The following is a 144,179-nucleotide window of genomic DNA, read 5'->3' as shown; positions in this document are numbered from 1 at the left end:
TGTCCCTCTGAGGGTTCATGTAAAACTTAAAACTAATGCCCGTGTACACAGTGGTTAATCGCATGTGCAAGGATCTACAGAGTCTGGCCTATTCAAGCCAGATCTGGACAGTAATGGCCTGGTGGAGTCATCTAACTACCCCCTTTCCCCGGTCTATACTCCTACTCGGCAGGACTGGGCTGGACTTAGGTTTGCTGGACTCTGTTGGGCTCTGGGGGGCTGTATTGGGCTCTGGTGGGCTGTGCTGTTCTGTGCTGGGCTCTGTTGGGCTATACGAGGCAGTACAGTACTAAAGCCTAGACATGTTCATGTAAAACTATTGGCCGTGTACACAAAGTCATGTAAAACTATTGCCTGTGTACACAGTGGCTTTTTCCTTGACCTTTCGAGTTAGGAGTGTCGTAGAGACACGAGACCGGGTTTGTTGGATTCAGCGTCAAAAAGTAAGTCAGAATAAGTGTCTTTTATCCGAAAGAATGTGTAATCGTGTTGGTGGCGTGCACATTTCGTGTCTTTTTCGCAATCATAAAGGGTTCAAAGTGTCGGAGAGACACGAAACCCATTCCATCGGATCAGGCATCCTTCAAATATGAAAAGTGTTTCCTGCGTAAAACAAACAGATTTTTTATTGATTTTAAGGACAAAAATCCGGGTTTCGGTGTCTTTTTCGCAATCGTAAAGGGTCATGAGAACCTAAGTCCAGCCCAGCCGAGTAGGAGTATAGACCGGGGAAAGGGGGTAGTTAGATGACTCCACCAGGCCATTACTGTCCAGATCTGGCTTGAATAGGCCAGACTAGGGTAGACAGGACTGCACCAGACAACACCAGGCTGCTCCAGCCTGGTGGGACACTCAGAGACTTTGTAAACGCCTGTGTACATTTCCCATAGATTCTATGGGACTTGAACACTTGCTCCTGCCCTTCGTGTACACAATCTGTGCCGTGTCCCCTCAGAGGGACATTGTGGGCCCCCCGACCTCACTTTGAGAACCGGCCATGGACCAGATCGGGCATGCTTCAAATATGAAACGTGTGTCCTGCCTGAAACAAAACATATTTTTTTGATTTTTTTATTCATTTTAAGGACAAAGGGCCTGTTTTGACGCCTAAAACGACCCTTTTCCTTGACCTTTCGAGTTAGGAGTGCCGTGTACACAGGATCTACAGAGCTGGCTGGAGCATGGAGCAGCCTGGTGGAGTCTGGTGCAGTCATCTAACTACCCCCCTTCCCTGGTCTATACTCCTATTGGGCAGGACTGGGCTGGACTTAGGTTTGCTGGAGTCTATTGGGCTCTGGTAGGCTGTATTGGGCTCTGGTGGGCCGTGTTGTGCTGTGATGGGCTCTGTTGGGCTACACGAGACAGTACAGTACTAAAGCCTGAACATGTTCATGTAAAACTATTGGCTGTGTACACAAAGTCATGTGAAACTATTGCCCGTATATACAGGGGTTAATTATTATAATTGAATTTAAGGACACAACTGTTCAAGTGTGGAGAGCTACAGAGCTGGCGAGAGCCTAGTGCAGTGTTCCAGACGGATCCAGCCTCATATACTCCCCTTATAAGTCAGTGGTTCAACTATGGGACCCCTAGAGGGGTCTCCATACTCCCCTTATAAGTCAGTGGTTCAACTATGGGACCCCTAGAGGGGTCTCCAAATGATCTTGGGTGGTCCCAAATGTTTAGCTTAATGTGAAACATTGTTTTTCCACTCAACAGTATACAGAGGCTATCTGCACATTTCTAAAGAGACAATTTAAGGACTTTTTAATACTTTTAAAATGATAAATTAAATATTAGGGGCAGAAATTGTGAAAATATCAGATCTACATGCTCACGCCGCCCTGCGTTGTGAGTTGTTGTGAGCATGTAGATCTGCTATTTTCACAAGGCCGTGTTTTACAAAATGTAACGCCTCAACTCTTTGTCCAAACAGTGAGGCATTGTGAGCTTGAAGATTAGCTATTTTCGCCATCTGTTGGAACCAAGTCAAATAAATGCAAGGCCTACAATTCTCTGTCTGTCTGTCTGTCTGTCTGTCTGTCTGTCTGTCTGTCTGTCTATCTGGCAATATCCTCAGGGTGTCCAGTCAAAACACCACAAAACTGACATTCAAGGAGTAGTTCACCCCCAAAATGACTTATTTTTTCAATGTATTACTCACGCCATGGAGACTTGAGTTCAATAGAAAAAAAGTCACTTTGGGGGTGAACTACTCCTTTAATGAAATGTTTTTCTTCTCTTCACCCACACCAAATGATCACCACTCTGTTTTGTTACACACGTGTGGTTCTAAAGATGAAAGAAAAATGCAGGGCATTCACAATCCGGCTAATTAAACAACAAACAAATTGGAATTATCAGAAATATTAGTTAGTCGCACGCATACTGTACCAACAAAACACAGTAAGTCCAAATGGAAAACAAATACACTTGCACTGATCTGAAACATTCTCTCCCAGTGAACTTGACTGACCAGGGAACAAAGACAGACTGGTGCCACTCATCAAGCAGAAGCCACTGATCAAAAGAAGGCACTAATTGACCACACCTGGCTTGGTGGCCTGAGTGGTGTAGTATAGTGTGTTGACAGCAAGGCTTATACAGGCCAACCTACTCTGTCCCTGGCATGCGCGAGGTGCTTGTAGATCTGTGAGGTGCTTGTAGATCTGCTGTATTGGGTTTTTTAACTAGTTTGAAGTGTTGGTGCCATGCTGTGACAGCTTGAAGCAGGGATGGCTCCCCACAAACCCAATTGTGATGAAAAATATTTATGAAATAAATAAATGAAATATATATATATATATATATATGTATATATATATATATATATATATATATATGTGTGTGTGTGTGTGTGTGTGTGTGTGTGTGTGTGTGTGTGTGTGTGTGTGTGTGTGTGTGAAAGACAACTGACTTTTATGTAAACCATACTATATGGACAGTTTGTTCTGCATGTCACTATGCTGGAAAGTGTCCTAATCGGGAGATAAGCCCTGGGGGTCCCTGGAGGGGTGGAGGTTGTGGATTGGCAGGCAAGGAGTGTGTGTGCAAAGTTTGGCATTGAGTAATATGCTGGCTGTGTACACATGTTCACAGCTGCGTCAGTTCAGGAAAGGCTAAGGTATGGCAACATGACTGGTGTCTTGCAAGACACCAATCATGTTGCCATACCTTAGCAACAGGCACGATGAAAAGTACATTTAATTATTTCCCCCCTGTAGCCAAGGTATGGATAAGCCCACAGTGTCCCTCTGAGGGTCCCCCGACCTCACTTTGAGAACCGACCACGGACCACTTGATAAGCCCACAGTGTCCCTCTGAGGGTCCCCCGACCTCACTTTGAGAACCGACCATGGACCACTTGATAAGCCCACAGTGTCCCTCTGAGGGTCCCCCGACCTCACTTTGAGAACCACCACGGACCACTTGTTAAGCCCAGTGTCCCTCTGAGGGTTCATGTAAAACTACTGGTCGTGGACACCACCTAGGGCCTGTGTACATATGGCTCTCTGCTGCCCCCCATTAAGAAACTATAGACGGCACAGACCGTGTACACGAAGGGCAGGAGCAAGTGGTCAAGTCCCATAGAATCTATGGGAAATGTACGAAGTCGTGTACAAAGTCACCGGTTGGTCCACGAGCCATAGTTTTTTCCATTGTAGCTCCCTACAGTGTACACGAATATGATTATTAAATATACAGTCCTTTTGCTTATTTTATATACAGTACTTTAGCTTGTTTTATCGTCATAGAATATTTAGCAGTTTTTTCTAATGCTCAGAGGCAGGGACGGATTAACCCCGTGAGGGCCCCTTGAACAACATTTTTTTAGGGCTCCTCCACCATAGGCTACTGCCCAGATGGGACAGTGAACTTTTATTATACATTTCTTTTTGAACATTATTAGTTTTTTTAATTTATTTTCCTAATTTTTATTCAATATGCCTTCAATTGAGATTATGTGTGGCAATTATGAATATTTGCCAAGAGGGGATGGAGTATTTCTACTCTGCCTTGTAAGAGGAGCCTGGTTTACGAGGCTAAGTAATTAGCATCACCTGTTTTCTAATAACACCTTGAGTCTTTGTATCCGAAATAACCCCTGTAGATTCAATGTTTTGATAGTTGTTTGCTGTAGGCATATGGCTGGAGGCTCGAGAGGTGACAACGTAGCCTGGCACAGCTAAACCATCAACCAATGTTAACACAGTATATTATTGCAGTTACCTGTGATATGCTATGCCAGGCTAGTGACACCCTGGAGAGGAAGTAACTTCTTATTCTTGGAAGTCGACCCAAGGTACAGAGGTTATGAAATCCCGCTTCTTACACGACTACTCCATATAGGTTTGCAATAAATATTCGATAATCCCTACAGTCCAGATTGACTCAGAGAAGTAATGCGTTCACTATGTAGGAAAACCACTTTAGCAATATAAATTAGACACTAGTCTCATGGGAAGAATTATTCATTTACCTAAGGTTTATTTTCACATTTATGCTTGTATTATGTTAGGATATGTTTAGAACAGACTTAAATTGTCACAATTGTATTTTATTTGTTTATTTGCCAACTTTTCAGTACGTTGTAAGCTTGACGTCAGTTGTGCAAGATGCCTGAATTTGTTTTAATATTATGATTATTATAATTTTTTATCTAAACATTAATTTGTGTTGGACCTTGATTATCTATTATCTTTATCTAAACACTAATTTGTGTTGGATCTTTGGCACAGTATTGTGCTTATTATTTGATCTAACACTGATCGATTATTTTATTTAGCTTCATCCCAATATGGTATTGTGATATTGCAGTGTCGATGCAGAAATTAATTTCTCTTTTAGATTTTGGTATTAGACCTGGAATTTAAGCGAGAGAGAGTTTCTGTCCACTGATTGAAAACAAATGGATGATGTGATGTAAATGATTATTATTATTATTATTATTATTTTTCTTTTTTAGATTAGTATCGCCTAATTCCCTTTTTGATGCCTAATTCCTTTTTTAATGCCTAAATTCCTTTTATGCGACTTGCAACTAAAATTGTTTTAAAAAAAATATATATATATGTATATATTTTTTTTTTTTCCTGCTTGAGCGTATATCTTAAGCCTATTCCTCAACTTTTAATGACTACAGATTATTCTTGTTTGCGTCATATCATATATGACTCTCGCACACTATTGTGCTGATTACTGATTACTGATCGATCAATTATTTTATTCTTATTTGTGTCATATCATATATGACTCTTGCACACTATGGTGCTGATATAGGCCTCAATGTGTCATATTATATATGACTCTCGCACACTATTGTGCTGATTACTTTAGGCCTCAATGAGTATTCTTATTTGTGTCATATTATATATGACTTTTGCACAGATGTGTGCTGATTACTATTTTTATTGATTTCATATTTCAGTATGACAAGCAAGCAAATTGGCGTTATTGATATGGTAGATAATTGGGTGAGTGGAAGGCAAATATAAAGCGTCTTGGACAAACGAAGGCGCGATAGAAAATGCTCCATTCACCATTATTAACCAACTATTAATAAAAGATGCCAAAAACAAGATTGTTACCTGATTTGATGTTTCAATATTGATTATTATTCTTTTTATCTAACACATATGTATTACACCTTAAGTGTATGCGTATTTATACCTTTTTAATTGCACAACAGTACTGTTGTGATTATTATTGATTCTTATTCTTTTTATCTAACACGTATGTGTTACACCTTAAGTGTATGCGTATGTATATCTTTTTAATTGTACAACAGTACTGTTGTGATTCCTGTCTGTCATGTGTTGTCTTGGTTTAAATGTCTGTGTGTACATACCGGTATATGTGTAAGTGTCTGTCTGTCTGTCTGTCTGTCTGTCTGTCTGTCTGTCTGTAAGAGAGAGTGAAGGATGAAAAAGTGGAAGTGAGAATGTGAAAAGAGAATGTAAAGTGTGAGCAGACTGATAACGCAAGCAAATTAATAGAATATATATAGTCTAAGCTATATGTGTCCAAGATGTTAAAAACAAGACGTTTGAATGAGTCCATATGAGAGAGAATGTGAAGGGACAGTGAAGAGAGACACAGAATGTGGAAACGAGAGAGAGAGAGGGAGACAGTCTTAATGTTTGTTGGGTTCTATTTGAGGGGCCTAATTTTTCAGGTTTGGCGGGGACGCCCGTTACAAGCTGTTTACAGGCCATTGGGGAATTATTTTCATTTTGTTTATTTTGAACTATTTTATTTTTACTATTTCCACCAATTTAAATTTGTGTCACTTATCTCCTGAGTTTCATGATGATGTGTGTTGTGTTATGACTAATGACTAATGATTAACTACTAATTACTAACTGAACTTGATAAAATGGGTAAAGAATTTTACTTTGCAAATAATTATAATTATGTTCTTCCAGGTACATCTTTTTCATATTGGGAGTTTTAAGAATGAATTATCTTTGTGTTACTTATTGATTAAAGTCCAAATGATGTTTGTGCATTCTTTTCAGTTTTGACAGTCAAATATGTGGCCAGTATTTGACATTTTCTCCTTGAAAACTGAAGGTTGCTATTGGACCATTGTTATGTGTTGTGTGGTTTTTATAAATGTCAATAATGTACGTAGTTTGGGATCTCAACATTTAATTCAGTTTCCCAAACAAAAATGTTTCCTCTGTTCATATGATTTTTTCGAATGTTTTAGATGCTCTGGGGCAATAACAAAATCTCCTTCCCCCATTTCTCCAGAGTCATGAAAAGAGACCACTGAGTTGTTAAAGTGTCCACATGTTCGTAATGTCAATACTTATTCTATTTAATTCTTTTTATTGTTTTACTTTTCTTTTTGATAACTTGAGCCAACCTAGTTCTGATGTGCAACTTTATTATATTAACTGTTATACAACCTTCTTGAATCGTTGTTATACCCTATAGCTCTCCTGACACATGGACCAAGCCATGTGTCAAAAGGGGGGAAATGGGTGTCATGTTGCCAGTCATATTTATTTTCAATGGCGTTATTGACACCTCGTTGCCTGTCATATATATTTTCAATGACTTTATTGACATCACCTGTCATATTCATTTTCAATGACTTTATTGATACATCCAGTATTTTTCCCAGTGTAAATGTCACCACTATTAAGTTCCAAGAGATTTGATTTTAGACACGACAAAACTCTTAAAATATTATATATTTTGGCTCATTCTGGTACAAAGTAGACAACAGTTGGCATCGCATAATGCTTCCAAGAATGACATGGGCCGCCGCTTGCCCACCGAGGAGCGTCGCCGCCGCCGAAAACACGGACTATGTTTTTATTGTGGTCGAGGGCGCCTTCCCCTCAATCACCAGAGATAGCTGTGTTCAGAAAAGTTTCAACGCAACAGGCTATCGCTTCAACTGCCAGAAATTAAACTGGTCAAGAACTGGTAAAACTGATTTACCAATCTGACAGCGGATTCACACTGCAATCCGTTTGATTAGAACTGATTCTGAAAACGGTTGCTGGTTCACGCTGGCCAGCATTCACATTGGCAGACCTTCTGGCCTCCATGGAGACCACTAGCAATAAACGTCCCGGTCCTATAGGTGGCGGTATTCGCTGGTGAATACAGACGTCATCAACTATGCGACATTGCTGATGCTGGTCGCCAATAAATTCAGGCACGAAAGTTGGTGTAACAATCCAATGACGCGCGACAGCGCAGTGTGGAACAGTCTTGGGTCTCCACAGTCCACACCTCGACAACTGTTTAAGAAAGAAACAAGCCTATTTGCATATCAATAGACCTGTATAGTAGGTGTCGAGCGACGTTCGCTGATCTACAAGCTCACAATGCCTCGCATCCGCGACGCGTTGTGAGCTTGTAGATCTGGTATTTTCCAGGCGCATAAACGTGCAGAATGATGAGCGAGACGTGCAGCGCAGCGCACGTTGTATTTTTATTATTTAATAATCAACGTGGCCTACAATTGAAACGCTTTCACAAGCCACAGTGTGGCTTAATATTCACATTAAGGGTAACAAGCACGTCAAGCAGGCACAGCAGTGCACACCGATAACACCGTTAAAACAAATAAAACGTCTCCGCTAGGTCAACTCTGCCCCGTCCCAAGCAGCGCGCAGTAGAGATGAGACATTCGCGAACGATTCGACTCTCTTGAACGGCTCTTTTAAATGAACGATGGGATCCAGTCCGCAGTCGCGGGACACAGAGCAATGAGTCAGTGTCGAGAACGGTATCAGAAAAAACGGATGGGGGAGGCACAGCTCATGGACGAGAGCTAGCAGTGTGGACATGTCATGGACACAGGCTGCGAAACACAAACAGCATTTGGATTACAAAAACACTGGAGCAATTCAGAAGCACTTAATTAGAAAATGTAACTAGTAGCTGTGTATGTTAATCTGACATTAGTAGGCTAGATTGATTGATTACTTCTTGGACTTGGACGTGCGTTTGTGCTGTGGCAGGTTATTTAATATGGGATTTTGACAGCTTGCTTCTTCCTCTTAATGGAGCACCGTCCCGGCTCCGAATGTTTTAACGGAGCGGCGGTTCTGGCCGTTCCGTCTCACTTTCACCCCTGCGCTCAGTGCGCTGGTGCGAGACAATAAATAACTGTCGCCAATTGCTACTTCTCTCAATTGGAAGTACATGACACCAGTCCAGCGCACCGCAGTAGTAGACTAACTGGTGATATAAAAATATATACATTTTTGACTCCTCGACTCAAACAATTGGCGTTTGAGTCCTACAAGCAAGCAATCTCTCTGTTAGACCAGGCCATGTCGACAACTGTTACCCAGTGTTTATTTGTGGCAACGCCTGACTCGTCGACATTATATGAGGTCACGTTCAACATCAATACCGTTTTTGAGGCCGGTTGCTTCACACTGCGGCTCACCGGTCTCGAGGTCGCACAATGCAGTCTCGAGACTACCTCTTGAGGTGGTTTCGAGGCTATCCGTTTCTGAGGAAAACCGCACGCTTCACACTGTCAAAACCGGTTTAAACATCTGCCAAGTAGCCTCGAGACCGGTCCCGAGACCGCAGTGTGAATCCGCCCTAGAGGGTATATGTGTACCGGATCTAAGACTCTGAAAAGATCTATGCTGACCGAAGGATCAAAGGTATGCTGTTGTAGCATCTTCGGTGCTGTTGTAGTACTAGAAAAAGAAAAAAATATAATGTTTTGTCATGGAAGAATTCAAATCTACTGTAATATTATTAGAACATCTTTCAGATTATTGTCATGAATGGGGGTCTTGGAGATGTCATGTTTTCTCAAAAGCTTTGAAGATACAGTCCTTTTTAAAAAATTTGAAGACATGAACTGTATTTATAACCTACCAACCTGATGAGTTGCAAATTACATATGTACGTAAGCAACATACAAATGCTTAAAAAGAAAAAAAAGGGGGGAGTTGATAAATGGATTTTTATAGTGTGTTTCTCTTATAATCATTTGCATGTTGATTTTTATGTAAGCAACTACAAGCTACCCTAAAACCTAACATGAAGTCCAAAATCCTTCGTTAGAGTTAAGGTATTTATGATGTGGGGGTGTTTCAGGACCTGTTATGTTGATGTGAAATCCTTTGTCTTTGTGTTTCTCCCTTGGGGAGGGACTTGTAAACTGACTATGTAAAATGAATGCTGGGTCTGGTGGCCTCAAATTTGCTTGGAATAAACTGATGGAAGGAACACTTTCTACCCTCCTTATAGCTGGCCTTGCGTCCTTTCCTTTTTAGATAATGTTTGCGATATAAAGGTTTAATTTTCATAGCTATCACAGAGTTAGTGTCGAGGAGTCCTTGAGCGAGACTCTGAACCCCGAAATCTCTGAAAATCCCGGTGAGCACGTTGGTGCCTTGCATGGTTTCCTCCACCATCGGTGTACGAATGTGTGTGTGAATGGAATGTAATAATGCACAATCTCACATGTTGTGAGCTTGTAGACCTGCTCTTTGTTTGGTTTGGCAAGGTAGCTGAAAAAGTATACTTTAATTTGATCAGGTATTCTCTGTTGGCGAGAAAGTCCGAGGCATGCAAATGTCACACAATGCAATAAATCTCAAGGAAACGTCAAGGATAAAAATACATCGAAGGCAACACTGGAGGAAGGAAACTTGAGACATGATGCGTGGTTAATTAAGGCATGCCGGAAACAGTTTGATGTGAAGGTACCTGACATTGAGGTGAGATCACTTTTAGTTTGGAGGAGGTCCCAGGCTGTGGATGGATGGATGGATGGGGCTATTAACACATAATAATTATATATATGTATATATATATATATATATTGGGAAACTATATGTTGAAGACAAAATAAAGTTATTAATAAAGAAAAACGTGTTCATTGTTACTATAGAAAATCTCATACAGAGATAACATTCTGCTGTAATGTATTGCATTAACTACAGTCCATTACTCACAGAGGTCTACTGCCTGGCTGGGGAATAAAAAATAAAAAAACACTACATTTCCCATCTTAGTGGATGATTCAGATTGGTGTCTCTGTGCTCGATTCTCTACACTGTTGCCAGACGCATGGTAGCAATAGACTATCAATTCTAAACAGGATCCATGCTATTGACTGGCTGCTAGGCAAGGTCAGCTTCGGTTGCGCTTTGGATTAAACTTCACCACGTTAAAGATCACATGTGAACATCGGCGGTTCACGAGAACAACGCACGCACGTGTAACGGAGGTGATCCGAACCTCCCCACCCGGTTTCGAACCTGGGTCTCCAGCGTGAAAGTCCAATATCTTAACCATCACTCCAAAAGTACATCCCTATGGAACGAGAGCAGATACTAGACTTTTGAGGCTTCAGGCTGGGGCTGCGACTCATCACACTGTACGGCGGTCTACGACCCACCACACTCACCCCCCTTTTGACCACCTCCTACTATCATCCTGATACGCAATGAATGTTGAGACAGCATGCAGCCATCCTATACACTCACCGACCCCAAAAGGAACAAGGCATTTTCAATGTGCTGGAGGCTCTCATGTAACATGACCATGTTGGTAGAGCCTGAGATGCATTTCCTTAAGCTGATACATTTGTGATACAATTGTTGATGGGACATCGATATGTGGTGAGATACGTTATGTATTCAGGGAAGCCCATCAACCAGGTTGAAAACCACTGGCATAAACCAGTGTTCGTACGTGGAGTGATACACTGTGTGTCTGTGAGCCTGGAAGGCTGTATACTGTGCGTGTGTGTGTGTGTGTGTGTGTGTGTGTGCGTGCGTGCGTGCGTGCGTGCGCATGTGTGATCTATCTCTCTTTCTACCATATGTATGTGACATGTAACTCTGACACTCATGAATTAAGTGTCAGTTTCTTTGTTCACATTTTGGAGACACATTTGATACGTTGATCTGGATAAGACTGTTTACAGTAGACCACAATGGAGTGGTTTAAATTGAGGTTCTCATATAACAATAAATGACGATCATCGCGCCTTTGTGAGCGTGGTGTTATTTTCTTTCCATTTCATTCACTTTCTTCTCTAGTTTTTAGATTAGATTAGATTAGATTTCCGTACGGGGAGGCGGGGTCGATCTACTTGAAGCGACGTGTGACAGATAGGCAAGTGTAGCCTTGTAAACCAGACTGTCAGGAGGAATCTAGTTAGGCTAAGGCAATTGGGCCAGACAGAGAAGAGGTTCAGTCTTCCTGCTGAACATTAGGGGTAGGCCAGTAGACAGCAGGCTTACCCACTACCAGGCTAACTCTGATTCAATTGTGACATTGATTTGAGACACAGACAGTTCTAGAGACACAGACAGTTCTAAAAGTGTTCATGGACAACTATTGAGAGACAATACTAGAGCAAATTGGTTTTGGAATGTGAGAGACATAAAACTCTATGCAAAACAAAAGCTTAGTCCAAACAATTCTCCTGCGGCTCTCAATCAAAACGTTATCAGAGCACAGCGCTTTGTAACAAATGCCAGCTTATTCCTACTAGCCTCGCAACAGCCAGACTCTCCAAAAGGAGAGTCTGGGAGTTCCCCATAGACAATGCATTACGCGATGACGTAGTTACTTACTTTGACTGACAGGTCCATTCAGTAGTCATCAGCGCATCAAAACATCGTTGGGAGAACATCAAATACGTCTTTTCCAGACAGAAATTCCAAAGGTGCAAACTTTTGTTCGTTTTTAAGTTATGAGATGCCGTTGATTTCAGATAAAACTTCGCTTAATGCAGCTTTTATTTGCGATTTGTGAACTCGCATCGGACATGGGGTCCGCCATGTTTGTTGTCAAAATGCGAGAGCTGTAGCAGCCGCTCGACCAATCAGGAGCGGTGTGAGGCGGGTTTGCTCAAAATGCAGCCTTTTGATTGGAAATTGAGAACCAAATTCTAATAAAGAGACTTGATGGGAGGGACACCAGACCGAGAAAGGAAGCACATTGGTGATGACGTAACTCGGGATGGCTTGCGAGGCTAGCTTATTCCCAGCTACAGTATTCCCAGCCTATTGTGTGTGTGTTTACTGAACGTAATGCGTTCTTATTGGCTCACAGGCGCAGTTAGTTCCCATGTATATTTGTGCAGCCCGCCTGTTTAGTGAGTTGCCTTCCAGATCCCAGAGTGTAATATGGACGTATACAGTGAATAATCTGTCTGTACTCTGTGCCAGTTACTGACAGCCAAAGACAGAGACTGCATGTATTACAAAGTGCCTTACAGCAGTGAGTGAGTTATTTGAGAGTCTACCTGCATGCTGATAATAAGTGCAAACCTGTCGGGGAAGTGCTGTTGTTATTGCCTGTTGATGATTTAACCTGCCATTCTGCCAGTAAACATCCTGAAGTGGATATTCCTTGTCGTATCGTGGTATTATTCCACCCACTCTCCTCCAACACCACTAGGGATGGAGCTCGTGCCTGTTACAAACTCCATAACAAATTCAGTCCCCGGTATCAATATGCTTTGGGCTTATCATACCTGTGGCCCATGAGGTCATGTTTAAACAGACAAGAGGTGATCAAGAAAGTATTACAGTTCATAATATTCAAGCCATTTAGCTATTATTTCCCATTAATGGATGATTGTTTTAATAATATTTAATATTTTTTACTTTTGTTAATCACGTTCATGGTGGTCAGCCACAAACTCACAGTCACAACAACTGGCCAATTAAAAAGATGCAAGTTCTGTTCAGAATTCGTTGTCTCACGTCTTTCCACAAAATATTAGAAAACACTCATTAGTGGGCTCGATAAAAGCCCGGCTCAATAAACAGGATCGATAAGTGCTCATTATCAATACGAGCTCCATTCCTAAACCCACAGAAAGTGTAGCTAAAGTCCACGACAATATGCACTCATATTGTGTTCTGTATTGTTACCTCACCTGCTTTTTATTTAAATTAGTTGCATATCATCTCATCTACCCACTCCTCTCCCCTGACCAACCCTCCCCATATGCAAACGAAGTCATACATTTGATGCTTAAAGAGTTTACTTCATGCAAAATATACTTACAGATGGACAAATCATTGCACCAGTTAGTAGATGACAGCAACTGTTTAAAACTGTTAGAATGTGTATTACCTCATGATCAAACACTCTGATGTACTGTATGTACTATGTAAGCATGTTGTATTTTTGTGGTGTTTGTAAGCATGAATCAGAATCAGCTATATTGTCACATCACAGGTTTTGTGCATCATTCCCATCGTATCGTTATTTCCCTGAAGGAAGAAAGAAAGGGAAGAAGAGGGCGGGGGAGGAGGAGGAGATCAAGCAAGAAAAAGACAAAGGACCAAAATGTTGTGTGTACAAAACTAAAATGTTTGGTACACTCAGCGAGCGTGGACTCTTCAGTTGGATCTCATAGTGTTGTCGATCCAGCTCCTGAGTTTGGACACGCGGGCGAACACGGCAGGAATGTAACCGCTGCATGTTTTTTGTCCAAAGGAAGTGATTCCCACCAGAGTCCACACCCCACCTCTCTCACACACCAGAGGACCACCGGAGTCACCCTGGAGGAAACACACAGTCATAACTCATAAGCCCAATTTGTAGATCAGAGATAATATCTGATCCACAAGCTCAATTCAGTTCAATTCAAAGGAGCTTAATTGGCACGAGAGGAAAAGAAAGTTGCCAAAGAAAGTGCAAAATATAATAATAAACAGTTGAAAAAGCGGAACATATACGATTGGAGGAGGTACAGCATGGTGTTAAACAGAGCTACTACCGGTATGTCACAGTGGGTGCGTTTATATGCACATTCAGAATGGCACTCAGAATGAACTTATTCAGAATAGAGCTTCATACCCAAACGTTTACATGGGACCTGAACACCAGTATCCCTCATTCCACTTGTTTCGGGTCAGACCGGAATGGCCATTCCTAAACGTTTATATGAGCATTTCTATTCTGAATGAGCAGTCATTCCGAATATAAGTGGAATACATCTGTGCATATAAACGCACCCAGACTGTAGGAAACCTATTAGTAGGGCAGGAGAGAGGGGTCTACCAGCACCCCAATGAAGCTTTTTCGAAACCTGTTTTTTTTGGACCGTTATGATGTCTAGTTATGATTTCTGCTTGCTCTAATGATTTAGCTAGGGCGCCCGAGTCTGCGACCTTCGGGGTCGCCACAGCGGTCAAATCAAGTTGGGCTTCCATTGACTTTCTATACAGGAGGAAAATACCCAGAAAAAGATTTTTTTTCTGGGTATTTAAGGAGGATCTGAGGGGTCTAACTAGGGGTTTGTCATGATGCTGAATCCATTGCAGGCATTTGTTTTGCACAAAAAACATTCAGTGGGCTAGAAATGGCCTTAGAAAACAATACACGTATGGGTGAGTATTCATGTTAGTCGGAGGCCTTAGGGTTTTTTTTTTCTCGTGCTAATCAGTCTAAAAGTTCAAGATTTTGCACAGATGTAGCTCAGGGCATGCTCTAATGATTTAACTAGGGCGCCCGAGTCTGCGACATTCGGGGTTGCCACAGCGGCCAAATCAAGTTGGGCTCCCATCGACTTTAGTGATGAAAAGTGATGAGTCATCACTTTTCAGAGTTGTGTGGGTGCTGTGGCGACCCCGAAGGTCGCAGACTCGGGCGCCCTAGCTAAATCATTAGAACATGCCCTGAGCTACATCTGTGCAAAATTTTTAACTTTTAGACTGATTAGCACAAGAGAAAAAAACCCTAAGGCCTCCGACTAACATGAATACTCACCCATACGTGTATTGTTTTCTGAGGCCATTTCTAGCCCACTGAATGTTTTTTGTGCAAAACAAATGCCTGCAATGGATTCAGCATCATGACAAACCCCTAGTTAGACCCCTCAGATCCTCCTTAAATACCCAGAAAAAAAATCTTTTTCTGGGTATTTTCCTCCTGTATAGAAAGTCAATGGAAGCCCAACTTGATTTGACCGCTGTGGCGACCCCGAAGGTCGCAGACTCGGGCGCCCTAGCTAAATCATTAGAGCAAGCCCTGGGCTACATCTGTGCAAAATTTCGCGCTTTAAGTCAAAATTGCACGAAATTAGCATTTGCTCCCCTAAATCCCCACACTAATTGGGGATATGTGAGAAAAGGTTACAAATGAACCCCATGGGACATTAGTTGACCACGGCAACAAGCAGAAATCATAACTAGACATCATAAGGGTCCTAAAAAACCTGTGGTATCAAAAGAATACACCTTAATTCATCTGTACAAAGAGAAGTATAGACGTGTTTTGAACATTTTTGGGTTATTCTTCGCCGTTTCTGTCCTGAAATAGGGTCAAGATGTGCTTAAATGTTAAAAATAACCACTTTAATGAATTCCCTGGGTCAAAATCATATAGAAAAGTGTGTTCATTTCTCCCTGTAGGTTGTTTACATCAATCGTTATGGCATTTTCTGTTATGACCATTGTATGGTTCAGATTGGGAATAGTTGTGAGAAAAGGTAAAAAATGAACCCCATGGGACATTAGTTGGCGACGGCAACAAGCAGAAATCATAACTAGACATCATAACGGTCCAAAAAAAACAGGTTTCGAAAAAGCTTCATTGGGGTGCTGGTAGACCCCTCTCTCCTGCCCTACTATATAACTCCTAGTATGAGCCTACTCCACATCCTATATTATAATAACTATAAGCAGCAAAAACAGATATAGGAGGTATTACAACCATAATCCAAACAGAGGAAGACAAAGGCAAAGACAACATTGGGACAGGTGCTGGAAAAAAAGAATCAATGTTGCAGCATCACCAAGAATATGTTTTATCATATCGGAGCCCTACTGTATGCTAGTGTCAGCTCAGGTTGCCGGACATACAGTAAGTATACTGTATGAAATAAGAACATTAATATAAGCTTAGGTTATTAACAAAAAAAAAATGATAAAACGGTGAGATGCAGTGAGATACATTAACACTTGTCATGGTTAACCAGGGGTTAAATTAAATTATACAACAAGTAGTCCGGCTCTCAATGGAAAACAGGCTCTCCAGCCGTGCATCAAACGAGCAAAGATGCACTGCTAGACCTGGGCCTATTCACATGAAGAATGTATCACTCCGCCACTGCACCTGATTATCCCATATATGGCACAGCTGCACCCTCTGGAGGCGAAACACTAGCTGTGCAAACTAGCCACTCGCACCGGAGAACAACACTATCCCGTTGGAAATGGATTTCACTGTTAATTTCGATATATTTGGTGGGCTTACTTTAGACGAATGGTTAGATGAGGATGATAAGGAGAACGCAAAACCAACCAGACATTGTGCTTTGTCAAAGGAAGAGCTCGACAAGTTAGAGAAGTCAAGGTTTGAACTCAACACAGCCAGGACAACTACTTGGGCTGTGAAGTGTTTCCGGGACTATGTTCGAGACACAAAGCAAGATGTGAATTTTGCCACCGTGACTAAAGAGCATCTCAACAGCCTACTCCGCGAGTTTTATGGCTCTGTTAGAAACTGCGAGGGCAAGCACTACTCCATCAGTAGCTACGTTGGGTTGAGAGCTGGCATTAACCGTTTCATTAATGACCCTCCTCTTAGCCGGGCATGGTGTATTATGCAGGACAGCGAGTTCACAACCTCAAACAACGTCTTTAATGGACTCTTAAAGTTTCTGAGGAGAGGAGGACAAGACAAAACTGAACAGCATCCTGCAATAACCGAAGAGGACCTGAAAATAATCCGGAGCTCGGAGGCTATGAACCCAAACACACCACGGGGCCTGGTAAACAAAGTGTGGTTCGACATCCAACTTCATTTCGGGCGGAGAGGAAGGGAAGGACTGAGAAGTCTTACACCACAGTCTTTCATTGTGAAACGAGAAACAACAGGTAGGTTAACCAAATAGCTATGCTATTGTTACGCATCATAATTAAATTAAAATGTGTGTTATGAAGAAAACATTTCCCCTAATGATTCCCGTTTTATTTTTAAGGCACTAAATATGTGACACTGACCTTCAATGAGGAAACAAAGAACCACAAGCAGCATTCTGAAAGGGATCGTCAAAGCAGAAGAGGCTGCATGTTTGAAGACCTTGGGAATCCATTGTGTTCCGTTGCATCATTTGAAAAGTACCTATCTAAACTGCCTAAAGAGCCTAAGGGGTTTTATCTCCATCCATTGAGAAGAGATGTAGAACAGCTAGGTGATGTGTGGTACTCATTGGAGCCAATGGGTGTAAATCACCTGGCTACCATGCTGTCACGTATATGTAAACAAGCAGGCACATCTATGATTTACACAAATCACTGCATCAGACGCACTACCATTCAGAAACTGTCTGATGGTGGTCTGGAAGCCAGAGAAATAATGTCTGTTAGTGGACACAAGTCAGAGAGTTCTTTGCAAAGCTACTGGAAACCTTCTCTTGATAATAGGAAGCAGTGGAGCAATATGCTAGGTAAAAGCAGCCCATCAAACAGCTCTACATCTTCACCTGCTAAACGACAGAGATCCAGCATGGACTTAACAGACAGCACCTTCACCAACTGTGCCTTCATTGGCAGTGTGCAAGTTAATGTCTATAACAAATAGGTGCCCTTGCTTGTGTGACTAGCCTACGTCTTGTAAATGGCCAATGTTAAAAAAGAAGACTTCAGGCCGTTTGTATCCTAAATGAGATACCTGCTGTAATAAAAGGAACAATGGGAAACAAGTGTGCTTTATTTCAATGGTAACTCCCATATTGTATAAAGCCTAGGAGGGCGGCTATATGTATATCCTGCTGTGTTCAATTGAAATTACGTCAATTTCGTAACACTATTAGAGTATTTGTTGTTGTCATACAATGGTATCGTGACGTGCAGCGAAAATAGCCGATCTACAAGTGACAATGCGTCGTCGCGCCGTGTTGTTACTTGTATATCGGCTATTTTCGCTGCGCGATACGGTCGTACGGCAGAGCATAGCCTATTGGAACTGACTCAGCTGTGGTGAGCTGCTCGGTGACTGCGCTCAGAGCGCAGCTCTTTTTAATCAACAGGGACTATTTAATGTCAGTCAAACTCTTCCAAGGTATCAGATTAGCGATTGTTTAAATTGTGAATTGCCCCACAGTGTGAATAGCCTATACTTTGATGCGTTTTGTTTGTTGGTGGTTGTATAATTGCAATATTACACTCGAGGGTGTGGGATAACTGAATTATTTGCACTCCTGTGATGCTCGGCGGAACTCGCCTTCGGCTCGTTCCTGACGCATCACACTCGTGCAAATAATTCAGTTATCCCACACCCTCTCGTGTAATATTGCTTAAATACAGTCTTTTTATGTTCATGCATAATGTTATTTGGAACAACACATCACACTTCTTTCATGAACAAGTATTATATTGAGGTTTGTGTCATGAACATTACACTCGATCGGCAAGTGAGCTCAGGTCATTAGGGTTAAGGTTAACCCTAATGGGTTAGACACACCAGAAGTAGATTTTCTTTTAAAAAGTTACTTTTATAAATTTAGTCCTTTATAGATAATAATAATTATGTTTTTTCTACTATTGCTTATTTGATCAAAAAATATATCTGTGTATGTTGTGAACAGTCTGTGACTTTATTGGTTATTGTTGTATCTATTTTAAATGCAGAGCGACTTCACTTTTTGGATTTAGTCATATTGCAAAGCTTTATCTACTGTATGTTTTTATTGTATAGGTTTTTATGTGGACCAAAGGAAGACTAGTGGCCACATCGTGGAAGCTAATAGTGATCCTAATAAAGAATACAGAATAACATGGCTATACTTTGCAGGTGGTCGCTCCATTGGCTCCATTGGCTCCATTGGCTCCGGCACAGATCATATTGTCAGTGATGGCATCATTCCCCCAGTACTGTTTACACTGGGCATTACTCAGTAGAGGCAGCACCACCTGCTGGAGGATGCGAGGATAGGCTGTGGAACACAGAACACAACAGGAGAGAACTATGGTTATAAAGATCACATCATCTCTGTCGAGTGGCGTTGTGGATCTGCTACTTTTGATGCTTTCTGGTATGGTATGGTGCTGCCTTCATCCTCAAGAAAAGGCTTATACTTTCTTTTCTGGTGTTTAACCTCCATAGGGTTTCTCCTTGTACATGATGTTTACTCAAGACATAATTTTTTTTTTATGTTCAAAAATGAGATCTCAAAGGTTATACAATGTGAAATATTACCAATAGCAATAACAGACCATGGACCAGTAATAACGGAGCTACATTTGGAAAGGGAACAAGGAGAAACCCTATGGAGGTTAAATAATTCCCTGCTGGATGATCAATGTTTTAAGGCAAAAATAGAACGAAGTGTGAAGTCTTATTTTGAGATAAATGACAATGAGGAAGTAACATCTATTATTTTATGGGAAGCTGCTAAAGCAACGATAAGAGGGGAAATAATAGCATATTCGTCCCAAAAAAAGAAGAAAAGAGAAAAAGAAAAAGAAACGCTGAAAAATAAAATAAAAAGATTACAGGAACAGCATGAAAGAAATTTGAATAAAGAAACAGAGGAACAACTGAAGGCAGCAAAAAAAGCCTTAGACACAATTGAAATACAAGACATTGAAAAAGATCTCATGATGTGTAGGCAAATCTACTATGATAATAGTCCAAAAGCGCTGAAAATCCTAGCAACCAAATTAAAGAAACAGAAAGAAAAAACGGCAATAGCAATAATTAAAGACGAAAATTATGTACTTAAGAGAGGGAAATCAAATATAGCAGCATGTTTTAGAGACTATTATCAAAATATCTATACCCCAGAAGTATTAGATGTAAGTAAGCAAACAATTAAAGAGTATCTAATAGCTTTAAACCTTGCTATAGTAACTGATAAACAAAATAAAGATTTAGTTAAGCCAATAACAGAGGCAGAAATTACAAAGGTTATACAGACAAGCAAAACTGGGAAAAGCCCTGGAAGTGATGGGTTCACTAATGAATTCTATAAGTGTTTTAGACCCTTGGTGCTACCCATTCTATGTAGAGTTTTCAACGCCATATTACAAACAGGAAAGTGGCCAGAAACCTGGAACTCAGCAATTATTACTGTTATACCAAAAGAAGGAAAAGACCCGACAAATTGTTCATCGTATAGACCGATATCGCTCTTAAACGTAGATCAAAAGATTTTCACTTCAATTATAGCCAAAAGACTCTCAGAGATACTCCCAGATACCAGTAAGACTCCCTAATCGGGAGATAAGCGACCGTCAGGTCACAGCGTGATTTTAGGGAAAAAAATGTGTAGGAGCAGTGTCCAAAAATGTGTTTGAAAAAATCGGCCTGATGGTGGCGCTATATGGGACAGATCCATGTTGATGAGATGAGTGTAGAAATACTGTGTAACGATTTGCGTGATTTTAGGACAAAGATTGTAGGAGCTGTGTCCATAAACGTGTTTTGCAAGAATCGGCCTCATGGTGGCGCTAGAAGAGGGTCATGGAAGAATTGATGGGTGGAGGTTGTGGTTTGGCAGGCAAGGAGTATGTGTGCAAAATTTGGCACGGATCGGGGCAACGGTTGCGGAGATATGAGCAGGGCAAAAGTGTGACGTGTGACTGACTGATTGACTGACTGACTGACAGACGGACAGCTGGTCGAGGTTTTGATAGTAACTGCGACCTGACGGTCGCACTAATTAATTTAGATCAAACAGGTTTTGTTAAGGACCGTTTTCTAAGTGATAATGTGAGGCGCACTCTTAACATTATAGATGAAACAGTGGTAACGAAACAACAGATGTTGACATTAACTTTAGACGCCGAAAAGGCTTTTGACCGAGTCTCTTGGTCTTTACTATTCGGAGTATGCGAGAAGTTTGGGTTTCATAAAACATTTATTACGTTAATGGAAGGAATGTACAAAGTACCAAAGGCAAGCGTAAGAGTTAATGGGATGCTATCCAAGACTTTTAACTTGAAAAGAGGAATAAAACAAGGAGATCCAATATCACCTCAAATTTTCAATTTGTGTATTGAGCCTTTAGCAGAACACATCAGGGAAAACAATAAAATAAAGGGAGTTATCATAAAGGGAGAAGAGCATAAATTGGCAATGTATGCAGATGATATCATAGTGTATCTAACAGATATTTATAAGTCCTTACCTGGTCTACTAAATGAAATAACAAAATATGGAGTGATGTCAGGCTATAAGTTAAATTTAAATAAAACAGAAGCTATGTTAGTGGGTGGTCACTTGGAAAATGATTTTAAAAAACAGTTTAATATCAAATGGGATCAGAACAAAGTCAGATATCTGGGAGTAACCATACCTAATAATTTAGATGAACTATATCACTGTAACTATGGCCCCCTGGAAAATGCCATAAAACAAGACTTCAGTAGATGGAGAATAATACCCTCATCCCTTCTGGAAAGAATTAAGATTATCAAAATGAATGTTCTGCCACGATTCTTATTGTTGTTTCAAAACCTGCCATTGTATACCACCTTCATGTTTTCATGTCTGGGAGGGACTGTTGAGAAGGTTTATATGGGACGCAAAGAAGCCAACAGTTAAACTTAAAACATTGCAACAAAACAAAGACAGAGGTGGGTTGGCACTACCTAATCTAATTTATTACTATTATGCAGCACAGATTAAATCTATCCTGATCTGGACGAACAATAAAATGAATCCTAAATGGAAGCTTATGGAGTCTAAATTGGTTGAGTCACTCAGTACTTTGATTTTCACAGCTTTTAATAAAGCACAGATTAAAACACTCAACCACTCCATACACAACACTTTCAAAATTTGGAAGACAATATCTAAAATAAGTAAAATCAAAGAACAAGATATGACTCTTATGAGAGAAATGTCACGGGACTCGGATTTCACTCCAAACACTATGGATCAAGTATTTAAGATATGGGAAGGGAAAGGTCTCACAAGATTCTATCAAATGTACAAGGAAGACGAGGTGGTCTCTTTTGAATACTTGGTAGTAGATCAATATGGAATTGCTAGAAATCAATTTCATCGATATTTGCAAGTGAGGAACTACCTCAAAGATCAGCTTAAAATTAGAACTCTTGGAAACCTTCACCCTCTCCTGAGATATATAATAAAATCGCATCAAAGAAACAAATACAGAAATACAATCGGACAACTTTATAAAATATTTCAGGAAAATAAACCTGAAGACTTAGCTCATATTAAAGACAAGTGGGATAAAGAATTGAGAATTACTATAAATGAAAACGAGTGGAATCAGAGCTTCAAAGACATTTTTCTTTTCTTAAGATCACCATTCTGGCAGGAATACGCCTGGAAAATAAATATAAGGTACTTTCAAACACCTCTGTCAATATCTAAGTATAATTTAAACTCTGGCTGCTGGAGGGAATGCGGGGAGAGTGAAGCGGATCACACCCATGTATTCCTCACATGCCCCAAGGTACAAACCTTCTGGTCAGGAGTCACACAAACAATAGAACAAATATTTGGGAGAGTTTTAAACTTACAAAATCATAATATACTCCTTGGAACACGCCCCCAGAGTCTGCAAAGTCGAGATTTATATCTCTTTTGGATTTTGAGAATTACAGCGCTCAAGCAAATATCAAGGAGTTGGAAAAGTGTGGAACCTCCCAGGGTAGAGAAATGGTGGGAAAAAACAGAGGACCTTATGGAAAAGGTGACCTATAGAATTAATGGCAGAGAAAATGCTTTCGAAAAAAGGTGGGCCCCTTATGTTTTAAATAGGGGAAACATGTCTTTTTAATTTTCAGGGTTGTCTTTTTTTTTCTTTTTTCTTTTTTCCTTCGGTTCTTTCTCCCTTTTGTATTCAAACCTAAAGTATTCTAGATATAAATATTAATTTAAACAATAGCAGCTTTTTCTCTGTTTTAATGAAATGACAACAATTACATAACAAAGTCTCCTCTTTTTTTTTTTTTTTTTTAGTTTCTTTTTTGTAAAGTTTCTGTTTACAGTTTTTTGTGTGGATTTTTTTCTTTGCTCTACGTGGTGGTGGGGAAAAAATACATAAAAATGTGTCAAAATGTCCTTGGAAACAAAAAAAGGACATAACATGTTAAATTTTTTGAAGAAAGTTTATGATGTGCATGTTTTGACACAATAAAGTATTTAAAAAAAAGGTACTACAGTTGGAACCGAAGTGTGTGTGTGTGTGTGTGTGTGTGTGTGTGTGTGTGTGTGTGTGTGTGTGTGTGTGTGTGTGTGTGTGTGAGTGTGTGTGTGTGTGTGTGTGTGGTGTGTGTGTGTGTGTGTGTGTGTGTGTGTGTGTGGGGGGGGGGGGGGGTGAGCAAGAGAGCACCTGACTCCTGGAAAGGAGCTGCTCTAGTTCACAGAATACCCAAAAAAGATAACATCCCAGATGACCCGACTACATGGAGAGACATCTCTCTCCTCCCAACTGTTTATAAGGTGTTTATGAAATGCCTCCTCTCTCGCATACTGCTGTGGCTTGTGGAAAATAATATTCTGTCCACAAAACAGAAAGCCTACATAGAGGCAAGGAATGAATGAACATGCATTTTGCCTTAAGACGGGCATCGATGATTTCAAGCACGAGTCATCCCGCTTCTATGCAGTGTTTTTAGATTTTCGGGATGCATTTGGAACCCTGGCGCATGACATTATGTTTAGATCCCTGGAGGAAATCCACCTGCCCCAGGTGTATATAGACATAGTCAAAGACGTCTATAGGGACTCCTTTATCCAAGTGATATGTGGCAAACAGCTCACTGACCCAATCCCCCTACAACTGGGTATAAAAACAGGCTGCCCCTGGAGTGCGGTAAACTTTGTGCTGGCAATCAATGGATGGCTACAGTGGATGTGCCAGTGTGCGCCTCTCAACATCTTTTCCCCCAACCCTGTGCAGGGGTACGCAGACGACGTGGTCGTGTGCTCCTGACACGAGGGAGTAATAAAAGACATGCTTTCCAGGACTGACTCATTTCTGGAGTGGTCTGGACTACAGGTGAAACAATCTAAATGTGCTGTCTTTTTGCGAGAGGAGGAGCGTAGCGGGGGCAACCGCTGGTACCATGCCAAATCAGACACAATCCCAACCTTTACAATAAATAATGTACCAATCAAAGTCTTTGCACGCCACGAAACCTACAGCTACCTCGGCCATAAGTTTAATATCGCCGGGGAGTGGACAGCGCAAGTGAACGAGCTTGTTGCAGAGTACATGTCCAGGCTAGACCTAATAAGCTCCTCTCCCCTCCCTCTGCTAATGAAACTGGAGGCGATCGGACAAGTAGCTCTGTCCAAAATACACCATCTCTTCGCCAACGTCCATATACCAAAGAAAGTACTGAATGACTTAAACAACAAAACGGTACAACGAGTGAGAGAATGGTTGGGCCTGAGTACGCACACAACCCGTGACTTCATATTCCACAGTAAGAGAGAGGGAGGGCTGGGGGTACCGGACATTGAATGGACATATATATCCACACGCCTTTCACACCTATTGAACATGTTAAATTGTGACGACTGGGCGGTCAGAGAGCTCGCCAGAGCCTCGCTCATTCTCGACCTGGAGCGACGCAAGGTCCCCAAAACGAGCGACCCACTCAGCTTCCTTGGGTTTAAAAAGAAGCCCAGCGGTAAATTGGATACCAATGCAACTGGTTTTGGAGTAAACTCTGACTGGCCAGATCTGAACGATCTGTGTAACTGGACTGGTGTTTCCCTGGAGTGGAAAAGAGACGGCGAGTCTGTGTGCGTCTCTGAAGCTGTTATCACCGAGCTGTCAATCAACGTGTGCGCAGCAGCGAGCCACGATGGAACATCAAGCGTGCTCCCTCCCACCGGCGCGCGCACCTTCTAGCGCTCAGAGCGCAGCAAAGGAAGCAGCGCTGGACAGGACTGCGACTGCAAGGTAAGCTTGCTTGCCTTCAGTCAGCTGATCATTCAGTGTCACACTCCATTCTTAAAAATGCAGCTATTGATGAGGACATTCTCATCTTCACAGTAAAAGCACGACCCAAGTGCTGCCTACCAAACTGAACCTGTCCATTTGGTATCCAAATACGCATGACTCTTACTGTTTACACCACGGACAGCATCAAATCATAGAGTCTATGTCTCTCTCTATATATTAAATGGCTGTAATTATTACAAAAGATGTGTCACCTATGTTTGATTCCTCTGTTGTGTTTTACAAACATTCTTGTGTGAAACCAGAAATGTTTCAAAACAATGACCCCCATGTATTTGCACATATAACGGCAAATACACTAGACGTCATTGTGATTGATGAGAACAGCAAAGAGGTTTTCCTATTGGAAGTTGGCTGTACTTTTGATTCAAGTTTGGAGGAAGCTTTCCTTACTAGTACAGGCCATTATACACCTATAGGATACAAGTGTCAGCTCATTGTATTTATATTTGGCAGCCTGGGCCATGTCCACAGGCTAGTGGTCAGGGGCCTGAGGAATTTGAGGTTGTCCAGGTATAAGGCAAAGCAGCTTGCAACATATTGCTCAATCTCCTCCATTATAGGCAGTCGATCCATTTGGAGGAGAAGGTGCTAGATTCAGATTCAGATTCTCAGTCAAACGACCGCCTTCGTTGAGGAGCAGATTCAGTATCCTATTTGTACCCATAATTATTCATGTGTGGTGTTAATATAGCAGACTGAAATGTATGACCAGTATTGACTGTGAATGAGCTCATGTGTTGATTCTGTACAGTCTGGACTTGTTTGGATTTGGGCACTGACATGTTGTTTCAAGTATGTGGGACATCAGAAGCAACTGGAAAATATTTGTGTCCCTTGTAATGTATTTTATAAATGTGGACTCAAATAAAGAAATTGAAATGTGTCTGTCTGTCTGTCTGTCTCTGTCTGTCTGTCTGGTCTGTCTGTCTGTCTGTCTGTCTGTCTGTCTGTCTGTCTGTCTGTCGTCCGTCTGTCTGTCGTCCGTCCGTCCGTCCGTCCGTCCGTCCGTCCGTCCGTCCGTCCGTCCACTCACTTTGGAAATATACGTAGGTTAGTCCCCATCCCGTGGCGACACAGCGTGTCCTGGAGGGGAGGTACAGGTAGGAGGGGGACAGACACACAGGGGACACCCTGACTGTGTCTCGGGAACGAGGGGACAGCCTGAGCAGAGCCACGTCATAGTCACTCCAGTAAGGGTCAGTTGTTTTCAGGTTAGGGTTGTAATTGGGATGGGGGATTCTCTGTATGGACGGAGACACACACGCACACACATGCACGCACGCACGCACGCAAACGCGCACGCACGCACGCACGCACACACACACACACACACACACACACACACACACACACACACACACACACACACACACACGTTGCAGTGACAATGCCTTCATCGGCAAAGGTATAGGTGCATTTTGTATTCTTGCTATGCATTAGCCAAACTATTACAGGCTTTTTAACTTAACAAGTGTTTGTGTCTTTTGTGCCATGAATTCAGATGAATACTTTTTTGGATGAACTATTCTATTCTTTTTTTTTTTTGCCATTTTATGGTGTTTTTTCATAATTGATTGAATCCAATATTTATCTGTTTCACTGCCATCCAGGGCAGGAATTTCATGGAGGCCATGAAGGCCATGGCCGCCGTTGCCCCTCAGTTTGGCCTTGTGCCCGAAAACCAATGGCATGACCTGAGGCCACACCTGTGGCCTTGCCCTAAAATTACGAAATTCCAGGCCATCCCTTTAGTGGACCATATTATGATTCAGTCAGTAGCATGTCTCTGTATTGACCATACATATCACTCAGTCAGTAACATGTCTCTGTATTGGACCATACATATCACTCAGTCAGTAACATGTCTCTGTATTGGACCATACATATCACTCAGTCAGTAACATGTCTCTGTATTGGACCATACATATCACTCAGTCAGTAACATGTCTCTGTATTGGACCATACATATCACTCAGTCAGTAACATGTCTCTGTATTGGACCATACATATCACTCAGTCAGTAAGCAGGTCTCTTACCTTGGAGATGGAGATGGTCTGGATCGGTTCTCTGCTGGACTTAAGGTCATGCTCTCCTAGGATGACGTGATGACGCCCAGCACTGAACACGCACGCACACACGCACGAGCACACGCACACGCACACACACACACACACACACGCACACGCACACGCACACACACACACACACAAGTTGTCATGTTAAAGGAGAGTTTTGGCCCAGAAGGAAATCTTACCTCTAAAAGTTCTTATTTGGTCCTCCAAAAGATGTTCCGGATGTTATAAGATGCAATTTATTCCATTTAGCATCTATCTGTCCTACCCAACCATGGCTTCAGACAGGAGCGAGTGACCATCTATTTTTCCACCTTCAGATGTGTCTCTACAAAATGTTTAAAAAAATTCCCCAAATATTGGCCTGTAGGCGTTGCAGGGCCTGTCTGTCTGTCTTACTTTCATCACCTATGTAGTGGTCATTAGAGGATGTTGGAGGTCATGACTTACATTACTTCGCAATGAGCAGCGGTCACCACCCAGTACTTGTTGATCAGAGAACCTCCACATGAATGGTGTCCTGAGGTGGTCTGAGAGGAGAGGAGAGGAGAGGAGAGGAGAGGAGAGGAGAGGAGCTAGTGCACCGGTCACTTTGCTTCCACATGCTCACATATGTTAACATTAGACGTTGTGAACACAGGAGGGAGAACTTTAAAACATTCTAGTCCTGACCGCTATTAAAGACAGTTGAACACAACTGTTTCATTTTGCTTGTTGTTGTTGTGGATATGCAGAATGTCATTGTATATTTGTTCATAATTTAGTTACCGTTATAATCGTCTTCTTCTCTCTCCTCTATTTTTTGTATAACTCTGTCTATTATTAATGAATGCTGCTGCAATGTCTCTGAGGAGCCGAGCCTGTCTACGGTCCACCTTGACTTTGACTGGTTCTTCTATTTCTGTACTCAGTCCAATCCTCTGTTAGTTTGACTCTCACAATGAGGATGTAACAGTAATGACATGGACCACAGTGTGACAGTATTACCTCATAATGAGGATGTAACAGTAATGACATGGGCCACAGTGTGAGGGTATTGATTACCTGTATAGACACCTGCCAGGGCCAGGAGCCAGACCGTGCATTCTGTCCACCCACAATCCTGCTGGTGTAACCGCTGATCCTAGGCTTGATGTCTGGAACTCCACACCACGAAACAGGACCTGTGGATGCTGTACAATGTGCAGATATAGCTGAATAGGATGGAGTAGGTGTAGCCTGCTTCCAGACCAGAGACCCCGCCCACTCTCAGAGTGGACTCTTTCTCTGGTCTGGAGCTGAGTACATGAATCGTTTTTTATTTTCGGCTGCTCCAATGAGCGCGGGGGTGGGGGTCGGTCTAACGAATATCCAATCCGCGCAGCAGTTGAAACGATTCAAACGAAGTTCACACACACAGGCAGGCTGAGGAAGGCACACACACACACACACCCGCTGATTTCACCAAGCTGTTAATGTTGATTACATGTTTCTGGTCGCAGTTCTGTGTGGCAGTCACTGGCACAGACAGAGACACACACACAATCACACACACACACACACACACACACTCCGCGACCGTGCGTCGCGTCCACCGTGCGTCTCGATCACCGTGCGCCTCGATCACCGTGCGTCGCGATCACTCGCGCGCGGATGCACGCTCGCAAAAAAGTCCCTCCCCCGTAAATCGCTTAGAATAGGGCACAGGTTCAGACTAAAGCGTGAGCTGAGTCTGAGATCAGGCTAGAGTAGGTGTATGCAGCTTCAGTTATTATGGTGGAACTTTTGCAGAGCTAGAAAGGTTTAGAACCACTGATTCTAATTCATACATGGGTGTTTATTAACGACCTATATTAGTAGGTTAATGACTGTATTGCCTTTTTTGTGGAGTTACGCTCGCGGGACAACCCCCGGTCAGGTATGACGTATTGTTACAGAGCCATTGTACACAGGGATGGCCACAGTCAGCGGCTTTGGGCAGAGTGATCAAGGGGAAGTATGTTCCCACGCTAATTCTCAATCATTTTGATTTGACAGCACCAGTCCGCTGCCACCTCTGAGGCACATGGCTGAGAATCAGATTATCACCAGGTTTGGTATGTAAAAGCAGACTTCTGGCTTCACTGTGTAATTGTGACACCTGTGTAGACCACTTCCTGACCGGGCGGTAAGCGTTGACTCCACTAGTGTTCGACCCTACCTTATTTTCCTGTATGTTTTGACATGGTTTAATAGCATTGTTTCTTCTGTTTTAGGCGGGCATGAGATGGGACTGGTGCATGCTATGTGAACTAAAGCCCCTGGAGCTTGTGATGCTATTGATGCATTTAATGATGCTATTGATGGATTTAATGCAGTGTGTATTTTTGAAAGCCCCATAAAGGGAAGAATTTCAGTTGATTGTTGAAAATAAAACGACGCAGCTGAATTGAGTTTACACAATTTGAATTTAATTACAAATTATAATTTTCAGGATTCCAATTTATTTTTGTAATAGTCAGAATAAAAAAAATAGCTGATCTACAAGCTTAAAACGTGTGACAGTGCGCGTTTTGAGCTTCTAGAAGGCTATTTTTGCTACTTTTGTGTAGCTGATGAAGCAGGGCATTCTTTTATGAAAATCTAAATACAGAGGTTTCTGACAGTACAGTAGGCCTATATCCAATGTTTATTGTGGCCCCCTGGAGTGAGTGTGGATATAGTGGCCCTTAGTGGAAATATAGTGCACCATCACAGTTTCCCACCCCTGATCTAATATGATTAAGAGACAGAGAAATATCTTTATAGACTGTAGACTATATAAGTTTGCATAGCCCTCTACCATATTGCAGAGTTTCGTAAAAACTGCAAAAAGTTGTGGTAGAAGAATAAAAGCTAGAGTTTCAATGGGACCAAGTGCACTATGTGCTTGGCCCCTAATAACGATGATGATGATAATAACTAGAAAAGCAGTTCCTGCAGAAACTGAGTGGGCCTAAGCTCAAGTAAAGGTGTAAACTAAATTACAACATTAATGGAATATAAATATAAAAGCAGAAAAACAGAAATTGTATTGAGCGAACACACACACACACACACACCTGTAGGGGCTCCTCCCTTGCAGTAACGGAAAGACCAGATGCGATCCCTTGATTGAGAAAGGAAGAAATAATATTAGTTTTTCACGATTGTTAACACATGTTTCTCAATACACTAACGGCTTTCTCAAAACTGCACACACAAAATTGAAAACCTCACACACAAAATGCTAAACCTCACACTCCCTTTCCAAGATTCCCAGTTTGCGTTACAGTAAATCACTTAACTGTGTTCACAAAATGAAACTCATGTTTTCATTTGGTACACTCTTTGCCATCAAATCACTTATGTGTTCACAAAATGGAACTCATGTTTTATTTGGTACACACAGCCATATTCTCAAATGACACATACCATTCATTCAGTACACACAACTAAGCATTTGCTGCACACTACCAAGCATTTACAGCACACTGAAGTGCAAAATTGAAAACACACCATTGAATTGGAACACACCATATGAATGACATTGACTCTGGAGAATGAGCTATTTCTCCTTTTGTAAAATGACTCAGTGTAGGCCTACTTTTTTATAGTCAAACGTAAAACAGCACACAATATGCATCCAAAACGTTTTGGATTTTCTTGTGTGCTGGTGACTGCTTCTTTTCCTCTTATTGTATAGAAGTAGATTATAAGGTGATGTGTAATTGACATCAGAGTTTAAAGAAGGAAAATCCGAGTCTAATGCATGAAAAGGGAGTGTGAAGTAGTGCCAAATCGGGTCAAGCTATAGGTACACGAAGTTAAGGTTGTGAAAATTGTGCCGAACTTTAGATTTTTGTTGGTTAACAATCATGAAAAACTGTAAATAATCATCAATAGTCATTCCTCGACATTTATCTTTGAATTGCAAATGGCTTAGTTATCAAGTGAGAACTGATCTTAAAGGACAACTTTGTTCATGTTTTAGATGTACTTGGAGCAAATCGCACCCGTGCAAAGTGGGCGGTGCAAACACATAGAGATCAAAGGGGGCTTGAGCCCCTGCCCTTTATCCATCTGTAAAAAGTTCCCTCTCCAGACCTATGAATGCAGTTTTCACTATGGTGAAAGACATGCAAATGCACTCTGACATCACAGTGTTGTTAGAGCGTGATGTCAGAACGTGACAGTCAATCAACAATAAAAGATCAATCAAAGTTACCCAGACAAATATGGTCAAGATTGGACAGTTCCCACATAGCAGAGGGGTCTGGGCCAAACATGGCTGCAATCCGGCATGTCTGGCTTACCTCTGGCTTCGGCAAGTGGTATGTGAACCGGATGTGGGCCAGGTCTGGCAATGACGGCACTGTTTATGTGATGGCACGCCACATGTGGGCCGATTGTGGTTTGGTTTATTTGGCCCAGATTCGCCATATAATTAACTGGCCCATATGTGTTTTGGTTTATTTGGCCCAGATTAGCCATATAGTTAACTGGCCCATGTGTGTTTTGGTTTATTTGGCCCAGATTAGCCATATAGTTAACTGGCCCATGTGTGCTTTGGTTTATTTGGCCCAGATTAGCCATATAGTTAACTGGCCCATGTGTGTTTTGGGTTTATTTGGCCCAGATTAGCCTTATATCAACTGGCCCACATATGTTTTTAGTTAATTTGGCCCATATTAGCCTTATATTTAACTGGCCCACATATGCTTTGGGTTTATTTGGCCCATATTATCCATATATTAACTGACCCACGTATCTTTTGGTTAATCAAAAGACAAGTTGACTTGCAAAAAAGTCATTAATGCCCTATATTATTAGTTTTTTCCTGTCATTCCCAGTGTACGGCCTTGCTTTTTCCTCATGTGCTTTAAATTATGCCAATAATATGTATGTGTCATAATTCCTAGTTTGGGTAGTTTTAGTTAATCATTTTTTGGTACTGGGGGGCCTAATCACTAATCAGTGACTCTCCACAACCTTAAATACAGGCCTGTCTACACCATTACATCACTATATTGCATACTCGTCACCACAAGATTGTAGATTGGCTATTTTGGAAGCTATTAAAAGGTCTGTTCTGGCCTTGGTCATAAAGGAGTACGTGTACGTTTCATACTATTTGTACTTTTACTTTTACAAGGCGGCAGTGGCTTATAGGAGTTATCAAACTCAGGCTCCCTCAGAGTTAGTGTTGAAGAGTCATTGAGACTCTGAACCCCTAGTTACAGTACTCCCGGTGAGCAGATTTGTGCCTTGCATGGTTTGCTGTGTGTGTGTGTGTGTGTGTGTGTGTGTGTGTGTGTGTGTGTGTGTGTGTGTGTGTGTGTGTGTGTGTGTGTGTGTGTGTGTGTGTGTGTGAGTGGTTCAATGTAATGCTAAATCTATTTAAAGCGCCTTGGATAAAGGCACTATACTGTATAAATTATTTACTCAAGTACATTTTTATTGGACGTGTACAGATTATTCTACATTGCTTAAGGCCCTGTGCACACTGGGCAGATCCCGTGGCCGATCAGATCTCGTGCTGAATTTTATGACCCCCCGGGAAAATCGTTTGGTCGGCCCCGGACTCGGTCTTGGGTTTGAACGGAACCCTGACACGATTGGATTATGTTAATGGAGCATATCTGACGCGACGCACCTGCCCTTTCCCTTGGTCAAAATCTGGATATTAATAAGCAGCCATGAAAGACTTGCGTTATTTAAAAGCCAGCGATTGTTATTCAAAGATCTCAATAATCTGTGAGAAGTCATCATTCTCTCTCTCTCTCTCTCTGTCAAACGAGCATAATAAAGCATCTGAGAGGCAGAGAATCACTACTTTATAGGCATTTTTCTAAGTCCAGGGTGAAGAGAGCGAGCGAGATCAGATGACAAAACTTCCACATTGTTATAGGCTATAGGCAGAAAGGATCACTGCTTTGACAGCCTAAGATACTCTAGTCCAGGGGTTCTCAAACCTTTTTAATACCACGGCCCCATAATGAGGAAAAATATTTGGCGTCGGACAGTCACAGACCGGCTGTTTGAGAATACATCAACTCAAGCGCAATGCACGCACCATGTATGGAACTATGGATGGATGGGATGAACATCCCCAACATTTTATTCATAATATACTGTAGCCTTGCACTGTGGATTTAAGTTGGACAGTTTTAGGAAACGCACGGCAATGTAAGGCTGCTCACGTTGGCTCACTTGGCTGGCAGGTGATTCCATGTCGTCTCTCAATGAAGTAGTAGTCTATATCCAATGATAGGGTCCATTTGGTTACCATCTCCATCATTAAACTGGGGACCACCTGGAACACCCTCAAGGACCACTGGCGGACCATTATTTGAAGCACCAGCTATGATCAGATGTGTTTCCCTCTTCGTTTTCTCTTTTTTTGTATCATAATGAATGATGTGTGTGTGTGTGTGTGTGTGTGTGTGTGTGTGTGTGTGTGTGTGTGTGTGTGTGTGTGTGTGTGTGTGTGTGTGTGTGTGTGTGTGTGTGTGTGTGGAAAGGGAGAGGACGCGTTGTTCGCTTCACGCTGTTGGTTACAACAATATATTCATTATTTATGAATGGGACCTTCCGCGATCCCACGTTGGGTCGGGAACCATATAGTTTGAGAACCGCTGCCCCTTTCAGATGCAATATCTGACTTTAATACCTAGTCATGCAGGCAAACGTTTTTGAAAATTTGTTTTACTCCAGTCAGCTGTTGTAGCGAGTAGCGACCACCAGCTGGGACTGATGCGCTAATTAGGCCTATTGATCTGACCTAGTTTCGCGCAATGATGTAATGATTAATTTGAGCAAGATATAACATTTTAAAAGGCTTTTATAGGCCTAGGTGAGGTCTACTCTTGATACTTTTTTGTCGCTTCTCATGCCACCTCCCCCCCGAGATGGCCAAGAGGCTAGATTTGCCAGATGTCGGTCTCGTTTGTAATGGTATCAGATATTTCACTTCAAGAAAGAGAATCGTTGTCATTTGAAATGATCACCGATCAACCCCCGGCCATGAGTTCTGATCTTATGCAATATCGCATTTCGTCTGTGGGGCCTTTAAGGTAGGCAGGCAGGCAGGCAGGCAGAGGTGTCAGAATGTCATTACCATGTGAATACAGGCAGCCCCTATTGTCTCATACTAAACTGTGACCTACGGTCGTAATAATGTAATACTTTGTGAATTTACTTACTCTTTATCGTTGTTATGGAAACTGCCGACACCTGTCAAGTAGTATCCTCTGCGAAGTCCCCACCATAAACGGGCGTCCCAGTCGTTCACCCACCAACCCCAACGACAGTTACTAGTAGCCAGTTGAGGGCTCAAACAGCACAGATACTCCCAGCTGAAAGTACAGGTTTTATTAGTGTGGCTGCTATAGGCAACCAGTAAAAAACAATACAACTGGCAAATCTGCTGGATGACAGGTAGTCGGAGGCCTTAGGGTTTTTTTGTGCTAATCAGTCTAAAAGCGCCAAATTTTGCACAGATGTAGCCTAGGGTTTGCTCTAATGATAGGGCGCACGAGCCGACAACCTTCGGGGTCGCCACAGCGGCCAAATCAAGTTGGGCTCCTTTTTTTTCTGGGTATTTAAGTAGGATGTGAGGGGTCTAACTAGGGGTTTGCCATAATGCTGAATCCATTGCAAGCATTTGTTTTGCACAAAAAACATTCCTTGGGCTACAAATGGCCCCAGAAAACGTGATGACTCAGTGATGACTCATCACTTTTCATCTCTAAACCATCGTTTTCTGGAGCCATTTAGGCTCTATGTCTATGCCATAAACCACGCTCAATTTAGTTATGCAGGCCAGGATATGGCCTGACACGTAGTGATTTTCATCTCTGTGGACACTCTTATCTTCATATTTAAAATAGTGCATCATGTAAAAGAAAGACACTCGCTCACCTCGCGCACAGAGTTCTCCTGCAATAATGTGCAATAATCTGCCGGGCTGACAGGGGGCAGTAGCTATTTCCGAGGTAACTGCAAGCTCCACCAATCACAGGCGTCAATTTCACCGGATGTACATTTTTAGCAGTAGGGGTAATGTAGTTCGTCTCCATGCGATCTTAATTAGGCTAAAACTTGTTTTGACTAAAACTAGCGTGATTGCATAGATATTTGTGTTTTCTACGGGAGCATATAGAACCATTTTATAACCACACGCCTAGTGGTAAGTGTTCATTGAATTGTTAACTTTGTGGCTGATAATTAAATCCCCTATGGTGAAACCAAATGGGCAGTTTACTTCCGGCTCCTCACAGCGATGCCCTATGGCGGGGTCTATAGAAAAGTGGGGAAACCCCCCCACAAAGCATTGTGTGTCATCACATCAATCAGACCCACCGCCTGTCCTCATGATGGTTGCTATGGTAGCTGCGCATTCCAGCGATGACATAATGGTCGCGACAGCTGAAGTCGATGTCTTGATCAAAGTTGTTGACCCATCCAGACCAGTAACAGTGGTTGAAGCTTGCTGCTGGTCTGCAGGATATGCTCCAACGACGGTCCTCATGATAGTTGCTGTGTTCGCTGGATAAATAATTAAACCATACGTTATGAAAGTTCCTCCAATCAGACAATTAGTCACACATACAGTCTGTGTCAGAGTGATAAACACAAGTCATTATTGTTCCTATAGTCAGCAGGGAGTAGGGACAAAATATACACACATGGACTTCCGACATATAAGACTGTATAAGGACTTATTTGGGATGCTCCTTTTAGGCAGGGTGTTTAACTGTACTTGTACTGTACTACATTTTTATTGTATTGACTAGTACTGTTCTCCATTTTCGTCTAATAAAATATTCAATCAATCAATCAAAGCTAGCCATACATTATAGCTCTTATAGCCTACTTTTATTTTGAAGATGTTTTCTCTCTACAAGAGTTATAACGGGAAGCGCGGAATCACTGCTGGTTGAGCCCTTTTTCCCTCTAACTGCTCCAAACATGCACAAATACAATACATAAGGTGCTCACCGCATTCTCTACCGACGCGGCAACTACTCTGGATTTGTCAGTCCATATTTTTCAAAAAGAAGGGTTTTATTCCAGCTTGTCCCGGAAACTCAGTGCATTTCCTTTTCTCACTACATGAGCGATACTGTGCAACAGCAGGAAACGAGGAAATGCACTGAGATTCCGGGACAATCTGGAGTAAAACTTTTCTTTATTGAAAAATAGTAGATGCCGGTCGGTAGAGAACTGTTTGGTCAATGCGGTGAGCACCTCATATATATATATGTTTGGAGCAGCTAGAGGAAAAAAGGGCTCAACCAGCAGTGATTCCCCACGCCTCTCTTTATAACTGAGAAAAATGTCTTCAAAATAAAAGTACTCTACAAGAGTTATAATTTATGGCTAAATCAAAGCCCACAGACATCAAAATTTCAAAATACTTCGTATGGGATCTGACATAGCCTACATCTTGATCAGGTGACCACAGGGATTATTATGTACCAAATTGTGTGAGTTTGAGTGTGCGTGCATGTTAATTCTTTACCTTTCAATGCGGGACACAGCCTGTCCACTGGGACATCGACGATACAAATCGCTGTCCCACCCGTTGTCCCATGAAGACACTTTGTGTCCAACTGTGAATAAATATAAACACATTTATATAATATTATAACTGTCAATCAATATAAACACATTTATATAATATCATAACTGTCAATAAACATGAACACATATTCATATAATTAATTCGAGCAATTAATAAGTCAACAGGACCACATTAATATAACATTATTATATTAATTCAGGATAAATCTCTTTGATAGAATTTTGCTTTATCAAAAAGAAGTAGCTAATGTTATACTGCAGGTGTAGGAGGCTAGCAGTTTTATGTCTCACAATTAATGAATGATTTGTTCATTCATTAATTAAGTATTGTCATTTTGAATCTAAAAAAATACATTTGCTGGAAAGTATTTTGGAAATAACTACTAGCTGCAAATGGATGGAATTAAAACTGTATGTACTTGCATCTATAATAACACGTTTATGAATGAATTCACTTTATAAAAGAATTCACCAAAGCGCTTCAGAGTCTCTCTCTCTCTCTCTCTCTCTCTCTCTCTCTCTCTCTCTCTCTCTCTCAGCAACAAGGTACCAACCTGCTCATCGGGAGCAGTTAGGGATTCAGTGTCTTGCTCAAGGACCCCAGTTCAAACATTTAACATTTAATTTTCTTTTCTTTCTTTCTTTAATGTATTAACTAATTTATTCTGGTTAAACTATTAATGGAAGTATCCCAAAATAGTTAACATATCATTTCATGGTTCATAATATATATTATTTATGGTTCATATATATATATATATATATATATATATATATATATATATATATATATATATATATATATATATATATATGAACCATAAATAATATATATTATGAACCATGAAATGATATGTTAACTATATATATATATAAAATTGTTCTTACGTGTCAGAAGGATGAGAAACAAAGCCACAGCCATCATGTTGATGTCACCTGCTCTGCATGCACAATGTCACCAACACTGCACTAATTTATACATGGATGCACCAGGAAACTGTTTGTAGGGGATATCCCTGTCTCTGTGTGTGTGTGTGTGTGTGTGTGTGTGTGTGTGTGTGTGTGTGTGTGTGTGTGCGTGCGTGCGTGCGTGCGTGCGTGCGTGCGTGCGTGCGTGTGCGTGTGCGTGTGTGTAGAGAGAGAGAGCCAGAGACAGAGCTTGATTGATTGGACAGTAGACAGCTTTTTGTTACCTCCTACTGTATGTACTGTTGTATCAGACCACATTTTTTCTTTCTCATGGATGAGCTCATTGACGTGTTACTTAGAAAGTCAGAGGCATGCAAATGTCGCAATAATTCTTCTCAAGGAAATGTCAAGGATAAAAACAAAACTGTTTATGTGGAGCCAGTATCTCTTACCTGCCAGGCGAGTACTGGTGAAAAAAAAAAAAAAAAGGAAAAAAAGAAAGCCATAAATTAGTATTTCTATGGGCAAGTCCATACACATGATTGAATGAACTTGGTGGTGACGGCTGTGTGTCCATGACGGACGATGAGCCAATGGACGGCAGCCAATCGCCAAGAGGCATTTTTGTATACTATTTAAATGGTATTGAGAAAAATGTATGTTGCTATTTGTTCCAAAAGCTGTACCCCCTGTATATATGGGGGACTGAGCATTGGTTCGACCAGGTTAACGTTCACCATTGACCACCAAAGGTTTTCTGGATCGGGAATCAAACCGGCGACGCCACCAGGCATGCATGCCTATATATGTGGCAATACCTAAGTGGTATGCGGCTGGACCAGTAGGCCAGCAGGCGCCCCCAATGTATGTTTTCTCATGCCAATAAAGCTCCTTTGAATTGAATTGAATTGAAATTGGCTCGCGGCAGCCCACGTGTCATTTCTTTTTGAGCGGTGGTCACACCGTCTCCATAGCGTGGCCGTGTGTGTATCCGTGTGTGTCTGTCTGTGTGTCTGTCTGTCTGTCTGTCTGTATGTAGCCTGTGGTGTATGTAGCCTGCTATACCTTTTTTGACCACACATGTTAAGGGAGGGGCGCTGTTGTTCAGGCCAGGCCAGGCACACTCACACTCACATTCACACACACAAATACACACACACGCACGCACGCACGCACACACACAGCCTCCACCGCTCAGTTCACACAAGTGTGATTTTTTTCTAAATATTTGCCGGAACAGTAAGCCACAGTAAGACATTGTTTTATTATTATAGAGAGTACCAGTTTATAATTATACACACCTAGCTGATCCCAAGGGGGAACTTCAGTTTTCAGATTCACCTAACCTTCAGCTGAGTGCTGCCTGCAGAGAAGCGCGGAGGGGGGAGCACTTAAAGGTAGTGTTGTAGTTAAAGTCCACCTAAAGCAAGTCCAAGTCAAGACCAAGTCTGAGGGGGGGCGAGTTGAGTCAAGACCGAGTGTGGGAGGGGGTCGAGTCCAAGTCGAGACCAACAGGGATTTTTTCTTTGCTCTTCCTCAAGAACCTAATTACCACCTTGTGTGGATTATGCGGTTGATACACTCTGACATTTTGCACCTTAATCCCATGCACAATGCACTGACCTCTATCTTTTTGGTGTGGGTTTTCTAGCAACTCAACTAACGCACAGAACTACAGTATACCTCTGACAATAAAGCTGAATCTGATTATATATCATATGGCTATTATAGAGATTGTTGGCTTTGCAAAGGACAGTGTTACTTGAGGACAAGAGATCAAGTTCTACCAGCTAAACCATAAAGCCACGTGTTGTGAGCTTGTAGACCTGCTGTTTGTTTGGTTTGGCAAGGTAGCTTTAATAGTTTCCTGTAATGTGATCAGGTATTCTCTGTTGGCAAGAAAGTGGTTCCAAGGAACCAAGGCATGCAAATGTCACAACATGCAATAATTCTTCTCAAGGAAATGTCAAGGATAAAAACAAAACTGTTTATGTGCAGCCAGTATGTCTCGTACCTGCCAGGCGAGTACTGGTGAAAAAAAAAAAAGCCATTACTTAGTATTCTATGGGCAAGTCCATACACATCATTGAATGAACTCGGTGGTGATGGCCGTGTGTCCATGACAGACAATGAGCCAATAGACAGCAGCCAATCGCCAATGGCTTTAAGCACATTTTAAATCGGAGGCGTTTTTGTATACTATTTAAATGGTATTGAGAAAAATGTATGCTGCTATTGTTCCAAAAGCTGTACCCCCTGTATATATGGGGGACTGAGCATTGGTTCGACCTCCCGACGTTCACCATTGACCAGCGTCGGCAGGTTAGCATTTCACCAGGTTAGCATTGACCAGTGTCGGCAGGTTAGTATTTCACCAGGTTAGCATTGACCAGCGTCAGCAGGTAAGCATTTCACCGAGTCGAGACCAACAGGGATTTTTGGCTTTGCAAAGGACAGTGTTACTTGAGGACAAGAGATCAAGTTCTACCAGCTAAACCATAAAGCCACGTGTTGTGAGCTTGTAGGCCTGCTGTTTGTTTGGTTTGGCAAGGTAGCTTTAATAGTTTCCTGTAATGTGATCAGGTATTCTCTGTTGGCGAGAAAGTGGTTCCAAGGAACCAAGGCATGCAAATGTCACAACATTCAATAATTCTTCTCAAGGAAATGTCAAGGATAAAAACAAAACTGTTTATGTGCAGCCAGTATGTCTCGTACCTGCCAGGCGAGTACTGGTGAAAAAAAAAAAGCCATTACTTAGTATTCTATGGGCAAGTCCATACACATCATTGAATGAACTCGGTGGTGATGGCCGTGTGTCCATGACAGACAATGAGCCAATAGACAGCAGCCAATCGCCAATGGCTTTAAGCACATTTTAAATCGGAGGCGTTTTTGTATACTATTTAAATGGTATTGAGAAAAATGTATGCTGCTATTGTTCCAAAAGCTGTACCCCCTGTATATATGGGGGACTGAGCATTGGTTCGACCTCCCGACGTTCACCATTGACCAGCGTCGGCAGGTTAGCATTTCACCAGGTTAGCATTGACCAGTGTCGGCAGGTTAGTATTTCACCAGGTTAGCATTGACCAGCGTCAGCAGGTAAGCATTTCACCGAGTCGAGACCAACAGGGATTTTTGGCTTTGCAAAGGACAGTGTTACGAGATCAAGTTCTACCAGCTAAACCATAAAGCCACGTGTTGTGAGCTTGTAGACCTGCTGTTTGTTTGGTTTGGCAAGGTAGCTTCAATAGTTTCCTTTAATGTGATCAGGTATTCTCTGTTGGCGAGTAAGTGGTTCCAAGGAACCAAGGCATGCAAATGTCACAACATGCAATAATTCTTCTCAAGGAAATGTCAAGGATAAAAACAAAACTGTTTATGTGCAGCCAGTATGTCTCGTACCTGCCAGGCGAGTACTGGTGAAAAAAAAAAAGCCATAAATTAGTATTTCTATGGGCAAGTCCATACATATCATTGAATGAACTCGGTGGTGATGGCTGTGTGTCCATGACAGACGATGAGCCAATAGACGGCAGCCAATCGCCAATGGCTTTAAGCACATTTTAAATCGGAGGCGTTTTTGTATACTATTTAAATGGTATTGAGAAAAATGTATGCTGCTATTGTTCCAAAAGCTGTACCCCCTGTATATATGGGGGACTGAGCATTGGTTCGACCTCCCGACGTTCACCATTGACCAGCGTCGGCAGGTTAGCATTTCACCAGGTTAGCATTGACCAGCGTCGGCAGGTTAGCATTTCACCAGGTTAGCATTTTTACTGAGGTTAGGGTTAAGGTTAAGGTTAGGTTTAGGTGGTCGGGTCGGAATAATGGGAGGTGGGAACTATGACATGGCACCCTTCTTTTTTTGTATATATTTTGACACTTGCTTTGGCAATGTAAACATTATGTTTTCTCTTTTTTTGGGTTGCTTTTATGCCTTTATTGATAGTACAGTAGACTGACAGGAAATGGGGGGAGAGACGGGGAGTGACATGCGGCAAAGGTCTTCCGGATGGGGAATCGTGTTTGGCCTATGTGGCAATACCTAAGTGTTATGCGCCCGGACCAGTAGGCCAGCGGGTGCCCCCAATGTATGCTCTGCATGCACAATGTCACCAACACTGCACTAATTTATACATGGATGCACCAGGAAACTGTTTGTAGGGGATATCCCTGTCTGTGTGTGTGTGTGTGTGTGTGTGTGTGTGATACAACCACGTGTTGTGAGCTTGTACACCTGCTGTTTGTTTGGTTTGGCAAGGTAAATGAAAAAAGTTTCCTTTAATTAAATCAGGTATTCTCTGTTGGCGAGAAAGTGGTTCCAAGGAACCAAGGCATGCAAATGTCACAACATGCAATAATTCTTCTCAAGGAAATGTCAAGGATAAAAACAAAACTGTTTATGTGCAGCCAGTATGTCTCGTACCTGCCAGGCGAGTACTGGTGAAAAAAAAAGCCATTACTTAGTATTTCTATGGGCAAGTCCATACACATCATTGAATGAACTCGGTGGTGATGGCCGTGTGTCCATGACAGACAATGAGCCAATAGACAGCAGCCAATCGCCAATGGCTTTAAGCACATTTTAAATCGGAGGCGTTTTTGTATACTATTTAAATGGTATTGAGAAAAATGTATGCTGCTATTGTTCCAAAAGCTGTACCCCCTGTATATATGGGGGACTGAGCATTGGTTCGACCTCCCGACGTTCACCATTGACCAGCGTCGGCAGGTTAGCATTTCACCAGGTTAGCATTGACCAGCGTCGGCAGGTTAGTATTTCACCAGGTTAGCATTGACCAGCGTCAGCAGGTTAGCATTTCACCGAGTCGAGACCAACAGGGATTTTTGGCTTTGCAAAGGACAGTGTTACTTGAGGACAAGAGATCAAGTTCTACCAGCTAAACCATAAAGCCACGTGTTGTGAGCTTGTAGACCTGCTGTTTGTTTGGTTTGGCAAGGTAGCTTTAATAGTTTCCTGTAATGTGATCAGGTATTCTCTGTTGGCGAGTAAGTGGTTCCAAGGAACCAAGGCATGCAAATGTCACAACATGCAATAATTCTTTTCAAGGAAATGTCAAGGATAAAAACAAAACTGTTTATGTGCAGCCAGTATGTCTCGTACCTGCCAGGCGAGTACTGGTGAAAAAAAAAAAAGCCATAAATTAGTATTTCTATGGGCAAGTCCATACACATCATTGAATGAACTCGGTGGTGATGGCTGTGTGTCCATGACAGACGATGAGCCAATAGACGGCAGCCAATCGCCAATGGCTTTAAGCACATTTTAAATCAGAGGCGTTTTTGTATACTATTTAAATGGTATTGAGAAAAATGTATGCTGCTATTGTTCCAAAAGCTGTACCCCCTGTATATATGGGGGACTGAGCATTGGTTCGACCTCCCGACGTTCACCATTGACCAGCGTCGGCAGGTTAGCATTTCACCAGGTTAGCATTGACCAGCGTCGGCAGGTTAGCATTTCACCAGTTTAGCATTTTTACTGAGGTTAGGGTTAAGGTTAGGTTTAGGTGGTCGGGTCGGAATAATGGGAGGTGGGAACTATGTGGCACCCTTCTTTTTTTGTATATATTTTGACACTTGCTTTGGCAATGTAAACATTATGTTTTCTCTTTTTTTGGGGTGCTTTTATACCTTTATTGATAGTACAGTAGACTGACAGGAAATGGGGGGAGAGTATTGCCTATGTGGCAATACCTAAGTGTTATGCGCCCGGACCAGTAGGCCAGCGGGTGCCCCCAATGTATGCTCTGCATGCACAATGTCACCAACACTGCACTAATTTATACATGGATGCACCAGGAAACTGTTTGTAGGGGATATCCCTGTCTGTGTGTGTGTGTGTGTGTGTGTGTGTGTGTGTGTGTGTGTGTGTGTGTGTGTGTGTGTGTGTGTGTGTGTGTGTGTGTGTGTGTGTGTGTGTGATACAACCACGTGTTGTGAGCTTGTAGACCTGCTGTTTGTTTGGTTTGGCAAGGTAAATGAAAAAAGTTTCCTTTAATTAAATCAGGTATTCTCTGTTGGCGAGAAAGTCTGAGGCATGCAAATGTTGTAATAATCCTTCTCAAGGAAACGTCAAGGATGAAAACACATCGAAGGCAACACTGGTACAAGGAAACTTGAGACAAAAAAAGTACACAAGTGATTAATGAAGGCATGCCAGGATTTTGATGTCACAATCAAACAACAGTTTGATGCAAAGGTACCTGACATTGATCAAAGGTGAGGGCATGCACAGTAACATTGATCAGAGGTGAGGGTACTGACATTGATCAGAGGTGAGGGTACTGACATTGATCAGAGGTGAGGGTACTGACATTGATCAGAGGTGAGGGTAACTCGCTGATGACACTCGAAGAGCGCATTGCCGCATGGCTGGCTGACATCTCACAGTGGATGTCAGCCCACCACCTCAAGCTAAACCCGGACAAGACAGAGGTTCTCTTCCCAGCTAAATCCTGCCCGATGAAGGATCTCACTATCTCCATAGACAACACCAACACCATGGTGACTTCAGTTCCAACTGCTAAGAACCTTGGTGTGGTCCTGACAGCCAGCTCTCATTCAAGGCACACATTGCATCAGTCACCCGATCCTGTAGGTTCACACTCTATAACATCCGTAGGATCAGACCCTTCCTCACCCTGGAGTCAGCCCAGCTCCTCATCCAGACATCAGTCATATCAAAACTCCACTACTGTAACTCTTTCCTCACTGGCCTCCCGGCATGTGCACTTAAACTAGGTCAACCAAAATATGTTTTTTCCCCATTGATTACTCATGTCATGGAGACTTGAGTTCAATAATGTCTTTTGTATTTGTTGCATTCCTAAGACAAACAATTGATTATAGTAAATTTACCCTAATTGATTCCGGATGGGGACCGTACATTTATTGTAATCAAATATCTTAGGAATGCAACAAAAAAAAAAAAAAAAACGGAGCATGTTTAGAGCAATTGGTGCTTAGGTTGACAAGCTTTATGGAGATGCTTATCTCCTTTAGCCAGAAGCACTTGGCACCTGCCCACAGAGCCAAAACTACTATTCTAAAACGGCTAGTTCAATTCCTTGATTCTGATTGGCTGGTTGCCGTGGTATATGAGGCTATAACCTACACCTTGAATCAGTTTATATCAAAGCCAGGTGCGTTTTTTCTTTCCACTGTGCCGTGAGGCTGAACTTGAGAAGCGAGCATTTGATTTTCTCTCAAATCCTGCCGTGCGGCTGTTTCTAAGCACCGCCCGCATGCATAGGACAGTGACTGAATGTCTCCGGGCGGGGCTTGTAAAGGCGACAAGCGCCTCTATTCTCCAGGCACATACTCGTCTGTTAGTTTAGCCGGTTGCTATGCTAGCGTTTTTGATGTGATGTTCACCCACAAAGCAGCTAAATCTGGATGAAAATAAATATGTGTATGGATCGAATATGGTTCTTAACTCTTTTAGTGCCACCAGCATCTCTAATTGGGTGGGTTGGGTGGCCAGCCAAATATTGCCCATTTTGCCAGAACTTTGCCATCCAAAAATCAAATCCAAAAACATTCATATATGAGTGAATTTCATTTTATACATAGATTAGATGCTTTCTACTTTCACCTGAAAAAGACCGTGAGCTTTTATCTTGTATAGTTTTTTAGTTACAAGCCCGACAGTGAAGCGTGTTTTCCCCCAAAATGTCCCCTGGGAATTAGTTTTCAAGTTAGAGCCATTTGAAAAAAAAAAGTGTATGAAGCTGTAACTGCTGTAATAAAGGAGTTTGAGCAGCATGCAGCACACCGTTGGATAGCTGTGGTTGTTTTCTCTTACCCCCCAAAATTTGGAGTTTGGATCTTGGCTACTTTTGTCACAGGATGTGATAACGTGCGGAGACGCACAAGTTATCACCAGTTCAACTGGTGATAACTTGCTGCATTCAGTACAGCTATAGGGTGCCCAGCAGATGTCAGTGCTGTCTGAGTCAGTCTGTCAGGAGGCCAGCAGATGGCAGCAACACTTCACTCTCACTGTGACATGCACATGCACACGCACGCACGCACGCACGCACGCACGCACGCACGCACGCACGCACGCACGCACGCACGCACGCACGCACGCACGCACGCACGCACGCACGCACGCACGCACACACACACACACACACACACACACACACACACACACACACACACACACACACACACACACACACACACACACACAGGGCGGGGTACCATTTCAGTTCAGAATGAACAGGTTTTATCTGTCCTGTACGTTCATAACTCTAGAACACATAGAATAAAAGTTCACCGCTTCACACACACACAGGGCGGGGTACCTGGGTCAGAGCGACCTGGAAACAAAGGCGCATGCAAAATCCACCAGGCTTCAGCAGCCTGTATCTAAAACACACCAGGCTTAGTCCATGTGCTCCAAAAGCCGTACAGCCTGTATCTAAAACACACCAGGCTTAGTCCATGTGCTCCAAAAGCCGTACAGCCTGTATCTAAAACACACCAGGCTTAGTCCATGTGCTCGCTCACAATCAAAAGCCGTACTGTTGTATAATACAATAAAAGGACAGAGAAATAGGCTTTTATAGAGGAGACATTTGATCACATGCTTCCATGTTGTCCTAGACACATAGAAAACGTCCCAGAACAACAAATCTTTGTCAGATTAAGCACCAGAATGATTTATTTCATAATATAAAAAAAAAACATATCCCGAACATGTTCGGGATAGGCACCACGTGAAGCGTTTTGATATCCCGAACATGTTCGGGATAGGCACTAGATGAGTTAACATGAGACTGATCTAACACATAAGTATTGTTTCCCTATTTTTTGGCAAAAAGAATGACGTGACTTTATAAACACACACAGGCTTCCATACGTTCCTGGGATGTGGCTGGTAAACTGAAGGAAATGTCTCTTCCTGGTGGCGGAGAAGTGTACTTTTTTCTTTAAATAATCGAATGCTATGGTTTTCATGTTGCAACATTGTAACCGTTTTAGAAAAGCAATAAGCCACGCAAGGCTTGTGGTTACCGGGGTAGTATACACCGGCTGAGAGGGTCGGAAACACTCGGCTGGCGCATCGTGTTTCCCAACGCCTCTCAGCCGGTGTATACTACCCCGGTAACCACTCACCTCTTGTGGCTTATTGCTTTAGTAACTGGTGTACTTACTGAGCATGGGGGGATAGATCCACCCTGACAAACTCACCCAAACTCTGTAACAAATACAAGGATATATATATTATCAATATAAATGTAATTAAAAAAATATATATATAACAGTAAAGTATTACAGACAAAGCTGGTTTTGAATGTAGACATTTACAATGTACATTCATAGACCAATATCATACCAAGCACAGTCAATACAGTATGTACAACTATAGCCACATCCTCCAATATCATTACCACACAATTCCATTATGCTATCTTTTCAGAACCTCTCATTTTACGTAATTTCCATATATAATAATATTTAAAAAAATAAACTGGTATTGTTGTCTACTCTAGATAATAAACTAGAATGTAAATATCTGGAGTTGTCCCTTGTTTGCTGCACTATCTTTAATGAGAAGCACACTGAGTTGTGCACCTGCATGAAATGCTTTTTATACAAATAAAACAGAGTTGATTTGACATTTCGATGCAGGTTGGTATGGTTTTCTTTTTGTCCCTGAGGTCACTGGTCCATGTGGTTACCCCTACTCTATGGTCCGCTGGTACCTTCTATGGTAGTTGCTTCTCAAAGTGGACCCTCATGGTTCTTCGAGTGGGTTCAAATTGGACCCTTACAGGTCTGTAACTCAGAGAAAGCACAAATGGAAGTGTTCAATATGACCATTTGACCCAGCAGTGTTCTCCATGATGTTAAACGTACGACCCAGCCGTGTTGTCCATGATGTTGGTGGCCAGCATGTCTCGGGTCATGTTGTTCTTCTCCTTGAGCTTGGCCTGCAGCAGCGTGTGTTCCACCACGCCCATACGGATGTCCATCTGCACCACCTCCTGCTTCAGCTTGGTCACGTTCTGACGGATCTTCACCACTGGAGCTGGAGAGCACAGAGAACTCATCACAACACTGTACTATAACATGTTCTGGAGAACTCATCACAACACTGTACTATGATATGTTCTGGAGAACTCATCACTACACTGTACTATGATATGTTCAGGAGAACTCATCACTACACTATACTATAATATGTTCTGGAGAACACATCACTACACTGTACTATGATATGTTCAGGAGAACTCATCACTACACTGTACTATGATATGTTCAGGAGAACTCATCACTACACTGTACTATGATATGTTCTGGAGAACTCATCACTACACTATACTATAATATGTTCTGGAGAACACATCACTACACTATACTATAATATGTTCTGGAGAACACATCACTACACTATACTATAATATGTTCTGGAGAACTCATCACTACACTATACTATAATATGTTCTGGAGAACTCATCACTACACTATACTATAATATGTTCTGGAGAACACATCACTACACTATACTATAATATGTTCTGGAGAACACATCACTACACTATACTATAATATGTTCTGGAGAACACATCACTACACTGTACTATAATATGTTCTGGAGAACTCATCACTACACTATACTATAATATGTTCTGGAGAACTCATCACTACACTGTACTATAATATGTTCAGGAGAACACATCACAACACTGTACTATAATATGTTCTGGAGAACTCATCACTACACTGTACTATAATATGTTCTGGAGAACACATCACAACACTGTACTATAATATTTTCTGGAGAACACATCACTACACTGTACTATAATATGTTCAGGAGAACAGATCACTACACTGTACTATAATATGTTCAGGAGAACACATCACAACACTGTACTATAATATGTTCAGGAGAACACATCACAACACTGTACTATATCGCCGTTGTCGGGTGTAAACCGTGTATGTCCAAGACCTTTCGTTTTGTATTTATCATTTTAAAAATGAACTAAACTAGTGAAAATAGCAGATCTACAAGCACACAACGCCTCGCACCGCGACAGCCTTGTATGATGAAGCAGGGCTTTACTTGGTGAAAAAAACGTACAAACTTGAAACTTGGAGATACAAGGTTTCTGCCCGACAGTGACGATATGTTCTTCACCACAGGATCTGGACAGCACAGGAGAACACATCACAACACTGCCAGGGCTTGACATTAACTTTTTGAGGCACTTGTCATTTGGACAAATACATTTCCCATTCAATCATTTGTCCAGGCACAAAAGTCCACAGATAAAAATGTGCCATTTCACAGTCATTTTTTATAAGACCCCCCCCCCTTGGCCCCCTCTACCCTCCTCTCTATAGTATTGGCAGTCCATAGCGCAAAGCTGCTAGGTGCTTCGTAGAAAAAGTGAAACCAAAAGCCACTTGTCCAAGTACATTTTTTATGAACTTGTCCATAAAGATTTATTAGTTGTCCCGGACAACAGGACAAGCCTTAATGTCATGCCCTGACTGCACTATAATACGTTCTTTCTGATCGATGCTCACTACAGGAGCTGGACAACAGAGGAGAACACATCATGTGTGTTTGTCTAGCTATACTTATGGGGACTAAATGCATGTACACACGGGTCACCTGCAGGGGACCTCTGACAGTGTGGGGACAAAATAGTAGGTCCCCACAACGGTTAGGGTTAGGGGTTAGGTTTAGGGATAGAGGTGTGTGTGTGTGTGCGTGTGCGTGTCTGCGGAAAGGCAAACTAGTCTCACCTCCGTCAGACATGCTGCTGCCTTTCTCCTCCATGTCCTGTTTCACCCTTTCCAACTCCTCACTGATCTGAACAAACACACACACACACACACACACACACACACACACACACACACACACACACACACACACACACACACACACACACACACACACACACACACACACACACACACACGTTGGTTTTTTGTGCATACTGTAACTGACCGCTGTTCTCAATTTTCTTTTAATTTCGAGGAGCCCCCACAGCTCTGAGAGTGTACAAAAGTTACCAACCTCTGCTAGGACTCTGGTCCTCTCTGTCACTCCTCCACTGGCCTGTTGGTAGCGCTCTTTAGCCTGGACACACAAGGACAAATCATACATTCATTAAACTTTGAAGTTCTTTGTCTCAATTTGAAGTGTCTTCCTGTGGTACGATAAGGGTATCATTCTAAGGGTAAAGAGTTCACCAAACTAATCAATTGTGTTATTGCGACCGTATGTCGCAGTTTAGTATGTGAACGGTCACAGCTTGTCCGTATGCATCTCTGTCTGTCACGCCTGACACTGTGGTTCTATGGGTTTGCCGTTCTGACATCATGCTCTGGCTTCACTGTGATGTCACACTAACATAATCCCTTTTATGCCCATATATGGAGTTCCCTGAAGTCATCAATATTAAGCCCATATCTAACAGGACTTCATATGGGAATGCCCATATATGGAGGCCACATCGGCCACATACCACACTAACGGCTGGTTCTACAAACAGGGATCTCCATGTATGGGCATAAAAGGGTATGTTGTCAGATGTCATCATAGACATCATAGGACTTTCACATAACGAATAACTGAGTAAGCATGTTTAGGCTCTCCCAGCATATCACCATATACAGTACATGGATCTCCATATATGGGTACCAGGGGTCTCCATATATGGGTAACTGGTCCGATATACATCACTGGCCAGATGGCCAAGAATTGGTGCGACCAATGTCGCCCTGAGGTGTCTTACTTGTAATAAATGCTATATATTATGATAGTAATTGCTATAGACTAGCGCATGGGTGGGCAACTTTGATGATGGAGAGGGCCACTACATTTTCACACTTACTCCAGAGGGCCACAATGCATATACAGATCCTTCTCGAAAAATTAGAATATTGTGTGAAAAAGCATTGCAGATGCCATAGCACCCCAAGTCATAACCGACTACGGAAACTTCCCACTGGACTTCAAGAAACTCTAACTTCAGAAGGCTGACATTTCTCTATTATAAATCCTTGTTTTGAGTGGTCTTGTGTAATATTGTAGTATTCTGAAATATGGACTTTTGATATTCATGAGATGTATGCCATAAAAAACTCTTTTAACAAAAAAAGGTTTGGAATAATTCACTGAATGTCCAATGTATCTAGAATATATGAAAGTTTCAAGAAATATATGAAAGTTTCAAGAGAATTTACTTTTACACAATATTCTAATTTTTTGAGAAGGATCTGTACTTCTGCCAAAATAGCCGGCCACAATGCATATACATCTCAAAAATAGCCGATCTTCAAGCTCAAAACACGTCACAGTGCGACGCGTTTTGAGCTTGTAGATCGTCTATTTTTGAAGTGGAATCCTGAAAAGTAACTTTTTTATTGTATTTTATTTGTTCATTTCAAATGCATTTATATGTTCTTATGTTAATTTTATGAACTGAAATACAAATACATTGGACATGAAAAATACAATTACATTTTAATACTAGTCATTAAGCTACTAATATAGACTGAAGTAATTAAAGCCGGTCATTTTTCCACGTTTGCAATTGTAACAGCTGAAATCAATAATATACCAGCAACAACAGACTGTTGCCACAGCAACGTACACAAAGGTTTGTGTACACATGTGGTGTGATGTCATACTGATGCGGAGATATGAGCAGGGCAAAGGTGTGACGTGTGACCGACCGACCGACCGACGGACGGCCGGTGGAGGTTTTGATACTAAACTGCGACCTTACGGTCGCAATCAGTACTCCAATATCAACCTGTGACGCATTAAGTGAAGGTGTATGAGTGTTTGATCAGTAACAGGCGCCTCGTTGTCTCTCCATTAGTAAACAGGATATCCATTTTCACATGTTCAGGTTGGGCCACTAATTTGACCCAATCCGGAGGGAGAACTCATGTACAGGAGAAACAAGGGGTAAATAACTGATGACACAACAAAATGAATTGAAGCTGATTAATGGGTACTGGGATGAAATTGGCAACGCACATGAAAACATTATCTGGGTTGAAAGCAATAACCTCTATTACTGAACAAACACGCTACTGCACTGATTACTATCAGAAAATAGAGATTTCACTTTTGTTTTAACACCAAATTATGCCTTTACAGCACTTTTAAATACCAAAGTGAAATTGTGGACCTACAGTATAAGCTCACAATGCATGGCATCATTAGAATGTTTTAGATTCCAATAATACTATCATCTATTATTAGTGTGGGGCTTGACTGTACCACATGGTGCAGAGCAGCAATGTTAAAAAATACAAGCCTAGAACAATACGCTGGCCTCAATGGAATGCAAATGACTCTAGTGGTGGTGACTGAGAACTGGAATCCATGCATGCCTCACTGAGGTTGGCCTGCAGGATTCTACACAGATGGAGGGATTTACCATTTAGCACACGCTCGTATCCAGAGCGACTGACAATAAGCTAAGGTAAACACACACATGACATGCACAGAGACAGTGTAGTGCAGGGGTTCTCAAAGTCGTGTGCCAGGAGTGCCACAGAATACTTTGATGAGATATCGATACATTCCAAATAATCAGTTTAACCACTTTAGAACCTCTATAGTTTGTAAAACGGACCTCAGTTGCACTGTACTTTTTCTATCTATGTGGAATCTGTTTGCCAAAAATAGCATATCTACAAGCTCACGACAGTGCGGTGTGTTGCGATGTGCTGTGAGCTTGTAGATCTGCTACCTTTGGCCTGCTACCTCTGCTAACGTTACGCCTAGAATAGGGATGCTGATGTTCAAGTGCTTGAACGTCAAGAATAAGTTTTCTTTGTGACATACTGTATCTCAGGGGGAAAGATTTACATATTTCCGAACCGTAATACGACATATACAGTGTGTAAGGTGTTATAAAGTAACAATGTCATTCAGGGGTGCCGAGGATGAAAAGGTTATTGACAGGAGTGCCCTGAGCCATAAGAGTTTGAGAAGCCCTGGTGTAGTGCCTCAAGAACCTACTGTAGTATCAGTCTAAACTCAAACTTCTCAAACTTTTTTATACCACAACCCCATAATACAGGGGTCTTCAACGTTTTCAGGCCAAGGACCCCTTAGTTGAGAGAGAGATGAAGCAGGGACCCCCAGATTCCATATAGTTTCATCGTTTGACAGCACGATCATCAGTGTATTTTGGATTCATGTCAATGTGAGTTTTCAGATATTTAACCACTTGAACCGTCAATACTTAATACATTTGACCTTTCACTCTGTACTGTCAGATTTTTTCCCCCACCTCTAAACTTCTCAGAATATGGATGTTAGGGTTCAAGTGGTTAATATAAAAAAGGTTTCTATCACACAAAGATTTGAAGGACCCCCTGTAGTAACTCTGAGGACCGCCTAGGGGTCCCGGACCCCCTGTTGAAGACCCCTGCCATAATATGAGGGACATTTTTTAGCGACCTGTATCAAAAAACACCCGCTCGCACTCGTATTGAACATAATTCCCAACTGAGCTAAATCAGCTCCTGTGTGCCTCAGCCTACTAGCTGCTGCTTGTGTATGTCTCTCTGTGTCGTCTTGTCTCCTGTTGTTGCTACACTCGCTCAGTGTTAGAGGCGGACCTTTGTGTGTGTGCGTGTGAGAGAGAGAGAGAGAGGAGTAGGGATGGGACGATACGCGATATTATCGTTTATCGTGATAAAGATCACACACAATAATCGTATCGCGGAGATTTAATTTATCGTGATATCGTCCTCCATCATGCACTGGGATCAATTCACCTTTTATTTGCCGAGCTGCATATCCGGTACCACTTAAACCCTCTATAATTGGTAAAAGGTACTTTACTAAATACGTACTTGATAGTCTTTTTTTTTTTCAAACATCTTTGCCAAAAAATAGCAGATCTACAAGCTACAAATGTTCCGCCCCAGGATAAAGGATTTTGATTATCGTGATAATATCGTAAATTGTGATTTCTTTTGTCACAATAATCGTGATATTAAATTTTCATATTGTCCCATCCCTAGAGAGGAGTCAAGGCGACCTCTTCATGTTGGTTGCAACGACGTTCCTTTGTTTCTTGATAAAAAGTATATTGCTTATTTCTTTGGTAGCCAATTGGCGACCCCAATGGCACCTCCCCACGACCCCATTTTGGGTCAGGTATGAGAACCGCTGGTCTAAAGAATATAATATCAAAAATTATAACATGTACATTGAAATGAAAGGATACCAGGTAAACAATGAACCTAGCATTATGTCTACATAGCACGATAACATGCATGTATATATTTTACATTTTTAACACATACCTCGCTGAGCTTGGCCTGGGCACAGAGGTATCCTGGATGTTTAACCCATTCAGAACGGGTACATATTATTGTGTATCATTATTTTATGCTTTAGCTATTGAAAAATAGCAGATATACAAGCTCACAGCGTGGCACCGAGTGCCGCACTGCAAGCTTGTAGATCTGCTATTTTTGAAAAATCGTGAAAATTCGAATTTTGGCCCGATTCTATAAGTGTCTTTTGAAACCTTCTAAGATTTTTTGAAAAACCTATGTTTCTACAGTATGTCAGCAATCTGGCCAGCCATCGTCAAAGAAAAGGTCCTTTTCACTTAAATGGACCTCAGTTAGTCGTTCTTGAGAGACCACTATGTAAGTGGTTCTCAAACCTTTTCACGTGAAGGACCCCCGAAATGATATTTATTTGGCCACGGAACCCCATCTCAAAATATTTAGTTCCAGGGACCCCCCAGAAGCAAAATTTGAGTTACAAACGTTCATTTTGAAAATACATATACCGTATTTTCCGGACTATAAGGTGCACTTAAAAGCCTTTAATTTTCTCAAAAAACTACAGTGCGCCTTATAGTCCAGTGCGCCTTATATATGGATCATTCATTGACATTGACATTCCCTTTAGCACAGCTCCATCTGTTTGTTGCATAACGCAACGGTAGCGTCTATTATGTGCGCCTTATAGTCAGGTGCGCCTTATATATGAAAACAGTTTGAAAATAGACCATTCATTGACAGTGCGCCTTATAGTCAGGTGCGCCTTATAGTCCAGAAAATACTGTATTCAAAGATTTGCACACATTTTCACAACTTTTTCAAAAATAGCAGATCTACAAGCTCGCAGTGAGCTTGTATATCTGCTATTTTTCACTGATTAAAGCATTCAATAATTGTAGGCCTAGATGTTTAACACATACCTCACTGAGCTTGGCCTGGGGGGCACTGCGGTACTCCTAGATGTTTAACACATACCTCACTGAACTTGGCCTGGGCACTGCGGTACTCCTAGATGTTTAACACATACCTCACTGAACTTGGCCTGGGCACTGCGGTACTCCTAGATGTTTAACACATACCTCACTGAGCTTGGCCTGGGGGGCACTGCGGTACTCCTAGATGTTTAACACATACCTCACTGAACTTGGCCTGGGCACTGCGGTACTCCTAGATGTTTAACACATACCTCACTGAGCTTGGCCTGGGGGGCACTGCGGTACTCCTAGATGTTTAACACATACCTCACTGAGCTTGGCCTGGGGGGCACTGCGGTACTCCTAGATGTTTAACACATACCTCACTGAGCTTGGCCTGGGCACTGCGGTACTCCTGGATGAGGCTCTCCAGCTGGTTGTTGATGTACTTCTCTCTGCTGCTCACCTTCTCCAACGTCTTAGAGATGTCGTCCTGCAGCTTGTCCAGGTAGCCCTGAGCACATTGAAATGAGCGTGTGATTATTAAGAAAATGTATAATTAAAGTTGTACTATGTAACTTTTTTTATAAAACAAATCTTAAAATGGTCCTAACTGTTAAATCGCTAAAGTTTTAGAACCCCCATTCCGTGAATTGCAGCTCTGAAAGCCTTTTCTTTATATATTTTCTATGACCGGTGAGGGGGGACAATTTTCGCGGCATAATTACGTCACTTCCCATTTTCTGTATCCGCTGTCTACCTGATCACACACTACCGGCCAATCACAGTGAGTCTTTCCCGGAAGTTGATTTAGCCTCGAACAACAACAGCTTTTGGCCGCTGTTTTAGTAGCTATTCAGTCCAGAGCTGAACCACCATGGAAGAGCAACAACCTCAACTCCCGGGAAGTTCTGGAACTAAACCTCCACCCGCAAAAAAGAAAAGAACAGCAGAATCATCTCAACAACAAAAGGAATATCACCAGAAAAAGCAGAAATCGAGGATTTACCTTCTTCATATGCACGAGAAGTGGGAAAACTTGAAGAAAGAAAAGAAATACACCTATGATTGGGAACTTGCTCGTTTTCTTTTAGCCTGGTAAGTTTACTAAAACTGAACGTAGGCTAATTGTTACTCGTCAATTTGTCATTGTTGCACTTAGAATTGCAAGTGCATACGTTGGTATACAACTTGTTTGTGTAAACATATATGTTGTTTAGCGACGCTGGACAACGGCTAGCACTAGCCTTCTGCAAACCGTCGTGTTTCTGCAGCCCATTGTCTGTGTGTGTGTGTGTGTGTGTGTGTGTGTGTGTACCCGTTCTTACTACCCAGTGAGAATCAGAAAGCGTTTTTAACCAACAGATTGAGGACATTTTTGGAAAGTGCGGACATTTTTGCGGTCCTCACTAAAATTAGGGGCTGTGTTAGGTTTAGGGTTAGGGTTAGCGTTAGGGTTAGGGTAAGGCCACAGGACTTGCATAAAAATGAATGGAAGTCTATGTAATGTCCTCAGTATGTAGTAAAAACGAGTATGTGTGTGTGTGTGTGTGTGCGTGAATACTCCGAAAGACATTGTTATTGTCTCTGGACTACTCTTACATTTAGCAATCTTATTCTGATATGAATCATACCGCGGCGATCCACTCTTCCTCTCGCCGTTATAACTCTTGTACACTGAAAACGTCTGATAAACGTGAATTATAATTTATGGCTAGCGATCCAGCATTCCCCCAAAACTCGCAATGTTTTGTTTAGGTTGGTAGCTTAGCTTGTCGTCTTTTCAAAGCTATTCATCCCTCCCTCAAACTCGCAATCTTATTTTTTTTTATTATCTTTGTTTTACAAGTGCAAGCTTTATTTGTTTTCTTTTTGTCAAAGCGTTTTGGGGTGCTAATTTGTAATCATGACATATAATATAATTTAGGCTTTGTCAAAAGGGGCGCTCCCTCTATATCAACCCTGGACGTGGAATCAGAAAGGTAATTTGGTGATGTGTTGTCTATTTGCTTGTACAGATTTGTTTGTATTTTTAGTGATTCTTTCCCCCTGATTATCATAAATAGTCTAAACACCCAAACCTCAAATGAAAAAGGATGCTTGAAATCAAGTGTTTTGATTACTTGGCAAACCCACACATATTGATAAGTAAACATGAACTAAGTATCATACTAACATTGGTGCCATAATATCTTTTGTGACATATAGGGAGATTTCTGATCCAAGTGATAGGGAGATTTCTGATCCAAGTGGATCACAAGGAGAGGCAGACGTCGCTGTCCTTGAAGAGATGGAAGTCGCTGCCCCTGAGCAAATGTAAGATTTTATTAGATTGTGGTGTGCGTGTTTCTGTGCACACACACACAAATGGATGTGAGCTATGCACACAATTTGTGTGTGTGTGTGTGTGTGTGTGTGTGTGTGTGTGTGTAAATGGGGGCGGGTGCATGCATTCAAATGGTTTTGGATGTAAGTATATAATGGATGTGTGCTATGGATACAATTGTGTGTGGGTGTATTAATGGGGGTGGGCACATTTATGTATGTATGCATTTATGCATACAATTGGTTGTGGATGTAAGTATATAATGTTTCAGTATTGAAAGGTACTGATTGACTATTGTTATTTAGGGATCTGGAGATTGACGACTTAGATGAGGATGAAGTGAACGCCCTCGTGAACACAACGTAAGTATGGAGCCTTCGCTTTTTGTTGCTATTTCACTTCCCAAATGATGAACTACAGCTGACACAATTTGTGCATTAACAGAATCGTAGACAACCCTGATCTGGAGCCTAATTTAGATGACGACACAGAGTCCGGTGGTGACGATCTGGATGGCGCTGACAACGATAGCTCAGACGAAGACTATATCCCCAGCTTCAGCATTCGGTATGTTTTTGTTATTTATTTCCATACATGTTTCAGCTGATCAACCTGCAGACAATTTGACAAATCAACTTGCTGTGTCTCATACCATTCCTATATGTTTCTATGACACAGGGCAGGTGGTGCTTTGAAGTCTGGAGCTGGAGTTGACATAGATAGCCTCCCTATCGTTGGGTTAGAAACTACTGTGCACGACACGCCAGACCTTCCTGAACCTGACTTCCAGGTCGACCCGCCCTCCTCCCTAAATCTACAAATCCAGAGTGAAGACGATATTGTTGGCCAGAGTGCAGCAATCATTTATGAAAAAAGTTTGCAGCAGCTTGTACAGTTCATGCGGTTTCCCTTTGATCGTTGCTCCTGGAGCAACACACGACTGGGACTGCAATGCGATGCTGTAGCACCATTTGATTGCAAAATCAAGACAAAAGGAACGGCATACATTGTAGAATGGGTAAGGCTCCCCCTTCACATCACATACTGTATAGAAAGATTTTTTGTTTAGGGCCAACACAGTTATTTATGAAAGCTATTTAAGATGCTGTGCAATTGGAATCTAATCACTGCCCATTTCCTTCTCTTGACTTTAGAAATGCGCAAATGAGCACCTACAGTGGAGGTGGAACTCACAACCTCATTTTAAATTTGGTATGCACGCTGGCGATTTCATGTTGGCCACAAATATATTCCTGTCTGGCAATAACTACCTCAAGATTGCACACCTCTTCCGATACATGAACATGAAGCCTGTGGATGAGTCAACATTCTACACTCTGCAGGACGAGTTTATAGTAGATACTATAACATCCTTCTGGGAGGACCACAGGCACACTATACTTGGTGGTCTTCAAGGAAAGGATGTTGTGGCACTGGGCGATGGAAGGATGGACTCACCAGGTATGGCGTGGATATCAACTTGTGTAGTGTGTTAGTTACTGTATTTTCAAATTTGAAATACACATTAGTCTAACCTTACGTCATTTTTGCAGGGCATTGTGCACAGTACTGTACGTACACAACCATTGAGAACGATTCACGTAACATCATCAACATAGTTACGGTCGACAAGCGAGAGACCAAACGCAACTCTGTCATTATGGAGAAAGAGGGCTTCATCAGAACTATGAATGCTCTTTTGCCTAGTGTTTCCCTCAAGGAAATTTGCACTGATGGCCATGTGCAGATCGCTGCATTAATGGGTAAGTAATACAAATATAGATTATAGAATATTTTAGTGTTAATTAACTATACAATTCAGAGCTATTTAACTAGACAATCAATCAATCAATCGTACCTGAAATGTATATGATTTTGAAAATGTCTTCTAGATCCTGAACGCGGTCAATATAAGGACTATGGAGTGAAGCATACGCTTGACATGTGGCATGCAGCTAAGTCCTTGGCAAAGAGGCTACAGGCGGTATGTTTCTCAGAATACATTCAATTTTCTTTTTCTTCATTGACCTTATAACTAACACAGTTGTGTTTTCGATACTGTTACTTGATTTTTAAACATGTTTCTTTCTGGAATTAAAAAAAGATTCAGACATCACCCAGTTGACTGTGTGACAATTTATACTGTATTGATATTTTGTTATGTGTACAGGCTGGAAAGCTGAAGAACCACACAGAACTCCTCAAATGGACCAAGGACATAATATCCTGGTTTTGGATATGCTGCAATACTGCCAGTACCTACACAGAGTTCATGGTATGAGAATAGGGCCAAATTTGGCCAATTTTGGACAAACTCTATAGAGCCTGCACTTCCCTCTACTGACCATTTGGAGTACTACAAGCCTGTATTCCAAATTAATTATTTCTCATGTTTTTGTCATTGTCTGTGTTTTCAGGGTCTCTGGCGTGGTACGCTCTACCATGTCACCGGAAGGCATGAATGGCATTTTGGGGCTTGCCTACATGATCCTCTACCTGAGGATCACGTGCCAGAGAAGCCATGGATGGTTGCAGGTTCACCAGCCCACATAGCATTGAAAGAGGCCATCTTCAATCCTCGTTGGATAAAAAATGTGCCAAAGTACCTCAATTTCAGGTTAGTTTTATTAAAAAAAATAAACATTCATAATTTGTTACATTTGATGATAAACTGTACTTTACATTTACTAAGGAGATCTTTTCTGTCTTTTCTGTCTACCACAGGACAACCTCTGATCTCGAATCATTCCACTCGCATATGTTAATGTATGCAAGTAAGCGATGCTCCTTTGACCCACCGGCTTATGGCGCAAGGACTTTGTTGGCAGCCCTCGACTACAACAAACACAACGGGAGACCTCTACTTCTCAACAAGAAGGGGAAGAAAATGTAAGTAACACCTCGCCTTTAAAAAGCAACATTGTGTGTCATAGCAATTGTTGTGACGTGAGATTAAATTTCATTGTTCAACATCAACAGCCATGGCAGGTTATGGAACAAGAAGTCTCAGCATTGGAGTCTCTATGCATACAAGGTCAAGAAGGACTATGCCTACATCCCAGAACTTCAAAAAGCCATCGTTCGTGCTCGGCTGGAGCACAAAGGAGGACTACCGCGTAAAAGAAAAGCCAGGCCAGATGATGCGAGGCGGCTGGGACTTCTACCACCCAAAGAACCAGTCCCTGTTGATGTACTGCTGGAGACACAACTCAAGAGAGGACAGGTACTTATTTTAAAAATGTAGTGACTTGTCCATAACATGTATTGTCAGCTAGAATGTTTTGTCATTAAACTAATTTATTGAATTATTTTTTCATAGGTTAAGAAATGAAGGACACCATGATGCCTGTCCAGACTCCATGGGTGCTGCAGATTAATCTCATAACATTTGGAATTCATCACGAACACTCTACTATGAAGGGTTTCGCACTGTTCTGGTACGGTCAGCTCTCACCAAAAATAGATGGTCTACAAGCTCACAACGCATCAAGTTGTGATGTGGTGCAAGCTTGTAGATCAGCCATATTTGGAGACCGACCACCACCCCCAAAAGAGATGCTGGGATCGCTGGGTTCAAGTGGATCAAGGTCAAGGACACATTTTCAGTCAGTTATGATGGAAACGGATATTTCTATGTGACATGTGACTTATTTTGTATTATGTCAGAGGTTGTAAGATTTAAAAAATGAGTGTAATCATGGGGTGCCCTGAGTCAACAGTTTGAAAACCCCAGTCCTACAGGTTATATATCATTAATGGATACCTCAATTTGCTGTGGAAAGTCTGTTGTGTGTGTGTGTGTGTGTGTGTGTGTGTGTGTGTGTGTGTGTGTGTGTGTGTGTGTGTGTGTGTGTGTGTGTGTGTGTGTGTACATACTGTATATATATTGTTTATTACAACTTGTTACTTTCTAATTGTATAGTGCCATTACACTTGAGATTAAAGTTTGTACTTCACTACCAGTTTTTGCCCTATTCTTGAAAATGGATGTATAGATTGGTTATGTCTGAAGAACTCTAGAGTGATTTTTTAGGGGAGCTGGATTACCTAGCACTACAGTAACTGGGATATATTTCTTTGGACATTTAATTTTCCTCAGGTTACAGTTGATGCTACACTGTGATGTTTATGGTCAGGTTACAGTTGATGCTACACTGTGATGTTTATGGTTTGATAGATACTCTTTAGCTATGCAATTTTAACACATTTATTTGGGAACAATCTGGAACCTCAGCAGACAACACGCGAAGAAGCTCTTTTCACAAAGGGCTAAATTATGTTGATAGTGACGTATCAAGTGATAATGGTCTAAAAGTAATGATTAACATTATAGTAAACCTCAATACCCGGTCTGGGTGTTCATACTGTATACAATTGTGAATGGGATTTGTGATTGTCAGGCTCCATGTAATCCATAAAGACATTTTCACCAGTGAATACTTTGACATAGTACCTCTAAATTGTTTGCTATATTGAAAAGAAATGCAAATGGTCGTTACAAGAATTTTTATTCAAAAAAATGTACAGGTAAGGTATCTTTTTTGTGCAAACTCCAAAATGAACACATTCCAGGAAAGACAATATAGTGCAGGGGTCTTCAACCAGTGTCTATATTCTGAGAACTGTAGCGCACAAGGCGTTGTGAGCCAAGGTTGGTGTAGAGGGGAAAAAGAGCAGGCAAAGTACAGAGTTAAAGCTCAGGTTTAGTATGACTGTTAGTGGTTAAATATCTGAAAACACAAATTGACATTAATCCAAATTACACTGAAGATTGTGATGTCAAACAAAGCTATATGGAATCTATCTCTCTGAACTAGAGGGTCTTTGGCCTGAAAACGTAGTGCAAATAAATTCTATTTTATTTTTAGTAATAAATAGTAAGAAAGTGTGGCAGTGTCCCTACTGTGCAAAAGCAGTGTCACATTTAACATCTGCATAACCTCTGCCTTGGCATTTATTGCAGTTAACACTTAGCAGCAAAAAAGAAAGAACAGAACACAAATCACAATTCACACAATATTGAAGTTTTCAAAATGTACAACAATGAGGCACCATCAGATTGGTCAGAAGAGGTCAGAGGGATCACAGCATATTTGGTTTGTAACCAGTATACGAATTGTTAGGGTCAGAAAATTTTGTTCTCACACGCCATACAACACATGATGGTATAACACGCCTATTGCCTGCCCCCAAGCGCCCGTACTGCCACAGGATGTACTGCCTGTAGGCTGCATGGCGATATTCCCTGTTGTCAGTCCCTGGGTCATTCGGATCGATCTGTGCAATGTACTCATTGCGAAGCTCCCGATTCAACCTCAAGTGTGCCTCCTCCAAACACAATGTCTCCATGTGAACTGTGCGGCTAGTGCACCTCTCACGATTGTTGCCACAGCACTTCTTCTCAATGTCAGTTGGCATCTGCCTGCAATACGTACAGGTACACCACCACAGCTGCCCGTCTGGCGGAGGAGATGAGGAACCAGGTGGCCCAGGAGGTTGAGAAGCTGGAGTAGCAGATGGGACATCGGGGTGGGGAGTAGATGGGCTACCAGGCGGGACACTAGGCTGTGAAGGAGCAGTTGTAGGTGGGGAACCAGGGGGTGGTGCTCTTCGTGCCCAAACATCGAACATGACTCCCGGGAGATTCACAAGGACTGTTTCCAGGAGTCCGTCCTTTTCAGCTGGGGTCAGGGCAGATGTTGCAGCCTTTGGAAAAACAAAAACAATGTATTTTAGTATGTTCATTTCCATATCTGAAACAAAAAAAAGTATTGTATAGAAAGATCATGTGTTATCGTACCCTTATTTCTGCCATTCGAAGTTGTGCATGTTGTTGCACTCTTTCTTCATCATCTGCAGCAATCACGACTCTGCTGACACTTTGGTGTCCCCGGCCTCTCCCCCTTCCTCTGGCTCCACCTCGACCTCCACGACTTCCAGGGCCTCCACGACTTCCAGGGCCTCCACGACCTCTGCCTTTAGAGGGTGCTTTGGTTTTTATTTTATTTTTTGTTTGAGATCTAGAAGATTCAGGTTCCTCATCAGAGTCTGCCTGACTAGGGGCATATTCTGGATCCATCGCCTCCACCTCCTCCATAAGTAGACTCTGAAAAAGTGCAAATAGTAATCATCAATTAATTGTTATGTTGAATTCACATTGCAAGTTATATGAATCAAAGTACAGTAAGCCTAAGTCATATATCCGTGAAAAAATTATAAAGCACCTGGAATATGTCATTATTATTGTGATTATTTTCTAATCACTTGCACTTATATTGAAACTATATTATAGTGCTGGTGAAATTAATTGATTTCAAAGTAGTGGGTACTGGGAGCCACACTATGGAGCCACAGCTATAGTCTCTAATGGGTTACCAATAACATGTACGTTTTACAAAGTTGATAATGCCATTCAAATAATGTATCCTTGTCTCACACTGGGGGGAGGGGAGAAGGGTGGCCCAAAAAGCGTTTTAATTTTGCTTCAAATGTATTCACAGCTTTGCATGGTACAGTAGGCATATTAATTGTGCCATGGACCGAGTGTTGGTCTGATGTAATTTCAAAAAATAATAGAGACTAATTCCGCTTGTCATGAAGCTGTGTCTGCAGTAGGCTAAACATGAAAGGTTGTTGATAACATGACGTGCGATGTTGGTTCAAGGCTACAGTAGTAAATGACTGTAACATACTATGAGTGGCTACGCGTGTGGGGGTAGGGAATAGTTTAGGAAAAGGTCACGTCTGAAACTTTTTCACAACGCCAGAAGCCTTGTTTGGTGCGACTTTTATTGTTCTCTCTCTCTCTCACTCACACACGCACACAAACACACACAGGCTAATAGGACTATACAGTATATTTACACATGTAAAGTCAGGTTATGCTTCAAGTTTCTTACTGCAGACTAGAGAATGCAAACAACTGGTAGCCTTGCAGACTTTTTTCATTCATTCTAACAAGGTTGTATTGATTTCTCTATAAATGCATTGTGTCCAAGATCGAATTAAACAGGATAAAACAGATCGACGTTGTTCATTTACAAACGTACTTACCGCATCTGACTCTTGTAATTCCATAGTTGAATTCTGAACGTAGTCTGCAAAAGTACCGGAGTCTATAATCAACGCTGGAACAAGCAGCAGCTGTAGCAGAGGGATGCCGTGCGAAAACAGAATGAACAGAATATAGAGAGTGGACACGTTTTGTTTGTGCCAGCTTCCCACTTCCGGTGTAGCCTTTCGGAGTAGTGGTTAGTGTAGGAACTACACTGGAAATACCGGTACCTGCAATACCACTAGTGACCACTAGTTGGGAAAGTTACATGGTATGCCTTTAACATTTTTTATTCATATTGTTCCTGCTGTTCTACATACTGCCAACCAGTTGAAGAAATCACAGACTGAGGCTTTAACCTTTGCTTTTATATGAAATACCAGAGGCCACCAGGGTTTTATGGAAGATGCTTCTGAACATACTGCTTGTTTGACCACTTAACATTCTCTAATCTTAAAATAATGACCGAAAATAGCTATTTTTTACCACGCTTCCATAGAAAACATGCTGGCTTCTTTATTTTGTATTTTTGTACACACCTAGCTTATGAACTTCAGCAAGGACCTAGCACGGATGAACTTCAGTTTTCAGCTTAACCCATACTGAGTGCGGCCCACAGAGGAGCGCGGAGGGGGAGCTCAGGGACACTTCCACACATTGCTGGCCTGGCCTGGAATCGTACCTGCGACAACCAGGGGCTCTGGTTTCCCAGACAGGCTCACTAAACCACTCAGCTATGGAGCTATGGCCACCCTGCTTCTATGGAATCCAAATGACTGAAACCAGTTGTGGAAACTAAGAACTTTAATCCATGCGTACAAACTAAACACCAGGTGAAGTTTAGTAAAGTAAAGTAATGTACAAACTAAACTCCAGCTGAAGTTTAGTAAAGTAAAGTAATGTACAAACTAAACTCCAGCCAAGTTTAGTAAAGTCAAGTAATGTACAAACTAAACTCCAGCTGAAGTGTAGTAAAGTAAAGTGCTTGTAGTGCAGCCAGCACTCAGGGAACGCTGCATCCTGTGTGTACACTGTGATTCCACGCTCTTTGTTCAAAGCTTTTAAAGCATTGAAAGCTGCTATCAGTGCAATAGCGGATGGACTACTGTTCCCAGCGGGACCGCGTGGCAGGCAACCAAAGTAAACGTTCAGATCGATGAGGACGGCCCCCGCGGACAATAGATTGAATTCTCTTTATGACAGAGAGACTCAGTGAAGGGATGAGAGGGAAAATGTTGTTCTTTTGAAATCCACTAGGTGGAGGTTGTGAGCTGGAAGCGGAGCACTTCAAGAGCTATTTGTTGTTGTCGGGTAGAAACCTTGTATCTCCATATTTAAACTTTTTTTTTCTTCATACAAGAGTGTCGCACATAACTAGTGAAAATAGCCAATCTACAATTACTACTACTACTACCACTACTACTACTACTACTACTACTACTACTACTACTACTACTACTAATAATAATAATAATATTGGGGAAATCAATATTTTCATTTCATTTTTTCGACTAAGGGTTAGGGTTAGGTTTTAGGGTTAGGTTTAGGCATAGTTTTACTGAGGTTAGGGTTAAGTGTAGGCACAACATTCACCTGGTTAGCATATACCAGTGTCGGCAGGTTAGCATTTCACCAGGTTAACATTTACCTGTGTCGAACAAATGTTACGTCGCAATATGGACACGCTCTGAATAATAATAACCTACCTTAGTTTCCTTCAGTGATGATTTGATGCCGTCTCTGTGCTGGTGCATCTGGTCTACATGGACCCTCCAATCCTAAACACACACACGCAAACGCAAACACATCAAAAACAACAACAGCAATTTGGAAGGGCACCCACCGATCAAAAAAAGAAATGAGGAGGTACCAAGATTAAAATCCACTCTTCCCAGACAATTTGCCCTCCTGGTCCCCAAACTGTGAAATAAACTCCCTGTCGCACTTAGAACCACAGACTCACTCCCTAGCTTCCACCGTGGACTGAAGACTCACCTCTTCAGACTCCACCTAAACCCATAGCACTACTGTAACACTCCCCTTCCCTCAATGACCATACATGAAGCTAGATAGCATTTTTTAGGTTTTAGAAACCTTTTTTTTTTTCTTTCTTTTTTCTTTTTTTTAACTGATAAGGTGCGTGGTCTACCTATGTTATTGTTTTTCTAGATTGATATTCCTATGCATTTTTTGTATTGTTATATTTATCTTGCTCACTTTGGATTAAAAGCATCTTCTAAATGCCAAAATTGTAGGGGGGATGATGATTTAGGATGATTTAGGACACATAATGTTGCGACATAACTTTGCAACGTTCGCCATGGCGGTTCGCTCGCCTAAGCGTATCATAAAACAACAAACACACGCACACGCACACAAACACAGACACAGACACAGACACACACGCAGACGGCAATGAAGATAATTTTCTTCCAACCAATTTCAACTTTCCTAAAAGCGTGTGCCGCCGTTCTGCACCCTGAGCAGTAACTGAAAAAGACAAGCATTTTGAAGTGGTTAATGGAAACCCACGTTTGCAGAATAACAACCTTCAAACGGCTGAACCTGGAGTGGAGCAGGCTTTCTGCTCTCTCTAGAGACCACAGATAACTCCACTTTTATCCACTTGGAAAACCGTTCTTTAAAAGTTTCTGCCAGACCAATGGGATAAAGAAAGTTATTTTCTTTTCTTTTCTTCTTTTAGATTGGCCTCCTCGTACTGTGATAAAGGGTACTGCACTAAAACTTCCAACGGGTATGGCATAACTGACAGGGCATGCGTCCATCTGCAAACACACTAAGTGCAAGGGTCTTCAACAGGGGGTCCGGGGACCCCTAGGGGGTCCTGAGAGTTACTACAGGTGGTCCTCCAATTCTTTGTGTGATACTTGAACCCTATTCAGAGAACTTTTGCCAAAAATAGCAGATCTACAAGCTCACAACGCCTCACGCTGAGCTTGTAGATCTGCTATTTACGGCAAAGAGCTTTGGTGTGGAGGGAAAAAGAGCAGAATACGTACAGAGTGAAAGGTCAAGTTTATTTTTTAAGTATCGACGGTTCAAATGGTTAAATATCTGAAAACACAATTTGACATGATCCCAAAATACACTGACAATTGTGCTGTCAAACAATGAAACTGTATGGAATCTATGAACAGGTAGTGGGGGTCCCTGCTTCATCTCTCTCTCAACTAACGGGTCCTTGGCCTGAAAACGTTGGAAGACCCCTGATTTAGTGTTTATGTGATTGATTGATTGATTGATTGATTGATTGATAGAAGACTATTAGTTTGCATAGGAAAAGGTACAGTTTCATGACAGTACAGTTCACTGGTACAAGGTCAACTAAAAGGATACACCCAAAAAAGCCTATGGCTTGTGTCAAATGAGATTCTTTTTTTAACTCATTGACTGACTGACAGACAGACAGAACACAGTACTATGCAGAAGATATCATTAAAAAACTTCATGAAACACAATGCAAAATAAAGGGTATTTACAATAGAGAGGTCCGGGAGAGGTAAGGATGGGCAATTGGGCATTGTTTTCTTGTACCAGTTTCGAGTAGCAGCTGCCTCTAAGTGGCTTTTCAGTGCTGTTTTAAAGGATGGTAGGGACACTCCTTTAAGGCCTTCGGTAGGGCGTTCCACATTATAACAGCACAGCAGGAGAACACATTTTACCCTTTATTTTTAACCAAATCTGGGTTGGACGTGCCCGTGCATACTGTATCTCGAGTTCAGAGTTCAAACCTAGCATGTGCGTCACCCTGGACTCGATGGAGAGCAGAGCCGAGTACTAGGAAGTAAGGCTGGGCGATATTAGGAAAACCTTCGATATTCGATAACGTTGTTGAATACCTCGATATCGATATTACTCACGAATATTAGTAAAAACATTGCATTATATCGTTTTTTAATGTTTTTACTGCTTTAGGTCCACTGACTGCCTAACCCAGATAACGAATAGCATGTATGCACATTGCACAGTACACATAGAATAAAGAAATTAAATGCCTTATTTCCATTTTCCAACAATGGTTTTATTGAAATGGTTTTATTGAAATAACCACATCTGGTTACAGATGGACAGCTTTTTTCCATGTCCATGTCTGTTAATTAATTTGACACATACACAGATACCTAATTTCAAGCCGTCTTCATCGACTCATACTGTGCTACTCATACGCTGAGTTGGCAGTGCACATCAAGCAGAGCTTTGTGATTCAAAGGCGGACACTCAAACAACTGAGTTAGCTGGACATTTGGACTGCCTATACCGATTTCACTCTTGCTTCAGCAGCAGGCTCAATTCTTACTGAATTGATCACCAGTCACCTGTATCAACTATCAAACACATGGCTACTTCGCACATTTCATATTGGGTTGTATTTTCTTGAGGAGGCTTAACCTTTCTAATGAAAATACATTGCATGTACATTTTTTGTTATATTGCCCAGCCTTACTAGGAAGTCTGGCAGATTAACGGCTGTGCAGTGTCCAGAAATATACTGTATATCTATAAATCTTCACATACCAAATGGACCGGTACGGTTACTGTACCTTCAGGTCTGTCCTGATGGTGACTTTGAGCTGAGGAAGGACCCTCTCCACCTCCAGGTTCCACTCTGCAGCGTCCACCGTCGACTCCAAGATCACAGCCGGTTTACCTGACTGATCTGACTCCTGAGAGAGAGAGAGAGAGAGAGAGAGAGGGAGAGGGAGAGGGAGAGGGAGAGGGAGAGGGAGAGATTAGACTCAGCAGTATTCTTCTGCCTACACATACGTCAGTGTCCTAGTACAGTGGTTCTCAAACCTGAAAAGATTTGAAAGATTTGAAAAGATTGTAGGGCATTAGCAAGGAAAGGACCCCCAGTTTGACATGCTATAGGCTACGGACCCCCATTTAACAGCATTTCTATCTCTGAGACCTCAATCTATATAGTAAAATCAATTTTAATTTAACTTGGAGAGTGCACAAATGGAACCAAATGGACTTGTTACGGTCCATTTTTTCCATTTGATGCTATGGCACCCGAATTCTTAACTGATTCCGGAAACTTCCCACTGGACTTCAAGCTACTGTACTCTGACTTCAGAAGGTTGACATTTCTCTAGTATAAATCCTTGTTTTGAGTGGTCTTGTGTAATATTGTAATATTTTGAAATATGGACCTTTGATATTCAGCTGTATGCCGCTGTATTAAAAATAAATCACAATTTTAACAGAAAAGGTTTGGAATAATTCACTGCATGTGCAATGTATGTAGAATATATGAAAGTTTCCCATTTTGAATTATATTATACAGAAGAAATTTTACTTTTACACAATATACAATTTCATTCATTTTTAGATGGATCTGTTTAGTCCATGGGCCAAACGAGATGTCGCTCTACGAAAGGTGGCAACGGTTAGGCTACTATGCCTTTTTGAAAAGCTTCTGAGACAGCTAAATTGGAGTTATCAGCTGCTAAAGTTGATATCCCGTTAACTTTACTACACAGAAAAAATGCTTTAAGTAGCATATGAGGGGTCAAACTAGGGTTTTTTTCATGATTCTGAATCCATTGCAAGCATGTGTTTTGCACGAAAAACATTCCTTGGGCTAAAAACGGCCCCACAAAACTATGGTTTAATGATGAGTCATCACTCTTCACAATTTTGTGGGGGCCGTTTTTAGCTCATATGGCCCATGGACGTGGGGACTGCCCATAATTCCGAAGGTTCATTAGTCCGAAGGTTCATTAGTCCGAATTTAGTTAGGGTTACTGAGGTTAAGGTTAGGGTTAGGGTTAGAGTTGGGCATAGTATTCTTTACAAATTCGGACTAATGAACCTTCGGAACAATGAACCTATGGAAACAATGCCATGGCACTATGGACGTATATGTCTTGATGAATTGAATTAGCCTGACTGCAAGCGTCAGACTCTTCACTACGTTTCACTTCGGGAGAGAGTCTGATCCTGCGGACGGAGATTCTACTTCAGCGGGGGCGGGCAAAAGCCTATTGACGTCACACACACACACACACACACACACACACACCCACGTCGCCCCCGGCGGCGACGTGGCGTGACATTGCAAAAATACGTTATTTCTCATAACATATTATAGGATTGCATGTTTACGTTAGTGCAAAATGGTATTAAAACGTAATGAAACGGCACTATTGTATAGTTTATTAAAAGAATTCGAGTCGAGTCTGACTCCGCCATGACAGTTTTCACGGACCAATCAGAGTCCACAAAAAACTCACGTGGGCAGAAGAGCACCAATCAGAGTCCACTAGGGACTCTCACGTGGGCAGAACAGCTCCGAAGGGAGGGGGCTGGGGGGGGGGCTGGGACCGGACCAGCCTACCACGTGCCTCAAGTCTACAGCCTTGATTGGCCCATTCAATTCGCCCGCTCCTTGGGCGAGCTTGAAATAAAATAAAATATCTCCGGTGTCAGTCCACACTACACACCACCCACCAACAGGGGGTGGTAATGTGCGGACTGATTTATCAGGATAGAATTGAATACACAGGACCACAATGGAAACAACTCTTTGTGTTACTGCATAACTGTACCTCTGTAATCTTTTTCAAATTGTATTCAAACAATCAAAACACAGCCCTCACATATAGAGCATCGCACCGGAAGTGGTTTACTGGTGCCACTTAAAAATCGTCATTCATTTTCCCCCGTAGACTTTAAAAATATATATTTATAAAAATTATGTTAAGCCTAGAACCAAGCCATCCAGGAGTGAATCATGTCCATACAACCTTTGTTTCTACGGAAAGAACACTTTGAAAATCGCTAAACAAAGGGTAGTTATTAAATGTAGTATAGTATATCAAATAATGTAATATTAAAATATATTTTCACATAGGATCAAAGGTTTTAGGGTCATGATTCACTGCCTGGATGGCTTGGTTCTAGGCTTAAATATTTTTGTAAAAGTCTATTGTGAAAATGAATGACGATTTTTAAGTGGCCCCAGTAAACCACTTCCGCTGCGATGCTCTATAGAGAAACCCTAGAGACGGCTGGTCCTGGCAGCACAGCCACCAGAGACAGAAACCCCACTGGACTAAACCCAATTATAAGGAAACAAAAAGAAAGTCACATTGGAAAGAATCAAGCCCAAAACAGCAGAGCAAACTAGAATGTTATTTGGCCCCAAACAGAGAATACACCGTGGCAGAATACCTGAACACTGTGTGACTGACACCAAAACAAAGGAAAGCCTTCAACATGTACAGAGTACAGACACAGTGAACACGGTCTTGAGATGGAGAAAGGCTGCCACAGAAAGGCCTGGCTCCCAGGAGAAGACAGACAATGTGGGACACATGTTGTACTTCCCATTCCAGTCACACAAGGAAGCAGGGGCGTCGCACCACATTCTGGGCCCTGGGTACAAGGATTCACTGCGGGGCCCCTGTGATTTAACTATTGAAAAATAGCAGATATACAAGCTCACAGCGCGGCACGCGATGCCGCGCTGCGAGCTTGTAGATCTGCTATTTTTGAAAAATCATGGAAATCTTTGAATACCGGTATTTCAAATCCTTCTGAGGTTTTTTGAAAAACCTATGTTTCTATGTCAGTGGAGCTCAAACCTTTTCATGTGAAGGACCCCCAAAATGGTATGTATTTGGCCACGGAACCCCATCTCAAAATATTGAGTTCCAGGGACCCCCCAGAAGCAGAATTTGAGTTACAAATGTTCACTTAAAAAATACATAATATTCAAAGATTTGCACACATTTTCACGACTTTTCAAAAATAGCAGATCTACAAGCTCGTAGCACTCGGTGCCGCGCTGTGAGCTTGTATATCTGCTATTTTTCAATAGCTAAAGTATAAAATAATTAAGGCCTCTCCACCACCTTGGGCCCTGGTAACTCAGTCCCACTTTCCTACCCCTTGTGACGCCCCTGACTGTGGGACACATGTTGTACTTCCCATTCCAGTCACACAAGGAAGCTCTGAGAACATGACAAATGAAATGACAACCGAGCTGTGGTGACAGGACACATTAAAGACTAGCAATAGATGCACTCCTCGTGCACAGAGTTGATCTCGGTGCAGAGAAATACTACAGATATAAAGTACATTTTTATGTTATTTGTCCCAACTGTCTTATACCAAGCTAACCTTTGCTGTGTGTGTGTGTGTGTGTGTGTGTGTGTGTGTGTGTGTGTGTGTGTGTGTGTGTGTGTGTGTGTTGTTTCTGACAGCTTTAATGCTCACTTCTTTGTACAATGTAACACTAGCTCTATTTCCACATTTCATTATTCCCTTGCAGCATGTATGGGAATAAAGACAGGGCGACAGAGACAGACAGACAGACGGGTACAATGGCTATTATATAACTGGGTGGGGCAAGCATTACCAACTTGAATCGTTCCTGTTTGATACAATTATCGATTATCAATACATTGTTTTAGTCGATTACATTTACTTTGTTTGAAAGCCAGAGTGCAGTAACCACGAACAAATATTTGACTGAAAAATGGGTTTAAAGGTGTTTCAACTGGTCATCCAAATGAGATATAGGCATATAAGGGATATTACACTGATTGTATATTCTGTTCTTGAGGTAATTGTTTATCCCCCAATATCATGAAGGCTAATTTGACCTTTGGGATACAGAAATAAGTCGGTGTGTCCAAAAAGTAGTTACTGCAGTGTAGTAGTAATAGAGATTAATGAAAGTCGGTGCAGTAATAGACTATGCAGTGCAGTAATGGACTATGCACAGCGAAATAAATTAGGCCTCTTTCTTCCTTCTTTCACAGGTGTTACGGCTCTGTACCATTTAGTGTACAGTATGTAGCTACTGTATAAGTCAGCCATGTTCATTCCAAGTACTGTGGAAGTGTTATCAGCACTTGAGTCTAGAGAGGCTCAATAATGTCCATGCTTCGAAAGTGAAAGTTTATCTGCTCTATCAACAGAAACTGCGCTTGCCGTTGATACTGTCTGAGTTTAGTCCTGTCACCGTGGTGAGGTCACGAGTCTCATGACGACCCGTCCCTATCCGAATTTGGAATGTTGGGTCGACCATTATGTCCAAAGTATGGACATGGCCGAAACCTTGCCCAAATCTGGAGATGACCGAAGTAATGTCATCAACATGACATCATTGATACACCAAATAACTACATTTAATGTGTGAGTTCATGACATCAGTGGCGCTGATGACATCACTGAAACTCACATGAGAGGTGAGGCATTTAGCCCTGCCCAGAAACACTGCTCTCAGCTGAAAACTCCCAAAACAGGGAATTCCCTAAAACGGGAACATGGATGTGGACGTGGTAGAAGAGGAGGCTGCAGTGAAACGCTACGAGCTGCCGTGGGCTGAAAAGCACAGACCCGTGACGCTGCGCGAGGTGGTCGGGAACCGCGAGAGCGTGGGCCGGCTGGAGGAGCTGTCCCGCCGAGGGAACCTCCCCAACATCCTCATCGCGGGTCCCCCTGGCACCGGCAAGACCACCAGCATCCTGTGCCTGGCCCGGGCCCTGCTTGGAGCCGCGATGAGAGACGCCGTGCTGGAGCTGAACGCCTCCAACGAGCGCGGCGTGGACGTGGTGAGGAACCGCATCAAGGCGTTCGCCCGGAAGAAGGTCTCCCTGCCGGCCGGGCGGCACAAGATCATCGTCCTGGACGAGGCGGACAGCATGACAGAGGCGGCGCAGCAGGCCCTGCGGCGGACCATGGAGGTCTACGCCGCCACCACCCGCTTCGCCCTGGCGTGCAACGCCTCGGATCGGATCATCGAGGCGGTGCAGTCGCGCTGCACCGTGCTGCGCTTCCACGCGCTGGCGGACGAGGACGTGCTGGCCGGGCTGCGGCGGGTGGCGGAGCTGGAGGGCGTGAACGCGTCCGACGGCGGCCTGGAGGCGGTGGTGTCGACGGCGAGGGGCGACATGAGGCAGGCCCTCGGCAACCTCCAGGCCGCGCACGTCGCCTTCGGCCGCGTCGACGCCGAGAGCGTCCACAGGGTTTGCGACGAGCCGCGGCCCGTCCTGGTGGAGGGCGTGCTGGGGCGCTGCGCCCAGGCCGACCTGGGCCAGGCCTACACGGCCATGGAGCGGCTGTGGGCCGAGGGCCACGGAGCGGAGGACATCGTGGGGAGCCTCTTCAGGGCGTGCAGGAGGTTCCCCGTGCGGGAGGAGCTGAGGATGGACTTCCTCAGGGAGATCGGCTACGCCCAGGTGAGGGTGGTGGGCGACGGAGTGGGCTCTCTGCTGCAGATGGCCGCTCTGCTGGCCAGGCTATGCAGCAGAGCTACACCACCTGCTGCTGCTCCATAGAATAGGGTCTGTGCACAAGCAGCCATTTTGGAAATGAATTGGGCCCCTTGCCTTACTTCCTTCACACAGGGTTCCCACACATTTTTACCAATTAATTTCCAGAACGTTTCCAAAACTTTTCCAGAATATTTAAACCAATTGCCAGGACTATATAACAATAATTCAGCTCAATAACAGGTCGCTTACTCCTATGCGCAATGCCCAAAGACAGGTAGTGTATGCCAGTGGTTCTCAAACGACCCCCGAAATAATCATGTTTTAACTGGGGACCCTGACGAGCACTAAGAGTTGAGGAATTTTGTATAACACGGTTCTATTGTGAAAATAGCCGAACACAAGGCGTTGTGAGCATGTAGATCGGCTATTTTCACAATTTCTGTCTCTAATATTTGACAATTTGGCCCATGTTTAATTTGTCATTTCAGAGGTATTAACAAAATCAATAACCAAAGACAATGCATAGCTATTTTTTTCCAGGACCTTCCAGGACCCTTGATAAATTCCAAAACTTTTCCTGTACTGGAAAAATATTTTTCTAATTTCAAAATATTTCCAGGAATTTCATGATCGTGGGAACCCTGTTCACAGGTCTTAGCACTAGGGTTAGGCCTGTCACAATCATTACATAATAATCGTCTAATCCCAATTTGACATAATAACCTGCGCAAGTGGAGCGTGCACGTACTGTAATTGGCTGGGTATGTACAGTATGTAGGGGACTGGGTTTTTTGAAGACCGTAGCCCTGAAACGGCTGGGATTCTGGGAATGTATGCATGTAGGTGACACCTACAGCCAATGAGGGACCAGCATTCCTGGTGATGATGTCAGCAGTTTGGTATATAAGAGAGCTCTCAGTAATGTCTTATGTATTAACGGGCGAAGACATTAGGGACATGAGGCCAGCAGTGCACACCTCGTGGCACACTCTGCTTGCACACAAGTAGGCCATGTGTGGCCTGCTTGAGCGTGAGGTGCAAGTTGGCACCTCGACAGAGTGCAGTTCTAGTTGCAATTATTTTGTCATAATTGTCATAATCGTGTACATGAAATTCATAGTAGATCTACAAGCTCACTTGTAGATCTGCTATTTCCACTATCAATGTTTTTTTAAGTATAAAGTTGTCAAATGTCATTTAACTCTTTGAGTGCCAATCCCGAACTAGTTCGGCTTTATTAGCGTATCGTAGAGTGCCGATCCCGAACAAGTTCGGCTTTAAAAAAAAAAAAAAAAAAAAAAAAATTTGAAAACATTTTTTTTGAATTTTTTTTTTTTTTTTTTGGACCCCATCAAATCTGGTGAACATGATTTCAATCGCGATTTTGCATGTTCCACCCCCATACAACCCCATCTAACATACAGGGCAGCCATTTTTGTTTACATTACATGTAAAACATAATGGCGATTATCTCAAGAATGCCTGAACGGATTTCCAATCGGATTTTTTTGTTTGAAAGCTGTGAACAAACTGCACAAATCCACTCCAATGCAATCCAGGATTGCATTGGATTTTTTAGAGCTCATTCTTCTCTGTTTTTTTCCCATGCATGAGGTGTGCAAGGTTTAATCATGGCTAAGTTGACGAAAATAAGGCTTCTAAAATGCTTGGTAGCCAATAGCTAACTTCAAGCTAACTTCATCCTCTTCCTGTACATGCACAAAGGAAAGTGTTCAGGCAAGTCATGGCTCCAGGGCTTGGGCATGCATTACCAGCATATCTCTATTATTCTCTGGTCACTGGGCGCCCTCTAGTGGTGATAGGCTGGCACTCAATGAGTTAATTGTATATTTAGGTTATGTGTCATATCTGCCATGTGCAACTTCAACGCCTACAAGCCAAACACAAATGTAATTAAAAAATCATTAATCGCAATTATTTGAGTGACAATTAATAATCATGTAAAATGTCATAATTGTGACAGCCCTAATTAGCACTTACAGAATACTAATGAAGGCTCTGTTCAATTCTGGCCAAACAGACATTATTGTGCATGTTGGCTCAATGGAAACTTGAAATGAAATGAAAATGTTTGTTCTATTCAGAGTAGCACAGTGGTTCTCAGAGCTGTAGTAGGAAGAGGCCCCATCTCTTTCCAATATGCACACTGTGTGCGCATAGTCTATTACTGCATATTAATATTCAAAAATGTAACCAAACAGGAACGATTCAAGGTCATTTTATGACGTCATCATATTGACGGGGGCGGGCGATTGGGGTGACGGACGGGCGGAGAAGCCACACTGCTGCTGTTCCAACTTAAGCAACTTGTATTAAAGATCTGTGTCTTGACAACAGACATTCAATATAAATTATTATATTATAATACATAGTAGGCCTACCTTGCTTTAGCCCTATAGCCAGGCTATTTGAAAATAGACAATCTACAAGCTCACAGCGTGTTTCGCTGCGACGCATCTATGATCACAGCAGCTGCAACCCATGATCAAGCCTGATTAATTTATTCTCCGTCCCGCAACGGTGTTGCGTGCAGAGAATAGCAGAGAATACCAAACTCTCATAACGGGCACATCCGCGACGCAATGTGAGTGACTTGTGCTGTATGAGTGAAGCAATGAAGCTTGTAGCCTTTGTTGCGGCGGCCGGGCGAGGTTAAATATCTCGCTAGGAGCGTCTATACCACGCGTCTCACCACAGTCACCAGCCAACAACGAAGAGGTATGAATGAACTGATTACATGAAACAGGCACCTAGGCATGCAGTCTGTCTCCTTTTCTTCTTTTTATTTAATTTTTGAAGCGGTGAAAGCTGGTTCCAAGGAGTGGCTTTGTCTGTCCCGTACCTGTTTTTTTTAGGATTCTCATAGATTCTCAAGGAGTGAGAATGTCTGTCCCGTACATGTCCCGCACATGTCCCGTGCATGCAGAATTGAGGATTGGTCAAGCTTCACATGACAATTTGGCCCTCCAGACAAAATCATTCATTCATTCAGAATTCATAAAAATATAGAACTAAAGCACATAGAAAGTATAGATCTAGAACACAGAATGTATAGATCTAGAACACAGATTTCATATCTCTAAAACACATAGAATAAAAATTCACCGCTTCACTTCGAACCGAGGTTTGATTTTTCTTCAACTTTCGACTTTCTCTGATGGGAGTCGACTTATGTAATCAAGTCGATTGAATCGATTTGTTGATTTTTTTGGTTAATGCCCTATTACATACATACATACATTCCCAAGAATCCCAGACATTTCATGGCTACGGCCTTCAACAATCCCAGTCACCTACTGTACATACATACCCAGGCGATTACAGTGCTTGCAAGTTGCTTCTTGATTATCTCAGGGGGTCATTACATGAGGTCGATTTTTTTGTAGACGATAGTTTTTACTATTGATTCGGCCATTTTGACACACGGAGACGCGGTTTCATGACCCTAACCGATACTTTTCGGAATTCGGCTCTGAAAGTGCATTTCTGCGGTTTCGCATTGGTTTCGCACCGGTGTAATATAGGAAATCGGCGGCGAGGGAGAGTGCGATGATGTCATAGCCCCCTGCTCCCCCTCCCCTGCTGCATACAGTGTCAGTCTGTCATACTAACCGAAAATGTATTATTATTATTTGTGTTGTTGTAGGCCTAATTAAAACCCAGAAAATAGCCAAAACTGAACACATAGTGATCTATTAGCCCAAACCTCATTTGGAAAATATCAGGAGTAGGCTAGCCTATATGAAAGCCTTTTAAAAATGTTTATAGCCTACAATTGGAATCCTTCTCCAAACCAATCAATTACAACTGCCAGCAAAAGACGTAAAGATTATGTAGGTGGGATCAATTTAGTATTTAGCGCAGCTGGCTACTATACAGCTCGTTTGACTGGAGTCGCAAGCCCACTAGGCTACCAACAGCTCTCCTCTCATCAAAGTTACTTTAAACCAGTATTCCATTCTCAGCCAACTAATTATTAAATCCATTTATTTCCGAGTTTCCAAGAGACCGACCATTTAATGATTATTAAAGCCCATAGTTGTGCGTCCCTCTCTGCCTTCATGTGCCGATGAGCCGATCCATACACTTGCAGTGCAGCCGTGCGCTGTTCTGATTGACAGCGAGGAGTACACTTTATCATGTAACATTTATGGTATTCCAGGCAATAATGCATTCCCCTTGTTTTTACCTAAAAACTGGATTAATTCTTCAAAATGTGGACTACATCACGTCACAGATGCAGCGCACTCAAGGTAATTATTGTGACTTATCCAGATGCTTTGCAATTAGGCTACTCACACGAGTAATGAATATGCTGACAGACAGACAGACAGACAGACAGACAGACAGACAGACAGATAAAAGAAATGGCTCATATCACAAAAAAGACAGAACTCACTTTATATAGCCCATCCCCGTAGATAATGTCCAGAAATATGCTCCATAGGCTATAAATGTTCCGACCTTCATCTTCCAGGTGACTTTTGTTGGTGTTTCACTTCACCTCGCTAAAAACCTCCTTTTGCGGGACTCATTGAATATGCGAACAGACGATAATAATATGGATTTGGGAGCATAGCCTAATTACAAAGCATGTCTCATTAAAAACAATATATAGACCTATTTTATAGTTGAAGGGTAAATACACAGTATAGGCCTATGTAGGCTGGGAACATGACACATTTTGCTTGAATTCATGCGTTGTCAACTTGTCGTATAAACACAGAAAAACGAACCAACAACCAGGTGTAAACGCGACATTTTTTGGGTAATAAACCCAAAACGAGACCGGCAGCGTTTCCAATCGTCCTGGTATAAAGACCCCCTCAGTCAGTCATTGGTTCTAAATGTCGGTATTGATATACTGTAATCTAATGTAATTTTGGGGTTAATTGGCAAGCCCCGGATCCATCCTCCTCCATCCTTTGATCTCTACAGTGTGTGTTTGATCCAGAGAGACCAGAGGTCTGGTTGCACCCAATTACTGTCACTGTACACAGAGGTGACCTTTTGTCATTATGCTAATGGGAAACAGCTGACAGGGAGCGTCTGAGAGATCAATGATGCAACTGGTGTATTAGTCACAGTCAGCAGCTGCTGCCTGTCTGCCCCGCCCACATCATCAAAGACCTCGCCACTCAGAATGGCAACACAAGCCAACACAAGTGGACACCAGCAGTAGTGTTGTGACTAGGGCTGTCATGATGACGAGTACTGATTCCACCACGGCTTTGAGTAAAATGTTGATGCCCCCGTGGCTTAGCACAGGGCTTTTCATAGTGGGTGCCCAGGCACCCTGGGGTGCCGCAAGATAATGTGATAATATTTGGAATTTGTGCTATGAGCCTCGAACCAGTATGCCTCCTTTGGCCGGAGAAGTTGTCGAATGCAGCGCTAGTGCCAAATAATGTGATTTGCTCAATAAAACTCATTCATTCAGATGTTGTCATCATCTTAACTAATAACAAAAAGTTTCATATTTTTTATTTAAAAAAATTGCTAGATCATCATCTAAAGGTAATAGTAAAATATGCCATAAATATAAGGTGCTGGGAGTGAAAATTATGAATAATGTAGGGGTGCATCAAATGAAAAGAGATTTTATAGGGATGCCCTGAGCCAAAAAAAGTTAACCCCTGGCTTAGGACGCAGTAGCGCACGGTGTCACTCATGAGAAATAACATCAACAATTAAACACTTCTTTGGTATTTTAATTTCGTTACACTTAAACCACACTGTAGCCTTAAACACACAATATGTAAGCCCTTTATTATGATTTTGTAATGTGTATAGGTCCAAGTTAAAGTGTAGCCTGTTCATAATAAACGGTTGACGTTTGTAATGTTAAAGGAAGGGTAACAGAATGGGCTCTACTTTGTCTCCAATTAATTGTGATATAATTGTGAAAATATTTGCCAATGCAACTATACCCTGAAAGGGTTAATTGCGACCGTAGGTCGCAGTTACTTGCACACTATCCAAACCTCCACCGGCTGTCCCTCCGTCACTCCCTCCGTCACTCTGTCACACGTCACACGTCACACTTTTGCCCTGCTCATATCTCTGCAACCGTTGCCCCGATCCATGCCAGATTTTGCACACACACTCCTTGCCTGCCAAACTACAACCTCCAAGGACCCCCGGAGTTTCGGGGACCCCCAGGTCCCTGGGGGACCCCCAGGTGTAAAAAATTACCAAATGTGCAAAAATGACCAAATGACCACCCCAACGGGGCTGCTCTCTCTGTGTCACACACACACACACACACACACACACACACACACACACACACACACACACACACACACACACACACACACACACACACACACTCTCTCTCTCTCTCAAACATAATGTGTGACCTGCCAAGTGGCAAGGAATGTTGCCACTGTCCTCTCTCTCTCACACACACACACACACACACACACACACACACACACACACACACACACACACACACACACACACACACACACACACACACACACACACACACACACACACACACACACACACACACACACACCCCTTCACACCAGGGAGTCCAGGAAGGATGAGCCTCCATGCTTAAATAAACAGACCTGGGTCCACTATGGGGCTTTTAAGCCGTGACATCATTTTGTAGGCAGAGGAGAATCTGCCCCCAGAGCATTTTCTGTCCCTCGCTATTTTCAACAGATCCGAGACAAAAATAACGACTAAAGTATAATTCTAACACTTTCCTTTCAACAACAAAGAGAAGAAAAATGTGTAAATAGTAAAAATAGTAAAAAGATTCACGGAAACTGGGGGCAGAAATTCTCCTCTGCCTACAAAATGATGTCATACTTAACAGCCCCATCAAGATCTGCCTGTGGGTGTGTCTACTTTTAGCAGGAGAGCTTGCATCTTGCATGCTAGTATTGGCATTTCTCCCAAACTCAATGAAGACAACACAAAATCATGCACACCAGTACACAGTATCTCTACAGTCATGTAATCACAACGCATCTGTCCCATCTAGCGCCACCATCAGGACGATTTTGCACAAACTACTTTTTGGCCTATTTATGGAGATAAGCGACCAACGGTCGCTTATCTCCCGATTAGGGAGTCTTACTGGTATTCAGAGCTGTAGGGAGAAGGCGGTCTCAACTCCCGAGGCACCGCCCAGCGGCCTCGGAAAGTGACGAGCAGAAACAGCGTGTCACTTGAGGAATGTTGGTCATGTGACCCAATGGAAGTCGGTGGAGAATTGGCCGTGGGAATTACGATATATATATCCTAATAATACAGTAAATACATAACTTTGTCAGCGACGATGACCAACGATATGTATGCTATCACACGTTGTGTCATGTTTTGTAATTGTCCTGACTGATTTCGCTGTATTCATGCTGAAGCACAGCTCGCACGAGTCAAAGACTTTCTACAGTCGCGAGGGGCGGGTCTTGACTTCGCTCCAGGCTTTGTGGACAGCGGCTGCTGTTCGCTGTTCATGCCGCGATGAGAGGTTCATGTGTGGGATGAACAAGCCATTGTGACTCGGTGATTTTTATGGAGCTTTTCTTTCCCGGGCCGTTCCTGGGACAAATCATCATGACAAAATAAGATAAATAGGGGACAGCCGGACAGGGCGACTATTTGTGAGGATAAGTTAATAATAATTAGAAGATAGATTTAAAATAAAACATTAAACCAAGCACTTTGACCGAGGCTTGCGCTCGCATCTAGGCTCGCATCTACGCTGGTGACTCGTGTGTAAAGTAACTAAGTAGCCAACATTTACTCAAGTACAAAACCAAGCACTTTGACCGAGGCTTGTCATCATTGTGAGTGGATGAGAGCCGCTCGCCCGCTCGCATCTACGTGCAGCCTGCTAGTGAGTCGAGTGTAAAGTAACTAAGTAGCCTACATTTACTCAAGTATTGATGTACTTTGAGGCGGAGATAGCCGCGACCAGCTCTTCTTCTAATCGGCTCGCCTGCAGTCGGTATCTAAGTAGGCTACATTTACTCAGATACTGTACTTAAGTAGGGCCCTACAATTTTGAGGTATTTTTACTGGAGTGTTTTACATTTTCAGTACTTTTATTTCTACTCCACTTCATCTCAAAATAAATCATTGTAGGCTACTTTTACTCCACTGCAGTTATTTAAAAAAAGTTATTAAAAATACTTTGTTTAATTATTATTACAAACCATTCATTAATCACTATATATACATCAGCCATTTGAAATTATGGGCGTGTCCAGCTTGCATTTCACCGAGACAAGAGGGCAAGAGAGATTCTCTTGTTTTCGTCATTTTCACGCGACAACTTTATTTCCGAAGTTATTTCCCAAAATGGCCACAGTTGGTCTTATTAATTTATAAACCTCAAATGTAACTATGTATTCTCAAACTAATATGACTCAAATATATGTAAAAAATACTTAGGGGGACCTTTAGAGACATGTGTCAACAGTTTTACAAGGCAAATTTCATGGTGCCTACACTTTAAGGCTACAGTGTGGTTTAACCCATTTAGACCTCAAAAGACTAAAACTTAATAAAAGATGCTGTGAAAATCAACACTGCTGCAGAGCCAGTGAGGACGTTAAGGAGTGAACTCATGCTGTTATTGGTGCGTTAAGGAGTGAACTCACATTGCTATTGGTGCATTAAGGAGTGAACTCACATTGTTATTGGTGCGTTAAGGAGTGAACTCACATTGTTATTGGTGCGTTAAGGAGTGAACTCACATTGTTACTGGTGCGTTAAGGAGTGAACTCACATTGCTATTGGTGCATTAAGGAGTGAACTCACATTGTTATTGGTGCATTAAGGAGTGAACTCACATTGTTATTGGTGCGTTAAGGAGTGAACTCACATTGTTACTGGTGCGTGACTTGAGGACGTCCAGGTCAATGGCCGTCTCCTCCTGGTCCTCTGGCTCCTCCTAGAGGTCATTAAAACAGTGTTTATGGATATTAAACCACTGAACAGTATTGACAAGAGCTTGTGACTAATTTTTTTTCATTTCCTGAAAGTAACAGTTTTGGACATACAAGGTTTCCACCTGACAGCAACGATGTAGTCATGACATGGTATTAGGGACTTCAAGCAAGGACGGCTATGCCAGTCCACTCCGGTAACCGGAAATGGATCAGTGCTCGATATCGCAGCCCATCCGTCTCTACAACGAAACGAACAGCAGCTGCATCGATGCGTCACCATAGGAACCAAAGAGTTCAGTAAAAGGGGTGGGAATCTGTTGCCAATGTCTATTTTGACTGCTACAGCGATTGTGTCATAGCAGCTGTACTTCCGCCTAGCGGAGCAGTCCTGAAAACCGCCCTGGCTTAAATTCCCTATTGTCTCTGTCGGGCAGAAACCTCATAGGTCCAACACGTCTCTTCGTGCTGCGTTCCGAGCTTGTGGGCCTCTGCTTTTGTGTGACGCTGTAGTATGATCAAGTAGGGAGTTCATTTACGAAAAAGCAACAATATGAAAGCTCAGCGACAACCTACCGTCAACTCTTCTTCTACTTTACTGAGCGTGAGCTCTGCGTCGTCCTCCACCACAGACTCTTCTTCTGTGGTTTCTGTAGGGTAGGTGGGCCTGAGGGGAAGAACAGGAAGTGATGTCATCACCGCATCGGACACAGTTTATGGTTTTAACTTTTGTTTTGAGCGGTGCTCCTGGAACAGGAGGTAAGCTCCAACATCTGGCTTTGTCCGGTCAAAAAACGGTGAGAACAACGTGTTAAAAAATTTCCTGTGCTTAAGTAAGCTGAAGCGTGGCCTACATCTGGCCTAGATATGGCCGCCTACATCTTGGCACAAACGGCTCAAAGTTTGTTGTACGCCCACGGTACCGTTTGCCAAGCTCCTCAGGATGCGCTGTGATTGGATAGCGGTACGATTGATGAATTTAACTCATACATAGAGAATCACACTAGAAATACTGTTCCTACGAAAGAGTGTGGGCTCACTTCAAGCCAAAAAAATAATGAGCCGGAGTGAGCGTCTACCGTTGTTTCCTGCACTGCAATGTAGTTTCAAATGCACTACATTGCAGGCGCTTTTTGAGAGTGAAAAAATAAGAAGACACGTGTGACATGTGTGATCTGGGCAGCTTGCCCCAGGAAATGTGCCAATCTCAACAGGAAACAACGGTACCTTTCTATGTATGGTTTCGCCGCCATGGTATCCGTCTGTCTTCATGCTGACATCACTGTCTGACATCAGAGACTGGTGCCAAAGTTTAGAGAGTAGAATAAACTCAATATATAAATAATGAGGAGAACATACGTGCACTCGCTTTCAGCGAGCCCACGATTATCACAATCATCATGGCTGAATTAGACATCGGCAGTCATTGCCAAATCGACACATGTAATCTACGAGATTTCCTGCCTTTTGTATGTGGTTCATGTAGTGGCATTTTCTGTCTTGAGCACAGAAGCAGAGCATCCCATTCATGTCCAGAGGTGTCGGAGCAAAGGGAGTGTCGGACCTCGGGCGGCAGTTCACGTTATCCATGTTCGTTTCAAGACTGCAAGGGAAAAGAACTGTTCCCAGTTATATGCCCTCAGTGTGAAAAGCATTTCTGTTTGTCCCATCGGCATCAAGGCGATCACAGCTGTGAGAAACTGGAGACACCCAAGCCTCGCATGGCTGCCACCAAAGGGCTAATGCGAAGGATAGTGGAGTCAATGTCGGCACCCGCCAAAAAGGGACGGAAGGGGGCGAAGAATAGTGCAACTGCAGCAAAGTTGGCATTGATGAAATTGAAACTGCATGCTGTGGGAGACAAGGGACTGCCACAGGCGGAGAGGACCTACTTCCAGGTGCATCTCCCTAAAGAGTCTGACGACTCCAGCAAACCCATGTTCTTCTGTTCCAAGTGGAGTGTGGGGAAAGTGGTGGATTATGCTGCCACTCTAGCCAGCCTCAAGAACAACAACAATGTACCGGCAGCTAAGAAGCTGCGGTTGTGCCATCCCCAGACAGGTGAAGCTTTGCGGATGGACGTCGCACTGCAATCCCTCCTGGCTCACTCAGAGACACCCCTATACAGTGGGGGTGATGTGATCTTGGAGTACCTGGACAATGGAACCACGCGCCTGGAGAATGTGCTTGACTATGTGCCTGAGTGAAGTGCCCAAGCATGTTTGCCAGACCCATGAAATGGGTAGGCCTACATAAGCAAATGTCGGTCTGTCCTGTTTTTCTCCATAGATGGTCATGATGATGACATGATGATGACATGAGGGAGGGATAGACCGACAGACAAAGCCTTCATGTCATCACAATGACATGAGGGAGGGACAGACCGACAGACAAAACCTTTTGCTTTGTCTGTCGGGTGGTAGACTTTTCTCCATATTTGGTCACAATGATGTCACAAATGATGATGACATGAGGGAGGGACAGACAGCCTATAAAGGGACAGACAGCCTATAAATGTACCATTAAATTTATAGGCCCAGAGGGTTCGCAGAACCGGGGTCTGGCACAACCAGGTTGACCTGGTCTAGTTTTTATGACAATTGGCATTATTGTTTGCTATACTGTAAATTTGTGATAATACATTTATTAAAAACAACTGGCCAATAAAACGTCATGAATAGCACCGCTCACTTCACGCTAGGTGTGATTTTTTTATCCATCGAAGGCCAGTGAAAGGCCGTCTAAACCAAGATGGACACCGTCACACGATTCTCAGAAATTACTAGACATTCTGAATCGTTCGCTATTTGAAAGATCGCATTAAGTCGTTTGTTAAATCACGGTGCATATTTCTTGAGATACAGGTCCAGTGGGCATCTCAACCTTGTGGTAGACTTAAATTAGCTGTTTATTGCGAAAATGTAAAAATAAAATTAAAGCCATACTGTGTAAGATGCCCAACTAGTGGTCATTAGCCCTATAGCAAACCGCGGTCGCGTCCGCGTCTTTCGGACGTTTTTCGTACCTTCAGACCCCCGCGCCTGCCTCCACCTCGCTGAGATCTATCTTTTAAGGGGTCCCTTGTTCCTGTGCGTTCAGTAATTCCAGAGATACGGACTCCTTCACCCTGCCTGGTAGGCGAAATTACCTAGAGAAGGGATGGTACAAACGGGCGACAACAAATATGGCTGCCATAGCGACCCCACTTCAAGATGCGCTGTGATTGGCCGGCAGTTGTATAACCCTCGCTGTGATTGGCCGGTAGTGTGATGACGCAATTTTGGCGCGAGATCCGGTCCACGGCAAGGATCTCAGTTTACATACAGAGAAGGCTTTACAGGCTGAAATTCACGGCGCGGATCTTCTAAAACTTTTGTGATTTAATAGTTAGGAGAATTTTAAGATTTGTTTTATAAAAAAAGTTACATAGTACAACTTTAAATAAAGAATGTACGCTTTGGAAAATTTTGGAAATAATGTAAAGTAATATGATTGAAAATATGATTTGAACATGCAAGGTACATCATTATTGTACCTTTCAAACAACTTCTTGTCTATCCCCGAAATTACTGGATATCACATGTTAATAATCACTTTCCCCCTAATACCATAGATTATTGTATTTCTCACCTCATTTACTAAATAAATGTAAATATAAAATACAAATTAAATATAAAAAAAGTAAAAAGGTGCCAACTGTTACAGTTACCATTTCTTAAGTGGAGTTCAGACATGTATTCCTTGTATATCCCATCCCGTATCCCATACGTATATCCCATGCAGCACGGGTTCTAGAGGCCAGCACTGCACACCTCATGGCGCGCTCTGCTAGCGCACAAGTTGTCCATGTATGGCCTACTTGGCCTACTACAACCCCACCCGGTTCACTCAGATCAGCCAACAAAGGAATGCTGACAGAACCCTCGCTAAAAACCCCAGGACAAAAATCCACTCGTCCTAGACAATTTGCCCTCCTGGCCCCCAAACTGTGGAATAAACTCCCTGTCGCACTTAGAACTACAGACTTCCACCATCTTGATAAAATAAGAGACTATATACTATATAAGAGACTATATGATAAAATAAGAGACTTCCACCGCTTCCACCGTGGACTAAAGACTCACATCTTCAGACTCCACCTAAACCCATAAAACTACTGTAACAACCTTCCCTCGATGACCACCCATGAAGCTGGATAGTTTTTTTCTCTCTTTTTTTATTTTTTGAGCGGTGGTCACACCGTCTCCATAGCGTGGCCGTGTGTGTATCCGTGTGTGTCTGTGTGTCTGTCTGTCTGTATGTAGCCTGTGGTGTATGTAGCCTGCATGCTATACCTTTTTTGACCACACATGTTAAGGGAGGGGCGCTGTTGTTCAGGCCAGGCCAGGCACACTCACACTCACATTCACACACACAAATACACACACACGCACGCACGCACGCACGCACACACACACAGCCTCCACCGCTCAGTTCACACAAGTGTGATTTTTTAGGTTTTTCGAAGATTAGGTGCGTGGTCTACCTATGTTATTAGAATGTTTTTCTAGATTGACATTCCTATGCATTTGTTGTATTGTTGTTGATGTACTGACATATTATCTTGCTTATATTGATGTATTACCTGCTTATTGTAAATCGATTTGGATTAAAAGCGTCTGCTAAATGCCTAAACTGCGCAAGTTGGCACCTCGACAGAGTGCAGTTCTAGTTGTGGGCTTGCCTGAAAGGCGAGAACACTATGTTATCTTCATTATTTATAGTGTTCCGCCACGTGAGTTCCGTCGCAGACAGTACAAAGGCAGGGTCCTTAGCCAATGAGGTGCAATAGACCATTTGTCAGCCTTCTGATTGGTCCCTGAGACTCCCTGACTGGCCAACCAGAAAAAACATTCACTTTTTGCTATCGGGGGTGGAGTTTGTGCAGTGGAGAATGTTGCTTCAGCCTTTCAAAAACTGTCCGCACTGCGCGACACGGCAATCGCCCGGTACGGCCGCGGTAGGTGATAGCGATCACGCTCATCATAATGAATAAGCTTCAACAAACTAGTTCACATGGACCTTATCAATGGTCTAACTAGTTACGATTGGGTACATATATTTTAAATGGGCAGAATTACGAAAAGCCAGCCTATTATGTATTATAGTTCTCCTCTTCCTACCCAAGATGCAATGCGCTTTCTATTTCTAAGAACTATTCTCTCTCTGATCCAGAGGATTAAACTAATTAAAACATATATTTTCGGGGGGAAACTACTGTTTTGCTATGTAATTACTGTACCCTTTTCTTCCCTTTTTATTAATATCACGTAGATGTGTTTTTTTTTGGTACTTTATATAGCTGTAATGAGGCTATGAACAAAAAAAAATCCCATCCACTTCCACTATAAAAGAATCTGCAATAGTGATTCTGTCCCACTGTGATTAAACAAATTAAAACATATATTTTCGGGGAAACCCCCTGTTTTGCAATGTAACTACTGTACCTTTGTCTTCCCTTTTTATTAATATCACCTAGATGTTTTTCCTTTGGTACTTTATATAGCTGTAATGAGGCTATGAAAACATAAAAAAATCCCATTCACTGCCACTATAAAAACAATCTGCCCAGGGAAAATGTCCCATCATAGTAACAGGGCAGAATGGGGCGGGATTTATATGTCTATGTTCCGTGTCCCCCTTTTAAGATCTGTGATTTCTTCCCTCCTCCATGACGGTTACCTCTTAAAGGCAAAGTGCTTCCTCTTCAGAGCCTCCTCTGCCAGGCGGTCCAGGACGTAGCACACCTGCTCCCCTGAGCCTCCCTTCAGCTTGGAGGGAGGGAAGTCCACCCTCACACCCTGGTGGCAACAAAAGACGTAAAAAGTTTAAAAATACATGTAAAATTTTAAAAAAAAAGAAAATGGGGGTGTTGGACTAAAAACTCTATTTTCGCTACACTCAATAAAAATTTTAAACACTTACAAACACACACTCGAACTTGGTGAAAGATAACAAAGCCTATCCTTAGCAAATACCATTTATGTTGCATTGTGTTTTACGAGGGTTTGTGTTTTCTTCTTCTTTTTCTGCGTAGTACTGTGTTTTATATGTCTGTCATTCTATGTTAAATGTGTTACAAAAGGACCCCAATTGAAACAAAACAAGCACAAAAGCTTTTTTGAGGTGTCTTTTCAGTTGACCTTGTACCAGTTGAAGTGTACTGTCATGAAACTATCTTAGTACCTTTACCCTTGCAAACGAAAGCTCCCAAGGCGCGAGGGGTGTGGACTTTGGCAACAACCCGCTCCGATTCCACTCCTCGCACGCTGTACTTCTGTCAGGGTTCCCACCCATTTTTACCAATTAATTTCCAAAACCTTTCCAAAACTTTCCCAGAATATTTAACCCAATTTCCAGGACTATATAACAATAATTCAGCTCAATAACAGGTCGCTTACTCCTATGTGCAATGCCCAAAGACAGGTAGTGTATGCCAGTGGTTCTCAACCTTTTCAGGCCGTGACCCCCAAAATAATCATGTTTTAACCGGGGACCCCCCCCACACCCTGACGAGCACTAAGAGTTGAGGAATTTTGTATAACACGGTTCTATTGTGAAAATAGCCGATCTACATGCTCACAACGCCTCGCGTTGCAAGGCGTTGTGAGCATGTAGATCTGCTATTTTCACAATTTCTGCCTCTAACAATTTAGCCGATGTTTAAATGCATAGCTATTTTTTTCCAGGACCTTCCAGTACCCTTGATAAATTCCAAAACGTTTCCAGTACTGGAAAAATATTTTTCTAATTTCAAAATATTTCCAGTAATTTCATGACCGTGGGAACCCTGTGCTGTACTTACGAAGGCCCTGAGCTCAGACAGGATGTTGGACACGGTGGCGTTGGGGTCGTCGTGTTCCTGCGGCTGCGTGAAGCTCCTCCCCGCCGTGTTGATGAGCCACGACGCCAGGATGGAGAACATGAAGAACTGCTCACCAGGGTTGGACGCCACGTATGGGCTGGACACAAAGTAGTGCCTGAGGAGGGAGGGGAGGGGAGGGAACCATTAGAACTGTGGTTCACAACGTCTGGTCTTTCTTTAGCGCGACCGGGGTTTTCCCGGTGAACCTGAGCGCAACGGTGGGGGCCGATGGGCAAGGAGGGTCGCGAGCTTGACGTATTTATTTATTAGAAGTATTCCATAGGAAAAGGTACAGTTTCATGACAGTAAACTAATATTATTGATTCACTTGATTAATAGTGTAATATGTACACGTTAGGAACCATATTTGGTAAAGTAAACGTAGGCTATATCCTGTATTTTAGGAATAGCTTTTGTATGCTACTTGGCTTTCCATTTAGCAAAAATGCCTAGATGAGTGATCCGCCCCTGATATAAAAATGATGAGAGGCACTCTTGCCGATTTCGTAAGAGACTCGTCGCCAATTGCAAGATATTTAAAAGTTATTTGGGGCCATGATGATAACCCCTTCTTCCCACTACTAGACTAATAAGGATTTATATTGTCTGTGTTATTGTTTACAACCACAATTATTCACGTGTGGCAAGGTCGCGGTTCTACTAATTTTAATAGCTAGTGTAGGCCTAGAAGCCTTTTCAGAAGTTAATTTAATGTTTTCCATTTAACGATTTCCTTTATCGGATGTGATGAAGGGAGCTCGCGACCCGCCTTGACCATCGCCCCCACCGTTGCGCTCAGGTTCACCGGGAAAACCGCAGTCTCTTCTTTAGCACCCCATTTACACTGTAAAATCCTCCTTTAACGATTTTTGAAAAGTGACGAAGTTTTAAATGACACAAATTCTCTCTTATGAGGGACCCTGGCATTCATCATTTCAGATCGGAGTCTGATGCCAAATACATATCAATGCGGGGGTCCTTGACATGAAAATGTCACAGCAAATAATGACTGGGTGAGAAAAAGCATGGTGTGTTCTATTGGATAGCTTCAAGTTTCAATGCAATCTTTTCACTCAACCTAGACAGCAAAAACTTGAATTAGCGTTGTTCCGATGTGTCATTTGTCCGACAATCCCATTTAATTAGTCTGAGGCTGGTGAATGCTAACCTGGTGAATCTTTCTAATCTGGTGAATGCTAATCCTAGCCCTAACCTTACTCAGACTAATGGGACCTCAGACAATCAAGATTTTCCCAAATTGAAGCCCCCCATTTCTCCTCCCACTGCAGAGACAGAAAACTCTTCTCCGCTCTGTGAGAGAAGCATTAAAACCTGCAGATATTGCACCGTGATTTGTTTTTCTTTTGACTTCAATTAACATGTGTATATAAAATATAGATTATCTTGCAAATCACTTTTCACCATAGTTTTAGTGTGCAAAATTAACACCAATGGCCTTTAAACCCATTTAGAACGGGTACACATTATTGTGTATCATTATTTTATGCTTTAACTATTGGAAAAATAGCAGATATACAAGCTCACAGCGCGTATATCTGCTATTTTTGAAAAATTGTGAAAATTTGAATTTTGACCTAATTCTATAAGTGTCTTTTGAATCCTTCTAAGGTTTTTTGTAAAACCTATGTTTCTATGTCAGCAATCTGGCTAGCCATCGTCAACGAAAAGGTCCTTTTCACTTAAGTGGAGCTCAGTTAGTCTGTTCTTGAGAGTCTTGTCAGTGGTTCTCAAACCATTTAATGTGAAGGACCCCCAAACTGATATTTATTTGTCCACAGACCCCCATCTCAAAATATTTAGTTCCAGGGACCACCCAGAAGCAACATTTGAGTTACAAACGTTCGCTTTAAAAATACATTATATTCAAAGATTTGCACACATTTTCACAACTTTTTCAAAAATAGCAGATCTACAAGCTCGCAGCGCGGCACTCGGTGCCGCACTGTGAGCTTGTATATCTGCTATTTTTCAATAGCTAAAGCATTCAATAATTCTAGGCATAAATGGGTTAATATCTGAATGGGATTATGGAATACAACGTGGTGTAAGGAATATCAGCCATGCAAGGGGCTAACATGTACTAGCCATCATATACCTAGATAGAGCCTTCATGTTGTGCTTGGCCAGAACCTGCTCCTCGTACTCCAGAACCTTCAGCTTCTCCAGAAGGTCCTCCATCACCGTGAACATGAGATGAGACACGCCTGGTCCCCTGTCGTCCTCCTCTGGACGTCTGTCTTCTGACATCTGCACAGTACACAAACATTTGAAATGTTTATTTATGACCACATAAAGAGAAGTACAAGAATGCCTCGTACAAAGGACATACACAATATAAGTGCAATCAGATAATTAGGAAAACAGACGATTACAAAGTGCATGTAGGGCAGAACATTGTTACATACAAACTGTTGGTGTACAGTACTTGTCAAACACAGCAGACAACAATCATGGGTATAGGAAACAATGCCTCCTCCAAATTGCTTCCTAGAATAGCTGATACTGAGGCAGTACCTTGCTAACTGTTTGGCCCTCCTTTTGGAGAGGCCAGCCATTTGAAGGCCCTTCACAACAAACTTGTGCACGTACCCTAGGCTATCAACAAAAGTTTACATCTGTAGCCTATAGCTGTGAGATGGTCTGCTCCAGCTGATGATATTTTGGGGTCCACCCTATGTTCCCCAGATTTTATGTTCCCCACAGGTTAACCAGCATTAGTTTTACTGAGGTTAGGGTTAGGGTTGTTAGGTTTAGGTGGTAAGTGGGGAACATAGAACCTGGAGAACATAGAACGTGGGGAACATAGGTACGGCCCCGATATTTTAACACTTTGGTTAACCCATTCAGAACGGGTACACACTATTGTGTATTATTATTTTATGCTTTAACTATTGAAAAAATAGCAGATATACAAGCTCACAGCGCGGCACCGAGAGCCGCGCTGCAAGCTGGTAGATCTGCTATTTTTTTTAAATTGTGAAAATAAGAATTTTGACCCGATTCTATAAGTGTCTTTTAAATCCTTTTTTTTTTAAACCTTTGTTTCTATGTCAGCAATCTGGCTATAACCATCGTCAAAGAAAAGGTCCTTTTCACTTAACTGGAGCTCAGTTAGTCTGTTCTTGAGAGACTACTATGTCAGTGGTTCTCAAACTTTTTCATGTGAAGGACCCCCAAACTGATATTTATTTGGCCACAGACCCCCATCTCAAAATATTTAGTTCCAGGGACCCCCCAGAAGCAAAATTTGAGTTACAAAAACGTTCGCTTTGAAAATACATATATTCAAAGATTTGCACACATTTTCACAACTTTTTCAAAAATAGCAGATCTACAAGCTCGCAGCGCGGCACTCGGTGCCGTGCTGTGAGCTTGTATATCTGCTATTGTGCCGCGCTGCGAGCTTGTATATCTGCTATTTTTCACTGGTTAAAGCAGTCAATAATTCTAGGCCTAAATGTTAAGAAGGCTTCCTCTAAGCTGTAATCAAAGCCAAAGGTACAGCCGACCTCAAGAATAAACACCTCCCTATGGTTTTCATTAACTCATATGCTGCCAAAAAAATACCCCTTTGTACCCACTTCTCTGCCATGCCCGTAGAACCCGTAAATGTAATAAAAATTAATAAAAAAAAATGTTTTTATCGAAGCGGAACTAAAATTCCGGAACTAATGTTCCGTGATCATCGTTTCTACACGGACACATTATTGAGCGGACCAGTTTAACATTGAGCCCTAAACCGGAAGCGGGTGGTCCGTCCTCTATTTTGGCCCGTCAGCTTACTGTGTGAACTCCGCGGCTTACAGATGGAGAACGGATTGATCAATTTTCAAAATTTCAACGGATTTGAGAAGCTGATGGAATACGCGAACACACGATGCATAGCAGTGTCCGATCGCGCACGATGGGAATTGGATGAGCGCCCGCGTTAACAGGTAGGAGAAGCCAGCAGTGAAAGACATAGAGAAATCTGCGGGATTTACGGGCGAAAACTACGAATGAGTTAACAACAATGACATCAGGGGTGTTCGCTGAAATGTTAGAGAACACAGAATCATCGTAACAACAGGTTAAACACGCTCGGCTTCACAGTAGAATGCTAGCATGATGGAGGACCTGAAGATGGAGGAGATATCCACTGGCACTATTCTGTCATGCCTACCAGGGCTTGACATTAACTTTTTGAGGCACTTGTCCAGAAGTTGGTGTTCTGTTCCACACAGTCATAGCATAGCTGCTCTCACAGAGATACTGGGCTCAGATATAACGTCCTCTGAGACAGCCTCCGCCTCAGAGAGTTAGACCCTAACCCGACTCCAAGGTAACATCAGCTCAGATCAAAATCACAGATCGTTTCGTCCGGCCAGTCTGACCACACACACAATCATGCACACGCACACACGCACGCACGCACGCACACTCACACACACACACACACACACACACACACACACACACACACACACACACACACACACACACACACACACACACACACACACACACACACACACCGAACACAGAAAGATGAGAAGGGCAGGCACTTGGGAATAAGCAAAGATACTTCTCTCTGCGAGAGTACTAATTGTACTTATGTAGGCTACTCCACGACATAGTGTACTTTTACTCCACTACAATTATTTGAAAATGTACAAAAGTTACTAGTTACTCCAAACAGCCCAAAATAAACTAATTAGGGTCCTGCTTAACCTTCCCTATCAGACTCACCTCACCACTACTCACCAGTTAAGAGTGGGGTGGCTCAGAGTAGATGACAGAGTACAGCAACTTGCAATGGGCCTGGTGTACAAGATACACTACACCACTATGATACCCAAGTACCTGTCAAAATACTTTATAAACATTAAGGATGTCCATAATTACAACACCAGAGGCAGCGCCACAGATCACTTTCAACCCAGAGTCAAAACCAACAAAGGGTCAAACTCTTTTTTCTGCTATACCACCAAAATGTGGAAAGCCTTACCGAAGGCCATAAAGGAGTGTGGATCACTAGCACCCTTTAAAATAGCCCTGAAAAACCACTTACAGGCAGCAGCCGTTCGCAACTGGTAAAAAAAACGAACCTAGCCCAACCCTACCCTCCCCTAGCCTGACTGCAAGCGCCAGACTCAATCACACACTTCGCCACCCACCAACAGGGGGTGGTGATGTGCGGACTGAAAGGGATATTCCACTTTCAACAGGGAGCAGTGGTAGGGCTTCTCTCCACATACACACCCATTGTAACTTCAAACTTCATTTTAACCATGATAGATTCATTAAAAACACACATTATGTTTTTGGGAGACTCATTTTACCTTCCTAATACGTGAGCAGGCCGTGTTTTTTCGATAACCTTTTTCATTTATTTTTTATAATTATTTAGAAAAATGGAAAAAAATGAAATACAAAAAAATTATTATTAAAAATAAATGAAAGATTTTATCGAAAAAACACGACCTGCTCACATATTAGGAGGGTAAAATGAGTCAGAAAAAATAATGTGTGTTTTTAATGAATCTATCATGGTTAACATTAAGTTTGAAGTTACAATGGGTGTGTGTGGGGAGAGGCCCTGGGCCTGGATGGCCTGGTAACATTTACATCAAATATCTAAATATTCAATCAAGCTAATTAAAAACTGTTCAGGGTGTTCATAAAAGCCTGATTAGATGATAAAATTACCAAAAGTTTTTTTGAAAGTGAAATACCCCTTGAAGTATCAGGCTAACCCTCCCCTGCCCCTTCTTTGTATATACTTACTGTTTGTTTTGAATTACTGTTTTCCTTTTTTTTTGTTCTCTCATTTTTATTTTTATTTACATATCTACTGCATAGTACTGTGTTCTATTCGTCTGTCATTCAATGTTATATGAGATACTTTAATGGTTTCCTGTGGAAATAAGCTTAGTCTTTTAATGGATCTCCTTTTAGTAGACCTTGTACCAGTGAACTGTACCGTCATGAAACTGTACCTTTTCCTATGCAAACTTATAATAAAGTCTTCACTCAATCAATCAAAACGTAGTAGATTTTGATCATTATTACTAAACATACATTAACTGAAAACAGCAGCAGACACACACACACACACACACACACACACACACACACACACACACACACACACACACACACACACACACACACACACACACACACACACACACACACACACACACACACAAACACACGAAATAGGAGATATACAAAGGAAAAGGGGATGGCAGGAATGGGCTTAGAGAGAGATAGACCCATTCAGTTCATTGTAACACACACAAGCTTACCTTGTTGTTATTAGCTGTTAGCTGCTAGCTAGCCAGGAGTTGTTGTGGTTGTCACAGCAACCAGAGCTATAGCTGCTTATCTAACGTATAGCTCTGATCCAGGCGTTTCATCCGTACAGAAAGGGCGTTATTATGAATCACAGAATGTAAAGGAGGCTACAGGAGCGGTAGGTTACAATGTAAACCCAACATAAACACCCAGCAGTAGTTGTAGAGCGTCCAACACACTGCGTCGTCAATGACAACAACGCTAGTCTTCCTTAGAGGTGGGACGTTCGCGAACGAATCGAGTCTTTTGATCTGCTCTTTGAAATGAACGATATGATTCGGTTCACAGTAGGGAGCCGTTCCTTTCTAATGAACAGTGGTGGGAAAAGTACTCAATTTCTGTACTTAAGTAAAAATATCAATACTGCAATCGAGTAGAAGTTTGGAATGTTGTAAAATGTAGTAAAAGTAAAACAGTAGACCTATTGGTATCAAAATGTACTTGAAGTACCAATATTAGAACGTACTCATTATGCAGAATGTCCTGTTTCACAGGTTATCCAATGAGAAATGTAGAAAAATCATTTGAAAATAGCTGATCTACAAGCTCACAATGCGTCGTGTTGCGAACATGCGACGCGTTGTGAGCTTGTAGATCGGCTATTTTCAAATGGCAGGTATGTACCTATATGTCCAAAATAAATGTAGACCTATATAGTGTGTGCCAGCGGCTACGTCATTGTAGTCCTTAGCGGCCATTTCTTGTGACAAAACACAGGTGTTTCAATTGTTTGATTGCATAGAACTAATGCTATAGTCTAATCAGAACACCTGTGTAAGGCTGTGTTGTCCCAAGAAATGGCCGCTCTTAGAACTACATTTGGCACACCCTATAGGCCTAAGGTTGAAGTTATTAAATTAATAAAAAATCTACAGAGTAACAATTAAGTAACTAGAATGAGCCAGTCTTTTGAACGGCTCTTTGAAAGGAACGGATGCCAGAGATCCGGCTCACTTCAAAGAGCCATAAATCCCATCTCTAGTCTTCTTCTTCTTCTCTTTCTTGAAGGTTTCCGGTAGGCTGCATTGTACTGAGGAGTGTAATGCTGCCCTCTACAGGCGAGGGGTTTACTGTTTTTATCCTACTATAACACCTTAGAGGGGGTATTCAACGTTTTCAGGCCAAAGACCCCTTAGCTGAGAGAGAGATGAAGCAGGGACCCCAACAACCTTTTCATAGATTCCATAGTTTCATTGTTTGACAGCACAATCGTCAGTGTATTTTGGATCAATACTTAATAAACTTGACCTTTCACTATGTACTTAGTCTGCGCTTTTTCCCCTCTACACCAAGCCTCTTTGGTGAAAATAGCCGATCTACAAGCTCACAACACCTCGCAGCGCAAGGCATTGTGAGCTTGTAGATCGGCTATTTTTGGCTTAAGTTCTCAGGAAAAAAAGGTTTCTATCACACAAAGATTTGGAGGACCCCCTGTAACTCCCCCTGTTGAAGACCCTTGCTTTAGAGCAGTGGTTCTCAACCCAAGGGGGTCCCCAGTTAATCTGGGGACCCCCTCAAAGCAGATGATTAATTTAATGGGCAACACTGTTTTCTCAATCAACTGTAAACAAACCAACATAAAGTTTGAGTGTACAGAGGGTATCTGGACATTTCTAAAGTAAAATTTATGGACAAATTAAACAGTGGCCAAATATTGAGGCAGAAATTGTGAAAAACCGCTAGGCGTTGTGAGCATGTAGATTCACTATTTTCACTGTAATGCCTCAAATCTTAGTGCTCATCAGGGTGGGGGGGGGGGACACCATACAGTAACATTGTGTTATAATATATTGTGGTCTGTCTTGTGAAATAGTGTCAGGTACAAGGCTGCCTCTGCCCTCCTGTCTACTGTGTGAATCAGCAACGTGACTGGAATCCTGTACATGTACCATTACCTATAGCTGCGCACACACACACACACACACACACACACACACACACACACACACACACACACACACACACACACACACACACACACACTCATAGGCACACCATAGAAAGATGAGAAGGGCAGGCACTTGGGAATAAGCAAAGATACTTCTCTCTGCGAGTGCATGTGTGTGTGTGTGTGTGTGTGTGTGTGTGTGTGTGTGTGTGCGTGTGTGTGTGTGCGTGTGCGTGCGTGTGTGTGTGTGTGTGCGTGTGCGTGTGTGTGTGTGTGTGGTGCGTGTGTCCATGCATGCATGCATCAGTCTTTGTGTGTTTTTGAATTATTCATATTTTTCACATTGATGCTCAGACCTGTGAGATGAGGAGAGAGCAGAGAGGAAGGTGTGTGTGTGTGTGTGTGTGTGTGTGTGTGTGTGTGTGTGTGTGTGTGTGTGTGTGTGTGCGTGTGCGTGTGCGTGTATGGAGCTCCTTCAATGCCTTTAATCTCACCGAATCGAATCTCACACGCGTACCATTACGCGTGACCAAGTACACGTACACACGTGCACGTGTGAACGCGTACACGCGTAACCACTTTAAGTCAATGGGAAACTACATGACGCAACCACAAGTTCAGTCACGCTCGCGGGTATGAGGTACGCGTACGTGAGAGTTTTGGCACTCATGGAGCGTTTGATTATGGCTCCCTGCGTAGCACAGCTCACATGAGCATGTCATGTATATTTCCCATTGACTTACCATTGTAAGTCACGTGACGCGTCACGTGACGCGACCAGATCAGATGCGACCAGATCAGATGCTCCAACAATGCCAGCTCTCCAATGAAAACTACGTGTGAACCTGTAAAGGTACACGTTTTCGCATTAAAGTTAAACGTAGCATGTAACCTTTACACGAAAACCTGTACCTTTACAGGTTCACACGTAGTTTTCATTGGAGAGCTGGCATTGTTGGAGCATCTGATCTGGTCGCATCTGATCTGGTCGCGTCACGTGACTTACAATGGTAAGTCAATGGGAAATATACATGACATGCTCATGTGAGCTGTGCTACGCAGGGAGCCATAATCAAACGCTCCATGAGTGCCAAAACTCTCACGTACGCGTACCTCATACCCGCGAGCGTGACTGAACTTGTGGTTGCGTCATGTAGTTTCCCATTGACTTAAAGTGGTTACGCGTGTACGCGTTCACGCGTGCACGTGTGAACGCGTACTTGGTCACGCGTTCACGCGTTCACGCGTAATGGTACGCGTGTGAGATTCGATTCGGTGAGATTAAAGGCATTGAAGGAGCTCCATACGCGTGTGCGTGTGCGTGTGCGTGTGTGTGTGTGTGTGTTTAATCTGCATACACACACACACACACACACACGCTCACACACACGCATATGCACGCACGCACACACTCAAGCACGCACGTAAACACGCCCGCATGCAGAAGTACTGACTGGCAGCTGCATCGCCTCTGAAGACTGATGGACTCCATCAGCATTCAACACATCATTCACTGTAGGCAGCTAGGCATGTGAGTTCCAACCAGGGCCCTTCACTGCCCCTGGGGGCCTTATACAGTACAGCATATGTTTACACTATATTTATTAAATATACAGTAGGTTAACACTCACATGTGTGGGCGGTGGGCCCATCAGACTGCAGCAGTCTACGGTTTCCCTCCAATATAACCATCTGATTAACATAATTTTCTGACTGGGTTGTCAAAGTAGTTTCTTTTTAAAGATGTATTTTCTTTTATTGTTATGTTTTACATGCAAATAAATATCATGCAAATACTGCATAGGATATACTGTAGACCAGGGTTCCCCAATAGGCGGCCCGTGGGCCTTTTGCGGCCCGCAGGGGCTACTGTTTGGCCCCCACCAACCCCAGTAATAATGGTGGTATACTGTAAGAGCAGCAACACTAGTATATCGTCGTTGTTGGGTGGAAACCTCGTATCTCCAAACTTGTACGTTCTTTCGCAAAGTAAAGCCCTGCTTCATCATACAAGGCCGTCGCACAAAAGTAGTGAAAACAGCAGATCTACAAGCACACAACGCCTCGCGGTGCGAGGCGTTGTGTGCTTGTAGATCGGCTGTTTTCACTAGTTTAAATCATTTTTAAAATGACAAATGCAAAACGAACAGTTTTGGACAAGATTTTCTGAACTGTCGCTGGAGTAGCGGGAACGCCACCGTCGCCCCAAGCAATGCTGTGGCCCTCGGCTTGGTACCCTAGACATAATTCGGCCCTTGGGGAAAACTAATTGGGGAACCCTGATGCAGACTGTAAATCGTGTATAATAAATCCTATAATAAAATGTGTGCATGACATTGCTTTCTTGGCCCGCTCATGCCTTACAACTCCTGCAGTGTTTGTGTGCCCACCTGACTGACTGGCCGTTCTGGGTAGCATGCGGGCAGGGTGGGGGGCCTGGGTTGGGGCGAGGGGCAGAGGGTTACACGCTGAGTGAGGAAGGCCAGACGCTGAAACTCGCCTGTGCTTTAATATTAAACAAAAAGTACCAAGGATTTTGCAGTGCTGTGTATTCTTTGTCTAATACACTGAGGGGAAGGGGCCCACCAAAAACAGTGGATCTCAAAGTGGGGTCCAGCCTGGACCGGGGGTCCTTGAAGTCAAGAGTTACGGGTGTGTAACTCCAGAACACACTCTGGGTTAGGATTTTATAGCGACAATTGGGGCTCCGGAGATGAAAGTGGTCCGTGGCCTAATGCATTTCAAACTGTGTGTCTTTGAAATGAAAAGATTGAGAACCCTAACCCTAAAAGATGATTGGCCCAGGGGTCTCCTGAATCTCAATCCATGCGCACACCTAGGCTGTGGCCATAGGAGTCTCAGTGACACAGATCACCCTCTTCCCTGCCCCGAACACGGCCTATTGTCTTTGTTGATTTGAACCCCTAGACTTCGCGGCAGTGCAGGGGTGGACTGGGCATCTGGCATACCGGTCATGTGCCCGGTGGGCCGACTATACAGGTGGGCCTGTGGGCCCCCACATTTCTTTTTAGGATAGTTACAGTAATTCACCCTTTGTCAAGTCCCGCCTGTTGTCCCGCCCCTCTTCACACCCATTGGTTGCTATGTCTTGGTGGGACACTCGGTGGGACACTCCATCCACTATCATTTTAATTTAGTTGCTTCGTATTGTTATTCTGTGTGTTCAATTCTAATTTCAAACTTGGTTTCAGTAAAATGGAGCTGCTCAGTGTAGTATAGTGACTCAGCAAGTTTTTAAATGATTTTTTATTTCTCCAAAAATTATGTTTTAGCAAATTCAACATAAAAAAGGCTGAACCAGGGCAGGACAAGGCAGATAGAGCCTGCTGGTTGGTCTGTCAGGGACCAACCAGAAGGCTAACAAAGGGTGAATTTTGGGGCTGGGCGGCCACTAAGTGGAGAGGGCCAATCCTTCAATAGCACCAGCCCACAGAGCAGAGAGACATCACATGATTGGCCCACTGGCTTGTCTATCATCTGAATACTGGCCTAGTCGCCCAATCACAGGCTACTGTGGCCCCGGAGCCCCCCAAAGCATTACGATCTTCTGGACACCAGAGCTCATTCCCCCCAGATTCATAAACATGGGGACGAATTAATTCTGTTATTATGCCACCAAAATGTGGAATGCCCTACCAACAGTGAGACTCTGATTCTGAGCGTAGTGCCGACACTGGTAAGATTCGGAGGTTATTTGTGTGTTTTGAGCTTATCGATCCGCTGTATTCACTGTATTTGAAAAAGGGCTTAAGTAGATAATTCACTCAATGTACTTTTAATCTTCCTTGGAATGTGGTTTAGACAAAATGTACTTGTTTTTTAAATGAGGTGGAGTATCCAAAGATACAATATTCTAACAATTTACTTAAGTACAGCATTCAAGTTCATTTACTTACTGTCCACCACTGGAGTTGACTGCAACATAAACCTAATTAATTCTGCTGCCTGCACAGTTATTATAACAAATCTCCTGTCAGCTTACAGTATAAGAACTCTTGGTGTTAATTTAAGGCTCCATTTGGCAAAGACGTAACCGAATGACCCCTTGTGCGTCCATCTGTTTGTCAGCGGTCTAAAGAAAGCCTCCATTGAAAGGAGACAGCAGCTGAGCTGAACGCCCACGCAGACATGGATCAAAGCACACGTCCACATCGCATTTTATGCAGAGCCTTAATAACATGCCCAGAAAGAACTGATGGACAACTGGGGGGAACGTTTGCCAACAACAGCAAATCTACTAGCACACAACGCGTTCCATTGCGACACACTGTAAGGGCCGATGCATATACTCCACTTGAATTGATTTCGGTTCGGCTCTGTCTAAACTACAACATGACATCATTCAGAGGTTCAGGGGGACGGGTACCGTCATTTATGCGGCTGTTCGCTGCTGCCGAGATTTTGTGACTCCCCGGACTGAACCGAAATACTTTCGTCTCTAAAAGTGGGGTATGCATCGGCCCTAAAGGGCTGTCCATACTGTCACCGACAACCGGAAATTTCGTCGGAGAGTTCCGACGTGCAGCTTTCCGAACTCTAATTCGGGTTAATGCTTTTTCATAAGTTGAGAGTGACGTCATTTTGTAGTTGAACCGGATAGGAGAGTATGGACAGGCCTTAAGGCTTTGAGTGTTAGTTCGCCTTTTTTTCTAACCAAAGCTGTATACATGCCAGTAATATAGTCATTGCAAAGGCATTAATTGGTTGCCTGAGTCCCGTGGTAATTTTTCTGCTGAATAAGAAGTAGTTCCATTGATTTGGCCGGCCAATAAACTAATCCACAAAATTGCCGTCATTATTATTGATGACATATTTCTACTATATAGAGCGAGTTTCGTTCAACTTTGACTATGTCACATGATACTATTTTTTGTGTCAAGTATATCAATGCGCCGCATACTGTATGCCCATACTGTTAATATAATCACAAAAAAATTATAACGAGCATTGGATTATGAAAACAGACACAATAAAAGCAGAAGGCAAAAAAGGAAAAGAAAAAACATGAAAAGGGAAAAAGACACAAATCCATGCATCCATCCATCTTCAACTGCTCATCCGGAGTCGGGTCGTGCATGGCGTGTGCTAGTGCTGCAGTGGCGGGCAGCACACACCCCAAAAACAATGAAGCTGTTCTGCGGCCGCAGCTGATATCTCCTGCAAACTAGCCAAGAATAGTCTAGCACAGCTAAACTATCTTCCATTGCTAACACACAAAGGAGAGTTATACAGTATAATATCCACGCATTACCAGGTAAAAAAAACAACCTTCCTCTAACTGTGACAGTGTACAAATGCAACCACTCTATTACGTACACCGCAACCTCTCCTTCTTTAACAATAGCCTACTCCTTGCCACACGCACACGCACACACACACACACACACACACACTGTAACTGAATCTTGACAGTTGAAACCTGTTGTGTCTCCATTCCTGTTTCTCTACACAAAACGACACATAGAGAGGATCATCATCATCATCATCATCATCATCATTATCAGTGAGGTTGACAGTGAAGTGAATTGGTAAGTGTTGATGATTCGTTTGCATGATGTTTTTGAATGTTATTAGCATATTATTGTTTTTCTTTAAATGTTTCCCGATGGATGAATTGAATAGACTGGAAGTAAGCCACGAATGGTAAATGGTGCATGATTTATATAGCGCCTTTGTCCAAGGCGCTTTACATAGATTATGCATTACATTCAGCCATTCACACACTGATGGCGGAGGAAACCATGCAAGGCACCAAGAGCAGTTAGGAGTTCAGAGTCTTGCTCAATCACAAATCATTCAATCAATGATATTTAAATATTCTTCGCATTCCAAAGGAAATGCTTGTGTGAAAATATCTGAACTGTCATATTGTGTTCATAGACGTTCTGTTGTAAGAGTACTGGAATCATTCTCATTGCTTATTAATTATTCATTATAATTCATTATTCATTAGCTAACACCAAAGTATCAGTTACTCCTCCTGGGCTCCACAACAAACATAACAGAACTTTAAATTACATTCCAGCAAGGTTATTGAGGTTTGATTCCACTTGGAAATTCAATGTGTTATGCTTATGAATCATCGTTAATTCAACATGTATACTTGTAAAAGTTAATTCAACATATTATATCGTCGTTGTCGGGTGGAAACCTTGTATGTCCAAAACCGTTGGTTTGTATGATTTTAAAAATGATTTAAACTAGTGAAAACAGCCGATCTACAAGCACACAACGCCTCGCGGTGCGAGGCGTTGTGTGCTTGTATATCGGCTGTTTTCACTACTTTCGTGCGACGGCCTTGTATGATGAAGCAGGGCTTTACTTTGCGAAAGAACATACACATTTCTGCTACTTTTGTTTATGTATAGCAGGGGGAGGCAACCTTAGGCACGGGTGCCAACATTGGCACAGGGGAGGATGATCCCGAGGCCCGGCCCGATTAATTAGCAAACATTTTAGGCCCTACCCTACCCTAGATGTCGGGTATGGTTGGGTTCGGGCAGAATTTGAGAACTCTAACTCTGACTGGGGAGAGAGTATGGGAGATGGGTGGGTTATTGCTCTTTCTATATTGCTTGAGTCTAATCATTACATCCTGACGTGAAAGAAAAAAGTTCAGAAGAAGACAAAGGTTGTTATTATGTTATATGGACATGTTGGAAATATTTTATTTCTGATGTGGTGTCATAATTAAACGTTATTCTATTTGACTTTCAAGAAAATAAAAACATTGCACTTCATGTCAAAAAGGTTGCCGGCCTCTGATGTATGATGTGTATGATTCGATGTTAGATTTAGATTTAGTAGCATATCTACAAGATCGTAGATCTTGTAGATATGCTACTTTTGTTGATGTATAGTATGATTCAACTTTATATTCATATAGCGTTAATTTTCAGAAAAACAAAAACATAAGATGTTTCTGCCCTATATGTTATATAACTTATATTATACAATATTTGGTAACTCTTTAACATTTGACTTAAGCCCTATGTACTGATATACTAACCCTAAGTACTTGTACGATGTGACTCGCTGACGAGCTGTGACGAATATTTTCACATTTTGGGCAGGCATTTGCAGAAACGTCTGAAATGTTTAGCTATAATAGCATAATTATCCAAAATGGGGATGTTGGAAATAAGGAAGTTGAAAGTTGTTATGGATTAAACAATGTTCCTTCTTCTCTTCCAGAAATCGACATGGACCCAACAGACATCATCAGACAGAACAAGAAAAAACTTCAACTTATTCTAATGTCACACGTTCACTTCATCCTCCAGTGTGTATTTGAAGAAAAGCTACTGGTGCGTGTTGAATACATGAACCTGAAACGCATCAATCCACCATACAAGGCAGCCTCTGAACTTGTGGACAAAATGATCTCCAAGGGTGAAACAACGTGCGGTGTGTTCCTGTGTCTGCTACAAGACACAAAACTAACAGACGTGTTTCCTGGTCTGAAGACGATTTCATGGTCATCTGAGGAGGAGGAAGTCAAGGTGGTGAGTTGTGAACATGATCCAGAGGAACATCAACTGTTCTGTGAGGAAGAACAGAGAGCTGTGTGTCGTATCTGTGACTCCTCTCACCACCCTGGTCACAGGCTGGTTCCTTTAGAACAAGCAGTCAACAACCTGAAGGACCAACTAAAGTTTGACCTCAGGACTCTAACGGTCCAGATGAACAAATACAAACAGTTTAAAACTAAATATAATAGTGAAGTGGTTGAACACAACACAAAGCAGGTTTTGGCCGCAGAGAAGCAGATCCAAGCAGAGTTTGAAAAGCTCCACGAGTTCCTGACAGACGAAGAAGAGGCCAGACTGGCAGCTCTGAGGGAGGAAGAGGAGCAGAAGGAGGAGATTGTTCAGATCATCCAGAAGCAGATCTCCTCTCTCTCAGACAGCATCTCTGCCATAGAGCAAGAGCTGCAGAAAGACAGCGTGTCATTTCTCAGCAGTTATAAACACACTCAGACCAGAACCAGAGTCCTGTGTACGCTGTCAGATCAACAGCTGGACTCTGGAGCACTGATAGACGTGGCCAAACACCTGGGAAACCTGACCTACGCAGTCTGGGAGAAGATGAAGGAGATGGTCACGTTCACTCCTGTCATTCTGGACCCAAACACAGCATACCCCTGGCTCTGTCTGTCTGAAGACCTGACCAGTGTGAGCAATACAGACACAAAGCAGCAGCTTCCCGACAACCCAGAGAGGTTCACTAATGGCACGGACGTCCTGGGCTCAGAGGGTTACAGTTCGGGAAGCCACGTCTGGGATGTGCAGGTTGGAGACCATCCTTGCTGGAATTTAGGTCTGGCTAAAGAATCCGTTGAAAGGAAGATGAATTCGTATTCCTCACCAGAGTATGGAATCTGGTGTTTAATGCAGAGGGACGGTGTCTATGATAACGGGCGAGGACAAAACCTTCCATTGAAGAGGAAACCTCAGAGGAATCCTGAGAGGATCAGAGTCCAGCTGGACTATGAGAAGGGGGAGGTGTCCTTCTACGACCCCGAAGACATGACTCACATCTACACTCATGAAGACACTTTCGCTGACAAACTCTACCCATATTTCTCTATCGGAGAGGCTGGTGATGCTGAAACCACTGATATCAAAGTCTGTCAAGTACCAGTGATGGAAGAAATGCTCAGGTCTTTTACTTCACCCCTGAAATGACTTCCCCTTCTATCAATTACTCACCCCATGGAGACTTGGTTTTATGGAAATGTTTTGTTTTGTTTTGTTTTTGTCACTTGCCTAACCCACCAAGCATTTTTAGGTCTATAAGACGTCTATTAGACGTCTATAGACTGCTAGTCTAAAATTGGGCTTCCAGAGGTATAAATTTTAATGTGTTTCATACGTCTAAACTTAGACTAGACATCATAAAGATACAGCTAATGGTGTTTGAACTCAAAATCGCCTGTGCTTGAGTACTGCATTTTACCTCTGCTCCACAGGTCCTGATACAAGTAATGGGTGTCTGGCCGTATTACTAAGTGACATCGCCCCCCACTGTTTGTTTTTGTGCAGTGTCTTTTAGTTTTCTGATAATGCAAAGTAGCTGTATTGATGAATAGCTATTAAAATGATTTTATTTAATCAATATATATTGAATAATGGTGTGGGTGGGGGTTTGGGGAGACAACTGGTGTGTGTGTGTGTGTGTGTGTGTGTGTGTGTGTGTGTGTGTGTGTGTGTGTGTGTGTGTGTGTGTGTGTGTGTGTGTGTGTGTGTGTGTGTGGGTGTTGTTGTCAGAATGAATTATGTCATTATGCGGCCAAAGAGAGAACTCAGAGAAGTAATAATGTTTGGTGACCTGATCTGATAGACGTTTCCAGTGACTACACGCAACAGCGGCAATGAACGCTCCTGTCTACGGGAGTTTTGGAAGGGGAAATCTTGTTCTTTCGCTTCACTGCGACTTGGTTTGCACAGACAGAATGAAAGGCCAGCAGGTTTCTGCCTCTCACAAGTTGTTGTTACTGCACATAGAGAGAGAGCTGGCTGTTTCCCCCTTTAAGCTTGTAGATGTTCTTTGTTTGGTGAAGATTGGTGTAGATCGGGCAACAGTGCAACTCAGATCTGTTTTACTTAATGACTAGGCAGTGCTTAAAGCTGAACTAAAAAAAAATGTGAAATGAGCGGTGCCAACATGACCCCGGCACCGGACACCGGACAAATGGACAAACGGACAAAACCAGATGTAGGAGCGGTTAGTTCCGCTCGAGAATCGTCTGGCCAAAGAACTAGACATCGTCTGACATCATGATGGGACTCCATATTTGGGCACGGCTGACAAGAGAACAAACACCAGCGGTTATCTAAGCAGTATGTTTTCAGCAGGCCGCTCACATTCCCTCAGCGAACCGACCCCACTAGAGCTGAATCCAATCCAGACGCCAACGTCCACGGGAGGAAGGGAAAAGAAAGAAAGACGCTTTACGTGAAGCATTCGAGGGCCATTATTAGCGGGTCAGACATCTCTTCGTAGGCATACGTTCAGGCGTGTCGATGTAAACACAGGCTGCAGTCGAGGTCATAGCAGCAGTTAAGTTCCCCCTTCAGTGATATACAGTATAAGGTAATCCTGTGTTCGGACAGACAGACAGACAGACAGACAGACAGACAGACAGACAGACAGGCAGACAGGCAGGCAGACAGGCAGCAGGCAGACGAGTGACAAGACAGACAGACAGACTGCCTGCAAACGAGTGACAAGACAGACAGACAGACAGACAGACCCGGGGTGAGACAGACAATTTGACGGGCACACAAAAGATTCAGAATCAGAGTCAGAATCAGAATCGGCTTTCACATCACATCGCAGGTTTTAGGTGGGGTGAAATTCCTTTTTGCGCAAACCTTCGACAGGGTTCCCGGTCATGTACCCGCGCGCGGTGCGCTGGGCGGGCATGGCGGCGGCCGTGGCCGTCTACATGCTGGTCAGCGTGTGGCTCCTGGGCTACACCTGTCTGCAGGCCGCCGCCTTCCTGGTGGGCGTGCGCCTGCTGCCCCCGCGGATCGCCCGCGCCTCGGCCCTGACGGGCGCCAGCTTCCTGGCGCTGAAGCTCATGGGCGTGCTGGGCTACACCTGGCCCGAGGCCGTCATCTTCCTGGCGGGTATCATTGTGGCCAACCTTCCCGAGGGTGTGCTGGCGCGGAGGACCACGGCCATGGCCGTGGTCCTGGGCCTCAGCTACCTGGTGCTGTCCTTCACGATGGGCAGCCAGCTGAAGGCCGCCGCCTTCGTGGTGGGCATCGTGGTGGCCAGCGTCACGGTCAACACCGTGCTGGGAGTCGTAAGCTAAGCTAAGCTACGCTACGCTATAGGCCAAGCTAAGCCAGGTGAACACCGTAATGGGAGTCGTAAGCTAAGCAAAGCTACGCTACGCTATAGGCCAAGCTAAGCCAGGTGAACACCGTAATGGAAGTCGTAAGCTAAGCTAAGCTAAGCTAAGCTACGCTACACTATAGGCCAAGCTAAGCCAGGTGAATACCGTAATGGAAGTCGTAAGCTAAGCTAAGCTACGCTACGCTATAGGCCAAGCTAAGCCAGGTGAACACCATAATGGAAGTCGTAAGCTAAGCTACGCTACGCTATAGGCCAAGCTAAGCCAGGTGAATACCGTAATGGGAGTCGTAAGCAAAGCTAAGCTACGCAACGCCATAGGCCAAGCTAAGCCAGGTGAACACCGTAGTGGGAGTCATGAGCTAAGCAAAGCTAAGCCAGGTGAATGCCGTTGTGGGAGGGAGCGTGTCGATATTTCGACGTTCCATTTGTTCGACACGGGTGAATGTTAACCTGGTGAAGTGCTAAACTGCCGACGCTGGTGAATGCTAGCTAACCTGGTGAATGTTAACCATTATGCCTAAACCTAACCCCAGTAAAACTAAGCCTAAAAAACCTAACCCTTAGTCGAAATAATGTCACGTAGAAATAGCGAGAATTGCCCGTCGTGGGAGTCTTAGCTAAGCTAAGCTAAGCCAGGTGAACACTAATTGGAGTCGTGAGCTACGCTAAGCTAGATGAATGCCGTAGTGGGAGTCATGAGCTAAACTAAAAAAAGGTCATGGTATTTTTTCTTTAAAACCTTTAAAATACTGATAAATAATAATTAACTTAAAATACCCTACGTTAGTCCCATTAATCCATGCCTGAAGATATAGTGATTTATTGATCAAAGTGAGCGGTGCTATTCATGAGTTAATTTCATTAAGCGTGCCGCGAAGCTTGGCCAATAATGTGGCCCTGGGCGTATAACAAACTTTGGACATAGCTAGTAGGAGCTTAACCGCTCAGACAATAACCATGCTCCGAGTTAAGAGGCCAAATCATTCATTTCGGGGGCCTTGACCTTTTGAGAACGTTCTGAACACAGGCATGTGATGACGACACATGACGTCTTTGTGCGACGGAAGCATGTGGAGTAAATAGTGCACCATCGCAGCTTCAGAGAAGATAACGTGAGATCTGCATTAAAGAGACGACCGAGAGACCCAAATAGCTTCCAGTTCTGTCATTCTGAATAAGTACACTAAGTTCCCTTTAAGGATCAGCCATCATGGCCGACACCAAGACGAGGTTCGACACGGCGGCAGGCGAGGTGAAACGGCTGAAGGCGAAGCCGGCGGACGAGGAGATGCTAAGCATCTACGCCCTGTTCAAACAGGCCACGGTGGGAGACGTCAACACGGAGCGCCCCGGCATGCTGGACCTAGCCGGGAAGGCCAAGTGGGACGCCTGGGAGAAGCAGAGGGGGAAGAGCCCAGAGGACGCCATGAACGAGTACATCGCCTCGGTGGAAGAGCTGAAGGGCAAGTATGGAATGTAAACCCGCACTCGAACTCCATGCAGCATACATGTTCTGGGAGGAAGAATTGTTAGCCGAATATCACCAGTAAGACTCCCTAATCGGGAGATAAGCGACACGCTGCATACACAAACTTTAGAGGGCAGTCGTAGCCAATCAGGAGGGAATGTGGGAAATGGGACAGATCCATGTTGATGACATGACTTTAGAGATACTGTGTACCGCTTTGCGCTTTGCGTGATTTTAGGCCAAAATCTGTAGGAGCAGTCCGAAAATCGGCCTGATGGTGGCGCTAAATGGGACAGATCCATGTTGATGACATGACTCTAGACATACTTTGTACCGCTTTGTGTGATTTTAGGGCAAAATCTGTAGGAGCAGTCCGAAAATGAGTTTTGCAAGAATCGGCCTCGTGGTGGCACTAGAAGAGAGCCATGTGAGAAATTGGATGGAGGTTGTGGTTTGGCAGCCAAGGAGTGTGTGTGCAAAGTTTGGCACGGATAGGGGCAACGGTGGCGGAGATTTGAGTGGGGAAAAAGTGTGACGTGACGTGACATGACAACTAGCGCAAAGTGAGCGTGCTTGCTATTCATGAGTTCATTTCGTTAAGCGTACCATGAAGCATGGCCAATGGGGCGCTTTGTGGCCAGATGTAGGCCACACTTCAGAGCCCCGGACAAATAAGCCAGATGTCGGAGCTCAGCTCCTTCCAGGAGCACCGCTCAGAAATAGCCAATATACAGTACAAGCTCACAACGTGTCACATTTTGACTCATATAATTACTGTGGTTGCCCGACAGGGCAACACTGTAGTCCTGGGGAGACTTTATTTATTCTAGATAAACTTTATTTGTGATTGTGAATGACAAATCCTTTGAGTTCAATGGGGGAGTGGTGGTCAATAGGGAATCAATCGGAGTGGGAATCAATAGGGAATCAATGGGAGTGGTGCTGGCTCGAGTATTGGTCGAGCTTCACATGTTACACAGTTACACAGTTAGCTTGCTGCAGAATATAGTCACGTCGGCAACCACACTTGCAATTTCCAATTGTATCTTTCTAGAGTGACACGTTGTGAGCTTGTAGATCAGCAATTTTCTGGTGACAAGGTTTGGTGTAGACCAAACCTCGTTCCAGGTGGTCCCCAGCTAAATGATGGAGAGTTGGTAACCATATGGACCCTCATAGATCTTTAACTCTTGAGAGTGTTGATGCTCACAAGAGTTACATTGTTAAAAATCTGCATTGCTTAACTTAGTCTACACAATTAGAGAATGTAGAAGCGTTGTTATTTTGATCAGCATTTGCCTGTTATTTCTACTATGGTACCAATATCAAAACAGCATGGAATTGTGGACAAAATCCTACGATAACATAATATTTTCTACATGTTGGGTCCGAGAGGATATCTTATCAAATGGTGGTCCGTGGCTCAAATGCCAAATGAATAATGGAAAGAAAAGGGTTGAAAACCAAAGACGAAGTTGTATATTGGTTGTGATGGCAATGCATACAATTCACCCTGAAAGTAAATTTGTTCCACCGGCTTACGATACTGAAACCGCCAATAAAGATATGACCAAAAACATAAATCACACATCATTGTAAAATATTAAATGTAAAATATCTTTTTTGACACAACAAAAGAATTCTCAGCATCATGAAATATATTGCACACACAGCCAGAGCCCATGGCTATTGTTCAATGAGTTATAGCCCGAAATGTAATGATATATTATTGAGGGGTTTATGTAGTAGTAGAGTTCAGTCTGATGGCTTTGGATAATTAAACTTTTTACAAAATATGGCTGTTCTGCATCGGATGTAGCCTCTTGCCAGAGGGCAATAACAGTAACTGTATGTGCAGAAACCTTGCGGGGCGTCAGATCGTCTTGCCAGAGATACATTATGGAAAATATTAATATTCAACTCACAAGTGTTTACATGTTATTGAAGATTCAAGCATGAAAACAGGATTACAGCAACCAGATTGGCTGGTATTCTAGGAGTTCTATAACAGGTAACATACAATTCCCCACAACTGGCTGACAATTTGTCCAGCAAAAATTGAGCTCTAATCATAGTGACCTTTATTTAGGCCAGTGGTTCTGAAACCTTTTTACATTTCAAGGTGCACCATAACTCTGAGAGAGTACAAATGGAACCAAATAGAACTGTTCTGTAAGGATCCACCCAAGGAAGGGTTACATTTTTTTTGTTTTATTTTATAACAAAGTTGAAGGGACCCAACTACAAATCAGTTGAAGTTGATGGGACCTAGCCTCGGTGAAGTTGAAGGGGCCTACCTATAGCCCGACCACATATCAGTTGAAGTTGAAGGAACCTATAGTCTACGTGTGTGTGTGTGTGTGTGTGTGTGTGTGTGTGTGTGTGTGTGTGTGTGTGTGTGTGTGTGTGTGTGTGTGTGCGTGTGTGTGTGTGTGTGTGTGTACGTTCATTATGAATTCAACATTTACCACAGAGAGGAAGAAGCAGAGAGAGAGAGAGAGAGAGAGAGAGAGAGAGAGAGAGAGAGAGATGGATTGACATGACATTTGCAGTCAGGTGACGCGGGGGTGTTTACGTCTACGTTTCTCTCTAGCTTTAGTCCATTAATTTCCATCTGAAGATGACAATAATGTGTCCATAATGGGATGGCATGATGCCGGCTGCTCTCCATTCCGACATTGACTTCTAATTGTCTGAGTGGCGACACTTCCATAGAGGTTAGGGTCAGGGTTAGGTATAGGGTTAGTGTCGGAATGAGGGGGATGTCTGAATGGGGGTCTGTCGGAATGGGGGGATGTCTGAATGGGAGGATGTCGGAATGGGAGGATGTCGGAATGGGGGGATGTCGGAATGGGAGGATTTCGGAATGGGGGGATGTCGGAATGCCCCGGGGATTCACCCGCCTGGCAAAAGCACACTGTTAGAGCCGAGGAGTCACCGTACCATATCGTTGTTGTCAGGTGGAAACTAGAGGTTACGTACGTAAGCCCGGTTCTTTTACTTCCGTGAGTGAGACACTCATCACGGTGTCTCACGAGGAGAAGGACAAAGAACCTGGTATGTCCAAAACCGTTTTGTATTTATCATTTTAGAAATGATGTAAAAGAGTTAAAATAGCCGATCTACAAGCACACAACGCCTCGTGGTGCGAAGCGTTGTGTGCTTGTAGATCTGCTATTTTCACTAGTTTTGTGTGACAGTCTCGTGTGATGAAGCAGGGCTTTACTTTACGAAAAGACGTACAAATTTGAAACTTGAAGATACGAGGTTTCTACCCAACAGTGACGATATACCGTAGTGTCCATTTTACACTGCTGTAAAGATGGACCCTTTCGAGTCCATTTGTTCACTAGACTTCAATGAAAGTCCCCTCGTGTCGTTTCCCCTTTGAGTGTTTAAAAGAGGAATCTCTGATTAATAGAGCACACATGGAGCATTTTTCTCTCCCTATAGAAGCTCTAGTGGTCCTTTGTCGTTGCCCTCATTCAGCAATGCATGCCAGGATCTATGAATATGCTAATGAGGCGTGCAGGTCCCCCTGTAGCCTCGGGAACCCATGCTTTTATTTTGGCGATTAGTCCCCCTGTGATCCCATTCAGGTAACCATCAGACATTAATAATAATCATCTCTACGTGTTTGAACTCTGACTCAAATGGACCCTTTTGGATGCATTCACACACACACACACGCACGCACGCACGCACGCACGCACGCACGCACGCACACACACACACACACACACGCGCGCGCGCGCACACACACACATGCACACACGCACACACGCGCACACACACACGCACACGCGCACGCACACACGCACACGCACACGCACGCGTACATATTTCACTGACTGGAAATAATAGTTGTAAGCCCTTTATTTATACAAAAGAAAAAGAACAATCAAAACACGCGATTAATATATTATTATTTGCTTATACACGCCAAATAGATGAGCTCAAAACGCTAAATTAAAAGCACATCATTGTTCCGGGCCTAAAAAGTATTATGCTGTTAATCCCACATTTCAAAATAAAAAATAAACGATTTTCCTCACAAGCCACAATCTACAATCTCAGCATTCATGCAAACACAACGTCTGTACATTATAAATTCCTGTATTCTGGTCGATACAGAACGTATCGTGTGCATTCATATCCATAATACAATAACAAACCACGCTTGGGTTGTTTCATATTGGATAACAGTGCTTTCTCTCAGGGCTGAGACCTACGCAGTCACATTACAGCGAAGATTGCCTGTGTAATACGCTTTATCTCCACAAAGGCTCTGACCGGCTGTGAACCGTAATCAGCTACCAACGAGTGGAGGAAAAAAATATATAAATATATCTATGAATTTTTAAGCAGCAAAGGGCACATACAGTATAGAGTACACAATGTTACATTAGATAGGAGTGAGCCAAACGCATTAATCTTATGACCAACACAACCTAGATGCTCATAAATCCTACTATATACTTTCGGAGAAAAGAGCAAGGGCGTCACACGGGGAGGGGGAAAAGTGGGACTGAGTTACTAGGGCCCAAGGTGGAGGGGCCTTAATTATTGTATCCTTTAACTATTGAAAAATAGCAGATATACCTTATGCGAGCTTGTAGATCTGCTATTTTTGAAAAGTCATGAAAATGTGTGCAAATCTTTTTTGAATAATGTATTTCTTAATGCGAACATTTGTTTAACTCAAATTTTGCTTCTGGGGGGTCCCTGGAACTAAATATTTTGGGGGTCCTTCACATGAAAAACTGACAGAAACATCACAGTGAGATTGTGTATCTCCTATTTTCAATAGTTAAAGCACAAAATAATGCATTCCCAGTCTAAATGGGTTAAACCCCCTCCCCCTATGAAGAACATTCATGGGGGGCCCGCAGTGTCCGACGCCCCTGGAAAAGAGCATCAACAGTATAGTCACTGTCGGGTGGAAACCTTGTATGTCCAGTGTTACTTTTCAGGAAACTAATAGGCTATTCATAAAAGCCAACACAAATCCAAACTATTTAGCTACTTTTTTGAGACACTGTATTCTGGCTGCAGTAGCTTGTTTAAGAACAAAGTGGGGCGTTCAATTTATGGGGAAAACATAACATAAATGGATGTAAAACAAAAATAGAATTATGGAAATCAAGGTGTTCTGTCCAGCCACGATAATAGATAATCTTTCAGTCGCGCTAATGTATATAAACACACACACACACACACACACGCACACACACAATATCACGGCACACACACAGTAAATCCTTATATTAATTAGCATCCTTAGCATTTTGTACTTTTGAGAGTGTTCAAAAAAAGTGTTACATGATTGTGCGCACTCTCAGATTAAGATTTCTATACTGTGCGTTCAGGCCAAAATAAGCCTCGCGCACACCCACAACTTTGATACAATTATTTAAACGTATTACTTTGATACAATTATTTAAACTTTAAACTGTCTAAGAAGCTGCTATACCAAAAGGGAAATTACATGCAAACAATCCAAAGCTTTCCCCTTTGCTCTGCCACTAAGCATGTGCACATTAACCACGCTTCATTAAACACCATCATTAACTACGCTAATTACACCGAGGCTAGCACCACTCATTAGCAGAATCCCCTTAACACCACATCTCCTTTCCCTCCCACTAGACAACAGAACCCAGTCTGTCTGTGAGCACATTTTGAACGACTACTTTTTTATTCTACCTTTTCTTAAGTTATTTTCCTCTTTTTCTATCAGACTTCTCAGATACCAGCTGAGGTCTGCGCTGCTTCTGACCAGAATTAATTGTTTTGTTCGTTAAGAGGAAAACTAGACTTTGGTAGAAGTTTGGATTGTGTCCGTTATCATATCATGATTTAACTCTGTTGATTACAAATTGATAGCACTGTGAAACGTGACGTGAATATAGCATATATTAGTTTAAATAAAAATGCCAACTTGATTTCACTATTTAAATTAGGACGAAGACCTGTGTCTTCAAATAATAAAAATCAACATGATGTTAACCTTTTTGTTTTAATGATTTCAGGTTTTTTCTAATGCAATATATTGTATGCTTGGTTTGAATTTGTTTGTGTGCTAAAAGTGTGATTTCAAGAGCTGTTTCACTGTCCTACAGTATAGATCAATGCGGAAACACATTTTTTTAGAACATCAGTTTCTAATCATCAGAGAAACTATTGAACATATCTCACCAATATGTCTAGCTACATCAAGGCAAGGCAACTACAAAACCCAAACCTCTGCCAAAGTGTCATTTCGCTTTATAATGTTCCATATGTACATTCATATTATACATTCAGATCAAAGATCAATATCATACACATTCGTTTCCCAATATAAATTGCCATCGTTTTAGTTGATTTAATTACAGTACATTCAGTATCGTTTCCTTTCCCGTTTATTATTCTCTTTTCACACCATGTTTCTCCTCTCCTTGTATCTCGTGATGAACAGACCGTTTTCAGGGCAGCCGTGTTGATATGAAATAGAAGGGCTAACAGAACCTTAATTAGAATCATTGGTCACCTGCTATTTCATGTCAAAAATGGCTGCTGTGTAAAAAGAAAGGTCTATTGTATTGCCTCTGGCCACCTTTTGTGCAAACTAATCCAAGCTCACTTACAATTTCTTATCGCTAATATTTTAAACCCCTTTACAATCACGTTTCAGTAGTTATAGGAGGACTTGGGGTACGAAGGGGCGAGTCCGTTGAGTCTTCAGTGTCGTATACTTTGTCCCTGTAAAGTCTTAGACTTTCCGTTGCTTCCCATGGATCGTTCTGTAAAGTTTGTTTTCTACGTTGTGTTTTGAGTACCATTTCTAAGCGTCGAAAATCCAAAGTTGAAGGAAACTTTGAACATCTAATGTCAGTCCATCCAGTAACTCACGGATCCTTGGCCCCGCCTGTTAAGTTATGCCTAATTTACGCCCTGTCGTGCAACGGCATCACATACCGAAAATATGCCGGTTTACACAAACTCACAAGCCGTCACATCCGCGACAACTCACTCAGGCAGGTTTACCGCGATAAAATAAAACGTCCATCGTTGATGTTGACCAATCACAGACACCCCCTACGCCCCCTCTCACTCTCTCTCTCTCTCTCTCTCTCTGTCTTCATCCTGAGCATTACAAGCTCTCTCATCCAAATAAAATCCCCCCCAGTCAACTCTTCAGATCTCTTGCTGGATCGTGTCCGCCTTATTTCCTTCCCTCCCTATAACACCTCCTTTTTCTACTCCTTCCCTTCCTCTCCTATCCGGGTGGCTCCCGCCTCCTGCAGCGGCCCCTCCCTCTCCGCCACCTCGACGACCTCATCAGCCGCAGCGGCAGCAGCCGCCGCCGCCTCTTCCGCCCCCTCCTGGCCCTCGCCGACGGCGCGCTCCTTCTTCAGCTTGATGTGGAAGGTCTCCTTGGTGGGAGCGTGCTTGGCGATGCTCTCCTTCATCCGGGCGCCCGCCGCGTGCATCTTCTCCCGGCGCTCCGGCGGCACCACCTGAAAATGTATAATTTAGGACATTTTAGCACAAGTGATTCTCAAACTTTACTGACTTCAAGGACCCCCAGTTTTTTTCTGTGCATTATTAGGCCAAGGATTCCCAAACCTTTCGGGCCACGACCCCGAAGATTTATCATGTTTGAACCGGGGACCCCCAACCCAGACAAGCACTTGGTATTGTAGTCTATTTTCACATTGTTTGCCTCTTTCTTTCGTAATATTTGATAATGTGGCCTTAAAAGTCATTCAGTTGTAACTTTAGAAATGTGCTGATACCCTGTATAGAGGAGGGTATGCACGTGACGTGACATCATCATCATACCCAGAGGTTATGCGGGAACGCCTACTGAGTGGCAAAAACCTACTTTCTGGCATTGACAGTGCATACATCCAAACAGAATGTCCAATCTGATTGCATTAAACAACGTTAAACTCACGTTGCCACTCGCTTTGCCATTCACTTTATGCATGCCCATACCCTGTATAGCTACAGGTGTATACTGTATGTTGGTTTGTTTACTGAGTGAGAAAACAATGTTGCACATTAAGCAGCGGGGTCCTGACCCCCAGTTTGGGAACCATTAGGCCAAGGACCTCCTAGGCCCCAATCTTCATTATGACACCCAAACTCGGAGTTACAGAGGCGTAACTCCTCAGGTACCCCTGGGGGTCCCTGGACCCCACTTTGAGAGCCACTGATTTAGCAGACGCTCGTATCCAGGGTGTCTTACTGTGAACTCAGTGTACTAAAGAACAAGCAGAGTAAGCATGAACTCTAGCCAATAAACTAATAATAGTCACATAAGCAGAGTGCAGAGAGAAGTGTGGAGTGCCTCAAAGAAACTAGGATAACAGACAATGAATCTATAGCTAGACACCTATAGACTAAACCAGTGTTCTCAAACGTTTTCATGATACTGTATGTATATGTTGACCGCGGGCTTCCATCTTTAAAGAGTTTGTGCCAGGGAACCCCCATAAGAGAAGATTTACATTAATTTTCCAAATTATTGAAAAGAAATTGAATAAATAATAATATCAAATTGTTCATGATTTTCCAAAAAAATGTAAAAAAAAGAAAAGCAGATCGACTTGTAGATTGGCAATTATTTTAAGCATAAAAAAGCTTTGAAGTGGTTAATGTGATGCTATGTTAGCACATTTAGCTGGGGACCAACTGAAACCCCTTGAAGGACGTCAGGGAACCACTGGTCTGAACAATATGCTATCTAAGTAACTTGCAGGTAAACAATGAATCATCAAGCTAAATATGTACATCTAAATATAATATACTATCCACCCATCCATCCATCCATCCATCCATCCATCCATCCATCCATCTTCAACCGCTTATCCGGGATCGGGTAGCGGGGGTAACAGTACCCAGTGGTGTAAAGTAACTTTTACTATACTGTACTGTACTTGTATCTCCAAATTCCAATACTTTTACTTCTACTCCTCTACATCTGGGATCCAAATGTTGTACTTTTACTCCACTACATTTATTTGAAAACTTGAGTTACTAGTTACTAATTATAATATTAAAAAACATACATTAACCACTTTAGCCCTTAGCTATTTTCAAACATTTTGTACTTTTACTTTTGGTACTTTCAGTACATTTTGATGCCAATACTTTCATACATTTACTCAAGTACATTTTGAATTCTGGACTTTTACTTGTAAGGGTGCCCTCACACCAAAATACCTAGAGTGGAATCCGCCAATGCATTTCAATGAGAATGGAGCGTTTTTTTGCCAGTAGAGGATTTCTGCAAAAAACGCTCCCTTATCATTGAAATGCATTGGCGGATTCCACTCTAGGTATTTTGGTGTGAGGGCACCCTAACAGAGTATTTCTACATTGCTGTATTGATTATTTTACTTAAGTCTAAAACGTGAGTACTTTTTACAACACTGACAGTACCAACAGAGATTTCCATTCTATCCCAAGGCATTCCCAGGCCAGTGTGGAGATAATGTAATGTAATGTAATGTAGCGCACCTTCTCTCCCAGGTTGTGCATCTTGCTTCCGATGTTGCCACGGGTCTTGGCCATGCTCTCCTTGGAGAAGGCGGACCTCAGGCCCTCGGTGCTCTTCATCATGGACTTCTTCATGCGCGCGCCGCGCGTGGCGTCCGGCTCCTCCACCGCCAGGTACTCCTCGTCCGAGGACAGGTCCGGGGGGGCGGGGTAGGTGTCGGGCTCCACCTCCATCCCGGCCAGACCCATGCCTTTGGGCACCTTGTTGACGGTCAACGAGGGGACCTGCGCGTCGCCCTGCGCGAGGAAAAAGAACCACAAGTGATAAGAAGTTAAGTGGTGCATTCATATAGCGCTTTTATCCAAGGCGCTTTACATAGATTGTGCATTGCATTCACCCATTGACACACATCAACCTGCTCACCGAGAGCAACTAGGGTTTCAGAGTCTTGCTCCAGGACTCATAAACATTAACTCAGGGGGAGCCCGGATTCGAACTGGAAACCCTTCGGTAACCCTTTGGGCTCTAATGATGGTTTCTCTATTCCTGAGTCTACCCAAGACGGAAATAACAAGACACGCCATCTCGGGTTTACTTCCTGTATCTACGTGAGGTGGCCGTCCTTTTTAGAAGAGCAGAAGCAGGTTGGAGTCTATTCATTTCCAATGGAAGAGTGAACGTGAATGGCATTGCATGGACTAATTCTAGCTGTGAACATCAACTCTCTGAACTCTGAACATTATATTGTCTTTTGACAAGCAGAGCCAGGAGTGGCTCTGGCTATTTGGGGGTCCTTGGCGTGCAGTGAAAGGTTTAGCTAGACCCTGAGGTAGACATGTGATATTCCAATCCAGCTTCCTGCTCGTGGAATACATGTGAGACTGTGTGGACATGAGGGCATCAGTCAGAGCTATTTATACAGTTCGGTTCACTAGTGGGAGTTGATACAGTAAGAATATCTTAATGCGTGAGGAGAGGATGGGATCCTGTTACTGTATATTCAGTACAGGGTACAAATACCTTCATTTCAAGGAAAAGATTAATAACTGGGATACAGATTGGCATTGTGGCCGGTATCCGATTACTGATTAAATGCAAGTCCAAGTGGTGTAAAATAACCAAGTACATTTACTCTCAAGCACTGTACTTGTGTACAATTTTGAGGAATTGTTTTACTTTATTGGATGTTTTCCAGATTTCAGCAAAAGAAGAACTTCTGGGGACAACAACCGATTGAAAATGTGCGTCCCTGTTAATAACTGGTTAATAAAGCATAAAAGGCAAAAGAGATTTTGAAGTTAACAATGTGTTGCGTAACAATACAACGCGAAACGTACAACAGATTTTTTTTGTTAAATTACACCATCACACTACCTATGATTTAGGCTTCCGTTAACTTGTTTGTCCTGTATTCCTTTGTATTGGATCAAATTGGCATCCCGACCTGAAAACTCTTAATTTCAGAAAAAAAATTGTACGTATTTTTAAGCCACTTAAGCACTACTGTATCGTGCATGTAAAATATGTATTGCTATTTGCTACACCATCATACTACAGCAGGTAAGGTACATTTATTTTTATTTTTGGCATTGTGAGCTTGTAGATCTGCTATTGTTGGCTAAAGTTCTCAGAATATGGACACTAGAGGTCAAGTTGTTAATATAAAAAGGATTGGAATAAGGTTTGGAGGACCCTCTGAGGACCCCCTAGTAACTCTGAGGACCCCCTAGGGGTCCCGGACCCCCTGTTGAAGACCCCTGTACTACATCATATCATGTTGGCTTCACGTGTTATTTTGTTTCATCAGAAACACTTGCTCTTGCACCGGGCACGTACACGCCCACAGTCACCTGCCGCGTCCCGCAGGTGACTTTGGTTTTTCCAGAGCCAATTAATTCTAATTAAACCCCGGCCCACTGGCCAGGAGCGCCGCTCATTAATCAACAGCAGGAGTCATCAGAAAGGCTGGCTGAATGACACCATAATTACACCAGCGGGGCTGCGGGGAACGTGCGTGGTCGCCACCAGGCACATGCACACATAGACATCATAGGAGGCTGAAGCCCCTGCCCTTTAACCCGTCTGTAAAAAGTTGCCTTCTCCAGACCATGAATGCCGTTTTTACTATGGTGAAAGAAATGCAAATGCCATCTTTCCATGCCATAACTGAAGGCAGCATTCAAGAGAATTGCCTTTCCTGAACTTGAATGCAGCATCTTATGTAGAAAGAATTTCCCTCTGTGTAGAAATACATGCTGTACGCCACATCAGTATTCACTTGATTATGCTTAGTTCAGTGTGGTATCAAGAACCGAAAATAGCCGACCTCCAAGCTCACAACGTGTCGCAGCACAACGCGTTGTGAGCTTAGAGGTCTGCTATTTTCAACGTTTTCAACGGCCCTTTTAGAAATTCCAGCCCCTGCCTCATAAACATTCTCTGCACGTCCCTGGTCACCGCCAAGGTTCTCCTTCGGAAACCTTGAGCCGGGGGGAAACGGCCCAGAGTGCGACGACACGCGAGGACAAAAAAGATCGGTGTGAAAACGTCTCATACCTGCGTGAGCCAGACACACAGGCGGAGGAGGAGGAGGTCAGCGAACTCTGTGGAAGAGCAAGATGTGTCCCTGAGACGTTTTTTTTTTTTAATGCCAGCTTTAGTAATGAACGGCGAGGGGGTTATAATTGAGAAATGAACCCAGACAGAGGGTGACCCAGGGTCGTGAATCAGCCTGAAGGAGTTTTATTTCTCAATAATAACCTCGCTTGTTTAATATACCACGTATTCAGGTTGCGAAACCAATCACGCAAGAGGAGAGGGGTTACTGTTGTGCAAAAACACACACCATTTTTTAAATAAAAAATAAACACTACCAGCTTTTTTGTGCTTTGCAGAAACCTACGATTTTACTCTGGCGTCCATGCAGGCTGGCTTATTAAGGCTACTTAAAGACAATGTATATATAATATATAATATATAATGTTATACAAAGTATAATGACAAAAGATGAAAACTGATTTAACCCTATTGACTGGGGGTCCCCCGCTACAGCAAACGTGTTCCCTGAAAACAGGTCTCTAGCTTGTAGATCTGCTATACTACACTGACAAGTGCTTAACATAGCAATTGCCTACGCTCAATGACCATACATGTTTTTAGATATCATTTTTTTTTTATCTTTCAGGTTCTTAAATCGTTTTTTATTGAATAGATGCATGGGCTACCTATGTTCTTCTTAGATTACTATTGCTGTGCATTTGATGTTGATGTTGATGTATTGATGTATTATACCTTGCTTATTGTAAGTCGCTCTTGATTATAGACAAGGCAGAATTTCTGAAAATGTGCTTGTATAAAGTCCCGAAGGCATTTTGCGAATATTTATTATATACAACTGTTCTAGGGGTATTAAGGGATGCTGAATCCAAATTTGCTGTATATAATGCTCAAAAATGTTCCTAAATGGCTCAAAATTGAGAAATCCAACATGGCCGCCACTGCTCAGTCCTAAACATATAACTTGAGTTTATCTCCGCAGAACGCCACAAGGGAAGGCCGGTTACTTCCACCCAAATGGCCGTACATTTTGAACTGCTTTGGGAGGGGGGAGGGGGTAGGGGGGCATCTGGCTGGAGACCCCCGTGCTGCCTGCGTGTCCCCCAGACCCCCGGCTCCGGCTGTTCTGTCACGTTGGAGGAAAAAAAAACAACATCAAAGCTTTGTCCTCAAATGTCCTTTTTTGGTCACCAGCAGCACCAAGCCAGACCTCCTCCTCCCTCTGCATGCAAAACAACAAGTCATTTATCTACGGTAGTTCCATTAATTAACAGCCAAGGGCGTCATTTCAGAGGGGGTGGCAAAAAAATAAGTTACCACTTAAAGGAGTAGGTAGGTCACCCCCAAAATGATTTTTTTCCCATTGATTACTCACGCCATGGATATTTGAGTTAAATCATATTTTGGGGTTTTTCGTCGCATTCCTAAGACACAAATTTGATTACAATAAATGTTCTCCCATTGATTCCGGATGGGGACCCAAATGCAATCAATGGGGTTACATTTACTATAATACTTCTTTAAGCCCCATTTCTAAAATAGATAGCTTGAAAGTTGCGAACTCAAAGCGCTTTACAATGGTCCATTCATTCATTCATTGGGAGGTGAAGCGGCGAACAGTCGACGCCAGCGTCCTCACTTGCCACATTCACACACCAATGGTGTTAAGCTAGCACCAACCGACTCATTGAAGGTAGTGTGGGGTTCAGTGTTTTGCCCACAAGGACACTTCAACATGTGGACAGGAGGAGCTGGGATTCGAACTGCCGAGGCCGACCCACGACCTGAGCCAAAGCCGCCCCAAACCCAGCCTCGGTCTTAGCAATATACAACCCCCTGTCTTCAACAGGGGGTCCGGGACCCCAAGCTAGGGGGTCCTCAGAGTTACTACAGGGGGTTCTCCAAATCTTCCAATCCTTTTTATATTAACAACTTGAACCCTAGTGTCCATATTCTGAGAACTGTAGCCAAAAATAGCAGATCTACAAGCTCACAACGTCTTGCGCTGCGATGCGTTGTGAGCTTCTAGATCGGTGTAGAGGGGGAAAAGAGCACACGCAAGTAGAGAGTGAAAGGTCAAGTTTATTGGGTAAGCTGCTCAAGTGGTTAAATATCTGAAAACACAAATTGACATGAATCCAAAATACACTGATGATGCTGTCAAACGATGAAACTATATGTAATCTATGAACAGGTTGTGGGGGTCCCTGCTTCATCTCTCTCTCAACTAAGGGGTCCTTGGCCTGAAAAACGTTGAAGACCCCTGGTATACAATATCACAAAAATATGTAGGCCTACATTAAAGCATTCCTATTCTGCATGATTCTTGTCCTCAATGAATTGAGTACAAAGGACCCCAATGTAAACAAGCCACAGTGCTTTCTTGGGTTTAAATCTTACCATGTGTCATGAACTGTACATAGTCATGTATTTTCCAATGTGAACTGATAATAAAGTATTCAATGACTTCAATCAAAGTCCCTGGCATTACAGTAAATCTTTTCAAATGGTAGTCTGCAGCTTTATGCATGCATCTGTTGGTGAAACATGAAACAACGTGAAAAGGTCTGAGAACAACGCCTCGCAGTGTGCGAGGCGTTGTGAGCTTGTAGATCTGCTATTTTTGGCTAAAGTTCTCAGAATATGGACACTGACTAGGGTTCAAGTGGCTAATATGAAAAAGGAGAAAGATTTTGAGTCCCCCTGTAGTAACTCTGAGGAACCCCTAGGGGTCCCGGACCCCCTGTTGAAGACCTCTGATCTAAAGGATTCATTTCGGTTAGCGGTTTCTTGCAGGTTTCTTGCTCTGTGGTACAGCAGGTTCTGCAGGGTCTGCATGGCTGCCGCTGCAGCGTCAGACGGGAGATGAGACGTCTATATTAGGCCATGAATGCGCGAGCGAGAGCCGAGGCGCAGCGCCTCAGAATAACCAGGAGCACACATCATCCTCCGTCCATGTGGAAATGATGAAACCCTACACTAAACACTGTCTCTGCTCTCTGTGCTCTCTCTCTCTGTCAGCCTCTGTGGTATAGAAGATACTGCATACAGTAGGCCAGTGTTTCTCAAACTTTCACATTGCAAGGTCTCCACTTAACTCTAGGAAGAGAAAAGAGGAGCACTCGTCAAAAAAGTAGTTCACAAAAATATTCGTCGTTGGTTGCACGGCTCAGGTAAACAATGAAGTTAGAACAAGGACGCCAGCATTCACTTTAGAATGAATTCTTCTTGTTTATTCAATATTTCCCCCCAGCAGCCGTCAAAACATGGACATTTCGGCCCCACCAGGCCTTCCTCAGGGTTAACCCCTTAACTCTGACAGTGCACAACAGTACAGACTTGTAAGGGTCAATTTAGACCCCCGCAGGTACCCACAGAGCCACTGGAATCCACTTTGAGAACCACTGCAGTAGGCTATATACAGCAGGGGGTTTTCAAACTTTTCTTGACTCAGGGCACCCCTGTAAATAACCTATTCATCCACGGCACCCATGAATTACACTGTTAATTTAGAATCTTATATCATATTACGCTATAAATATGCACATCTTTCCACCTGAGATACGACAGCCTATGTCACAGAGATATCCGTTTCCATTGGAACTGACTGAAAATAAACTTGTATTTATACTTGACATTTAACCACTTGAACCCCAGCATCCCTATTCTGGGGGAAAGGTTCACCAAATAGCTGATGTACAAGCTCACAACGCATCACAACCTGACACGTTGTGAGCTTGTAGATTTGCTGTTTTTCGTGAAGAGAGTTGAGGCAGATGGCATAATAACTCATCGAGTACAGTGCAAATCAGGTGTGTTTCACTAAGCAGAGGGTCTATAGTGGTTGAACTGAAGTGATATTGATGAATTCCAAATATCATCAAAGTATTCTGAGGCATCCCTGGACTGGCATCATGGCACCCACTTTGGGAAACCCTGATATACATTATAGCTCTGCTATGGGGCAGAAACCAGCTGGTGAAAGGGCGCTGTTGCGTCACATTCTCTCTCTCTCACACACACACACACACACACACACACACACACACACACACACACACACACACACACACACACACACACACACACACACACACATACATGAACGCGCATGCACATGCATACAGTACACACGCACAAGCACCACCGCTCACTTCAAACTTGGTTTGATTTGTAATACTTTTCACTGGTTCGATATTGTTTAACCAACACACATACTGTAGAACTGATTTATGAAAACAAAATCAAAAACCTGAATAATTTAGTTAGCTGCTCTGCCTTCCAGCAACGATATATAATATAGGAAGGATACTTACACTAGCACAAGTAAAAGTACTTAATATTTGTATGTTTTTAAAACTTTGTCCGAAATCTTTTGGATTAAAAAGTACAATATTGGCATTTGGCACCCTGGAATGGAGTGGCGTAGAAGTACAACTGATTAAAAAAAAAAAAAAAAGGAAATACCTTCTGATAAGTAGAAGTACCTCAAAATTGTACTTGAGTAAACTTAACAAGAGCTTGTGACATCTACTGTCCATGCACGGACAAATCAATGTGTTCTTATTTTGATCACCTGTAAGACGCCCTGAGGGCGAGAAGCGACCTCGCCCTTTCATAAGAACCAATTACTGAATGTCTCCAGGTTTTCTTCAGAATATGTGTGACACTGATTTACTACGACAGGGGTTCCCAAACTTTTTTGTCTCAGGGCACCCCATGAATATTTTATTAATCCGAGGCACCACTACATTATAATTTTCACTCCCAGCACCTTATATTTATATCATATTGTCGTTGTCGGATGGAAACCTTGTACCGGTATGTCCAAAACCGTTCGTTTAGTATTTATCATCTATAAAATGTACTAAACTAGTGAAAACAGACGATCTACAAGCACACGTAGATCGGCTGTTTTCACTAGTTTTGTGCGACAGTCTTGTATGATGAAGCAGGGCTTTACTTTACCAAAAGACGTACACGTTTGAAACTTGGAGATACAAGGTTTCTGCCCGACAGTGGCGATATTTTAGTGATTATGTTGCGAGGAAAACGTTGAGATAATAGACATTTTGGTTAGAACTTCAACTGACTGAAAATAACTTTGTACTTCAACTTTAAAATGATAATAAATATATTTTCAAGTGTCCAAATAAATTCCAAATATTATCAAATGATCTCGCGGCACCCCTGGACTGCCGTCACGGCACCCCAGGGTGCCCCGTCACCCACTTAACCCCTGTACTACGACACCGTGGCACAGTCGTTGTCTAACCTTTTACTTTCAAGGACCCCCATACTGTAACTCTCTTTGTGTTTGTCTACTTATTTTAGATGCTCATGGCAAAAATAGATTTTTGACAAAAGTGTGCATCACAAATCTGCATGGCTATGACCCCTGGTTGGAACACTTGTTTATTCCCCCCTGAAAACTAACAGTTTGGGACATACGGTACAGTAGGTTCTCTCCTCGACAGTGACACAATAAAAACGTATTGAATCGACTGCAGAGTGTCGACCATGTCCTGTCTAAACTACCCCAGGAGGCGGTCCTAAAACCAGGTCAGGATGATTGACAGCTCCCCCCACCCCTCCACAGCCTATTATTACCCCCCCTGTCTATTACCCCCCACCACACACACACACACACACACACACACACACACACACACACACACACACACACACGCACGCACACACGCACGCACGCACGCACGCACGCACGCACGCACGCACGCACACACACACACACTAGAAGGGCACAGCACAGCGGGACCTGCTTTCCTGACAGCAGTTTATCGTGTCCCCAATGACTGCAGACGAGACGATGCTATTAACCTACTAGCATGCACCTGTCTGTCTGTCTGTCTGTCTGTCTGTCTGTCTGTCTGTCTGTCTGTCTGTCTGTCTGTCTGTGTGTCTGTGTCTGTGTCTGTCTGTCTGTCTGTCTGTCTGTCTGTCTGTCTGTCTGTCTGTCTGCCTGTCTGTGTCTGTCTCTTTGTCTTTCTGTCTGTCTCTTTCTGTTCAATTCAATTCAAAGGGGCTTTATTTATTGGCATGAGAAAACATGCCAATAACGTTGTCAATGCCAAAGCAAGTCTCCCTTTCTCTCTCTGTCCCTCAATTCAAGTTCAGTTAAATTCAAAGGGGCTTTACTGGCATGACATAGCATACAGTATGTGTTACGTCAATGCCAAAGCAAGTCTCTCTCTCTCTCTCTCTCTCTCTCTCTCTCCCTTCCCCCCCCCCCCCCCCCTCTCTCTCTCTCTCTCTCTCTCTCTCTCTCTCTCTCTCTCTCTCTCTCTCCCTTTCTCTCTCTCTCTGTCTGTCGCTCAAGTCAAGTTCAGTTAAATTCAAAGGGCCTTTATTGGCATGAGATATAGCACATGTGTCATGTCAATGCCAAAGCAAGTGTCTCTCTCTTCTCTCTGTCGTTTATTGAATGGATCGATAAACACACTGTCTGTGTGTGTGCGTGTGTGTGTGTGTGTGTGTGTGTGTGTGTGTGTGTGTGTGTGTGTGTGTGTGTGTGTGTGCGTGCGTGTGTGTGTGTGTGTGCGTGCGTGCCGTGAGTGTGTGTGCATGTGTCTCTCTCTGTCATATGTCCACAGCCAGGGACAGCTGGCCCCACACAGCAGTGCAGTTTGTCTACTGCTCCTCAGAGGCTGTGAGAGCTTTAAACAGCCAGCATGCCTCCAATTACCCTGAGTGAAGGAACAGTGAGACACACACTACTGTACACTAGAATGGCTGCCTGCCATATGCCTTAGCAGTGTTGTTGGTGATTTAATGTTTTTGGGGGGGACGCTATATTAACACACTAGTTGCCGGGTGTATAATTAATTATTTCGGTATAGTTGTGCAGGGTTTTTTCTAGTGTTTTTACCAGATTACATGAACGCAGCACTGGTCATGGAAGTAATCCGATTACATTTGGACGAACGACCATTGGTCTTTTCTTTCACCCGGTACAGACAAATTATAACCGCGGCCATCCGTGTCAACATGGCCGGTGTATGACTACAAATGAAACCCATGAATAGGCCTACTTTTGTGGGAGCGTGTGGATATTGCGACGTAGCATTTTTTCCGACATTCCAGTAGTTTAATGTTGGTGAATGCTAACCTACCGACGTTGGTGAATGCTAACCTGGTGAAATGCTAACCTACCGCCATTGGTGAATGCTAACCTGGTGAATGTTAACCACTATATGCCTAAACCTAACGAAAACCCTAACCCTAACCTCAGTAAAACTATGCCTAACCCTAACCCTAACCCTTAGTCGAACTAATGACACGTACAAATAGCGAGGTTTACCCTACTTTTGTATTTTTACTAAAGTAAATTTAGAATTCTGGACGTTTTACTTTACTTTAACAGAGTATTTATACATTGTAGTATTGATACTTTTACTTAGAAATACATTTGTAATTTCCCGACCACTGCTTCATAGTTACTTTGTACATTTAGATTTATATAAATGATACATCAGCTAATGAATAGTGATAGTGTTTTATAGCCTGTGAGCTCCACAGCAGCACAGAGTCATTAAAGATAAGCTCCACCTTCAGCAGCTGTAACATTAAGGTGATGAACACATTAATGATAATGAAGTCATTAATATATAAGGTCCTGTTAGCCATCCATCAGATGGGTCAGTATACTGTATACTGTAGTATATCATCATCACTGTTATGCAGAGACCTTGCATCTCCATCATCCTTTTTTGCTTCTTTTCTCTTCAAATTAATGTCCTACAGTAAATTAGTGGTTCTCGATCTGTTCAGGCCGCGACCCAGCAAAATAATCATATTTGAACTGGGGACCCCCTCCCAGGCTCCCACTCTGACAAGCACTGGCATTGTAGAAGTTGCCCCTTTCTTAGGCTTGACAATTTGGCCATACAGAGTAGGTTCTCTCCCCGACAGTGACAAAACCAGTAAGACTCCCTAATCGGGAGATCAGCGACCGCCAGGTCGCGAACACAAACTTTAGAAGGCAATGGTAGCCAATCAGGAGGGAATATGGGAAATGGGACAGATCCATGCTGATGACATGACTTTAGAGAGGGGTCATGCCTATGTTCCCTCAACCCTATGTTCCCTCACTGAGGTTAAGGTTAGGGTTAGGGTTAGGGTTAGGGTTAGGGTACTGTGTACCGCTTTGCGTGATTTTAGGGCAAAATCTGTAGGAGCAGTGTCCAAAAATGTGTTTTGCAAAAATCGGCCTGATGGTGGCGCTAGAAGAGGGCCATGGGGGTTGTGATTTGGTTGTGATTTGTGCAAAGTTTGGCACCGATAGGGCCAATGGTGGTAGAGATAGAGTAGGGGCAAAATTGACTGGAGTGTGTCGACCATATGCGCGCGCGCGTGTGCGTGTGTGTGTGTGTGTGTGTGTGTGTGTGTGTGTGTGTGTGTGTGTGTGTGTGTGCATGTGTGTGTGTACAGCAATGTGATGTTACTGTGTAAGCATGTCTGTGCTGCAGTTTCTCTGTACATGTATACTGCATGAGGACATTAAAGCAACGATGGTTTTGACTCAGGCACGCTCTTTAAGGCCTCATAAATGCCCAGAGTATGATTTATAAATATATAAGTTACAATAATGTTGTCGATGATGGCTGCTCCTTTTGCACATACACGCTGTACGTGCAAGATGCAAAATTAATTTGACCGTAAATCTTAAATGGTAAACGTCTCGGCTATATTGCTGTCTCTCCTCCATAGCTTCTTCTTGGAGCTACGCGCGTGTAAAGCTGGAAGAATGGAAATACTCAAGTAAAGTAAAAGTACCACAAAATGTTACTTATGACAGCAGTGCAGGCAGAGACAGGGATGTGCAGAGGCAGGGGCTGAGCTTTCTAAAAGGGCCTTTTGGTGAAAACATTGAAAATAGCAGACCTCCAAGCTCACAGCGGTCTTTTTTGATGGCATTGGTTGGTAACGCCTGTGAAGAAGGAAGTGAGGAAAGGGCCCAATATGGCTGCTGTTCATGGAGCCTATCACTGTGTTGATGAGAAGCAGCGAGGAACAGGGGCGTTTTTATTGGTGGGTGGGCCAGGGTGGGCCCAGTCCCACCCATGTAGAAAGCTGACCCACCCATCGATTTTGGCCATGGTGTGTGTGTGTGTGTGTGTGTGTGTGTGTGTGTGTGTGTGTGTGTGTGTGTGTGTGTGTGTGTGTGTGTGTGTGTGTGTGTGTGTGTGTGTGTGTGTGTGTGTGTGTTTTGTGTGATCATCATGAACAGTAGCTTAAATGAACAGTACTTTACAATTGATGCTCTGATGATGCATCTTTTACACTAGCAGCAGTTGGCTACTGTGTGTTTGGAGGGGTGTGTTGGTTAGTGTGGTTTCCCAACAGGGCAATACATTATAGTTCTAGGGAAACTTCATAGAGTTCTAGGGTAACTGTTTATAGACCTCTAGGGTAACCTTTCCACTACCATTGGAAATGGCAGGGATAGGGAGTCAATAGGGAATCAATAAGTAATCAGTAGCGAATCAATGGGAGTGGGAATCAATAGGGAATCAATTGGTCGAGCTTCTCATGACAGTTAGCTTACTGTAGAATATAATAATAATAATAATAATAATAATAAAGCTTTATTTGTATAGCACCTTTCATGACATGAAATGCAGCTCAAAGTGCTTTACAGAGCAGAAAATGAAGCACAGTTACTTAACAGAAAAAATAAAATACACATGAATACAATAAAGCAGAACAATAAAAACATAAAACATTGAAGAACAATTTCAGAACAGTGTGGACGTCAATAGCATCAAAGAGATAAAAAAATAATTCAGCTAAAAGCAAGAGTAAAGAAATAGGTCTTGAGCTGTGCTTTAAAGCTATCCACAGAGGCTGCCTGTCTTAGGTGTAGTGGGAGTTTATTCCAAACTGTCGGTCCGTAGAAGCAGAAAGCTGCTTCACCATATTTTTTATATTTCATTTTAGGCACATCGAGTAGGTCAGCACTAGAAGACCTGAGTGGGCGGTTTGGAACGTATCTATGCAGGCAGTCATAGAGGTACGAAGGTGCCAGACCATTTAGAGCTTTATAAACAAGTAAAATAATTTTAAAATCAATCCTAAAAACAACCGGGAGCCAGTGTAGCGACGCTAAGACTGGAGTAATATGTTCTCTCATCTTAGCTTTAGTTAAAACTCTGGCTGCCGCATTTTGAACAAGTTGCAAACTGTCAGTTGTTTTCTTTGGCAGACCAGAGAGAAGTGCGTTGCAGTAATCAAGCCGAGAGAAAACAAAAGCGTGGATCAGCGTTTTTGCATCGTCCAATGTTAGATAGGCTCTAATTCGCGCAATATTTCTAAGGTGAAAGAAGGCAATCTTGGTGACATGATTAATGTGTGTATTAAAATTCAATTCAGCGTCAATGATCACTCCCAGGTTCTTTACAGAAGTGTTACTTTCTTTAGACAGGTTACCAAGTCTACTTATTATTGATTCTCTCTGCGCAGTAGAACCAATTATGAGAACTTATGTCTTGTCCTCATTTAGTTTGAGAAAGTTCTCACTCATCCAGCATTTTATGCTAGACACACACGTCAGCAATGGGTCTAGAGCACAGGGGTCGTCCGGAGCTACCGAAAGGTACAGCTGGGTGTCATCAGCATAGAAATGGAAATTCACACCGTGAGCGGAAATAAGTTCTCCCAGCGGCAGTATATAGAGGGAGAATAATAAAGGACCAAGAATTGAGCCCTGTGGAATACCAGAGCAGATGTTGTGTTTGTTTGACTCAAAGTCAGCTAGATTAACAAAGTAGCTTCTGCCTGTTAGGTAGGAGTAAAACCAGGACAAAGCTGTGCCTGACAGCCCTACCCAGTGTTCAAGACGTTGTATTAGAATTGTATGGTCAATTGTGTCAAAAGCCGCCGTTTGATCCAGCAGTAGGAGAACGGATACATTTTTGTTATCAGCAGACACCCTAAGATCATTAATTACTTTTAAAAGTGCAGTTTCTGTGCTGTGTCCTTTCCTGAAGCCGGATTGGAATTTGTTGTGCACCTTATTGTTCTGCAGAAATACATCCAATTGATGAAAGATAATTTTTTCTAGGACCTTGCCCAGAAAAGGCAAATTGGAAATGGGTCTATAATTACACAGCATGGACGGGTCGAGGTTGTGTTTCTTGAGTAAGGGCTTAACTACGGCCGTTTTCAGTGTTTCTGGAAAGACACCTGATTGTATAGAGTTATTTACTATTTTTAGGATATCTCCAATCACACAGTCTACAACCTCTTTGAGAAATGGCGTGGGTATTGCATCCAGCGAGCAAGAAGACGATGTCATTTGCGATATGGTTTTACGAAGTTCCTCTTCATCAATTTCACAAAATGATACTAGGCTGCCCCTAGATTTATCTACACTTTTACACATGGCACCATTAACCGCATTTGCATTTGTGACAGTATTATTCATAATACCAGCTCGAATGTTCACAATTTTGTTGTCAAAGAAGGATGCAAACTATAGTCAGCAACCGTCAGCAACCACACTCTAGTTTATATCTGGAAATGTGTTTTTGGGATGAAGTGCAGCTGGGAACTCAATGCTTTGTATTTGTCTATTAATTATTGTTCATTGATACTGCCGCCCGCACCCGTTTTAACCCCCCAAAACCCTAATAATGTACAGAAAAAAAACAAAATAATCCAGAAATGTCACGCGAGCGCAAGATTCCCCCCAATTCCCACTGCCCACCCTGAAGTTGCCAGGCCCAGCCTATTGGATTCGGTGATCCCATTTTTAAAGACGGGGTGAAATCAAATACATGTTTTTCACACTTTTAGAGCATATCTGTAGTGATAATAAGGCCATACCTAACACTAGATGCCAAAGAAATTGAAAATAAACAATTTGTGTGTATATTTATATCAAAGGTCCCTAAATAGGCCATTCTTAATTACTTCCTGTGAACAGAAATTCAAAAAGTGATGACATAGATAGACTTTTTGAATATAAATGAACCTTTGATTACATTGACCTGTTTGTTTCCCATTGCTGGCTCCCATTACTCCCATTACTCAGATTTTAAATCCCATCGCCTGAAGGGCTGGTCCCCTCGGATTGGTTCAGAAACACACAGGCTTCCTTTTCAAACTGAAACTTCAAAATAATAATACCCAAAATAGTCATTTCATTGGGTCTTTAACCTTTTTTCAATTAGGATTAAGCCAATACATTTACTGTAGAAGAGTGCCTTGGTTTTCCTTTTTTTCATTTGATCCAGCCTCTGTTCTGGCTGCGCCCCCGGCGAGGAGTGATCCTGTAAAAATGAATGTCATTATGCAGTGGGAGATAAGAGCCCATAAACAGCAGCACTCTTCATGCCACCTCACCGCTTAATGAAATCAGTTCATTTAAGGATGCTATAGACGCAGCTCTCCTCAGGGGCGTCACACTGGGGGGGAAAGTGGGACTGCAGTTACTAGGGTCCAAGGTGGAGGGGCCTTCATTATTGCGACCGTAGGTCGCACTTACTACAGAAAGCTGCTCGAGGTGTCCGTCCGTCCGTCCGTCAGTCAGTCAGTCAGTCAGTCAGTCAGTCAATCCGTCACTCCAGGTTCTTTACAGAAGTGTTACTTTCTTTAGACAGGTTACCAAGTCTACTTATTATTGATTCTCTCTGCGCAGTAGAACCAATTATGAGAACTTATGTCTTGTCCTCATTTAGTTTGAGAAAGTTCTCACTCATCCAGCATTTTATGCTAGACACACACGTCAGCAATGGGTCTAGAGCACAGGGGTCGTCCGGAGCTACCGAAAGGTACAGCTGGGTGTCATCAGCATAGAAATGGAAATTCACACCGTGAGCGGAAATAAGTTCTCCCAGCGGCAGTATATAGAGGGAGAATAATAAAGGACCAAGAATTGAGCCCTGTGGAATACCAGAGCAGATGTTGTGTTTGTTTGACTCAAAGTCAGCTAGATTAACAAAGTAGCTTCTGCCTGTTAGGTAGGAGTAAAACCAGGACAAAGCTGTGCCTGACAGCCCTACCCAGTGTTCAAGACGTTGTATTAGAATTGTATGGTCAATTGTGTCAAAAGCCGCCGTTTGATCCAGCAGTAGGAGAACGGATACATTTTTGTTATCAGCAGACACCCTAAGATCATTAATTACTTTTAAAAGTGCAGTTTCTGTGCTGTGTCCTTTCCTGAAGCCGGATTGGAATTTGTTGTGCACCTTATTGTTCTGCAGAAATACATCCAATTGATGAAAGATAATTTTTTCTAGGACCTTGCCCAGAAAAGGCAAATTGGAAATGGGTCTATAATTACACAGCATGGACGGGTCGAGGTTGTGTTTCTTGAGTAAGGGCTTAACTACGGCCGTTTTCAGTGTTTCTGGAAAGACACCTGATTGTATAGAGTTATTTACTATTTTTAGGATATCTCCAATCACACAGTCTACAACCTCTTTGAGAAATGGCGTGGGTATTGCATCCAGCGAGCAAGAAGACGATGTCATTTGCGATATGGTTTTACGAAGTTCCTCTTCATCAATTTCACAAAATGATACTAGGCTGCCCCTAGATTTATCTACACTTTTACACATGGCACCATTAACCGCATTTGCATTTGTGACAGTATTATTCATAATACCAGCTCGAATGTTCACAATTTTGTTGTCAAAGAAGGATGCAAACTATAGTCAGCAACCGTCAGCAACCACACTCTAGTTTATATCTGGAAATGTGTTTTTGGGATGAAGTGCTGCAGCTGGGAACTCAATGCTTTGTATTTGTCTATTAATTATTGTTCATTGATACTGCCGCCCGCACCCGTTTTAACCCCCCAAAACCCTAATAATGTACAGAAAAAAAACAAAATAATCCAGAAATGTCACGCGAGCGCAAGATTCCCCCCAATTCCCACTGCCCACCCTGAAGTTGCCAGGCCCAGCCTATTGGATTCGGTGATCCCATTTTTAAAGACGGGGTGAAATCAAATACATGTTTTTCACACTTTTAGAGCATATCTGTAGTGATAATAAGGCCATACCTAACACTAGATGCCAAAGAAATTGAAAATAAACAATTTGTGTGTATATTTATATCAAAGGTCCCTAAATAGGCCATTCTTAATTACTTCCTGTGAACAGAAATTCAAAAAGTGATGACATAGATAGACTTTTTGAATATAAATGAACCTTTGATTACATTGACCTGTTTGTTTCCCATTGCTGGCTCCCATTACTCCCATTACTCAGATTTTAAATCCCATCGCCTGAAGGGCTGGTCCCCTCGGATTGGTTCAGAAACACACAGGCTTCCTTTTCAAACTGAAACTTCAAAATAATAATACCCAAAATAGTCATTTCATTGGGTCTTTAACCTTTTTTCAATTAGGATTAAGCCAATACATTTACTGTAGAAGAGTGCCTTGGTTTTCCTTTTTTTCATTTGATCCAGCCTCTGTTCTGGCTGCGCCCCCGGCGAGGAGTGATCCTGTAAAAATGAATGTCATTATGCAGTGGGAGATAAGAGCCCATAAACAGCAGCACTCTTCATGCCACCTCACCGCTTAATGAAATCAGTTCATTTAAGGATGCTATAGACGCAGCTCTCCTCAGGGGCGTCACACTGGGGGGGAAAGTGGGACTGCAGTTACTAGGGTCCAAGGTGGAGGGGCCTTCATTATTGCGACCGTAGGTCGCACTTACTACAGAAAGCTGCTCGAGGTGTCCGTCCGTCCGTCCGTCAGTCAGTCAGTCAGTCAGTCAGTCAGTCACTCCGTCACTCCGTCACACACGTCACACTTTTGCCCTGCTCATATCTCCGCAACCGTTGCCCCGATCCATGCCAGATTTTGCACACACACTCCTTACCTGCCAAACTACAACCTCCAAGGACCCCCGGAGCTCCAGGGACCCCCAGCTCCCTCGGGGACCCCCAAGTGTAAAAAATGAGCACATGTGCAAAAATTACCAAATGACCACCCCAACGGAGCTGCTCACGGGGAATTCCTGGGGACCACCCACTCCTGCTGCTCCAGAACGGATGCAAAAGTGGTGGCGCCCCCAGTGGAGGACCCCCTGCCACTGCAGCTCACATAAAATGCCGTAACTCGGGCTAGGAGCGTCCGGGAGAGCCGGGGCCAGTACCTATTCGTCCGCCAAGGCAACGCGGACACCCCACCCCTCATTTCTCACATGGCCCTCTTCTAGCGCCACCTACAGGCCGAATTTTAAAACACATTTTTGGCCACTGCTCCTACAGTTTTGACCCTCCAATCACGAAAATCACTACACAGTATGTCTACACTCATGTCATCAACATGGATCAGGAAGTTTTTGGAATAAAAAATGTTTGCCCTATTTGTGGAGATAAGTGACCTACGGTCGCTTATCTCCCGATTAGGGAGTCTTACTGGTTGTATACTTTAGCTATTGAAAAATAGCAGATATACAAGCTCACAGCGCGGCACCGAGTGCCGCGCTGCAAGCTTGTAGATCTGCTATTTTTGAAAAGACGAAAAACTAAACAAAAATTTTGAGATGGGGATCCGTGGCCAAATACATATCATTTTGGGGGTCCTTCACATGAAAAATTTTGAGCACCACTGACATAGAAACATATTTTTTTTCAAAAAACCTTAGAAGGACTTAGAAGACACTTGTAGAATCGTGTCAAAAATATTCAAACACCTGCACAAATTTTCACGATCTTTCAAAAATAGCAGATCTACAAGCTCGCAGCGCGGCACTCGGTGCCGCGCTGTGAGCTTGTATATCTGCTATTTTTCACTGGTTAAAGCACAAAATAATGCATAATAATGCGTTCCCATTCACGGGGGGCCCACAGTGAATCCTCGTACCCAGGGCCCAGAATTTGGTGTGACGCCCCTGGCTCTCTCTGTTCTCACCAGCCAGGCCCACACGCAGCGGGAAAGCAAGAAGGATAAGACACACCACGCTGCGTCAATCAACGGTATAAAACGCTGCACGTCTTCTCTAACCACCCACGCCTCCGGTTAGCCTGGGGATTTAATTACCGACGGTTCCTCCCGTTCCCTCCGTTGCGATTAAAACCCTCCGAGCAGCAAAAAAACACTTAGCCAACGTGTGATCTTGAATTTAAAAAGGACTTCCTCGTACACTGACGCAAATAGTTTTTATTCCGTTCTTTTTTGTAAGGAGGTCTTCCCTCGGTAGAATCAGTAGAAACCCTAGAAACAGACTTTATCATTGGTTTTAAACTAGCGATTAAAAACATAAAGTGTTTATGAAAAGGTTTACTAAGTAAGGTAATCAAATCAAGTGTAAAGTTTACCCAAAACCCTCATTGAGATAGGTTGAGATGACTGTATAGTCAGGGGTATTCAACAAAATTGTCCAGGGGGCCGCATTGACAGAAACCCAAGGGGCCGGGGGCCGCACTAACGTATTCCCCCCCCAGCTATTAATCTAATGAACACTTGAAACAACGGGCACGACCACATTTTCACTACTACATTTTCACAAACAAGCACATTTTCATCTAACTACATTGCAAAGCAGAATACTTTTTGTTAATGTGCTTAATTTCTGTTCAACAAGTTGACAACTGTACTGTGCACATGCTTTCTTGTTTAAAACCTAGTGCTAACTACATCACACTAGTGATGGCCAACCTGGCTTTATGCTATCTCAGAGTAGATGTCAAGCTTATTGACAGTGCACACACAATTGCCTTCTTTGATGCTTTAACGATGCTCAACGAGGATCAGGTGGGTCGCAGACACACACTCCACTCTGCTGCAGTGCTCTGACTGGAATCTCTTCACTTGAATATGATGGAATATGATTAGGGATTACTGTGATTATGGTAAGATGAAGCTCACGTTTCATATCGCGCAAACCATACCTATAACGTTCATTAGTCTAAAAAAAAAAAAAAAAAAAAAAGATTTTGGATTCTTTTTTCAAAAATCTTTTTTTTTTTTTCTAAATTGTTCCAGGGGCCACAAGGAAGGTCCCCGCGGGCCGCATTTGGCCCGCGGGCCGCCAGTTGAATACCCATGGTATATGTATTCCGACCGGTAGAAGGTGAAATAGCGAGATCTGCCGGCCGGACCATTAAGGCTGAACGAGAACCCAGGAAATGAGCTTCAATTCCAGTTTTCAATTCCAACAGGGGTTTTCCCCTTGTGTGTGTGCGAGTCTTTCACCTCTTTAGTGGTTTTAGGGATTGCCACACCTGTAGCCTCGGGATCCAGGCATTTCATTGATTCAAGAAAGAAAAGCCTGCAGGGTAAAGCCCCCAGTAACTGTGGTTCAACCAATCAGGCAAGTCTAGGTGAGTCTGTGTATATACAAACACATCCCCCTCCCCCTCCAATCTATTACAGGCATCAAACAGGTGGTTGTCTTTGATGCTTTCATTGATAAGAGAGAACACTAACGAACACTTGACACTTTTATGGCCCAATCAATGACCTCAGTGCACAACCCCTTCGAAGTTCAAAGGGAACAATTTAGAGCTCTGGCTAGCGACTGAAAAAAAAAACAGAGATCGGTGAACAAAAGCTATTGGTCGGAGAGATTCTCTGGCAAGTGTATCCCCACCCTTTTGTGCCAAAGAATGGCCGCGCTCTACCAGGCAACCGCACCTGTAACCCAACTTGAAAAACTTGACCCCTGGTGGTTAACGTACCTGGTAGATGACCACGCGGAAGCGGTTGCGGGTCAGCAGCTCGTCCTGCGTGCTCTCCACCTTCTTGACGCGCCCGTTCTGCTTCTCCACGCGCGCCCGCACCTCCTTGACGTTGGCGCTCACCTTGCGCGTCTTCTGCAGCAGCTTGTCCACCGTGTCGCCCGTGGACGCGTGGTCCTTGGCCAGCTTCAGCACGTCGCCCTGGAGACGCACAAGGGTTAAACAAAGCCGTTAAGACCCCGAGAACGCGTCTTTGTTACGTTAGATTATCACCAGCGCCGCACCGAGTGCAGCACTGCAAGCTTGTCGATTTTTTTAAAAAGTCGTGACAAGTCTTTGAATATATTGACCTGATTCTATAAATGTGTCCTAAAAGTTTTTTTGAGAAACGCATTTTTGCGGCCCGCGGGGGGCTTCTGTCTGGCCCCCACCAACCCCAGTAATAATGGTGGTACAGTATAAGAGCAGCAACAACACTAGTATATATATCATCATTGTCGGGTGGAAACCTTGTCTGTCCAAAACCGTTAGTTTTGTATTTATCATCTAAAAAATGTACTAAACTAGTGAAAACAGCCGATCTACAAGCACACAACGCCTCGCATCGTTGTGTGCTTGTAGATCTGCTGTTTTCACTAGTTGCGAGTCACTAGTGCGACGATCTTGTATGATGAAGCAGGGCTTTGGTTTACCAAAAAAACTTACGCGTTTGAGACTTGGAGATACAAGGTTTCTGCCCGACAGTGACGATATCCGGACTGTCGTTGGAGTAGCGGGAACGCCACCGTAGCCCCCTGCAATGTGGTGGCCCTTGGCTTGGTACCCTAGACATAATTCGGCCCTTGCGGAAAACTAATTGGGGAACCCTGCACTAGGGGGTGGCCATTGCCATCAGCCTGATGCCCCAAATGACACCCCTGGTGGCCAGTAGTGGTACTGCAACCATAATAACCTTGCCTGGATGTTTTTGATGTTGTTCTCTGGTGGTCAGTAGTGGTACTGCAACCATAATAACCTTGTTCTCTGGTGGTCAGTAGTGGTACTGCAACCATAATAACCTTGCCTGGATGTTTTTGATGTTGTTCTCCAGGTCCTGCTGGCGCTCCTCCATCCGCTGCTGGCTGCTCTGCACGCTGTCTATGATGCCGGCCACGCGCTCCAGCAGAGACATGATGGTGAGGGCGGAGATGGGAGCGCCCTGCCCGTCCTCCAGACCCGAGATCTCCAGCTTCTCCTGCAGACCCGCCGCCGCGCGTAGCTTCTCCATTATGGCTCCTTAAGGTGCTGCTTCTTCTGGTCGGGGTGGGCTATAGGGCTAGACAGAGCAGGGACATGCAGAACATGTTAGAGAGGCAGGGGCTGACATTTCTAAAAGGGCCTTTTGGTGAAGATATTGAAATTAGCAGACCTCCAAGCTCACAACGCTTGGAGGTTGGCTATTTTCAGTGCTTGATACCACACTGAACTAAGCCTAATCAAGTGAATACCGGAGATGTGGCGTAACAGCATGGATTTCTACACAGAGAGGGCTATTCTTTCGACATAAGATGCTGCATTCAAGTTCAGGAGAGTTTGGACAAGGCAATTCTCTTGAATGCTGCATTCAGGTATGGCATGGAAAGAGGGGCATTTGCATTTCTTTCACCATAGTGAAACCTTAATTCATGGTCTGGAGAGGGCACTTTTTACAGATGGATAAAAGGGCAGGGGCTCAAGCCCCCTTTGATGTCTATGTGTGCACATGCCTGAGACAGATAAGACAGTCAACCCCAGTACTTGAGTCAAAGTACAGTGGTAGAAACCGGGTTCATCATATCCGGGGGTCAACAATAGTGGAGATATAGCTGATCATGTCATAGACTGGTGGTTCTCAAAGTTGTTTTCCAGGGACTCTCTAGGTTACTTTATGGGGGTCTAAATTGACTCTTCCAGCTCTGTAACTCTGACAGTATACACATGGAACCAAATCAATTTGGTTCCACATGTACACTGCCAGAGTTAAGGGAAGACCTTTAAATGCAAAAGTTTGAGAACCACTGAAGTCCTCTTCCGTCAACTCAGCACCGTTCGAGTAGCTGTACTGTACATGTCAGGGACTCGTAAATCATCATGTCCCCCGCTAGCATGCGACATCGTGGGTGTCCCCTCGCTTCAAACGTTGGCATGTGGTCCAATCCTCCCCCAGCCGCCACTCATTTGACGGCATGGGTACGAGATACGTGTTGTATCATCAGGTATAACTATTATGAGCAGGGGTTGTCAACATGGAACGTCTTATTTTGAGACGGATAATTTAAACAAAAACTTGAAATAATATTCACAATATAATATTTTCGGCATGTGTATATAAATTAATTTGGTAAAGTGACGTATAGCCCAAGTAAGCACTGTAAGTATGCCTTGCCGAGCCATGAGGCCCATAGGGCAGGAGCCAGTCTCCTGTTTCTGTAGCGTGAGGCAGCTTGATGTACACCATGTGGTTCACAACCTTTTCAGGCCGTGACCCCCCAAAAGAATCATATTTAAACAGGGGACTCCCCACCCTGACAAGCACTTGTAGGAATTGAGGCATACCATTTTATTTGAGTCAGTTCTACTGCAGATAAATATTGTGAAAAGACAGATCTGCAGCTATTTTCACAATTCGTTCTTCTTTCTTATATTATTTGACAATTTGACCAATGCTTGACCAGTCTCATAGTAGTCTATAGTTTGATTATTTTTGATGTGCTAAAAAGGAAACGGATATTCTCTCAAGTTTTCCTTGTGACCCCTCAAACTCATATGGGGACCCCCTTGGGGTTCCCAACCCACAGGTTGAGAACCACTGACGAACCCGTCCTCCAAGTCTCATTGGCAGACACTCTACCACAAGTCCACTGAGCTGGTGATGTTTGCTTATTTAACCACAAGGCTAAGCTGGTGATGTTTGCTAGTCATTAATTACTCCAAGCCAACCGCAACGCACCTGACAATTGTGTTCCCCATACACTACAGATATATACAATCTATAATTCTATTAGGCAAGGCCTCTTTAAAGATGGGGTGCCCTGATTTTTTCCCCTCTAAAACATGATTATCAGTTATTATGATTATACTAGGAGGAAGATTTTGTCCAAAAAAAGTGTACAGAAATAGTTAAAATTAGGTTCTTATGTGGCCACACCCACCAGTTCAT

The 144,179-nt window shown here is 42.9% G+C and overlaps 7 protein-coding genes and 2 long non-coding RNA genes across 9 annotated transcripts; 6 read left to right on the top strand and 3 right to left on the bottom strand.

Annotated features, from left to right (window-relative positions):
* Positions 1-13,868: 13,868 nt before the first annotated feature.
* LOC308285221 (chymotrypsin-like protease CTRL-1) lies at positions 13,869-33,770 on the bottom strand (the record flags this gene model as incomplete). Its single annotated transcript, XM_080725939.1, has 7 exons — positions 13,869-14,030; positions 19,263-19,411; positions 26,463-26,670; positions 27,467-27,548; positions 27,953-28,032; positions 28,547-28,674; positions 33,692-33,770. The coding sequence occupies 7 exons, from the start codon at positions 33,768-33,770 to the stop codon at positions 13,869-13,871; spliced, it is 888 nt and encodes a 295-aa protein (XP_080582065.1).
* A 14,095-nt stretch (positions 33,771-47,865) lies between these two features.
* On the bottom strand, positions 47,866-97,044 carry ift57 (intraflagellar transport 57 homolog (Chlamydomonas); the record flags this gene model as incomplete). Its single annotated transcript, XM_080725938.1, has 12 exons — positions 97,006-97,044; positions 92,811-92,962; positions 90,635-90,809; positions 89,512-89,630; positions 84,367-84,457; positions 83,727-83,795; positions 69,167-69,289; positions 66,311-66,382; positions 55,607-55,738; positions 50,055-50,117; positions 49,778-49,844; positions 47,866-48,047 (listed from the first exon to the last, which is right to left on the bottom strand). Exons 2-12 carry the CDS (start codon positions 92,960-92,962, stop codon positions 47,866-47,868), a joined length of 1,245 nt encoding a protein of 414 aa, XP_080582064.1. The 5' UTR covers positions 97,006-97,044.
* Positions 57,458-58,073, top strand: LOC308285534. Its single transcript, XR_013962069.1, has 3 exons — positions 57,458-57,540; positions 57,856-57,912; positions 57,995-58,073. It is a non-coding gene; the product is annotated as an uncharacterized lncRNA (long non-coding RNA).
* LOC308285535 lies at positions 59,800-60,352 on the top strand. The gene is made up of 3 exons (XR_013962070.1): positions 59,800-59,825; positions 59,968-60,167; positions 60,275-60,352. It is a non-coding gene; the product is annotated as an uncharacterized lncRNA (long non-coding RNA).
* On the top strand, positions 73,904-74,917 carry LOC308286117 (replication factor C subunit 2-like; the record flags this gene model as incomplete). Its single annotated transcript, XM_080727073.1, has 1 exon — positions 73,904-74,917. The coding sequence occupies one exon, from the start codon at positions 73,904-73,906 to the stop codon at positions 74,915-74,917; it is 1,014 nt and encodes a 337-aa protein (XP_080583199.1).
* On the top strand, positions 85,189-85,997 carry LOC308286116 (AN1-type zinc finger protein 1-like; the record flags this gene model as incomplete). Its single annotated transcript, XM_080727072.1, has 1 exon — positions 85,189-85,997. Exon 1 carries the CDS (start codon positions 85,191-85,193, stop codon positions 85,995-85,997), a length of 807 nt encoding a protein of 268 aa, XP_080583198.1. The 5' UTR covers positions 85,189-85,190.
* Positions 97,045-105,439: 8,395 nt separating the features above from the next.
* Positions 105,440-109,785, top strand: LOC308285219 (E3 ubiquitin-protein ligase TRIM35-like; the record flags this gene model as incomplete). Its single annotated transcript, XM_080725937.1, has 3 exons — positions 105,440-105,446; positions 106,158-107,594; positions 109,349-109,785. 3 exons carry the CDS (start codon positions 105,440-105,442, stop codon positions 109,783-109,785), a joined length of 1,881 nt encoding a protein of 626 aa, XP_080582063.1.
* Positions 109,786-111,039: 1,254 nt separating this feature from the next.
* LOC308285529 (acyl-CoA-binding protein-like) lies at positions 111,040-111,309 on the top strand (the record flags this gene model as incomplete). Its single annotated transcript, XM_080726312.1, has 1 exon — positions 111,040-111,309. One exon carries the CDS (start codon positions 111,040-111,042, stop codon positions 111,307-111,309), a length of 270 nt encoding a protein of 89 aa, XP_080582438.1.
* A 7,229-nt stretch (positions 111,310-118,538) lies between these two features.
* cavin4a (caveolae associated protein 4a) lies at positions 118,539-142,268 on the bottom strand (the record flags this gene model as incomplete). Its single annotated transcript, XM_080725936.1, has 4 exons — positions 118,539-118,799; positions 120,808-121,083; positions 141,002-141,202; positions 142,065-142,268. The coding sequence occupies 4 exons, from the start codon at positions 142,266-142,268 to the stop codon at positions 118,539-118,541; spliced, it is 942 nt and encodes a 313-aa protein (XP_080582062.1).
* Between the last annotated feature and the right edge of the window lie 1,911 nt (positions 142,269-144,179).

Source organism: Nannobrachium achirus (assembly GCF_963921795.1).
Source record: "Nannobrachium achirus genome assembly, chromosome: 5".
Taxonomy (NCBI): Eukaryota; Metazoa; Chordata; class Actinopteri; order Myctophiformes; family Myctophidae; genus Nannobrachium; species Nannobrachium achirus.
The sequence above is the reverse complement of the archived record's forward strand: the minus strand, read 5'-3'. Positions and strand labels throughout refer to the sequence as shown.